Consider the following 141884-nt stretch of genomic DNA (forward strand, 5'->3'; position numbering starts at 1 on the left):
CTAGTGATGGTCTGAGCGAAGTGCACTGTACTGCTGTACTGCTGTACTGCGTGAATGTGTTGATAAGCTATTGATGATTGTTGAGTTCATCAAAGCAATGTGTCTAAAGGACGGAACAAAAGTAGAAGGGGCCTGAATTGGGCATACCTGCGGTAGTAACTCCATATATAGTGTAAGCGGAGGAATACGATGTGCAGGGACTGAAAGTCTTGCCTGGTCGGCTTTCTCATTTCACCAGTCGACGATTTCTGGGCGATAAGGACTTTCTAATAGCACTTATCAGCAGGGCTCTGAAATTTCCACTGACCTTGGAGATGGGAATACCGGCCTCAAGCAAGCAGTGTAACTCTCAACCGATAACGCCTTGTAGCTTCAGGCAGGTTCTCATCAATTGGATGATAGTGCCCAACATAACTGCGAAGGTGTTCTGTTATAGTATGCCTCGTCTTCATCCAGCGCGGCTGCAGTTGCTTGTCCCTCATTGATCTCCTCGTACACATACTCGTACCTTTCCGAAAGTGTAGGCACCTCTCCACATGCTGTTTCCTTCTTCTTCTTAGCATTGAGATGCTTCACAGATTTCACATGTGAGCTAGTAGAGTTTTTCTTTGTAGGAAGCTCCTCACGGCAGCACGAGCAATGCAGCTTGCCAAGGTCCACAGTCAAAAATTCATCGGGAAATTGCTTGAGTCTCATCTGGTTTGACTGCTACATTGCTGGCACTCTTTGCATCCGATCGTCCAGGACAAGATCTTTTGGCGGTGTTTCCAGTAGTCAAATGCGAAGGAACAGATCGCTTCCGAGAGTTGTCGGCAGTCTTAGGAAATCGAAAACTGAAATTGTGCTACAAAGTCCTTGATACTGACACCACTTGCAGTTTCGCTTTCCTCGCCAGGGTCACCATCCACTTCCACCTAAGTAGACGGCTCATTCGAAGCCATTTTTGCCAAACAGCACGAGCAAAAAGGAAGCAAAATATCGGAAACGAAAGCCAATGCCAAGCAAAATATAGAAAGTTCTCGGGCAAAATGTTGCTGCAAAATATCATACCGCCCCAGCAAATTTGGGCTAGGCCTAATGCCGGGGCTTTGGTCACATAACCATATTGATTATACTGGGGCTTTGGTCATGTGACCATATTAATTACTCTGTCATTTGAAATGGGAAATAGTGAATGTGAGCAAGGTTCTGACTCGGGGGGGGGGGGGGGGGGGGGAGGGGGAGGGGTTAAGAGCGGTTCACTTGATAGACCACACGCCATTGTTTACCATTTGATTGGAACTTGAAATCCAAAAGTACCTGCTGTAGAGTGCTACCTCCAAACAGGCTGCGTACCCAGTCGTAGTTGAACAATGGCATGCAATGTACTCGTACAGCACGGTTTGGACTTTCACTGGGTGTAGCAAAAAACGTACGGCAACGCGGGTGTACGTTGATTTGCTCCGCTTGTATACAACAGGTGAGTAGATCAGCCCACCAGCAAAGTGGTCAAAGACCGAAAATCCCATTCACTGCATCCATGTCCACGTTGCTGGTGGGCTGATCTACTCACTTCCCACCGCTTTAGGAGCTTTAGGAGCTGCATTTGTGCCTTAGATCTTTGGAGGGTGGTGATGTTCCTACGGATGCTGAAACCTCAGTCTACCTGAGTCTCAAGCTGCATGATGCAGCAGCAGCACGTCGTTATATTTTTAGGTTTAGTACAAACGTGGGTATGCAGTGGGCGCATAGCTGTGTTCTAGCATTGGCTTATAGTCAATTCACTTTATTGTTCCTTTCTGAGTGTTGGCAGCTTTCCTGTACGCTGTATGTCACATTGTGTTGTTGATACTGATGTCATTGTACCATGACAGTGTGTGTGTGTTGAGTGCTGACCATGTCTCTGTTCAAACTTGTGCATGTTCCTCTGTGTGCTTGTGTGCGTGTGTGTTGCTGTATGTGTGTGTGTGTGTGTGTGTGTGTATGTGGTGCTGTGTGTGTCGGTATGTGTGTGTGTGTGTGTGTGTGTGTGTTGCTGTGTTGCTGTGTGTTTCGGTGTGTGTTTCGGTGTGTGTTTCGGTGTGTGTTTCGGTGTGTGTGTGTGTCGGGATGTTTGTGTGGCGGGATGTTTGTGTTGTGTGTGTGTGTGTGTGTGTGTGTGTGTGTGTGTGTGTGTGTGTGTGTGTGTGTGTGTGTGTGTGTGTGTGTGTGTGTGTGTGTGTTCCTAGATTCATGGGCAGAGGGTTGATCAAGTATCCTGTCAGCACAGTGTGGCAAGCTGTGAGAAATACACAAACCAGACTAGCGTGCGACTACTTAGTTACGGTAAGCCTCCACCACTTACCTCCCCGGGAGAGGGGGGATGCACTGGCTTTCAAAGATACAGCTTGTTGACTGATAAGGCAACGTTTCCCTCTCCATCGTACTCGCACCTGGATTCTGGTATCCCCACACAACAGGTGCTGGCCTGTCATGACCTACCATACCTTCGGCAATGCGTGTACTGGCCGACGTGCTTATTAGTTTGCGAGCCTTAAAATGTCACCCAATTCGGGGCAAATCCACACAAAAGCCCTGAAATGATGTGGCGATTATTTCGGACTGGCATCAATAAACACCGGCGCTATATTCCGAAAATACTGTAGCCTAGATACCTACACGGCCTCGCACATCTCATACCCCCATGTTCTACTCACTCTAAGTTATATGGGGCTAGATGCACTGTGCGAGCCTTTGCCTGGGGTTGGGGTAAAGCCAATACTTGGTTTTACTGCTTCTCGTACGAGCTGGCATTTTCGCTCGTGGAGTATGGGTTGGTGATCAGTGTGTTTAAGGTGCAGGGGACGATTCTGAGCATTCACGACTGTTCTTTTGGTGCTTTTGTCCATGCGCCTACGACTGTGAACATGAGTGTGTGTATGTGTGTGTGTGTGTGTATGTGTGTGAGTGTGTGTCTGTCTCTGTCTGTCTGTCTGTCTGTCCGTCTGTCTGTCTGTGTGTGTGTATGTACGGCTGTACATACATGTACATTTGTGCTTGCTGCCGATGGTGTATACACACTAAACAGGAGATGAAAACAGTGGCCTGTATTGATGAGCATACAAATATTGGTGAGTGTGCTACCCAGGCTTTGTTCAACCCTGGCACTGCTGTGTTCGAAGAGCCAAATTACTATTGTGTTACTTGAAGTACTCAGTCATCATGTGACAGCATATTCACATGCTGTTTAGGCACAGACAACGTAAGCACACACACACACACACACACACACACACACATACGCCCATGCATCTACAGTAAAACCAGGTTTAACCCATTGAACGCTGATGACGTCTATAGACGTCATCATGGAGAATGCCCCCCCATGAGCGGATGACGTCTATAGACGGCATGGGATAGCATTATATTTATAGTGATTTCTGGCACTGTCTGGTGTGTAAAAGCACTGTTAGTTTTTTTCAGCGTTTTGACTCTTTTGTTATGCATATGTACATGTACCGTAAAGTACCGTTGATCCGCCCCCTCTCTAATTCCCGCCCCCTGTCGATTTTCTCCTTGTGAAGCGACTTGGGCGTATACAACGAAATACGATGTTGAACCGACGCATGCACTGCTGTACACAATACTTGCCAATCCAGTATCAAAATGTTCACAATCCAGCACATTGAGTCTGATCCTCTACGTTGTTGTACATCGTACTGCACTTGACAGCCTTGATCTAATTCCCGCCCCCTGCCGAAAACCCAGCTGGGAAGCGACATGGCGTGGGGGCGGATCAACGGTACTTTACGGTAATCGTGAAACCTGAAAACGCAATATGAACTCAACAAAATAATAATATGTGGCGCAAAATAAAAAGAAGGAAATAATAACCAGTCAAGCGCTCAAAACGAACATTAGAAAAATCATGAGCCTCAAGGCGCTAAACTGCGCTTAAATTATAGGGAGGGGGGAAACCGGAATCCGAGAAAATTATAACGTTCAAAGTCATAAAAAGAGAGGGGTGGATGGGAAACAGAACAACAGCCAAACGCACCACTGATAGTTACCGAAAGCGCTCTGGAGCAGCAAGGACCACCTGAGCATCAGAATCAATGACTCTCTCGCGGGCATCTTGTGACCGTGGCCTGCGGTGACCTCTGAGGCTGGCATGGGAGGCACGAATAAGAGAAAAGGATACCCTTGACCTTATAAAGGCAAGAAGTGAAGAGAAGAGCTTCTTTCTCTTGTCGGCGAGCATGGAGGCAATACGCTTGAAGAAAGCGGAGGCGGACTTGCCGTAGCTGCCGAAAGCGCTGAACACAATTGGAGAAAATGAAGCGTATTCGACTTTGCAGACGCGCTCTTCATAAGCACGCCTTTTCTCGGCCTCATGCTTCCTGTAGGTAGCCGTTATGGACTGCTGGCGGTTGGAACGGGCATGAGGGTTGAACACCCGGATGTCCAGGAGTGCTCGTTCGAAACGTCCGCCCCAGACACCCGATGCAGCCACATCCAGGCGGGCACCATCCTCTGAGATAGTGGGGCGGTGACGGAAGGTCTCACCGGTTAGCGGCTGGAGATGCAGCTCGATCTGGACGCCGTGGGCCACTTCAGGCAGGAGAGATGCGGTGAGGTCCCTTAGGTCGTTATGCCGCATGGCGGGGTAGCCTTCAGTGAGGCAAGACAGAGCGTGTTCCGGTGAGAATGCTTTGCCACACACACATTGCGTAGGCAGGCCTGGAGGGGTCCAACCGTAACGTAAGCATAGGGCATCCCTGAACGCCTGCTTGTGTAGGTTGAAACCATACTGTCGAAGGGGCCGACAGGTCAACCAGCTGGAGGCGCCCTTTTCGGCAGCGAGATTGAAGGTGCACTCTGTGGTGCTGGTGGCGGTGGCAATGACCGAGGCGCGAGCTCGAGGCAGCAGCTTCCTTTGCCAGACGCCGTGACTGGGACACAATCTCTGCTCGCGATCCTGCCTCTTGTACGATAGGTGATGGGTACTAATCCCACTTGGTAACGCTGTGCGTCTTTTCTTCTTCTCTTTTGAGCGATCTTTCAGCTGCAATTGTGTGCATTTCGCGTATTTCCCGCAATTTAAGCAAACGTGTGTCCCTTATTGTGCTGCGCTATCCTTTTCTTTCTTTCTATTCTTTTTGGGGACTGTATTGATTCTGTCACCCTGTGGGTGATAGTCTTGGCCAGCAATTCCAAAAATCGAGGACCTCAGTTGCCAGAACCCTGGAGTTTTAGAACTTGCTATTGGCCCTGTTATTAGCATTTATATGCAGAGTACCATAGGCAAGGCCCAGTAGCGCTGAATGGGTTAAGCGCCCATCCCACGCTGCAAGCAAAAGCGGTCGTTAGCGCCAGGTGGTCTTTAGAACCAGGTCCCATACATTCCTTGCATATCAGATCGTGTACATACATGTGCATGTTTGTACTTCCATGCACTCAAACTGACATGTATGGAGCATAGAATACTTTCGTGCAGGCAAACCACACCTCACTCAAGTGCATGCAGCGCATCCTGCACTGGCCCTTGTCACTTCTGTTGACTGCATGCACTTGCTTCAGAGCGCACTTCTACCCTGTTGCGGTCAACCCTGCCAGCCAAGATGCCACTTTTGGCTAGTTTTGGTCGCTGTGTGCAGGTCCAATATGCCACTTGGTACTCTACACTAAAAGTCGGTCGCTGGTCGTGCAAGGCAGGTGGTCGCTGTATCCAGTGTAGTTTCTGTGTAGAACTGACCGTGCATGGAAAAACGGTCGTTAAGAGCAGGTGGTCACTAAAACCAGAGGTCGCTTACACCAGGTTTTACTGTACATCCATGCATGGGTACGCTTGTATCTTTATGCCTTTGTTACTTCTCTCTCTCCCTCTCTCCCTCTCCCTCACACACATACACACATACACATGCACGCACGCGCACGCACACACACACACACACACACACACACACATGTACCTTTATCTGCTTTGCTACATGCTATAGTCTCAATCGCTCTGGACAAGGAGAAGTGCATGTCAAAGGTACCGATGGATCTCTGCTGTGTGGTTACTGAAAGAACAGATGTAAGTACATGTACATGTTTGTACATCCTCGTGATCTAATTGTCTGCACCTTTATAGCCATGACCGTTTAAGGCTTTTATTCGAAACACCGCTGCTTTCCTAGCTACTAGTATTTCAGATGCGAAATGAGTTGAATGAATGACCCACCTACAACGCCATGGCATAAGACGTCCAAGTGCACACAAAATTCCTATCTAAATCCGCTTTTTGCCCCTTCTCCTGGGATGGAAACCTTTGTTACTACATGTATAGTACATATTGCTTCATTTGACAAGCTTAGTTCTAAACTGCCATGGCTTCGATATGAGAGTTGCATACTCTTTAGGGGCGTTATGGACCCTTGGAGATGGGCCATTACATTTTGATTTTGCCTGTCTCCTCAGTGTTGGAAGGATACATGGACAAGTGATTCTTGTTCTTATGAAGAACTTCACTGTCCTGTTCTTCTCATGTCTGTTTGTTTAGAATAAATACCATGCTCTTGTGAGCCAATCGGTTGACTTCAAAAAGTGCCCGGTCAGACAGGGTTTCGAGCGCGCGCAGGTGAGTTGAAAATTGAAATGCAGACTTGAGGAGACACTTTGCGGATGAGTTAGCTGCATGAATTTCTTGACATTCCCATTGTGTTAGGTACATCACTCATCATCAGTGGTTAGGTGCATCAGTGGTTAGGTGCATCAGTGGCTTCTGTGTGTGCGCTGTACTGGTAGCACTTTGATGTGATATCCCCGAGCTTTGACAGACCTAGTACATCTGCTGGAGCAGCCAGGGTCCCGCAGTCTTATTGCTTATGCCCGTACTGTGGCGTATTAAAGCCGGGCTTATTCAGAAAGTAGAAACTGATGTCAGTGCTAGGTTTCTACTCGATGCAGGCATTTCTTTGTATGTTTTAGCACTAAACCCGGCTTGTATGCCGACGCTGCATCTTGACAGTCAGGCTTGTATTCGAAACAGGCTTGTATAGGAGACGGGCCTTAGTACGGGATTGGCCTTAGTACAGGACTGGCCTTAGTACAGGACTGGCCTTAGTACAGGACTGGCCTTAGTACAGGACTGGCCTTAGTACAGGACTGGCCTTAGTACAGGACTGGCCTTAGTACAGGACTGGCCTTAGTACAGGACTGGCCTTAGTACAGGACTGGCCTTAGTACAGGACTGGCCTTAGTACTTGTACAGTCATGTACTAGTATTTACTTAGCGCATTTATCACATGACCTAGTGATCACATTTGAATGACTACAATACCCGGCAAAGCCAGGTGTTGCCGAGAGGCCTAGATCACGGCAGCAAAGCGAGTGCCCAGGAGAACATTCTCACTGGCCAGCTCAAGGACAGTACCGTGATTAGAGCTTGAAAGTGATGATGTCAAACATGGCCGAGTAATACATGAGTCACAGAGCACCACACGTCTGGATTGTTGTAACTAATAGTTTCATGCCAGATGGCAATCTTTAGACAACTGATAACAGTGATGCACAGCTAGTATGGTATTTATACAGTGGCATAGGAAGGAATCTGTGAAGGTTTGAGGTCTGGTGGGTGCGAAAAGTCCTGGAGGGAAAATGTGCCAAACTCCCATAGTCCATGAGTGAGAAAAGAAAATTAATATGACAGGAAGGCAAGCAAGGCTGTGTGAAAGAATGATAATGTGGCTTGCCTGTAATGCAGGTGCAAGATGCCGCACACTTTGGTAAGCGCTTGAAATAAGTTGGAGGGGAGATACTTGCCCTTCAATGTACCAACAAACAGGTGCAAGGTGGAAATTTCCATGCGCTGTGATGGCTATAGGTGCTTAGAATAGGTGAGGAAAATGAATATATGGCCGATAGTGGTGAAACGAATGTCAAAACCTACTAGTCGAATATTCTTCAGCTTAACGGACGAATGAACGAATATTCTTTTGGTAACACAGATTACATCACATGCCCTCCTCTCAGTCATTTGATGGATATTGTCAATACTAATATATTATTAGGTATGACAAACGGTAGTGCCACGTAAAATATACTGCCACATAAGGCTACTTCGAAGTTCATAAATGTTATGCGCAACATTGGCAGTCCAGTATGGACATACATGTGCATGCATGCAGTACAAAGTCACAGGCAGGCTGTACGCACTGCACTGTACCGTGTTCGGCGTCCATGTATGTACATGCACTGCATTCGAAGTGACGTAACGAATACTCGAATGTGACTTAACGAATATTCGAATGTGACAAACCGAACGAATGTTCGAATATTCGAATATTCGTTTCACCACTAAATTGGCCGAGTAATAGAAATTTTGTGTACGATATGTCTTTGGGTCCACAGTCTTGGGTAGCTTCTGTATGGTGGGTATAGCCATCCCTTCATGTCACCTATCATCATTTCTAGGAACTGGCCCCTGGCCTGTGAGAAGGCATCCTTGCCTGTAAATCTGATGAAGTAAAAATAAAACAACAACAACAACCTACTGGTGTTAGTTTTCCTTTACTGTGTGTGTGTGCCTGTTGTGGTTGGGTGTGCATGGGTGTGCTTGTGCCTGTTGTGGGGTGTGAGCATGTGTGCTTGTATGTGTGCTTGTGCCTGTTGTGGGTGTGTGGGCGTGCATGTGTATACACTGTACAATCATGTGTTGTGTGCTTGTGGGGATGTGTACAGTATGTATGTGTGTGCATATGACACAATGTGTGGGTATGACACATTGTGTGCCTATGACACATTGTGTGCATGTGTGTACATGCATGACTGTGTGTGACTGTGTGACTGTGTGCATGGTGTGGGGTGCATGTGTGACTGTGTGCATGCATGTGTGACTGTGTGCATGCATGTGTGACCGTGTGCATGTGTGCCCATGTGCATGTGTGACTGTGTGCATGCATGTGTGACCGTGTGTATGTGTGCCCATGTGCATGTGTGACTACTTGCCTGTGCGTGCATGTACACTGATGTAGCTGAGTTCAAGTGGCTGGTGTCTCCAAGCCCATGTTGATGTGTCAAGTGGAGTTCCAATCCAAGCTACCATGGTGACATACATCTGTCAGGTAGGTACTAGGTACTTAGTACTACAGTCAGACCTGGCCTAACCACACACATAGGGGACATAGGGGACCGGTTTTGTTGGATGCATCATGTATGCTGTACATCTGTAACCAGCTATTTTCTTCCGGATGGCGAGGGATCCCGATAAAAGAGGACCGGAAAAGCAAGGTCTGACTGTACTACAGGTCGTCCCTCGTTAATACATAATCTCTGGGACTTGACAAATGTTATGTATTAACGGGGTTTATGTACTAAACGAAAGTGTACATAACTTTGCTTGTGTACCAGTATTTTTCACTTTTTTCAACTCTTCTGAGTGTTTCTTGCTGCCATGACTAGGGAGCGAGATATTCTTGATTCCCTCGATATAACATAAAAATTATGTTATAACGGTCACAGTCAGCCAAGATTCTACAGTTTACATGATACATGCCCAGCTGCGCCTGTACAGTCACTCGGGAAAAAACAGAGCTTTGTCGGTTTGTGATGTGCGCTCTGATTTCTGAGCTAATCGAATCCACAAGTAGAAACCAGAACACGATGTGCCTCCACTGGAAGGCCAAAAGACCAACAAAATTATGTACTATTGAGGTAGGTGGCATGCGGGTGCGGAGAAATGTTATGTACTAACGGGGTTTATGTACTAACGAATTATGTACTAACCGACATAATTTGTATGGAAGTGATCACGTTTCGTCCGGGACTTGAGATTTCTTATGTACTAACGGGGTTTATGTACTAACCGGACTCGTATTAACGGGGGACGACCTGTACTAAGTCTTGTATTGTACCGTACTACGGTACTGTACCCCTCTTTGCCCCAGCTACCCTGTGAATCAATATAATGCACTGATCTGGCCTCTAAGTTTTCAAAATTTTCGGCTCAGCCACCCCTCCGCCATGAGTAAATTGTAATTCAGATGGCTGACCATACCACACAAAATACGTTCCGACACCCCTGTGTAACCTGCATGGTATGTTCGCAGGTCTGCAACTGCGCAGCACCGGCGCTGGTTGGCTCAGGCAATCGGATTTCATTGAACAGCACTGTAGATACTTCAAAAATATGTAGTATATGCCTGTTCTTGTGCACATGTCGACATATGAAGTCTGCCTAAGCATAGTGTATTATACACTTTCAATACTGCACCATCCCAGGCTCGCAACGCACCCCACCGTGCACAATATGATGCTAGAGTGTGGCTACGAAATGTTGTAGAAACATCATGATAGTGCGTGGTAAAGTGCTGTAGTAAAGTGCTGTGGTAAAGTGCTGTGGTAAAATGTCACTGGAATAGACTTAAACCTGCTACTAAACATATGAAACGAGAGATAGCACGCCAATGTAGGAGCCAATATGCACAGCACCGTAGCATAACCACCGCCACCAATCCTCACAGCAACAACTACACCAACACACTACAACATGGTAGCATAAATCATTGTCTCCAAGAGAGAAAGAGAAATCGAGAAAGAATGAAAGAAATGCCAACAACAACAGCAACAGCAACAACAACAATAAAAAATTAATATTGCGACCGAGCTTTCGGCCATATTCCACTTTTACTACATCCTCAACCCGTCGTCGCCATGCGCTCTCAGCCGAACCAATGCACGAAGCATAAATACACCAGCACAGTAAGGACACTTCCGTTGAGAGGTACTTTCTTTTCGCCTCTAGAAAGCTGTTTCGCTCCTTTGAGCTCAACATATGGCCATTGTCTTCTGCCAAGAATCTGTGCATTACGAAATGGTGGTAAACGGTCTGTGAAGGTGCCTTGTTTCCTCCTTGTGATTCTTGTCAATAAGTTTTTATCTGACATCATGTTGTTGCCGCCGTCATCATTTGTTCTTTCTCCAGCTCAACCTGAAGTCCCAAGTCTCCAGTGACCTGCTAGCATACCTATGCCGCCGCCAAACCCTGGCCGTTTCCAAGCTTGGCCAGCACTGTGCCTCACTTTCCTAGCCGCAGCGTTCGTTGTCTTCACTCAAAGGCCGTGAGTTTTCTGCTTCTGTTTGCATCTACTGAAGTAGCTCGTTGTTCATCTACTGAAGTAGCTCGTTGAGCCTTCCCAACACGCTGTAGCATAGTGTATGATGCATGTTACTATCACTTTTTTAAAGTTATTTTTACATAATAGTTTGTAGGGCCTTTGCATCTGGGAATTTTCTAGTCCTCTCTATCATTCACACGCTGGCGTTTCTCCTTGAGATTCTGTACATATGTTCTCTCAGTGTCCAAGGAAGAATGCTCTGTCTTCTTCTTTTTTTTAATGAAAACATTTCTGTCATAGGTTTTGCACTCTCCCATCCTTTGTTTTCAATTTTTTTATTGTGCGTGTTCATGCTTGCGTGTGCCCGTGGTGAGTGTATGTGTGTGTGTGTATGGACATGTGCAGAACCGAGGTGCACTGTTGCAAGTCTAGTTTTCTTGTTTTGGACCTACCCCTAGCCGTAGTAGCATTGACTTTTATTATTTTATTATGTGTCCGGTGAGTGTCAGCGTCACCCATGTATTGCCTGATTGTCTTGCACTCTCAAGCGGCCTGGTGTAGCCACCTATTTTTTATTAGAACGTGTGTGTGTGTGTGTGTGTTGTGTGTGTGTGTGTACACGCACACATGCATGCATGCGCAATTCTGGGTATGTGTGTGTGCACATGTGTATCTATGTGCGTGTGTGCATGTGTGTTCAGGTGTGTGTCCATGTTTCTGTATGTATGTTCGTGTGTGTGGCTCCGTCAATGTTCTCTAGCTGTATCATACAATAACTTTCTAATAACTTTTGACAGTAAATAATAATTTCTTGCTGCTCTGAGCTCCTCTAGAGTTGGAAGTCTCTACCTTTTTTGTTTGTTTTTGTTTTAGAAACTGAAGGAGCATCAAATGACTTGCATTCTGATTTTTATTTATCACGGAAATGGTTAGGAGTATTTTCTCGTGTGGTTCATCAGGGATGTCTGTCACATATTGATCAGCTAATTCAAGAAGAAATGAGTTCTATTGCATCAACAAGTCTTATTTTCATTCTACTCTTGTTGACATGCTTGGCTGGTTGTCAGCAAGTGGGATTCATAGAACTATGAATTTATCGGAACCGGTTTCACGATTGTGACAGGCTGAGATACTGGGTCTGTGTTGCATGCCTGTGGCGTCGCCGTGATGTTTGATGCATGACTTTGCGATGGAAAAGGCCGTGTGCAGGTCGCACTTGCATGTTTGGTAATACTGCTGGTGGCGGCGGCGGTGGTGTTGCTGGTGGTGTGGCACGCAGGGTGTGTGTGTATGTGTGTGCGCGCGCGTGCGTGTGCTCTGAAGGTCATGGCAGCTGAATCTTGCCCGAGAGTTGTTGGCTGCGTAAAGGGCAATTCAAGTTGATGCCGACTCGATCAGGCATGGCTTATGAGCTGACTTTGTACTGGCAGCGGGAAATTCGCCTATTGGACATGACCTTTGCAACGATCACGTGTCACGTAATAAATCAGGTGATGACTCCTGTAACTTAGTGTAAGCCTACAACTTAATGCATGTCAGGAGTAGATCTACCGGTACTCTTGCTGAGATCATATGAACACAATCATAATGCTTTCTGGCCTTAGTAAAAAAATAAGAAGACCGATAATAGGAGTGCGGGCAACAATTGGAGAGTGCGACAGTACATTGACTGCGTCATGTTAGAATAATAATAGCAATGCAAATGATGCTATGCACATGTCGGTAAGTACGCATACAATAGTCATGTACATTGTATCGATCTACTTGTAATTGTACCGGTAATAAAAGGTACTATTAGAAAAATTCTACAATCATGCATGGTCAGTTTTATGAATATTAATTTTGTAGGTGCTGGCTAGATCGTGGAGCATAGAAAAAATAAGGCAGGGATCGAACACAGCACAGGGAGTCGTCAAAATAAGCGACTGGCCTGAGCTCGTACCAGGAGTGCTGACGACTCCCTGTGTTCGAACAACAACAGTTACTACTACTCCATGCCATGCATGGTCCCGACTCCCTACAAAAAGTACAAGTAACTGGCTATGTAAAGTGTGTGTGTAGCGCAAGTAAGGTCAAGGTCAGCTAGCGCTAGCCTACACTACAGACTACAGTCCATTTCATAACTAGTATACCTGGTATACGCGTACCTAGGCAAAAACCGTTATGCCAGCACCACATACAATCTGTGATCACGTTGTGCATAATTTTTTCCAAATTGGGCGTCTGTTATCCAATCGTTTAGAAACTAGATGAGAGTAATTGTGGAGCGGTTCTGAGCAATATTCCGAAAACTATTCTCAAAAAGTTCCAGCCGAATTGGAAATATTTAAAAAACCCTACGCGTGTTTTGAAATGGACTGTAGGCGCAGAGTAACCATGGTAACAGTGTCAACCATGCATGGTCATGGTCAACAACAAGTAGGCAACAGTTACCAGGTTTACGCATGCAGACTCCGCACTGCACAGCATGCAAAGACCGCTACAGAGTTGAGTACGGTAGCTCTACTACGGTAGAGTCCGTACAACTCCAACTGTGAGTCCAACTCCAAGTACCGGATCACACGCACTCATGTACTCATGCGATCCGTGTGAACTCCAAAAATACTCCATCTCTCATCTGCTTGTTGACTTGTTTTGACTTGATCCAATCTTGATAGTCTTGCACCAAAACTTCTGATGCCACTTGCACTTGCTGCTGGAATTATTTTGAAATTGCTTGACCATCTTGTAGTCAAATGCACTGGAGAGAATTTATCCTAGTAGATGTTGCTCCGTTGTGATCTCGATATGTCCCGTGCCTGAAAGTTGAGTTACGGCTTCGCAGCGCTGCGTTGCAGCTGCTGCCCTTTCTCCACAATCATCAATTTTTGGTATTGTTGAGTATATTTACAAGTGGCGTTATGGCTCCTCCCAAAGTGCGTAAAGTTGCTCTGATGGGATTCAAGGCGGTTGGTAAGTCCTGGGTTTTGGGAGTGAAATGCACTGTACATGGCTGTACATGTGAGAGTAAAATGCATTGTTCAACCCATGATTACCGGTATTATTATTCATCTATCATTGCGAGTTATTCTGACTTGCAACTGTGTATGTGTGTGCGTGTGCGTGCGTGTGTGCGTGTGTGTTTTATTGTTGGGGACATGGGTTTATATTCGGTGCAGGCAAATCTTCCATCTCCATTCAATTTGTCGAGGGTCATTTTGTAGATTCTTACGATCCTACAATAGAAAATAGTAAGTACAGTATAGATTGTTTGAATTCTTGACAGTATTGTTGTTCAATTTCCTTGGAGACAAGAATGCAATTATTCTTAGAAGTAGGACTTTCTTCAGGCTCAACATTTTGAAAGTTTTCACTAGTATAAAAGTATAGGGCTTGAAAGTGCTACGTCACAGCATAGCAACAATTTCAAAAATTCAAAAATTGGATCCACTTGGATCCAGTTTTTGTATGGATCCAAGCACATTTCAAGCCGTCTTACTCACAGCAAGGTGATGTAACCAGTGAAACTGACTGATTTGGCTACTGGGGGCGGGGTTTCAACTGGTGGCGAAGTAAAAGTCACCCCTGCATACGACATGAGTGGGTTGCTATGCACCCACATACTGAGGCAATAGCAAAGTCACACCTTAGTGGATCCAAAATACTTGGTCCGGCTCATCGCAATTGTCGTTTATCTATCGCCACTAAGAACAGGAGTTTTGTGGCCGCTCTGTGAAATTTTGAATAGGCATAATGAGAAAGCATGATACATGAATACTGTCCGCCACAAGAAAAAAAATTCAGCCATGGAATCAGGTGAAGCGAGTCATAGAAGGGAAGCAAGGTAAGCAAAATGCACGAAATAAATCAGCGAAGGAGCGCGTTCTTGCATTCACACTCTTACAGGTCCAGAGTTCATTCAACTCTCCATCACTCCAGCTGCCGCCATTACATGACGAATGGTAGAGTACGTATGGCAGCAATGGGAAAGGAACAGTTGTGTGTCTGTCACTTCGGTGCTTGAAGGAACCGTGAGCAGTGTGACCTGTGTGTCACCACAGTGTGTTTCAACAGAGCCTTCGAATGAGGCATGAGGCACCTCTCCAGACCAGCTGTCATACGCTCCACTGGATACGCTGACGACGACTCTTGTAATGCTGCTGCCAGGTCCACGAAGGAACAAAAGGAACAACCAAAACGTCCCTTGCATGCGCGCATCGCATCAAAAAACACCTTTCTTCTTCAGCATGACGCTCATACTCCTCTGCCGTGCACGCGTGCCTGTCACGCTCTCCAGGATGTCAGTTGCCCCTGCTACAGTTCCGGTCTTCGGGTCGCTGCGTTTGGCTTTTGGCAACACAGACAGTGTATGGCCAGATTTCCACTTCCCAAAAAGTCGAACACATCGCGATTCAAAGCGCTAGTCGCGATCATTTTTTCTTTGGTGCCTCATTTGATCTTGCCATCACAACCTCCCAAGCAAAAGTAAGTTACATATCGTGATTGGACTGGGTTTTACCTGTCAAAAGTGCGTGGGAGATAGGCGACAATTGCGATGAGCCGGACCAAGTAGCAATCTGATGTCAACTTACTACTCCCTGGCCGTTTTGACGTCATCACTTTCAAGCCCTATTGTTGTTCTACAAAAAAATAATATAGTATTCATAAGTTTGAGGGATTTGAAAACGGGACAGTAACACAAAAGTGTGCAGTTTTGATCTATCAGGTTTGGGTGACTTCCCATGGGCACCAGCATTAGCACATAGAGTATGCCAATACAGTCGTCCCTCTCTAATCCGGCACCTTTTGCTACGGCGTTTTCTGCTGGATTAACGAGGGTGCTGGATTAAGAAATCCTGCCCTCTGACCCGGCCCTACCCAATTGCATGCATGTATCATATGTTGTATTATGTACGTCAAAACGCAGGGGTTTTCCGTGTCGACCCAAGTATTTGGTGCACGGCTTTATATTCTCAATTGTTCTCCGGGAATATACACAGTGATAAAGTGATAAAGTAAAACAGAGAACATGTTCACATGTAGTCTTGCACACACACGCACACGCACACACACACACACACACACCTGAAAATTGGCAGGACACTACCCCTTGCTAAAATAAGAAAGTATGGTTGACTGCCGTTGTCTCCTGGACAACATTGACCAGACTGGCCTAGCCTGGCCTGCAAGGAGTGCACCTGTACGGTACGCGATTTACGACTGCCGGATTATGAAATCAAACTACGTGCAGTTTGAGCGATTCGTTTCAAAAAGTCACTGCCGGAGGTGGAATTCAAGTGCCGGATTAAGATGTAGTATTGAACGAAAAAAATCGGTTTCGTCAGAAAGTGCACCGGTTGGCAAGGGTTCCTAGTCGGGATCCAAGACAAAAAAAAGTGTCTAAATCTGAAAGTGGTCTGCCACTAGAATCCGAGTAAAATCGAACTGTACAGGTGGAGAGAGTACCTGTTGTGGAGTCGAATGGTAGTTGTTGGCCCATCTAGATCGGGGAAGGAGCTCCGCGAGAGGCAATTTTAGTTCAGCTTCGTCGGTCACTTGAACTGCTCACGTTTCGTCTCGGGCCGATTCTGAGTTGCGTAGAGTACGCACATGACAACCAAATGCAGTCAAATTTGAAAACTCAAAGCGAGTGTCTGATCTGGTCGGCGACTTCACTTTGTTGTTGATCATGTTCTTGGTCAAGAAGTTTACTCTCGCTCTTGTAGAAGTAAAGCACAGGGACTTCGTAAGCCTAGCCTAGATATCGTTTGGTCCTTCCACTACCCACTCGCAATGGCAGCCAACAAACTACCCGTCGTGTCGTGTAGTTTGACGCCGCTTCGCGAGTGATCTCAAATGTTTTCTTGATTGGAATTTCGTTGATACGATCGATACGAGGGACACCTATCATTCTGCGAAGGTAAGCTTGGACCCTTTCCCTGCTTCTCTCTCAGGCACACACACCTTCAATAGCACTCGATTAAATTAGAGTTAGAGTAGAAATGATATAAACGCATTGTAGTCACTACTCAATCGAAAATGAAATAAATAAATACTACAACTGTAGTAAGGAAGACATGTCCAGTGCTGTGCAATTCATGGACAATATGCCCAGTTTAATATGTACATTGGAATAAAATGTAGGATGATAGCGTCATCGCTTTAGAAGCCAAGCTATGTACAAGCAGTTTATATACAATGTGTGAACAGGTTAGGTGTGTTGACAGCCATAGCCATAGCTCAGCATTTTTCCAGCAAACTTCCACAGCTTTGGCATAAACTGCTTGGTCGGCGGTGATGATACAATGTGGCTGATTCAGCTTCTTCGATGTGCGGAGGGACCGGACAACAAGCTCATAAACTGCTCATGGCTGTAGGCGATGCTGGGATGATCGGCAGGTAATCGACTGTTGTTGGTGTCCCTGGCGCGGTTGACTGGTTCATTTCAGCATTGAAGCCGGACCATGCGGGTACCAGTTGTGACTCGTCATCAGGTCTACCAAACTTCGGTGATACCGTCTGGTCTGCGCACAACAAGAACCAAATCAGGTCAATCGATGCCACAGTGAGAAATGGGTCCATCGAGCCTTGTGCATCAGGAACTGCATGGGCCATTGGAGGAGGTCTTGGTCTCGCACCGCAGTTGTATTCTAGGCTCGGAACTGCAGGTGGGGCAACACTTCGCGGTCGGCGTTGGTTACCTGGCTCGGCACGGCTCGTACTTTCTGGTGGACACGGATCGTCCTGGAAGGGCAGCGAGTGCTGGAGCACAATGCCGTTGGTGCAGTGTGTCGTCCCTTGGCCACTCAGAGTTTCCTCGTTGAGGTCGTTATTGTCCCAGCAGAAATGAACATTACCTCCATGCTGGGAAATGCCACGGGGTACTACAACACTGCTGGCTGCGGAACTTCCTGCTACTTCGAGAGAATACCCGGTTTCTACTTCTCGCAGCTTTGAATACGATATGCCATGGCCGAACTGGTTGAGAAGATCCACCATGTGCTTGCTCCTCGTGTGGTGGTGGACAGTAAGCGCCAAAGCTACGTGCTTTGGTGTCAGAATAAATCCACGAGTTGCAGCATACACAATATCCTCAGCAATTGCCAAAATCTTGCAATGGATGTCGGCAGGGACATGGACACGGGAGTCTGTCAGGTCACCAATGTCACACTTCTCAGGGCCGACAATGGTCATGGCAAGCACATTGTAGAGGATGTCTGGCACTGGCGCATTCTCATTTACGACATCACTGGCATGTGGCATGGTGGGTATTGTGGGCTGCTGATCACGGATGGCGTTGTTCAGAGCCATGGCTGTGTGGAAGGCATGTACCTTGCAGCTGCTATCAATAGCTGGAGGTGCATCTTCATCCGCCATATCATCTCCAGCATATTCGTCGGCGCACTGCTGGGCTGCCTCAGCCTTGGCTACTGCTGCACCAACTACTTGTAGCAGTTGTGATTCTGTCAAGGAGCTGCTTACAACGCTCTCGGGTGACAATGGACCAGGACGGACGAAGTTGATGCGTTTTCCAAAATGCTCCAACAGGCGCTTCTTCAGCAGCCATCGTCGGTATTGACTTGCAGCTCCGAGCTCTGCCAGCTTGGCGCTGTACTTGGACGTCAGGCTGTCCATTCGCATCGCTCGTATTTCTGTCTCACTGAAGAGCTCCTTCTCCATGCATACAGCCAGCCACTCAAAGGCTCTATCGTACACATTGTCGTCTGCAACTGCCGTCGTCTTCTTTGCCTCCAGTGCTGCCACCGTACTAGAATGAGTGTAGTTACGGTAGCAGCAGAAATGGTAGCATATGTCCGATGCTACACAATCGGGACTGCCCTCCTGGAGGGTAAGTAAAATCCGCTGGCCTGCTTCATCTCCATGTGCATTTGCTGCACGGATCAGGCTTTCGCCAGCGCGGAATTCTGAACAGAGGGTAAGCGGTTCAGCTTTCCGGTTCTTTTTTTGTTGTTTTTTTGTTGACATATTATACACAGAGTGATGTCGATGGTTGTCACTTTGCTTCGTGTCATAACACGCTTCTTGGGAGGTTCATCCTCACAGGCATCTGCGTCACCCACCTCCTCTGCGTCAACATTGCTGGCAAGGCCACCACTCTCCTCTCCCTCAAAACGACTCAGAGTCTTCTTGTGGGTGTAGGCTGCATAGCAGCGCCTATGGTACCAGCCACGCGGGGTGCTCTCATCCGTGCTACACTGCTCCTGGCAGAGAAAGGCCCATGTGCCGTCCTGGCGAATTTTGGCAGCAGATACCACTCGAGACCAGCTGGTGTTCGTGAAATTTACTTTCTCCTCCTTTTCGCTTCCTTCGATCTTCACACAGTGGCACAAACATGAGCTCCACGAAATTTCCGAAACCTGAGTACTGGCTGAAGCCACTAAATGCCCAACACTACCTGGACTTTGTGCACAGGAGGCACAATTCTCGTCTTCCTCCATGCTTACTCGCGTGGGAATGAAATTGAAAGACCTCGTGCTTCCTCAAATAAGTTCCCCGGCCAGCGTCGTCATTTTCTACGGCGTCGTCATTTTCTAAATTTTTCAAATGTTTGTCGTGGGTACGCAATGTGTGCATGCTCAAGCCATGCGCGTACGGACGCACGGCGAAAATAAATTTGCGACCTCCTTGAGAACGCTTGAGAAGGCTTGCGAAATCGTCGACGAAAACCCTGTCGCCGCTCGTCTCCTTCCCCGATTCAGAAGGGCCAACAAACAAAATTGACCTTCTATAACCATCACCTATCAGCCCTGAAAGCGGCAAATACTCGGAGTGAAGTGGCAGACCCAATTTTATTTTTGAGCTTCGGATCCTGTACTATCCAGATAAACAAGTGCCGGATTAGAGAGGGACGACTGTAGTACCAATAATAATTTTTTTTTTTTTTTAAACATTTCAACCTTGTTGATGGCTTGTCGACTCTTGTACAGGTACCATGTTTTACATCGACAATGCGGTGTATCATCAGCATGCATATTCTTATTTCTCATATTATTCTGTAGCATTAAAATATGGCCTTTTAGGCCCAATTTTCAAAAAATATCCCAGGGGACGACCCCCGGACCCCCTCTCACAATTTCGCCGCACCAATATTAAACTGCTTCCTACGCCCCTGTAGTGAGTTGCACACTCTGGTTGATGTACTCTTGGTAACATTGACCATATAGGGAGGGCGCAGTGTTGCTATGGAAATAAAGTGAAGCCTGTCTAAGCTGCTCAAGGGACCGTACAATTATGGTCCCCATGTTCAAGCGGTCTCCTTATCCAGGGGCATTTGACTTGATAACCTCCCTTGGTTCTAGAGTGCTGCTCGATGAAATCCAATGGAGTGAGGCAAGTACGCACCGGGCGCTGTGCGGCCCTAGACCTGTGAACACTGGATTACGAAATAGTGGAGGGCGCAAAGCTACAAACTTGACTGACATGGTCGGATTTCATTGAGCAGCACGTTCGTTGTAGTGGTCCTCATGGGACAGGTGTTTGCTCTATCAGAGTGGTCGCCTTGACAGGTTCTATTGTATTGAAAGTTCAGTCTGAAGTACCCTGGATATAACTTACTGTGTGCTGTGAAGTGTCCTGTACTATACATGTACATTCCAGTCAATCGACCGACCTTGCATATACAGTACCACGGCTTTAAAGTACAGATTCTCATGTCCCCTGGAGGTTCAGTCGACTCCTCATCATGAACATCAATATACAAGAGTATCAGTTCTTTATGGCCAAAATGAAATACACTCATGCTATACAAGCAATACATTAGGCCGAAACAAATAATGACCTTGTTTCCGGTCGGCCGACCGGGCCACTTTTTCCCAAATTCTGAAACTTTTTTTGGTCCCCAATGTATACAAACGGTGGCAATGCCATGTGTGCAAGTGCTCTCAACGAGTCATAACTCAGTCAAATCTCAACCAAATTCCACAATCGAAACACGTACAAGGTAGCAGAGATTCTCAGCTGTCGGCTCGAAAACGTCCGGGGTCGATACGAGCTAGAATAACGGAGCTGGAAGGACTCAAACTGTTTGCTTGATTTCTCGGGATGTACGAAAACAGGAATACACCACATGCTGTACAAGAACAGTGAGTCAGTCAACTTTGATATTGATCCTTGCCATGATATATGTACAAAGTACATGTGTAGGTGCTCTTGTCCATCAATACCACAACGATTGAGGAACCAAAAAAAGTTTCATTCCGGCCGACCGAGTCTCCTTTTTGAGGGGTTGCCGACCGGAAACAAGCCTATTTTTTGTTTTGGCCTTATACCTGGTGTGTTGCGGCCCTTGACTGCATGAGTGCACTTGGTTTATATGCCCCCCCCCCCCCCCCCCCTCTTTCTACGTGATACGGCTGTATTATGATATTTGCTACATGCGAGTCTGTTCTAAATGGAGTAGTCTGTATACTGTACCTTGTGTCATTGTATCCTTTTTGTGGTACTTGTAGAATGTATACTAGTATATGAAATGAACCATCTTGATGAGTCCGTATTCGTCTTCATTCGGTGGCATTTGTCGTATTTCATTGTCCACACTACTATGCTACAGCACTGTTGGTAGAACATGTCTAGAATAAGTCATTGTCTGTGCTTCATTTGCATCTACTCTGTACATAGCATTCACCAAGGCTGTCAAGCACAAAGGACATGATTTTACCATGGAGCTAGTCGACACAGCTGGACAGGTACCTTTCCTTGCCCTAATTAATTAATCCAGTATCTTATTCTTGTGTTCGGACGTGCGCGCACGTGTGTGTGTGTGTGTGCATGCACGCACGTATGCGTGCGGGGTGGACGTGTACATGGGCGTACGGGGTGTGCGTGTCTGCGCTGTATACTTGTGAGCCCATCGGAGTAACATTGTGCACATATGCCATAGGGTTCAGTCATTGCTTGGTAAACCCCCAAAGCCGCACCAATAATTTAATCTTGTGATTTTTGAAGCAATAAAATAAGGGCTTTTTGGGCCCAATTTTCCAAAACATTTCACGTGGCTGCACCAATGCAGAGTACCTTCCGACACCCCTGTGTAATAACTAATATCACTGTTGGGATGAAGTCACTGTTGGTTGATGACTGCTTCTGCTGATAGTGGGTACCCGTTTTGTTTTCATTTTCATTCCGGGGAGTGCTAGTAACCGAGGCCCATTTACACGAGGGTATTTTTTCATGATGGCTCACCGGCTTACATGGTACATGTACCATGGTTTGTTCTGCTGTGTCGCAATCGTGACACAGCATCATGGTTGCATGGTTTCATGACGAGGCTTGCTATGACAAGGCTGCAGTGTATACGCGTGAAAAAAAACTGGCGGAAATTGTCTTTATATTTCGCTGGCAATCCACTTGCCAGCATAGTATAAACACGGCCTGAAGTGCCTTTAGGGATATCACTAGAGCGTGCACTCTCTCTCACTTTCAATCTCTCACTCTCCCACTTACGCTTTGCATTGCTCTCTGTCTCTTTCTGTCTCTCTCTGTCTCCCTCTCTGTCGCTCTCGCTCTCTCTCTCTCTCTCTCTCTCTCTTTCTGTCTCTCTCTCTCTCTCTCTTTCTGTCTCTCTCTCTGTCTCTCTCTCTCTCTGTCTCTCTCTCTCCCCCCCCCCCCCCCCTCTCTCTCTCTCTTTCTCTCTCTGTCTCTCTCACTCACTCTCTCTCTCTCTCTCTCTCTCTCTCTCTCTCTCTCTCTCTCTCTCTCTCTCTCCCTCTCTCTCTCTCACTCACTCACTCACTCACTCACTCTCTCAATCTGTAGGATGAATACTCCATAGTACCAAATGCGTACACCGCTAATGTTCATGGCTATATCCTGGTCTACTCAGTCGCATCGGAAAAAAGGTCAGTGTCTGCTACTGTAGCTGGATTTTGAATACATGTACATGTAACCTCGCAATGCCTTATCTGTGCAGAGTGCTCAGTGCCTACGGTGCCAGAGCGTTTCCTTACTAAAACTAGTAGCAGCAACAACCTTCACGTTTTCCTGATTCTTGGCCATGTACATAAACTGTGGTGCCATGGAGCTGTACTGTAGCAAATTTCTTGTTGTTGCCTTTTCAGGGTATTTCGTAGGCAGTTCCTGACTTTCTTACGGGCATATGTTAACCTAGGAAGGACCGGAAGCTCAATGGGGCAGAGTTGGTTCAAGCTGGCGGCCATGCTGGTATAACCGAAACCTGTGTCCAGAGACGAACAGAATAATTATTCGGATAGACACTGATTATGTTGGAAGTGTGCTGTGTACTGCGATGCTGGAAAAAGTTGCTGTGATGATTGTTCTACATTCATCTCACATACCACTGTGCTTTTTGTGTGTTGTTTGCGCGTGTGCTCTTGCTACGCGCAGCTTTGAAATGGTCAGTGTTATCCGCGATAAAATCTTGGACAAGCTTGGCGTGGATACGTAAGTCTCTTTGTTTGTCGCCAAGGCAACACATTGATTTGAATTTCAGGGCTCTTACACGTAAGGGCCAAGTAATAGTTGGCAAGGGGAATCGTTTGGAGAATGGCACTTGGCAGCAACCACGGCAACTGTGACATGCTGTACTTTTACTGGTATCAGCACAACTTTAAATATGTATATGATTGTATTGTTGCAAGAGTACATGAAAACCAGAGTGTGCAGCTTGGGGCCTTTTCTGCTATGGGTGTCTGTCACGGCGGAATTTCGTAATTACATCATATTTGGCGCAGATCTGAGGCGGGAAATGGCGTAGTGCGTACAACTGAGCTGCAGTTGTGCATAAAGCGACCTGCTTGAATCCTGCTTGTACGCACTACATCACTAAAATGATGTAATCACGGAATTCCGCCGTGACAGCATCCCGTCCGAGCTGCACACTCTGGTTTTCATGTACTCTTGATTGTTGTAGTGTTTCTGTGATCTAGCCCTTTGCTAAAGTCCGTTTGTCTTTTTGTGACTTGCCAGCATAGTAATGTACATGACTTGTACTCATCTTCTTCTTTCTCATGTGCTTTCCCCCTGCAGTATTCCACTTGTTCTTGTTGGCAACAAATGTGACCTGCACCGTGAAAGGTGGGTCTAGCATTGCCATTGTTTGGTCTAACTTTGCTTTGGTTGAATTATTTTACCAGGGGATTGATTGCATGGTGTGAAACTCCGAGTTGCAAGCAAAACCCCATTCTGCCTTGTTTGTAAAGAGCTCTGCCCGTTAGGGTATCGACTCTTGCGAACTATGTGGGCAGAGAAATAATTCCGCTGGATATTTGGTGTAAATGAACCTTTTTTTTCCCTTTTCAACATCTTCAACTGATGAATAATAAATAAAGTTATGAATACCGTACAAGCCCATGTAACTGTTGCAGATATCACCGCACACAACTTAACCCGCATGTTAGAGTTTTAATGTGAATAGGGCTTGAAAGTGCTACGTCACAGCATAGCAACAATTTCAAAAATTCAAAAATTGGATCCACTTGGATCCAGTTTTTGTATGGATCCAAGCACATTTCAAGCCGTCTTACTCACAGCAAGGTGATGTAACCAGTGAAACTGACTGATTTGGCTAGTGGGGGCAGGGGTACAACTGATGGCGAAGTAAAAGTCACCCCTGCATACTACATGAGTGGGTTGCTATGCACCCACATACTGAGGCAATAGAGAGGTTCCGGGGTACGATTTTCCGTGCCAAAATCCGTATGGGCGCTACGGATTTTTTCCAGACGTGCTCCATACGATTTTTCGGCACGGAGAATCCGTGTGGACTGGCTTTCATACGAACCATGTTTCGTATGGAGATTTTGCGTCATCGGGTGCAGAAAGATTTTTCGCGTACAAATTTGGTACGAGAAACATCGATTTTCCGCGGGAAGTTTTGATTTCGGTACAAATTTTCAAAATAGAAAGGCATAGCGCGGGAATGTGACGTGTTTGCGATCGTAACCTAGGCAATGACGGCAAACACATACGTTCCGTACCCCGGAACTTTTCACTGCTCGAAAACGACGTCTAAAATATCCGTAGCGCCTCCACGGATTTCGGCACGAAAAATCGTACTCCGGAACCTCCCTATTAGCAAAGTCACACCTTAGTGGATCCAAAATAGAAATCTGATGTCAACTTACTACTCCCTGGCCGTTTTTGACGTCATCACTTTCAAGCCCTATACTATAGAGAGGTTGCGCACAACGAAACTTCGTAAGATTTTGACTGTCCGGGTTCGAGTAACGGAAGTTTCTACGAACTCCCTGTCTGGACTCTTCGCGGCCGCCGCGTCGACCCACTACGGAAAAGTGCACACGTGGTGCGCAACCTCACGTTTTACGAATATTCGTTGGCTTTTTTCGTTAAAAAATTTCGTTACGGCGCTACGAATTTTCGTTGTGCGCAACCTCTCTAATATCTTCCCAAGGTTCCCTTGTCTCCATTCCGATATTTGATGTGGTATATATTTTGCGCTGAGTTTGAGCTGAGCTCTGCGGCATTTATCCTAATGTTTGTTGTCCCACTGTAGGCTGATTAGCACGGAGAGAGGAAAGTCTTTGGCTGATAAGTGGAATGCTGCGTTTATTGAAGCATCTGCTAAGCACAACCATGTGAGTTTTGTCTACACTAAGCATGATATTCTATTTTCTAGAAGTTCCTACTAGAGTTTAGGAGGCGTCCGAATTTTACCAGTCTTTGATTTTGTCGGTAGCAACGCGACGTAGGAAGGGTTCTCTCTTTTAGTGACAGTTTGGTGTGCGTGTTGTTTGTTCAAACAGAGTGTTGATGAAATCTTCCAAACGGCCATCAAGGAAGTTGAGAAACGGTCCAATCCAGAAGAGCCGAATGACTGCATCATTCTGTGATGAATTGGCAGCACCGCGTTCTACTAGACGAATGGGGGTTAGGTGCATATTCTGCACACTGGCATGCATGGGTAGCCTTCCTTCTCTCTGTCCCTTTCTCTTTCCATCCGTCAGTGTGTCAAATTGTGTAGCAATTGGCCTATCCATCTCCTCTCTCTCTTTCTTTATAGTCGCTTTTCCTTTTTCTCCCTTCCTGGGTGTGCGCTGCCTTCTGGCGTGCATCGTGTAAATACTGGTTCTTGTTTGCTGTCCACACTGGCTCAATGTGCTTAATTGAGAAGAATAGCCGGTATGTACTGCTGGCCACTGTAGCATCCATTATACAGACACACACGGACACGCACAAACGCGCATACACACACATTCTCTCTCTGGCTTGACAATCCTCAGTTCGTTGATGAAGTAGGTGTTCCTGGATTTTTCTTTAGGCATGCGTTTGCTGTGTGCCCCTTTGATATGCACGTTAATGGTTTTACGGATGTTGGAGTTGACCCGCTTGAAAAATGCGTCCCGTTCTGCTGTTCTGATCATAAAATGTATTTGTTTTCTAGGCTGATCCTGGTGTCAGCCGGGATTACCAGCCAGAGCTGCTGCTACTGCTGCTAACCTCTGCTATGCTCACTGGCTCTGCCACTGCTGGTCATCATGTTGCTTGTATTGATTTGCTAGGCTGACGTTTTTACCGTACCCCTGCTGAAGGCTGGGTGCACTGCCTGTCCGTGTGTCTGTGTGTGTTTTTAACCAGCATCCTTGCTACCTCCCTGTCCATATGTTTGGTATTTGTAAAGAAATATTTTATCACTCCATACATGTCTTGAGTTACCGTCATCATCTTCATCATCGCTATCTAATCTCTTTTCTCAGTCATAACCGTTGCAACAGCAGTTTGTGAACCCACCAAAAGTTTTTCTTGGTCTACCGTTGTTCACAGTGGGGTATGTGTGCGTTTGCTCTTGTCAGCATCAAGTACTACATGTACATCATGTACATTTATGTCTAGACCAGAACCCTATGTATTATCGCAACCATGCAGTTTCAGGGAGCCGTGTACTCCGCCTGCCTGGCCTAGCTGGTAGCTGGTCACACCCGACAATGCTGCATGGTTGTGCATGCCCTGTTTGCCGCACATAAGAATACAATCACGCAGCCACCAGTTGCTTGTGCTAAGTACTTTAAGTAATAGCAAGAATACATGGGTTATGTACTCTTGCCGTCTTGGGGTTAGGTACTCTTGGTAATAGCAAGAGTGCATAATCCATGGACTTTTGCATTGGCAATACAATCATGTACTTCGAAGTAGCAAGATGTAATAGTGTAGATGGCTGCGCTTTTGTCTCTGAACTGAAGCTGTGATCGTACTTTTATGTACAACAGTGTCACAGTACAGAGTAAATCTAAAAGCCCACACTTTAGTGACCACACCATCAACAGCATCAAATTCAAATAAATTATTGCTTTGACTCAATAAAATACCACTGCACTTTTCCATGTAGCACTGCACTTTCTCAAAAGCCAATAAATGCTGTCACTATAAAGGCCAAGTGATGCTAACGCGGATCCCGCGAATATTATATTATTATATATAAAGGCCAATCATGAAAATACTGTTTATAAAATACTCCTTTTTAGGGAAAGTGAAGGTCAACATAATTATTATGTAGTAGCCTCAGGATTTATTGCAATTACATACCAGTTATAAAAAAAAACTCGGTTTTTATACTGGCAATAAATCCTTCGGCTCTCGTACATTAATAATAATATAATCAAGAGTAGATAAACAAACACACAAAAAACTGTTTATCTACTCATGATTACATGTATAATCAAGAGTACATAACCCCCCGGGGTTATGTACTCTTGGTATAATACAATTGCCTCAGGATAATGACGTCAGTTGCGCCTCGAACGACGTCATTCTAATTCTAGACACATCAATAATCCAGAACACAGTCAATCAGTGTGAATACTAGTATTCGATCGATGGAATTATTGTTATTGTCTCCTTATGTCATTGTTACATGACTGTATTGACGTAACTCGTTGAGCACAGCTATTATCACAGTACAGTACTAGTACACTGCATATATTTCTTGCTGCGTGTTCCAGAGTTCTTGTAGCTGTGTCAGACCTCAGAAATAGGATTGATTTTCTCCAATACAAGCACAGAACACCATCGTTTTTCCCTGCCATGGCCGAACCAAGTCAGCCATCTAATCCAAGCGAAGAATCGCAATCAGCTAGTGCTGTCCCGAAAGCACCCAGCAAACCTCTATTTCAAGTCAAGAAGTGGAGCGGTGTAGCCATGTGGTCGTGGGACGTAGAATCTGAGACTTGTGCTATTTGTCGAGTTGGTATTATGGGTGAGTTTTCCATGTGCAGTTTTACGAAATATTTAGTTGGAGCAATTGACCAATTTCGAGTACATGTACAACACTATACTCCAAGCAGTCATGCAGCTGCATTTCAAAAATAGGCAAATAAGTCACATACACAGCCTTCACCTCCAGTCCAGCAGTCCAGTCTATACCTCTGTGTGTGTGTGTATGTGTGAGTGTGTGTGTGTGGGTGCGTGCGCATGCATGTGTGTGTGTGTGTGTGTGTGTGTGTGTGTGTGTGTGTGTGTGTATGTGTGTGTATGTGTGCGTGCATGCATGCATGTGTGTGTGTGTGTGTGTGTGTGCATGTGTGTGTGTGGTGGTAGTGTGTGGGTGTACGTGTCCCAGCACAAGTTGCTATGGCTTCAGCCGTAGCATTGCAGCTTCGCTATTATCGCCTCTGGCGATGGGCGTCAAAAGGTGTACGTGTACACTCATTTCTCTCTTATCCGGGCAGTCTGGGACCGAGCGCTAGCAGTGCACTGACTGTAACTTTGAAATGTCAGTAACTCTGCAATCATGGCTGGTAGCTTGGCTTACAGCTCGTAGCTATACTGATGAGGCCTATATGGCCGAAACAGCTTGCTGTCTACAGCAGTGGGTAACTCTGAATCACGTACATATTGATAAGGAAGGGCTAGAGTAGAGATCTGGCATATGACATCACTATTTCAACACCTTTGCAAAAGTAACTAAGGATTATGTACTGTCTACTCCCAGTAAGTCACACGCTCAGTCCTGCAGACAGAATTGTGTGACTTGTCATGAGTGCATGGCTTACAAATACTGTCTTTGCCAAAGTGAGCGACTGATCGTGAGTGTGCGACTTATAGCGCGAGAAGGCTGTACAAGTTGCTGGCAGGTTGGGAGGTTCACATCAGATTGTAGTACAGTTTTTTAAAAGTGTGATTTAACAGTAGCAGTACAGGAGAACATTGAAGTTAGTTGTCACGTGTGTGCAATGCATGTAGTTACATCACATTAGCACAATCGTGTACAATGTACAATGCACATAGCATGCACAGCTCTCATGCCGTTTGGATCTTGCGCAATTGACAGTGCTAAGAGTACGAGGCTAGCTGTTGCATGTCATGGGCATATCACTCCACACTGAACCAGTGCCAGCCGCAATCAGCACGCATGCGCGGTTGGTCGTCCCACTCGTCACTAAACCGTTGTCGGTCACACCATGCATGTACATGTACAATAATGCATTATGTGTACAGTAACACAGTCATGTAATTGTTGGAGATGTCCCATAGCATGCATGTACAGTTGTGCTCGGTGTTATCCGACCCAAAGTGCACATTATTTGGCGCCCTCAGCTTGCACGGCCCTTGATGCCATGGAAGTGGTACGAATGCGGCTAGATGTACACATGTATGAACATAGCGATGCACTAGTACTGTAATCAGAACTGGTCCGGGGCACCAGTTTTGCACCTTGGGTCTGATGTCAGTGAGCTCAACTGTACATGCGCATCACATGTGTAGTATTGGTGTTGAATACGCCTCTCTAGCCTCTCTAGCTCTTATACGGGCAATCACAGAACATGATATCACTGGCCTGACACAACAACTAAAGAAAAAGCAAAACAAAACAAACAAAAATTTTAAGTAAAAATAAAATAAAACTTGACAATCTTGACAATCTGCACACAGTGACAATGTGGTGTTGGTGTACATGTAGGTGGTGGCTTCTTCCTGTCCACTGGTATAGTTGTTACTGAGTATGCTCCCCTGCATTGGCCTGATAGGCGTGATAGACCTGATAGGCCTGATAGGCTGGTACCATGCTGGTGCTGTGCTGGTGCTGTACTTAGCACTTTCATGTGTTAGCTTGTCGATGTGTTGACGATGATGTACGTTTGTCCTTCAATTTCTCTCCTTCTCTCCCTGGAACAGTCTAGTAGTAGTGGTACTACATTCCTGTCTAGAACTATCTCTCTCTGTGAAGTCCCACTTCCTCACAAATGCATATGACCACTAATTTTCACACTCTTTGCTAACTTAGTTAGTTCCTTGAATATAGTCTTTGCCTCGAGATGTGAGCTTTCTTTTCTGGCAATGGGACCCTTGCCTGAATTTTGATTTTTGCTACTCTTTCTGATACTCCGTTCTTCCCAATCCAGTGTTCGTATGTAGCTGAGAGAACATAGTGCTATGGACTATTGCATTGGAACAAATTCACTCGTTGTAGCCTTCCCACTCTTTCCCTTTCCTTGTCAATTTGCAGTCCTCATCATTCAGCCAATGTACATCAGTTTGTGACCTACGACTGGTTTGTAGACGCTAGTACATGTACATCAGAAACTCATGTACGATATGCCATGTGCATCTGTGTTGTGTTTACCTTCTGCTGTCTGTAGATGCGTGTGCGAGATGTCATACGGACAGCAAGGTAGAGACCTGTGTGGGTAAGTTAGCCGTAGACATCACCCCCATTGCTTCCATCTCTCTTTCTGTCTTTCTCTTTGTCTCTCTGTCTCTTTGTCTCTGTCTCTTTGTCTCTGTCTCTCTTTCTCTCTCCTTCTCTCCCACCTCTCTCTCTCTCTCTCTCTCTCTCTCTCTCTCTCTCTCTCTCTCTCTCTCTCTCTCTCTCTCTCTCTCTCTCTCTCTCTCTCTCTCTCTCTCTCTCTCTCTCTCTCTCTCTCTCTCTCTCTCTCTCTCTCTCTCTCTCTCTCTCTCTCTCTCTCTCTCTCTCTCTCTCTCTCTCTCTCTCTCTCTCTCTCTGTCTCTCTCTCTCTCTCTCTCTCTCTCTCTCTCTCTCTCTCTCTCTCTCTCTCTCTCTCTCTCTCTCTCTCTCTCTCTCTCTCTCTTTATTGTCTGCCTGTTTGTAACCCCATTCCTGGTTTGCTGTGGATGTGTAAGCAGCTACTTTTATGTACGCTGTGTGTTGTTGGAGTGATATGGAGATAGTTGTAAGGGTGGTAACTGGATAACTGGGCATACACTAGTACCTAATGTGAACTGTTCATAATGCTGCCACTGTACTACCTGTGTGCAGTCTGTACAGGTAACTTGGTGAATGATGACCTCAGCAATTGGAGCAGTTTGCCCAAAGCCCTCGCCCCCCCCCCCCCCTTCACTCACATTCTTAGAACGAACGCTGCTATTACAGGCTGTCTGAAGCAACAATTTTCAGACAACCGCTTTTCTGTGTCTAGAGTAGGGGTGAAACGGTTCAGGTTACGAGGTAAGGAACCGGTTTTGGAACTGCCAGCTCAAAATAATCGGGTACCCGTTCCGTGAAATTTCGAACCGAAACTCGAAAAATCTCGTTCTCGTACAAATACTTGTACACATCAAGTCTATTCAAGATTTAAATGTCTTACCTTACGATCACCGCCCTTCCAAAGGGTTCTCCTGGTCATTACCTTCTTCGCACATGGACTCTCCGGTGTCTCGTTCTTGATCGTAAAAATGATTTCTCAAAAATAATTGTCACAAACGCATTTTGTCGGTCTGGAGAAAAGAGTGCATGGAACCGATACCCGAACCTTGGAAAACTATGCTGGCATTAGGGTACCCGAACATGAAAAACATGGAACCGTTTCACCCCTAGTCTAGAGCCCTAAATCGTTTTGTTAGTAGCGTACTGAGTACATATAGCTTATTTTCTATTCTAGCTGGGGATGGGGAGAAGATGTCAACACTACTGGTCTACAGTACTGCAGGGCGCCGAAGACCGGCCAGGCTATAGCCAGGCTAGGATCTCACTAATTTTTAAGAGCGCTCTACAGTCCATTTCAAAACTATAGACGCGTACCTAGGCAAAAACCGTTATGCCAGCATCTATACCACATAAAATCGGTGATCACTTTGTGCATAAAATTTTCCAAATTGGGCGTCTGTTATCCAATCGTTTAGAAACTATATGAGAGTAATTGTGGAGTGGACCTGAGCAATATTCCGAAAACTATTCTCAAAAAGTTCCAGCCAAATTTGAAATATTTCAATAACCCTACGCGTCTATAGTTTTGAAATGGACTGTAGGCTGAATTTTTGCAGATAAGAACGGAAATTGTAATTTACAGTATAATGTACACTCAAACTTTGCATGAATACATGTCGGTTTGGATGATACATTTCCGTACTGCATGCTATTAAAGTCAAAACATGTGAACTGGACGGTGTGCGTATGCGTTACCATGCACCGTCCATGTGCCGGTATAAGCATGTACGGTCCCAAGTTAAACGTTCGTACATACAATGATATGTACAAGTCATGTACATGCACGACTGTAGATCTACCATTGAATAAGAACGAAACGGCTTTGATCACGAAAACTAAGAACGGGCTAGGCTAGAACCCTAGAGTACTATAGATCATGATGTTACCTTATCATCAGGTGCAGTGTTGCTTTAGGAAAAGGGCATGTACGTGTACTAGGGGAAACTGCAGAACTGCTGCCATCAGTTCCAGTCTAGGAGTGCTGTTGACAGCAGGTGGATCGACTTTGATCTTGAATGCATGCATGTGGGTATGTGGGTATTCGGTCCATGATTGTCTTGTGCACGTAGTGCGTCGCTCCCACCTGTGACTCAGTAACAGTGTGTACTTGAACTAGCATGTACTAGTGCATGCTAGGCAGCATACTCCTTTTCCTTCAGATCCCAATAGAGCTTCCTGTTCACACTCGTTGTGACTGAGTCGAATCCAATCTCAGCCCACCCCTTTCGACTGACATCAGGGTGAAATGCTTCTTGCCACGGATCGCGGATAATGTTCACCATATCCGATGTTGCCAAGCGGGGTGGTTGGCCGTCCATCACCTTCTTCACCAGAAGGTCAGACTTTGCTTGCTTGGCTTTCCGCTTGAATAGTGGATAGTTAGCGACGTCTGCCACCTGAGAAACATGGCTGGTGTGCAGCACTCTTAGCTGAAGAGTGGCACCAACCTCTTCCGCAGCCTGCACCATTGGAAGCGTAGTATGTGCCCCGTAGCCATCGCAGAGCCCGTATGCCGTCTTGGCAGGCATGGGGCAACCACTTCCTTGAGCCAGAGTGGAGCCAACTCATAGCTAGATCTGCCAGAAGAGTGGGGGTACAACTGGCAAGGTCAGCCCCTTGCCAGTCTTGGGGTCAACAATGGTTGATCTAGGTGGATCAGCTGCACAGGATCAGCTGCACACTCTTCCCTGGAGGTGTCACACAGCCAGGCAAGAAGTCACTGGTCATGAATGACCCTCCAGTCAGTGTTCAGCGAATGTTGGACTTGTTGGTGACGCATTCACCGGAATCGTCAGCATCAACCGTCATGGTCTTTTCTGTGGGCCCCTTTCCGTCGTCTGTCTGGTCCAGGGTGAAGTCTGTCTGGTCCCACTCGAAAACCAGGTCTGGGTCAGTGATGTGGAACATTACATCGTAGGGCTTCTTCTCGTCAAAGGATACATTCTCGACTGCAATACCGCAGCTCATCATGCCTTCTTCGACGACATCGTACCGAGCCTTGAGATGGTCGGCAGTGGCCCAGCGTGCTCGGTCCATCTCCAGGTGAGTTTGGTTTTTCAGCTTGATTCCCCAGCGCTTGCGGAATGAGTAATTTCAACTCTGGCGCACTTCTTTGTCCTTAAAGGAGTCAGCCAAGGGCGTGCCCTTTATCATATAGTTGGCTGCACCAAGAAGTAGTGACTTTCCTGCCTTCAGCTTCAGTGCCCGCAGCTTTTGCACGAACATTGCCAGCTGATGCTCGTACCGGTACGGAATCTTGGTGTTTGTGCCACACTTCACCGGTGTGATGACCAACGGAGTAGCTTCGACTAAGAAACGACCATGCTGTGGCGGGGTCCCAAACATAGAGTAGACGGCCAGGTTTCACTGCAGAGCCAGGGACCGAGGCTGGCGGTCCCGTTTCTCGACTGGTGTTGGCAGCCGGGCCGGCAGTGGAGGGTGCGGTCTCCAAATCTGCGATGGTAGAGGCACAGGCCGTCACGACGAGGGCTGGAGTCCCGTGACGATGGCCGGCTACCATGGCGACTGCTCGGATGAGAGCGAGATAATTGCTGTACAGATGCAGTTAAATTGGCGATCTGGCTGCGCAGATCGTGCAGCTCGGATCTGGGAACATTGGCAGCGGGTGCGCTGGCAACCGGAGCAGCAGCAACATTTGCAGTGGAGTGTGGGGCTGAAACCTCTAGGATTCCGTCGGCCATGTCGTCAATCTTGTCTTAAGACATGGAATCGCCGGAGGAAGCCAATGCCATCTGCACCCCGGCGGGCAAACGCTGGATAAACAATTCCCGGAGCAGACTAGCATCGATGTCTGCACTGCCCAAGAGCTGCTGCATACAACGAAGCAACTGGCTGGGCTGGCGGTCACCAAGGACCTCTTCTGTGAGGAGGCGATGAAGACGTTGCTGCTGGGACTGCTGAGTTCGGCGGACTAGCATATCACGCAGCTGCTCATAGGGACGATCATCAGGGGGAGATATAATCATGTCCCTTATTTCAATTGCGTACTCCGGTTCTAGGGCACCAATCACGTTCTGAAACTTCGTCAGCTGCCGTGTAATCTTGCGAGTGGCGAAGACTGCTTCAGCTTGCGCGAACCACAGCTGGGGGTCTTTGGGCCAGAAAGGGGACAGTTTGATGGTCATACTGGACTGCTGCGTTACAGGCTGGTCCAGTGGCACATCAGCCGGTTGGATGGGGCGCAGTTTATCCAAGAGGTTACTGCGGCCACGACTCACGGGTACGTTGGTGTCGGTTGTAGTTTGGTCGCCAGTGGCTGCATCGACAGCTTGCTGCGCAGAGTCCGTAGGCATAGACATAAGGGCTAACGGGTATACGTGGGCACGGAGCGGTACTGTAGGCGTGTAACAGTTACTTGTCGGGGGTCACCAATTTGGAGGTCGGGGAAACCGAATCATTAATGTGTGCCTCTAATCCACACAAGTTTACAGAAAAACACTCGATTTTTAATGATAGGATTCTCCCATATCCCATACAATCAGCTGAGTAAGTATGATGCCAAAGTAACTGCCTGTTAACCACAGAAAAGCAGCATCGTGCATGACAGAGGAACCAAACAACTAGTCATCTGCATACATGTAAACTCTCTAGCCATCGGTTGAAGAGAGAGGCCTCAGCTCAGTAAAAAGGCCTCCCGAAGGAACCGGATCCAATGGGCAGCTAAAAACGTAGCATGCATACTGTGTGTATAACTAGCAAGGTCAAAAGATCAAAATAATGAGCCGTACGCATGTACGTGGAAAATGCCATATAATGCGTATACGTGAGCCAAATACATGAATGTAACACATGTAAACAAATTATGCAAAGAAAAGAAGTAGATAAAGTGATGGAAAACGATAGGGTTTATGGAAGAAAACGACTAAACCTAGAAAAACCAGTAGGTACGCTACATGTACACTCTAGTGGTTGTTTTGTACATGTACACTCTAGATAGGGTGTGTTCTGAACTTCTTGTTCTTGTCATGAGCAGCTTATTTTCTTTCTCACGTTGCTACTCTTGTCTTGTTGTTGTTGTTCTTGTTGTTGTTGTTTTTTAATTCTTCATTCTCACAATGGCACCATCGCCAATAAGAGATCGTTGTTGTTGCTGCTGCTGCTGTCGCTGCTGCTGTTCTCGCTGTTGCTGCTATTGCTGTTGCTGTGTACAGTTGTATGGGGAGAATGCAACCATGCTTTCCACAACTGCTGCATGTCACTCTGGGTCGTCAAGAACAACCGCTGTCCTCTTTGCCAGTCGGATTGGGCCGTACAGCGCATTGGCCGGTAACCAGCCGTGCCTGTATGGGACCGGTGGTCCGATGCCCTTGCTATGCATGGGTGCTATGTGATACTACGTGATGTTGATGGAATATGCCGGGGCCTTCGACTCGTACAGTGCCACGTTCTGAGTACCGGCTGCAGCCTTTGCGGCGTAATCAACCTGTGTTTCACTCGAACACTGACAAAGCAACCAAAATACATTTGTACGTCCTGGACTGGTGGATGCTCTGTGTAGTATGACGGACAGTTGGACAGTGTGTGACATTGTCGGCACGGTGTACAGGCAACCAGCGTACTCGCTGTGTGTTTGCCCGGGTAAACCCCGTGTGTCCGTTACTACACTTACCCGTGCGTCCGTTGCTGTCTCTCCAACGCGTTTACACCTTCCGTCCCTTGAACATATCGCTGTGTATCCCTTCTGCTCCTGGTGATCATCAAAAATGGCTGTAGATACACTATACAGACATTAGATAGCTGTAGTGGTGGAACACTGTCTTTGAGCCGTATTGCAGCCTGTACGTGTCCACCAGACCTGCTAGGAATTCTCTTTCTTTTGAAAGTGTAGGTCGTGCTCATACTCTGCAGGTCCTCGCTACCTTCTCTCATGTAATAACGTTGCAGTGCATGCCCGTCAGGTCTAACGGAACTTACATCTTACTTCAGCTGTATTTTGTATTGATGCGGCAGTTTCTTACTTCCAGCATTACCGCCCGCAACACTCGTTGTGCGTACTTGCCAAGACATGTACTTCAAAGTATTGTGAAGTACACTTGCTGGTGCTAATGCCTGCTCCTTGTGATAGGAACAGAGACCCGGGCTGGTCACGTTTTTAACATTCCCAATCAATCGAAACATGTGAAATGAATATATTGTCCTCATTAGTTTGTCCTTCATCAGCACCAGAAAGTTTAATAGCTGGATGTTATTGTTTTTCTTGTAGTCGGGGCTGATCCCGTTTCTTATTCCGCTTTATATCATTTCAATTGCTGCAAATAAAGAGCTGGTTTTTTTGCCTGTGAATTGCAGTTTATTCGATGTCCTATTTTTTTTACCAATGTGTCTCTTTTGTTTGCTACATATACCCTGCCTGTCTGTTTTGCTTATAACTATAAGCCCACTTGCCGTTATAAGCCCACTTGTATGATGTTGTTGTTGTTGTTGCTACTGCTAGTTCACTGTCATTGAATGGCATTTTTACTGTAACACATAAAACATAATAAATTATGTCCACGCTCACTTTGCCCACCACTGTCAGTTTACGTTGTTTACATGCTGATCAGAGATACACACACACCACACACAGAACTGGCACTGGAGAGTTCACGCCCCACAAGAATAGTTCCAGAAAAGGTTGAGACTGAGCATAGCTGCACTGAATACAGTTGAAAAGCAACGCCGCAATCAGCAGCAGTAAACAGCAGCAACAACACATAATAATTAGTAAGCAGGACAAGTACTGTATGCCAGTGGCACAATCACATTGTATGTTAGCCAGGCTAGCAGAAAATCTGCTCGGCCACTTCTAAGTATAAAATTAGCTTAAAAATCGGTGTGAAGAGGTACAGAAATCGTATCTGGAAATAAATAGGTGATCACGGTTATAGTTCCATTGATGCCAGTAGGACAAGACACTCTGCAGGAATACAGCTGAGCAAGCTAGTGCAAGCTACAAGAGATAAGTACATGTAATTGTTACGCTCCAGATCACAGAATAAGTTACAGCTAAAGTATGCTATCACCATACTGACATAACTCAACGCCCGGTTGTTCAACATTGAACTGATTCAACGGCACAGACAGCAGTGCACATAGTGCTACTTAAACGGGGCAAGCACAGCACCACGCCGCAAGGCTGCTGCCTGCCCGTACATGCATGCAAATCAGATAGTAATGCTGCCGGCAGCTATAGAACAAAGAGTGGAGAATTTCAATGTCTGAAATCAACTGCAGCAATGGATGCAGCACGGCATAGATACAAATCACCTTGAAATGATAATAATTATTATATTAGCAGGCAACTCTAACAGTCCTTGCCTACGAGCAACTCTATATTTGTAGTACGACACGATAAACTAAAATCTCCGTCTGCTCAGCCACAGGCCCTCACCACCACATGGCATGGTGGGTAGAAATTTCTACAACTACAGCTAGCACCACTAGCTAGTGATGGTACATGAGAGAAAGACTACTGACAACAAGAAGATACATAGATCCTGTCCACACCACCTAATACTACACAGCAGCAGCAGTAGCAGCAGCAGCAGCAGCAGCAGCAGCAGCAGCAGGAGCAGCGGCTGCGGCAGCAGCAGAAACAGCAGCGGCGGCACTAAGCAGCAGAAACACTGTGATGACCAAAGTTACACAAGTGACACATGCACTCCTACAAGACGTACACTGCACAATGAGAGAATGGCAAGCCAGGTGGGCTCTGACGGACCACAGACCACAACGGCGGCGGCAGTACTGGGACACTGAACACTGCAGACAATACCAATGCTAGTGCTGTGCGGCTACATACTGCAGACTTCTACGGTGATAGGACTGGGATGGCCCACATGACGCTAACATCCAGCACACAGTGACTGTTAACAGACACTACCAGCAGCATTATCAAGCACAGTTGCACTGCCAGGATGCACGTGTGACAATCGACTTGTCCCAAAAGAATGATCCAGTTGGATATGCTTTCCAGTGAAACACCACACAGTGACGGACAAATACAAAATGCTGCCATGCGTACAAGTGCTGAAGAAATCACCGAGCTCGATGGTGCATCACATGAATACCACAGTTTACAACGCTGACTCGCGCACCATTGGCAACGGCACATAACCATTCTGCACCTTGCCCACAGCGCCATCAGGTTGAGAAGATGGCTCATATTGGCTGTCGATTGATGAGAGGCGTTGAGTAGTGTGGCTGTGAGTGTGCTGCCATAACTCACACCGATTCAGCTCGTCAGTCATATTGAACGACTTTGCAGCCATATTGTTAGTGCGTTGACGTACCCCGGTGCTCTCAGATGACCCCAAAGAGAGGGGTATGATTTGCTGAGAAAGGAGACCAAGACAAGGAGAGAGAGAGAGAGAGAGAGAGAGAGGTACAACATTAAATTGAGCGTACAAGAAGAGAGGGTTGTGTCAGCGTGCACACGTGCGCGCGTGTGTGTATGTGTGCGTGTGTGTATGTGTGCGTGTGTGTATGTGTGCGTGTGTGTATGTGTGCGTGTGTGTATGTGTGTGTGTACAGTGTACTAGCAGTACCATGTACAGTGCTGCTCAATGAAATCCAGTCGCGAGAGTCAAGTTGGTGCCGTGCACATTTTCGCAGTCCAGTGTTTGCAAGCCTAGGGCTGCGCAACGCCCGGCGCGTACTTGAGAAACTCGACTGGATTTCATCGAGCAGTACTGTATAAGAAGATAACTATACATTATTTTGATGTGTCTCCAGTGAGCATTCTTACCTCTGCATCTAGAACCTCACTACAATCACTGTCAGAGGGTGCTGGTGGTACACCGTGTTTCTTAGCATCCTGCTTCTTGCGCTTCAATAGTTCCGGCATCTTATCATCCAGGATCTCCAGTTCTTGGTCAGTGAATATGTACTTGAGGAAATGACGCACTACAACAAGTCCTAGTACCTGATAACACAATACACACACACACACCGTGTACACACACACACACACACCATGTACACACAGAATACACACGCATATGAACACACGAACACACATAAACACACACACACACACACACACACATACACACACACACACATACACATACACACATACACATACACACACACATACACACACACACACACACACACATACACACACCCATACACACATACACATACACACACACACATACACACATACACACATACACCGTTATAGAATGTCTTGATATACATACATTCAGGTACAGCGGAAAGTAAAGACAGAATGGAAAGTAAAGACAGAATCGGTGTTGTACTTGCTGAAACACAGACCTAATGAACCTGTCAGTGGCCTGCTCCAGTGGCCAGACCAGTCATGGCAGTTGGCACACACACACTACGACTGTACAGTACAATACACTCGGTGTTAATGAAAGGCTGCCATGCTGGACGAACAGTCATACCAGCTGAGCTGTACAACCTATCCACATGTTAGTGCTGTCGTATTGCATGCTGCATTCCTAATACATGTCCTCCGCTTAGTTGCTGTAGACGAGACTGGGTTGCTGGTGTGCTGGTGTGCTGGTGACAGTGGTCAACAAGAAAAGGAATGGCTGATGAAGGTCTGGTGTTACCAAATGTAACAAATGCCACTGTGCCAACAGCAGCAGGCCAGCCATACACCTGGGTTCGGCTTTCTCGGCTATAACGGTCAAGCTTTCCTTGCAGAATGCCTTGACTTGCCACTACATTGCAAGCACAGGTTACACTGTCTGTCACCATGATCATAAGTACACATGTGGACGGCAACAGCACCTGACTTACTGCGATGGGAAAGATCAAGCTGGCTGGCGTCAGCTTGATAATGCACAGGGCAACGAGAGAGAGCAGCTGGATGAGAGTGAAGGCGTGCATACGATACATGGGCACATGCCGCACGTAGTACATGTCAAACTGGAACTTCTGCGGCATGAACAGCAGCTGGAGTCTCTCAACGAACTGCACACCTCGCAAGGACGCATAGCCCATGAACAGGAAGAGGCCGTACAGGATTGGCAATGGCAGTTGCTGTGCACACCACCGCGGCAGCAGCAGCCAGTAAGAAAACACAGAGCAAACAAGAATACATCATAGGCAGGAAGAGGAATACGGTTCTGCACACCAAACGTGAACTTTTTCTTTTCTTTTCTTTTTTGCAACACAATTATTGTGAAGATACACAACTAGGAGAGACAAGAGGAAACCTTGGGAATAATCAACATAGCCTGTTACCGGTAAGTGTAAAGAATGTAATCATGCAGTAATCATGCAGTATCCACGTCCAGTATTTACACTAAGAAGAGTCTGCGGCAACCAAACTCGACTTCTTCTTGTCACCAGTGGGTCCATTGTTATCAGGCTTTATGCCTGTTTTGATTCCCACTTTGAATAAAGTATACAACAACATCATCATCTACGCAACCTGGATGCTTGCTGGTTTTTTTAAAGCTCTGCAGCATGCTAATCTACAGTGATTAGGACAGAGCACAGGGTATCACACACAGCATGCACACTTTGGCTACAGTACACATTGTCAGCAATGTCAACTCAAACATAAGCACCGACATCCCATAAATGGTAGAGCGAATAAGACTAGCAGTGTATGTGCAGGTGAGTTAATGAGTGTGTGTGGGGAGGGGGGGGGGGGGGGGGGAGGGGGGGGGGGGGGGCAAAACCTATAGGTACATGGCCACATGCTAAAAATCATGCACAGGCTGGAGTGGCAACGCAGGTAAACTCACCCTCAATGCCGGCGCCGCAAGTACAGACAAGCCATGCAGCAGGAAGACGCAGAAATTCGTCACACGCTGCTCCCTGTCATCATGTACAACACAGACACACAGACGCACAGACGCACAGACACACAGACACATGCGAGACACACAGACACACAGACACACAGACACATGCGCATGTACATGCACACATGTACGCACACACATACGCACACACGCACACACACACCACAGTCGTGAAGAGAACTTAGCAAAGGGAAATAATATGAGCAAAAAACCGAGAGCACCAACATACTCGTTTGCATACACGTTTAGCAAGAAGTCAAAGAAAACAGCTTGAAAGTGCACAACTCTAAAAGACGTCAGTTATAGTACACTAGATTACTGTTCAATAGGTATGGGTTATAGTGTGGGTGTTTGAAAAACGACTTTCTATTCTTATTTCCGATATTTCTTACACACGATAAATCAAGTGTGACATATCATATGCATGTGCGCAGAGACAGGAAGATCATCGTACATGCAAGGCAGTTTTACTGTGAATGTGGCTGGTCACAGTCACATAGGCTTACCATGCGGCTATGCAACATGAGTTACATGACCACAACAGTTGAATCTGCAGCACTACGACGCAACGCGAGGCAGATCAGAACTGCTTGGATAGATGTTATTACTACAGGCGATACACTTTGTACTAATCTGGCATGTTTCGCTACACAAAGTCCATTCTTAGGACCGATATATTCTACTGTACGATAAAATTGCTTGTAAGAATATATATGTGCACTTGAAACCCATGTTATGATTATGAAAACATGAGAGTTCACTCTTGTAGGCAGTATATTCTTGTACACAACCACACTATAACCGATACGCACTGTTACCTCGTCTGTACATGATTGTACATCAAAGTACACACTGTAGAATTGTGTGATGTTTGTGAATTCCACCTGCACAGATAATATGTGACAACAATACGTCTGCTGTGTAGGCAGTGACACAGACAATATTGCTCACACTGGCCATTCTTACCTAACACCAAGGAATTTAGGTTTCTCTCCCGGTGCTGTGTTTGTATCCATTACTGATAAACTGCCAACATGTGTGACAGAGCGTACGGTCGCAGCCACCAACCATGGCAAGCCAAACAGAGAGCAGAGCGCAAGGAGCACGGCCACAACCAGAAGGTCCAAGTGATAGCCAGGTCCTTTCTGAAAACACACAATAGACCAGTGGAACACAACACACACACACACACACACACACACACACACATACACACACACACCACACACACACACATGCGCACACACAAGCATGCACACATACACGCACACAGGCACACCCACCCACACATGCAAGCACACACGTACACGTACGCACACATTCAGATGAACCTCAACACACAACGTCCTCAGTCAGTTGAACATGACATCTCTAGCTGTACCAGAAAGCATTGTGGGCATAACAAAAATGATTACAAGAACCAGTAGAAACAGCTGCTAAGCAAAAGTGAAAATCCAGCATACCTTCAGTTTGTGCTCCCGCCGATTGACGAGTAGCGCTGTGATTTGCTGATCCATGAACACTAGAATACACGCTAAGATAGCTGGAATAGATGCAGCCAGTGGCAGCCACCAGTCAACACCCTTTATTGGCGAAATCACCCATCCTCGATCTGCACTTCTTGTTGGTTCAAAATTCTCGGGAACGTTGAGTTTGGGTGTCGGAACGCTGAATACAATGTCAAACACTAACATACAGATGATCGCGATGACCACGGCAAAGTCAGAGATGAGGCCTCGCACCTAAATCGGCACACAAGAAGAACAGTAGCAAGGAGAAAGGAGCATGAATGCTATAGTATGCAACAAACACAACAGAATGACAATTGGCAGAGCTACAGAGCACTAGTTCACTAGTTCACTACCAGTGTAATCAGTGCTACAGGGGTGACGGAACTGGTCAGGCCACGACCGGACCAGCTGTTTAGCCATCAGCACATGATTACTGCTGGGGAGGTGGTCATGTGATTACTGCTGGGGAGGTGGTCATGTGACCCTACCTTATTATACACAATGTATGAAAGACAATTATTGTGGGGCCGGACCAATCAAACTGCTTCTTCCGATCCTGTGCTATTGCAAGGTACATGCACAGGCTTTCCGGACACACAACTGCTAGCTAGTCTCAAACAATGGAAGTTTTTTTTCGAACTGCATGGCTGAAAGGCAACTTGAAAGAGACATTCCAAACCTAAAATTACAGCAGAGCAGTGGATTTACACTCCGCACATACGTGCACACACACACACACGCATGCACGCGCACACACACACGCGCACACACACACACACACACACACACACACACACACACACACGCATGCACGCACACACACAAACACACACATATGTGCGCACACAGCCACGCACGCACACACACGTGCAAGAAGCGAGAACAATACAATCGCTGAGGCTGCTACTGCTACTGCTGCTGCAGCACACACTTACACACTTACCCAAGTGGGGAAGTACGGAGAGTTGCGTAGCTTCTTCAGGAAATAGACGATAAAGAACGTTCCAAACAGCTCAATGAACGAGACAAAGTACACTGAACCAGTGATAGACTCTGGTGGACAGCCCCGACCCACAGCCGTTGCATTATAGACGTTAGTACACGTTGACCAGGTTAAGTCGGACGGCATTTGACCATAGACGGTATCGTTGGAAGCACAGGAGCAGTTGTATTCCAGCACGGTGGAGCGCAAGTGATACTCGCCGTGAGGAGGATACTTGCCCTGAACATACATCACAACACACACAGGGTCAGCAAAGTCATCACTGCACTGTTCCTTGTATCACTGCACTGCTCCTTATCAAAGAGCATGATCAGCATAATCTCCACAAGCACCAAGTTAATATCGCAGTACTAGAAGAATGGCAAGTAAAGTAGAGGCTTAACAGTTAACACCAACGAGTGGCCATGCTCATCACAGCTTTCGTGGGCATGGCTCAGCAATGCACGTGACCGTGATACAATGTGAAGTAGTACTGTAGTGTAGAGTCAGATGTGATATGGGTTAGCGCCCTACACATCCAGCATACAGCTCACAGTCTGGGGTGTTTCCAGGAGCGAGGAACAGTAAAGCTGGCACCGTACAGCACTTACAGCATACAAACTGCTACTCCTAGCCAACACACTTGCTGGTAACTGGGAATATCACTTTGTCAAAGCTACACACCTAGGACTAGGGTCTAGGGCATGGCCTGTACATTGGTGCTCTGTACATTGGTGCTCTGTACATTGGTGCTCTGTACATTGGTGCTCTGTACATTGGTGCTCTGTACATTGGTGCTCTGTACATTGGTGCTCTGTACATGGCAAGTGGAAAGCGTGCAGTGAACAAATCACACTCGTGAAGTACGCGCGGAGACATTACAGCCGCACACAAGTACCGGCTGACACACACACACACACACACACACACACACACACACACACACACACACACACACACACACACACACACACACATATACACACACACACACACACGTGCGCACACATACACACACACACACACACACACACACACACACACACATACACACACATACACAGACACACACACACACGTGCGCACACATACACACACATACACTTACACACACACTTACCTCTAACTGATAAAGCTTGGAAAACGCTTCGTAAATGAAAATGAGAGAAATCAGAGCTGAAAATGTTTCTTCGGTGAAGCGAGTGAAGAAACTTATCAAAGCGCTGGCATCTATAGCAACCATAATGAGTAGATACGCCGCAGTCCACATGCCTATCCAGAAGCGAAACTGCAGGAATGGCAGACCATTGCTCTCACTATGCAGAGCAACAACCAGGGAACAGAAAGAACAATTCTTCGGTTAGACTAGAGCGACGTAATCCACGATGCTTGGTGGACTTGTGTAATGCGCCCAGCCAGCCAGCCAGCCAGCCAGCCAGCCAGCCAGCCAGCCAGCCAACCAGCTTCCACCACCCACAGCGATCTACTCTGTACCACATGCGTAGTGTTCGAAAAAACAAATCAGTAGCACAACTGGAAAGACCAAGAGAAAGTGTTTCTGCGCTGGTAGCAACACTATGAGTAAAAAAGAGATCGGCAAGTGTACTGGGAACAAGGCATCATCGCTACCAAGATCAACAGCACAGAACTGCTAGAAGTTTACCTGAACGAAAAGACAATTCCTTCAAACACCAGCATGGGACCGGTCGCACCCAGGATAGTCAATGGCTGGCCAGAAAATAATGAATAACAAACTCCACAGAAGCAAGAGGCAACGATCATTTCCATGGTTCCCTGGGGAAACAAGCAGACAGAAGGGAAAAGATATCGAAAGCTGAGGAACTGGTTGACATTGGCATTCAGCTACACCAAAAGGCAACTAGGAAATGCACTGCAAATAAACTGATCAGAGACCCCCGAATTAGACACGTAGTGAAGAATATGAAGAAGAGGTTAGTGCGACTTCGGCGAGTGGAAGGTTCGATGGACTTCTCGTGTGCACTGGATGGCTGTCGTGAGTCAGTCAAGTGAGAAGTCAAGTCGGCAGGAATAGCGCAAGCTCCCACGTAGGGAGCAACACACAATTCCTTTCGTAAAGGATATGTTGCGAAATTCGATTAGAGAATTATTCGCGCACATTGTCGTACATGAATACGGTTCTTGTCCGATGTCTGATGTAATATTACGGTCTAGTGTACGTATGAGTGCGGTGTGATGTGTGGTGTGATGTGTGACGCTTTTTGCAACACCACCGGTTATTTGTGGCGAGTGCGTGAGTACGAGTAGTTGGCGGGCTCCCATCCATTCATCACTGTAGGGTCACAACACCCTATTCTAAATGTCACAGACGCGGTCACTACGCGAAGGTCTATTGCTCTCTGTACAGGCGCTCAGCTACTTGTCCAGGACCAGGAAATCTCAGCAATAACCTGGCAGAAAGAAGTGGCCATAATGTGGAAAACAAGAAAACTGCACACCCGTCGGACCACTCACCATGTATCCATTAGTACTATCCTCCAGTAATCCACCAAATGTCACAGTCGGCGCAATGCACGCAAAGTAGATGAAAATGATGGCAGGGATGGTTTGCACATGCACGGCATCCGTGAAGTCACTCCAGAAATACCACGGCCAGCGCCTCTTAATATCACCCACCAGACCACCAAAGCACCTGCACCGCACAAGGAGCACACACACGCACGCATACACACACGCACACACACACGCACACACACACGCACACACACACACACACACACACACAAACATACAGCAACACCACACACAACACACCGTACACAACGCTTTAAATAACCATGACTTGATTCGCGTCGAAAGAAAACAAGACGTTCTGTTCGTCTCGATCTTTCAGCATTCCTACCACAACGTCCAAACAGAGCTAAGCATTGTCTAGTCACATGCAGAGGATTCAGAATAATTATACAGAGGATTCGTTATAACTTTCAAAACACTGAGTTTTTCATGCAACTCAGAATAACAGAGAAATTCACTATCCAATATTGGGAAAATAAGATGAAAACAGCATGCCACTTTCAGAGCACAATGGCAACTCGGTGTACATATGTACTCGTCTAGCAAGATTGAAAGTTGCATATGACACATGCATAACTATACATGTACAAACCAAAGTAAAGGGAACACAGATGGGGACGCTTAGGACATACCGTCTAGTTCGCTTCAGGCCAGCATGATGAAGGTCCTTTCCTGGGTCTTCGTCTTCGCCTTCAGCGCAGTTGTTGCTACCCCCGTTGCCGCCATGCCCCTTCTGGCGTTTCTCCCTCGAGGGAGCTGGAGCGCGAGCGTTGGCCATGAGGCGCTCGGCGGCTTTGCGAGGACTTGCCGGTGGTGCAAGGCGAATGGTTGGGTCCCACTCACCCGGTGGAAGGACAACAACCTGGACAATGCCAAGAACAGAACACACATATGAGAAGAGAACAGATTTTATGTTCCCCTTTCACTTTTCTTTCTTCCCTCTACTATCGTCATGAGAGAGAGAGAGAGAGCGGGGGGGGGGGGGGGGGGGAGGAGAGGAGAGGAAAGGAGAGAGAGAGAGAGAGAAGAGAGGAGAGAGAGAGGAGAGAGAGAGAGAGGAGAGAGAGAGTCAACACAATAGCAATCGAAGATACATGTACTACCACGGTGTGGAATGGCAGACACCTATTCTTATGCTGGCATAAACATGTCTTTATATACCGCAACACCCGCAATAAGACCCTGGGCGGAAACGTCAGTGAAGGACCAGAACACGGGTGTCAATTTGGGCCAGGGTGCTATTTCGGATAATGAAATAAGACTTATTTTGAAGATTTTCACCTCACGCCGTACTACAACGTGTACGTACAAGGTTATCACAGTGTCCTAGTAGTACAGTGTCCTAGTAGTACAGTAGTACAGTACTAAGGCATACTACAGTACTGTAGATGATGCATGTAGAGATGTACAGCCACCACACTGTGTACTGGGATGCATGTAGAGATGTACAGCCACCACACTGTGTACTGGGATGCATGTAGAGATGTACAGCCACCACACTGTGTACTGGGATGCATGTAGAGATGTACAGCCACCACACTGTGTACTGGGATGCATGTAGAGATGTACAGCCACCACACTGTGTACTGGGATGCATGTAGAGATGTACAGCCACCACACTGTGTACTGGGATGCATGTAGAGATGTACAGCCACCACACTGTGTACTGGGATGCATGTAGAGATGTACAGCCACCACACTGTGTACTGGGATGCATGTAGAGATGTACAGCCACCACACTGTGTACTGGGATGCATGTAGAGATGTACAGCCACCACACTGTGTACTGGGATGCATGTAGAGATGTACAGCCACCACACTGTGTACTGGGATGCATGTAGAGATGTACAGCCACCACACTGTGTACTGGGATGCATGTAGAGATGTACAGCCACCACACTGTGTACTGGGATGCATGTAGAGATGTACAGCCACCACACTGTGTACTGGGATGCATGTAGAGATGTACAGCCACCACACTGTGTACTGGGATGCATGTAGAGATGTACAGCCACCACACTGTGTACTGGGATGCATGTAGAGATGTACAGCCACCACACTGTGTACTGGGATGCATGTAGAGATGTACAGCCACCACACTGTGTACTGGGATGCATGTAGAGATGTACAGCCACCACACTGTGTACTGGGATGCATGTAGAGATGTACAGCCACCACACTGTGTACTGGGATGCATGTAGAGATGTACAGCCACCACACTGTGTACTGGGATGCATGTAGAGATGTACAGCCACCACACTGTGTACTGGGATGCATGTAGAGATGTACAGCCACTACACTGTGTACTGGGATGCATGTAGAGATGTACAGCCACCACACTGTGTACTGGGATGCATGTAGAGATGTACAGCCACTACACTGTGTACTGGGATGCATGTAGAGATGTACAGCCACCACACTGTGTACTGGGATGCATGTAGAGATGTACAGCCACCACACTGTGTACTGGGATGCATGTAGAGATGTACAGCCACTACACTGTGTACTGGGATGCATGTAGAGATGTACAGCCACCACACTGTGTACTGGGATGCATGTAGAGATGTACAGCCACCACACTGTGTACTGGGATGCATGTAGAGATGTACAGCCACCACACTGTGTACTGGGATGCATGTAGAGATGTACAGCCACCACACTGTGTACTGGGATGCATGTAGAGATGTACAGCCACCACACTGTGTACTGGGATGCATGTAGAGATGTACAGCCACTACACTGTGTACTGGGATGCATGTAGAGATGTACAGCCACCACACTGTGTACTGGGATGCATGTAGAGATGTACAGCCACCACACTGTGTACTGGGATGCATGTAGAGATGTACAGCCACCACACTGTGTACTGGGATGCATGTAGAGATGTACAGCCACCACACTGTGTACTGGGATGCATGTAGAGATGTACAGCCACCACACTGTGTACTGGGATGCATGTAGAGATGTACAGCCACCACACTGTGTACTGGGATGCATGTAGAGATGTACAGCCACCACACTGTGTACTGGGATGCATGTAGAGATGTACAGCCACCACACTGTGTACTGGGATGCATGTAGAGATGTACAGCCACCACACTGTGTACTGGGATGCATGTAGAGATGTACAGCCACTACACTGTGTACTGGGACGGTGCTTTCGCCCATGGGCGTTTACACGGAGGTGGGCGGGAAAAATGGGACAAGAGTGTTGATACCCGCGGCACCTGGGCATGTGCACGGGTAGGGGGCGTTATTGGGTGGTGGCGTTGATACGGGTTTCTATGATATACAAGCAAGCAACAAAAACAACCAGAGCGGGAGCGCACAAAGAAAAGTATGCCATACCTGATCAAGGAATTCATCCACACCAGCCAGCAGATCAGCACGGCAAGTTGCTCGATAGGCTACGTTGTGAAAGATCGGATCGGACATCAGTGTCGAAATGGAGCGGCCAATCTCGTGATAGCGTTCCTCCTCGCCTTTCGGGCCCAGCAAGATGAAGAGGAAGCGAGTAGGCAACGGCACCTCGGTCAGATCACCCAAAACAACCGACTCCGCTAAGCGGACAAAGGCGATCAGTGGCCGGGTCAGGAAGTCAACTTGTCCCACAAGCACATTGGATGCCTCAGAATTGGGAGGCAATTTTTTCATGAAGTGAGATTCCTACACACGCCAAAGAAGAACAGTGCAAGAACACCCAAGAAGAACAGTGCAAGAAGACCTAGTCAGACTACCTGCTGCATAAGTACATGAATATTGCATGGCCAGCGATCAATCCTCCCCAAGTCCCCATACGTTTCACCGTAAACTAGATAAGAAACACATGTTTGATGAAGGCATGTTAGTGACTACCCATCAGCAACGGAGTATAAAAAGTTAGGAGAAACGGACATACAGTAAACCTCATGAATATCAACCTTGGGTGCAACAACAACTCATGAACAACAACACAATCTTCAAACCTAGTGACCATTTGACAGCATACTTTCAACCTCACCAACAACAACACTTTCCTTATGCACGAAGACAGACAGTTCCGTAACAACAACACTTACTGCTGGAGCTGGCTTGCGTACAGTGGATGGACTGCTGCCATCCGGCAATGAGTTCTCCCGTAGCTGGCTGTGATCAGGTGCCAAGAGCCCATCCACAGCCGCTGCCGTCGGAACACTGCTTGTTTTACGATGACCGTCTTCACTGGTGTTGCGTCGTAGCAGCTTTGGGCGCTGGGAAGACTGGTTTTGATGAGTGTGTCGACAGAGAAGAGCTGTGCGTACCAAGTGTCGGTTGGCCTCCTCCAACTGAGTGGTTGCAACGAGATCATCCAATACTAAGTCTAAATACAAACAGAGTGCAGATATACACGTACACACAAGGTTTCAAGTCCAAGCTTTTACAGTGTACATTGAAAAATGTGACGATTTATAAAGAATTCAAGGCGGAGGAGAAGAGTCAAGCCTGACTCATAAAATAGTGCCATGCACATCCGAACTATGCCAGGAACTCAGTGCTCGTAAAAAGGATTTTGCCCACGGCGACTGACAGTGTCGGACGAGAGGAAATATTAATTGCAAACATGCATCCCGTTCTCAGAATCAGTTCGGAAGCTCTAAATGCCAAAGTGAACGCGATTACCCGGAGAAGCATTTTCCAGCGGTGACTTACGCCTGGCTCTGGGAATATTGTCATGTGCAACCAAAACTACATCAGGTTTCCAAAACCTTTCTCCACTTTCACTTTCTTTCTTGCTCTGTTTGTGTTTATATCTATAACTCTGCAGTGTGGAGTATGCAGATGAAATGTGGGTAATGCAGACAATAGATAATGTCCTGGGCCCGTGAACAAAGGTGTCAGGATATGCTAGCAATAAGCATCCGCTGTACTGATTTTGAGAGAGAGAGAGAGAGAGAGAGAGAGAGAGAGAGAGAGAGAGAGGGAGAGAGAGAGAGGGAGAGAGAGAGAGGGAGAGAGAGAGAGAGAGAGAGAGAGAGAGAGAGAGAGAGAGAGAGAGAGAGAGAGAGAGAGAGAGAGAGAGAGAGAGAGAGAGAGAGAGAGAGAGAGAGAGAGAGAGAGAGAGGAATATTTAACATCAGAGCACAGGGAACTTGGGTTAGATTCCTCCTTTGTGGTGGATAAGTCACAACCGGGGAAAAAAACCCTGACGTACATCATACCATTACCTGCCAACCTTTGCAAACCTGAGATGGGGACAATGACATACTATAGGTATGAAAATGGATACAAATGTAGCTGTGATGCATACAACTAATGCATTTTGGGTGCCTATTACCACCCTCGATATCGGGACGGTCCCGGCCAAATCGGGATGGTTGGTATGTATTGTACTATAGTGCGTGCATCGACTTACCAGCAATGGCTGTCAAATCAGAAGCATTCATATTCAAGAGCACGGTTCCTTGAAGAATACAGCTCCTCAGCTCAAAGAGAGAGTGTAGCGAGAGCGCTGCAACGTGCGGCTTGCTCCACTTCTGCCCACCCCACTCAACATCTTCCTCGTACTTCACCCAGCGGGCCGTTTCTTTCCACTCCATCACGCCATCCTCGACTTGTAATTCTTCCAGTTCGGTGAACAACTAGACGTTAGAGATGAAGAGAGACACACATGGGAACCACTACATGACGATGAAAACAAGGTACTTCGAAGTACTGTAAAGTCAACAAATATTCGGCGTTTATTTTCGGCTATTTTCGGCCTGGTCATGTTTGGCCGAAAATTAAAATTTGTTTTGCAAGGTTCAGTGCGACACTGTATACAGACGGCAGCAGTACAGGCTGAAAATTTGATGCTGCCGAAATGGGGTTTAGCCCTGGGAGGCCGACATTTGAATGGGGCGAAAAATTGTAGACTTACAGTATCCACAATCCACATTGGAAAGGAGATATTTTGTACTCCCCACACTCCCCACACTGGAGCTGGCGCTATTCCGCCAACTTGACTTGCCACTTGACTGACTCACTAGTACTCACTATTTCGTGATATTTTGTACTGTTCATTTAATAAAAGTTCATGGACTCTACGCAACTGCACGGGCAGAATCAGCTGTGAACAATACAGGAAAGGATGATGCGAAACATCTGATAATAGCAAAGACGGACCCACGTTATTATGTATGCAATAAATGATCCCCGGCAAATACTTTTGTCCACTGCTGTAGACAGGCAGTGCATAAATCCTTACCTCATGTGTTTCAATTTCATGTCCATTCACGGTCAGATCCTCAGCAAGTAGGGTTCTGACCCTGTCCCCCGGACCTGCCATCATTGCACAACAAAAGGGTGCACACACACACACACACACACACACACACACACACACGCACACGCGCGCGTACACACGTACACACACGCGTACACACGTACACACACACATGCACGCACGCACGCACACACACACAACAAAAACACACACGTGATAACACACACTACACTATAGTGACATGCAGGTGTGCAGTAGAGACCAGCTTGAGTATGGCTCGGTAATGATGTCATCAAGCAATTTGCCAGGACAGCAAGTCAACAACCCATCCAAGCTGCACCTTCTGGGTTTTATGTATGTAACGCTACTTGTTTACCCTGAGGTTACACCATTGTTTTAAGTAAGAAATCTACCGCTGACAGCTCTTGCCTGACGCAGACTGTCTCTATGCCATGTGCTGATCGAAACCTGTTCTCGTGGATGGTAGTTCTTGCACAAGCAAGGTAGCTTGGTATAAGAGAGGTGTTGAGCTATCCTATTCGAGTATCAGTCCAATGCCATGGCCTCTTGGCACCCAAGATTGGACTCCCATGAAAACCTCAAATGCGTCATCGCTCAAGTACATCATCGAGCAGCAAACCAATAGTACAGGCACACAAACTATAGTACAGGCACACAAACTGCCTCAGTCTGCACTGCTAGTAGTAGATGCGATGGCCTTCTTGCAAACTTTGAAGCATGCCAAGCATCCCGTCCACCTTCTCTGAGCTGGCTGAGCTTGTATTCAAGTACCTTGTGTCAAACCTATCAAAGCACCAACGTATCGACTTCGTAGCAGGCACATATCCAGAGAGTTCGATCAAGAATACCGAGCGTGGGAGGAAGCCAGCAACCTTGGTGAGATGTGATTACGGATTACCAGCGGTGGTAACAAGAAACACCTCGCCAATGGTCAAAGTTTCTATCAGTGGGCACAAACAAGATTGCCTTGATGGCATTTCTTTGCCAGGAATGGTGCTGCGGTTGGCCAGCTTCTGTTCCGGACAGGTTAGAGCCATTTAACCGCATCTGGAGTGACTTCAGCATAGAAGTTGTATTTCTCGCGAAATATTTTCAGTTGCAAATATGGCATCTGGTGTGTTCTTTATTGTCGCTTCTTTTCCTGACTTCTTCAGTCAGTTTTGAGTCTCACCAGTGTCCCTGCCCTCCCACCCTTCATTTCTATGCATATTATCATTCACTGTTTGCCGTGATGTGCTTGCCATGCCTACATGATGCCTAATCGCCATTGGGGGATATACACCCGTTTTTTCCCTCACAAATGCGTCCGTCGGCGAGGGTTTTTTCCCGGCTGGCTCGGTCCAGGAAAATTAATCTGACGGTCCCAAGTGGTTCTGCATCATGGCCTATTTCTGCTATCCACTGGCACGCCTATTCTATCGGAGACACTCTGTTCTCAGTCCTTGCTTCCATACCTCACTCGTTATCCAGTTCACATCTGGCTGCGGCCAACTACCCTTCACTTTGTGTGTTGTCGCTATTGCTGTCTATGTCTCTGTGTAAGCCAGTATATGTGGAGCGAGAACATGGTTGTTTGTTGTGGGGTTACCGTGTGATTATCCCAGTACATTTTCGGCAGCATTTGCTAGAGGAACTGCATTCTTCGCATGCTGGTGTATCTCGTATGAAGAGTGTGGCCCAAAGCTTTTTCTGGTGGCCAGGTTTAGATGCCGATATTGAAAGGTTAGCCGCTGATTGCAGTCTTTGCCAAGAAAGTTCGAATCTGCCTCGCAAAGACTCTGTTCATCATTGGGCGTATCCCAATGCCGCATTCGAGCGTGTTGCAGAGTTTGAGTCACAGCAGTTCCTTGTCCTAGTCGATGCATATTCCAAGTGGATTGATGTGTATGAGCTTGGCTCGTCCACTACTACTACTAAGACAGTGAACTGTTTATTACGCTGTATCAGTACGTTTGGTATCCCTGGAGTGCTAGTGTCCGACAACGGTCCGCAATTTGCCTCTGGAGAATTTGCTGCTTTCTGTGCGCAGAATTGAATTAAGCACCATTGCACACCGCCATATCATCCCGCTAGCCATGGCCAGTGGGAGCGGATGATACAAGAACTGAAGAAGGCCTTGCAAGCAAGACCTCGCCATGGGTCTGTTTGTATGCAATTGTCTCGGTTTCTCTTCGACTACAGGACCACACTTCACATTGCTGCCAAACAGAGTCCAGCGTGTATTCGGCTGAAGAAAGCTCCGACAACACGTTTAGCACTGCTGCAACCGAGTTTCACCGCGTCCATGCAGCAAGCCCATGAACTGGACAGCACAGCGGCTCGTGAGTTCTCAGTAAATACACCAGTGAGGGTGTATAATGCGCGTCCAGGTGCCAAACCCAAATGCCGGGCTAGAGGGTAGCATAGCAAAAAAATAGCAACCTATTCAGTACTTTGACCTATTCTGCTTGGCGGGAGGAGTCATCCGAAAAGTATATTGATCATTTAAAGCACAAGACAGTTGAGTCCGTTAGTCTGTTGTCGGAGTCTGACGTAATTCCAGCGGTGTCTTCGCTAAACGTCACTCCTGCAGTAGCTCCAGCAACTCCGACTCCCGAGTTACCAGTTTCACCGCCGACTCAGTCATCTACTGTCACGGATATAGCAGCCACTACAACAGCCATTCTCGCTATTCCTACTTTCTAGAACTCCTACCACTGCTACTCCTAGTGTGTCTGATACAGTGCCAGTCGCTACTGTAAGACAATGTCATGTAAATATAACGAGGAAGTACATCTAACGTCTTAACAAGTTACATTTCTTCGTTATAATAAGTTCTGTTGAGGCTGTAATGCCTGAAATGTGTTATGTGTGGATACGCCTGAAGACTGCAAGATCGTTCACGTATCTTCTCGCTAACCTATGAATTTTTGGACATCGTTAAATTTGCAACTCGTTATAATAACATGTCGTACAGTACTCCTACTAGTATGCCTGATGTGTCCGTCTCTCTTTCGCCAACTCCAGTGTCACCGTGCTATCCATGAAGAGTGTGCCGTGCCCCTGATCGTTTGAATTTGTAAGTACCGAGTGACTATTTTAGCATTAGTATTGAGTGACTCGCCTAGCAATTCTTACATTGCCGTAGCGTACCCCATTTGCTATTCATCTCTGATAGTATTGTGTCATAGTTAGTCTGATATAAGGACTTACACTATTGCTATTCTGACGACCTACTGCCGTGGACATGGAAATCCGGTCGCACGTCTAGCGGCCCCAGGGCGCTGGCCATGCAGCCGTAGGTAAGTAGTACACGCATGATTATGCGCTGATGGTCGCATCGGATCAACATGATCGTGCACTGCATGCAACGTTCTATACGCGCTGAGGGCGCCGGCCCCAGTCAATCGACTGGATTTACATGTCCACGACAGTACATTTACTTTGAAGTACTACAAGTATGATGCGTGTATGACAAATTATGACGAAGGTTGCATCATTCTCTTACGTTCTCGGTTCTCTATTACGATGTCTTACCTCATTATGAGTCAGTCCTCCTTTGCACTATGGCTGCCTAGCTGACGTGTTATCTCACGTGTTATAATAGGTTGATTCAAATGGCGGTAAGACTCACAAGAGTAGTGAACATGACTCCACTGTCTACTTGGTCTACAACGACAGCGGACTAGCCAAATTCTTTAGGATTTTTTGGTATAGAATATTCGATATTCGATTCGTTTAGAAAGATATTCAATTCGTTCCGATTTAGAATATTCGTTTCACCCTTAGTAAATACGCACCTGGCAATATGGCGGTAAATACACGTCTGCGCACACATGCTCTCTAGGCTGCAAGGCTGTTAAAATTGGGGTGCACAATTCATGGGAACAAAAATGTGTCACTTATCTCATAGACCAAAACACAAATCTAACCTTGTACTGGCTTTCCATCAGAATTGAACGATGGAGTAAGTGGAGCGGCACTGCCATCAGAGCGATGACGGTGTTTGTGGTGATGATGATGGTGGTGGTGTCCATTGTGGTGATGGCTACGCTCACCGCGGTGGTGGCTACGAGAATGATGCCGTCGGTGGTGATGATGGTGATGTCGACCGCTGCCGTCACCTGACCCCGGTGTCTCATCCAAGCCGTTCATGCTCATGTGAAGTCCAACGTAGACATTGCGCCGGTGGTGGTCTAGTGCAGCGAGCACAACAACAACGACAACAGCAGCGGCACCAATGTACACATACAACGGTGTGAGAAACAGTTCTCTGCGCGATACGAGTTTCCTGCATAAGCGTACATGTACACCTACCTGCATGAATAAGTTATGTATCTGGAACATACAGTTCACACAGGCAAAGACTGCATCCCTATAAGCACACTGTGGCATGCAGGAGAGCCTCCTGCAATCATCTATCCAAAGAGCATGGTGTGGCCAGGGCCTTCGGGTTCGTGTAGAAAGCCACACACACTGCTCAGAAGAACAGCATTACACACTGGTATTGCTTCAAAATACTGCACAAGTACAAACTTTCATTTGGTAGCAACATTTCTTAATTTCGGTAGGTGAGAGAAGCCACAGAAAGAGAGTCTTGTTCGTAACTTAATGTTGAGCAGGGGACCACTTTGTGCACTCACATGAAGTCTCTAGCTCCATTGCAACGAGTTTCTCTAAGCTTGAAAACACCATATAGATGAAGCTGCAAAGATCCTCAAGCCTCCTACACTACAGCCTTCTACACTACAGACTTGAAGACACGTTCCACAGGCTCTCAGCTACACGGACTAAAACAATTCCAATAGTTTGCTTGTTGGGCAGCATCAGGGTATTTTAATAAAATAAGGAAGCGGAGGCAAACACTAAAATATAAATGCTTGACGAACATTCTAGAATTCACACCTCAAGTGCGTGCGGTTGGCCACTAACCTATACCAGTCTTCTGAAAGCAGTTCTACAATACTGTGAACTCACACGTAGCCACATGTCACAAGTGAGGTGACCAAGAGAAAACTATGACAGTACATTCACGAACAACATCACGTGTCACACTGGAAGATATATGTGCTGGAAGGTGTCCGAAAAGTGCCCAGTGTGCTGTATCAGGTGGTGAAGTCAGGTGGTAATGTTGATACCTGTCGATATCAGGTGAAAATACAGACACTTTCCTACAAATATTATCACTTAGACGTAACCTGTCATTGAAGTTAAGCAGGGGCGTCGGAAGGTATTTTTGTGTGGTACGGTCAGCAATCTGAAGTACAATTTACTTGTGGGGGAGGGATGGCTGAGTCGAAAATTTTGGTACTTTAGAGCCCAAATCGGTGCAATTTATTGATTCACGGGGTACTTGGGGCAAATAGTGGTACGGTCAATACCGTAGTGGCCGTACCGTGTGCGACGCCCCTGTAAGCCTTACGCTTCTGAATCTTGATGGCTTCAAGGAATCTCCATGATGGTAGCGAAAAGAATCTTTGACCAGCGGAATGGCTTATAATTATACACTCAGCTTATACTCCAGAGGAACATGCCTGGGAAATTCTGCTTCATTTTCTCATTCATCTGGCTTGTTCAAGATGTTCAAGATAAAAACAGCTACAAAGGAAGCATGACTCTTGCAATACAGACCTTGCACTCATGAGCGTCATAAGTACACTCGTACCCCGGTTATCCGGACGCCAAAGTTACGCGCACGTCGGTCTACCGGGCACCCTTTGGGCGAGTTTCAGTGGAAATATTACAACTCCACAGTCACTTTTTGTGGAAAAAATCTATGACCGCCCGGATAAACGAGGCAGGCCCCGGAGTGTGACTCATACCTCATAAGTGGACAGGCACACTAGGCTGTTGTTCATACTAACTCCTCTGTGTGTGTGTGTGTGTGTGTGTGTGTGTGTGTGTGTGTGTGTGTGTGTGTGTGTGTGTGCAATTCATCAGCCTTGCAAGCTGTTGAATGGTGTAATCCCAGCACAAGTTGCTATGTCTAACATAGCTGTTCGCTATCATCGCTTCCGCGATGGGCACGTCTGAGGTGAGGTGAGATGTGTGTGTGTGTGAGCACAAGCTGCTATGGCTAATTCTGCTGTAGCATCGCTATCATCGCCTTTGGCGATGGGCGTCCAATGGTCCAATGGTGTGTGCGTGTGTGCGCGCGTGTGTGTTTGTGTATGCGTATGCGCGCATAAGGCTAGACGCACACACATAGACTCAGATAAACGGGCAGCCCCCCTTATCTGGACACGATCCCTATCATGACTATGTGCCCATGCACTTGGGTCTTGAGAACACAGTGTACATAATAAAGAGGTCAGCGTCTACTCGTCTGTAGCTAGCTGTGACCGAATGTGCGGGTATGAGCACAGTAACGTATGAAGAAATAAAAAATAAATAAAAACAGACAAAACGAGCAGGATACTAGCAGTGGTATGGTAGTACATGTAGGCCAACACTTACCAGCAAAGTCTCTTTCGTCGACAGTGGAAAATCTCCGATGATCCCTATCTGCTATGTCTTGAACCGGCGAAATGTCCAGGCCAGGAGTTATTGCTGCTGGCTCGTTGCCGCGAGGAAAGGACTTCATAGGCGTAGAGAACGCTAGGGACATACTATTCTGCTCAGGCATCTTGCCAGATCCAGCATCAGCTACACAACAGCAAGAACTGGAAATGGCTTGATACGAGCAGTTACGAAACGGTGACAATCGAGCTGCACTCGGAACAGTCGGAGGATGTCTCGGCTATCGCACGACTATGCCAGAGCACTACAACCAGCATTGAATGGGAAATGGACAGAATGACAAAATTGTGCCTTTTGACACTTTCACTGGTTGTGCCGGACGTATTTTACTAGAACAACGTGGCGCTGCAAAACAGGCAAAAGTACAATAGGTGAAAAACAACGACAGGCTCACGGAGGGACTTAGAAATTACAACTGTTTTAGCCACTAGTGCAGTGGAGTGGGCGATGCTCGATCAAAACCCAAGTCAAGTGTGTTTATCCAGTGCCCTCACAAAATAAACAGCACAACCATACAAACTCTTCTTTGTCGTTGAAGCTGTGCATACACTGATACAGTGTTGAAGTGCATGACCAGGTGACTTTTTGATCGTTTGGAGCATATCCGGAGTGATGACCATGATGACTGAGCACGACCTATCTTACAGTCTTAGTAGCTATTAGTATTAAAGCTAGCGCTAGCTCATGATATGAGCTCAGCAAGCAGAGTCCCACTCCACGCTCACGTCACGTGTGACCATGGTGACCTTTACTCTTTACAAGTACATACAGTACCCAGGCCAGGCAGTACACAAATGTACAAGTCAATGGCAGATGACCGAGTCTGATCTGATAACCCTGGACCTGGTTCAGAACCAGCCAGTGTCCTCCACCTCCTTGTTGAAGTAACTTAGTTGTACGTCGCGTAATTGTTTCATGCTGTCAATCTAACATGTACATGTCATAATAATTTTAATAGGAGCTGTCCGTAAATACATATCGATATTTTTTTCAAGACGATAATAATTGTTCATCTCTCCCTCCCCCCTCAATAGGAACAATTACATACACATGTTTATGCAGAGGATCGATATTTTTTTAATGAAGTGCAATCTCCTCATGAAACGTGACCAGCTGCAACTCTAAATTCACCATACACCTAGGTTTATGTTGCCACGGTCGCACAACCTTGCCGTGGCTATGTTCGTGTGTTCACGAGGTTGACTTTCACTTTGTGTAGGTCATAAACTACATGTTTGCATAGTACCCGTCCATAGATAGAGTTCGATATTTTTTTGACAAAGACGAGACGAACAGGGCCCAAACCCCCTCCCCCCCCCCCCCCCCCAACGAACGAATATCTTCTCTAAAAAAATATCGATATTTGTGGACGACCCCTTAGTAACAATAATATGACGGAGTCTGTGGATCTACTGTAGTGCAGTCTTGCTCATACTCAGAGTCATACCGGTAGTCGGCACGATACATACCGTATTATCTCCAATATAAGCACGGTCCTTTATTTTTTCAATGTACCTCCGCCCTGTGCTATTAATGGAGACTGTTCCATTATTTCAGGGTTTTTTCGCCGGTACAGATAATGATTTTACACAGTGTGCTTATAATGGAGACTGAGCACTTTACTTTTTGAATGCCGCCCCAAGGTGTTCTATTATTGGAGCCTGTGCTTATATTATAATTACGGTACACCTGATACAGTATACGGTGTATGTAGTCAGTGTATGATCGTAGACCTGGACCATGCCCATGTGTAGTGTAGCGCGCGTTTGTGTGCTTTGACAGTCATGTGCTTGGGCAGAAAATACTGAGGACCAGGTCAATATAGGAAATAAAAGCCGAGTAAAAGGCTGAGGCGAAGCCGAGGTCTTTTACGAGGTCTTTTATTTCCTATACTGACCAAGTACGAAGTCAATATTAGATTTACCACGACTGACCAAAGCATGTGTTCAATCGCTAAAAAGGAGTCAAATATAAGCGATCAATATAGCCCTAAGGAGTCAAATATGCAGGAATATTTGACTGCTTAGGTATGGCAAAAATCTATGTGAGTCAATACTAAGGGAGTGATAAAATGAATTATAATAACAGTCAGTAGCCGCCTTTGGATCTACATGACATTGTAACATCATTATTTTTATTTGTACAGCCAGGTATGTACTAGTAGTAGTAGTAGTAGTAGTAGTAGTACCAACATTGCCCCATGATATTGAATTCTTGAGTTTTTGGACATTGTATTGCATTGCTGCTCCATCTACATGGCTGTATTTGTGTTTCACATCTCCATTTCAAGTTTCCTAATAAAGATTGTGTCAAGTAGTAGTAGTAGTAGTAGTAGTAGTAGTAGTAGTAGTAGTAGTAGTAGTAGTAGTAGTAGTAGTAGTAGTAGTAGTAGTAGTAGTCACATCCTTTATTGCTGAACCCACAAATAATCGTGATACAAATTGTAAACCATCCGAGGAAGAAGAGAAAGCCATTAAAAATAAAAAATAAAGTAGTAGTAAACAGTTTCCTCTGAGACAAAAATGCGATAATACTCATAAAAAGGACACACTTCAGGCTCATTACAAACATCTTGAAAGTTTTCGTCTTCACAAGTATACTTTCAAGCCTTCTCATCAGGTGAAATACACCTTTCTTTTTGCGCTGTTTTACCACCTTCTTACTGTATTTAATCCACTGTTCCTGTTCCTTTTCCCTTGCCTGTATTTCACCTGATGAGAAGGCTTGAAAGTATACTTGTGAAGACGAAAACTTTCAAGATGTTTGTAATGAGCCTGAAGTGTGTCCTTTTTATGAGTATTAAAGTAGTAGTAGTAGTAGTAGTAGTAGTAGTAGTAGTAGTAGTAGTAGTAGTAGTAGTAGTAGTAGTAGCAGTAGCAGTAGCAGTAGCAGTAGCAGTAGCAGTAGCAGCAGTAGCAGTAGCAGTAGCAGTAGCAGCAGCAGCAGCAGCAGCAGCAGCAGCAGCAGCAGCAGCAGCAGCAGTAGCAGCAGCAGCAGTAGTAGTAGTAGTAGCAGTAGTAGTAGTAGTACATGTATGGGGGATATGGCTGGCTGTATGCAGCTCTGCACTACCAGCTACAGCCTACCATGGACTACAGACTGTCCCAGACGACATGTACCGTTTGCAGTCACCTGTACTCCGTAGCCTACACGACACTCACACATTGACTGCATGTGCAGGATAAGTTGATAACAGACAATTGCAGTCAGTAGTCATTGTAGATTCTACAGCGTGTAGATTCTACAGCACATGCCGCCAAGACTTACTGGGTATGACGGTGACAACATGTTACAAAACGGATGACCAACTGTAAGGTGCAGTGTTCCTGTCAGCTTTCTGACTGCAGCCGGCAGACACCAGTTTGCGACACACGCGTGCACACGTACACACACGCACACACACACACACACACACACACACACACACTCAGACATGCCCATCGTGGAAGCGATGATAGCAAACAGCTATGTTACACATAGCAACTTGTGCCGGGATTACACACACACAAACACACACACACACATATATGAACACACATGCACACACACACACACACACACACACACACACACACACACACAATCACACATGCGCACACACACACACACACACACGCATGTGCACACACACGTACCCACACGCACGTGTCAACACCACTGCCAACACCCCCCCCCCCCCCCAAAGGGTGAGAACTGGATGTCTAGATGCAGTCATGCCAGAATTTCACCAGCATACTGAACAGTGAGCACTTTCTCCCAACAGTGGACAGGTCATCGGTGATGACAGTTTGACTGTTCAGCAGCTGATGAGCTGAGAGAAGGGCATCATGCCGTGATTCATGGACCGAATTTGGCAAACAAGCGCATACAAGACTTCCATGAAAAAATATACAACCACCACACACACACCACCACCACCACCACCACCACCACACACACACACACCACCACCACACACACACATCCAATCTGCCGCTACCTTATCATGTTCTCTAGGCAATTTACAGTAGAGAACCAGGGAAATCTTACCCCCCCCCCCCCCCCCCCCCGCCTTCCCTTTCGCCCCGGAATAAAGAGGGTGTGGCAGACCAGGGCCCGACCAACCTGTTACTGTTTGTACAGAGTCTACCTGTAGTCAAGAACACTGTTCTAACAGTGTGTCCTCTGCTCTGCACCATGCCTGGCAAACTGAAAAGCAAGGCTTGCATGCCTACTCGAGTCAATGCAGGCCAGGCAAGCGCTGAGTCACAGTCAGGCCTTCCATGTCCACACATTTCAAGTCAAAGGACGTCACATGCCGATACACACTAATGTGACTATTATTCATGGCCAGCACACGCTATTAACTGTACAATGTGCTGTCACAAACCATCTGAATCTCACCGTAGAAAAAACTCTTTGTAGCCAGTATGACTACATGTACGTTTCACAGTTCCATGCACATTTCCGCTTTTCCCCAAATCACTCTTGCATTGCGTGAAATGGTTTATAAACAATAAAGTGGATATAAGAAGGGTGTTCGCTCCCCACACCGGAGCTCGCATTTTTCCACATCCCGTGCAGCAAAACACAGTAAGAAATGTCTCCAATACAATCGATGTCAAAACAAAGCCTGTTGTATGGACGATCATGGACCAGAACCATTGCTGCCTGAAACACATCTGACGACAAGTGGTCAGTTGGAGATCAGTCAACGTCTTTATTTAACTACTTGTACAGCTTGTCACACGGAGTACAATACATAACTATGAGAAGGACTTTATAAAATAAACCATGCTATACTAACCAGCAGTACAGCGAAGCTACCCTTGAAGCTATTATGCCTTCAATGATTAAAAATGGAGCATCAAGTATTAGTTGTCAACATTCTGAGCGGTCAGAAAAAAAAGAAAAAAGAAAAGAAAAAGAGAAGAAATTTCCCTATGAATAAACAGCCTGCTACTTTGATGGACCAGCCAAAAACGCATATACAGTAGTGCAGGAAACCTATGTCGGAAGTAAAGACAAACTAAAAACAAGACAGAGCACCAATGGCATCAGTCATCACCAGCCCTCTCCCTGCGCCCACCGGCCCGTTTCCTCTTCTTGAACATTCCAAAGGATGAAGATGAAGGCGCACTAGTGCCGTCTGCAATGGCCGTTGACAGGGTTTTCTCCTGGAACTTGAAACGATTCTGGTGATCCTCCTCGTCGCGGCATGTGAGGCCAGCTCCGATGCCATCATCGTCATCATCGCCAGTGTTGCTGGCATCTACATGCCTATCTGATGACGCAGTAGTCTGTTGTGACCCAGAGCAGGAGCCTTCTGTTCTAGCAGCAGGAGCAGCAGTAGTTGAACTATCGGCATCGGCATTACTACGTAGCCTGGATGACGTTACAGCACTGACTTTCACAGAACTCCAACTGCCAAAAACACTGTCTCGAGCTGAAGATGGCTTCTTCTTCGAGAATCCTCCACCGCCTGGTTCAGCCTTCGCACATGCTGGCTTGCTATCCTCACTCTTCACCGCAGAAGCATCATCAGCAGCATCAGCAACAGCACTATCATTCAGATCAGTGGTCAACGCACCCGAGGCCGACCAGCCAGAAACTTCCTCTTCTTTCGCAGCAGAGCGCTTTTCACCGACGCTGATATTCTCCGACGACAGTACACTTTTCACACTGGGTACAGCCTGAGCAGAGTCAGCACTGCCAGCATTACTGGTCTCGGTGCCGCTACTATCAGTACTCTTTGGATCCTTGCTGTCGTCGACACGATCAGTTTTACTGTCACTTGTATCAACAGGCTCTTCCGCCGCAGGTACCACCACCGGAGCAGCATTGCTCGTGAAACCAGCGGGTTTCTCCCATGTCGTCTCCCCTGTTGCGGAATTGTAGTAATACACGTAGCCTTCTTCGGTGCTAAACGCACTCCATTGCCTATTTACAGCAGACTCGACGCCGACCTCATCACCGGCCTCAGCGGCGTCCGCATTGTTTCCACTTGCTTCACACTCAACAGAAGCGGACAGCTGACTACTGTCACCGGGGCTACGTGCAGGGCGTATAGAGAAATGCTGGCGAGCTGTGGACGCACCACCGGTGCTTGCCAGCATCGGGTCATTTTGTACATCATTTTTGTAAGCAGCCAGGGCAGCTTTCTCCATTGCGGCCAATTGCCTCTGGATCTCATCTTTTTCATGAATCTCATCCACTCCACGTTTCCTCGCCTCACTAATACGTCGCTGCACATTTTCTTTGTGTTTTTTCCCACCTTCATGCATAGAAATAGACACTTTGTTGTCAGCCATCCATACCTTACAAACGTCGCACATGCGCCGGGGGTTTGATTTCCAATAGTCAGCCATGGCGCACACAGCCGATGAAAACAAACGCGTTTACTTGACCCTCTCAAGCAACCAATACAGCTTACGAAAATGCTATGCCTGCACAATGTAACGCTCTTCGCATGCTACTTTCTCTGTCAGTTTTCGTTCTCTCAACGCTGTGCGCGGTTGGTTACAACGAAATCAAAATCAAAATGAAAAAAAGTAATGACAACATTCAACAGGTGATCACGTGACTTCAGAAGACCATGACGTCATGGCAATCGAGTCGTAATGTTACAACGCCCTCGACCTGTTCAGTCGTATTTTTTGTTGTCGGAGCTTTTATTTGCACACTCTTTTTTATAGTTCTTCACAGAAAGTTTCGTTTTCACAGTTTCGTACCTTGAAGAGACAGGAGACAAAGCAAGCTTTGGACTATTTCTGTATGTACAAACCGGTAATTATTCGACGAACCGTATCTCCAAAGGCGTCTCTAACCTTACTCTGCCTAAGCCTATGAGTATGAGTATAAGGCCTACAAGTAGTAGTAGTGTAGACAGTAACACCATCGTCTCAACACGAGAATCCTGTTCGTGCTAAGAACAGTTTGAACTTTATCCCTCTCTCCAACTCTTGGAGAGTTTGCATAGACGAAATTTTATAGCCTACAGTGCCTACAGTACGTCCATATGGCTGATTCGAGTAAGTCCCTTTCTCTTCCAAGCGAAGAAGACATAGCCTGTGATCTGCAGAGAGCTGAGGACCAAGCCGAGGAAAAACTTCAAAACTGCTTGGAGGACAATGAGAATCATGTGCAGCATGCCTTCCAGAAAGCTGCTGCAACTGTCGGTCGGCTTGTTAATGCCAGCAGTGTTAGTAGTGGTAAGTGAGTCGCCTAGTATGTTGTGCTGCAGTTGCCAGACTGTTGCTGTGTAATGGTGTTCAGACTTGCAAGTGTCGGCCAGGGGCGTAGCTTGCGCATCTGTGGTGTGGTGACCATGTATCATCATCAGACTGTACATCTGTGGTGTAGTGACTACGTACCACTGGCAACCTCATAGCCGCCATTTTGCCTATTTTGCAGTATCTATGAGTCTGACGGCCATTTGCTGGTGTGGTGACTGGACTATGCTGACTATACATGAGCTACACGCCTGTTACCCTGGTTACAAGTGCCACATCAGTCCGAGTGAAACTGCTGAGACTGTGAGAGTCTACCATGGCAGACGTACATGTAGGCCATGTAGGAATCCGTCTAACTGCATTCAAATTATACTGTTCTGTGTATGTTCGCTGCATGCGCGTGTGTGTGTGCGTGTGTGTGTGTGTGTATGTGTGTGTGTGTGGCAACCTACAGGAAGAGATCCTGCTATGGCTGTCCTTGCATTCCAGGAGGCGGCAACAGCTGTGACACGCTTGTATAAAAGTGAGCGTTTTGACTTGAGTAGGACTTGTTGGCTCTTGTCTCTGGACAGGAAAAATCACGTGCTCAAAGTACTGGATAGCGAGTACTTGTAGTCGGTCGGGTAGTCGGGTAGCCGTGCTACCCGTGGGGACCTCGGGTAGACGGGTACAGAATAGTACCCGAAAACCCGAAGTTGCAGATGACATCATGTACAGTGCACGTCTACAAATTCATGTAATACTCCGCATGTCTACCCAATGTGTAAGGGAAAGGTGCATTGTGGTGTTACCATGGAAACATTGCCCGATAGGGTACCCATGCTACCCGTGAAAAACTACCCGAACCCGATACCCGAAGAAAAATGCTACCCGACTCCCCTATCCCCCCCCCCCCCCCCGACTCTACCCTCTTTTACTTGCACGGATTGATTTCAAACTTTACGCTATGCGTAGTGTACTCACTCACCGCAAAAGGGATTGACTGGAACTTGTCGACTGATCTGCGGACAGACTTGAAGAATTCCAACAAGTCTTCAGGAATAAATACCTGAGAATAATGCTCTGGTTTGTGTTGTTGGTGCGCTTCCTGCTTTTGCTCATTGCGATCATTTTGTCAACTTTTTGTAGACAATTTTTGTAACCATCTTATATCTGCGTTTGTTTGGTGTGTGTATTGGCAGTTGCACTGACCAGTCAGCGGGATGTGGCGGATGTGGCAAGACGATGTGGTCGCTGTCAGCGCAGCAGGGAAATCTACGATTCGTGCCGCAGGACCAACCCCAACAAGCCGTTCTTACGGCGTGACGATGTCCTGAGCATTACTGCTGGCCGCCGCAGTCCTTGCGGCCGCACGCGCAGAACCTCTCTAGTCTCGGCTGCACAATCCTCGTTGTCATCGTCACCGCCAGCGTCCACATCCTTTCCGTTTTCAGATTCTGCTCGGCGGGCGGTTGCAGCAGCCCACTGGCCACAGTTTCCACCTCCAGCGTCTCCAGTCCAGGAAGGTGCGTCTTCAGTATCGGCTTCCAGATCGGCTTCCACCTGTGTTCGTACGGATGACCATCCGAAGACGACCCAATGTCCGTCGGCAGCTCGTGATAGTGCTCAATGCAGTTCACCACGTGCCACCTCCGGAACCACTGCATCTTGTCAGCCGCATCGTCAATCCCTTTGGTGGCATAATACGTTGCCCGAAGGCCTACCTGTACTGGATAACCTGTTCATTACATCGTGTAAGCGCCTCCGCATGGATATTGGCGATGCAGAGGACGAAGAGTTCGACGAAGAGGAGCCGTTCAAACGGAGATTCCTTTGAACTGTACGTGCACACACTCCTGTACGTTGTGTGTATTCGCGCGCGCGCGCACGCTCGTGTGTGTGTGTGTGTGTGTGTATAAGTGTGTGTGTGTGTGTGTGTGTGTGTGTGTATAAGTGTGTGTATACGTGTGTGTATATGTGTGTGCATGTGCAGGCACACTTTTGATTGTGTTTAAAAGATACTGAATGAGCCCGCCTGTCCATGCTGTGGTGTCTGATTCAGGCGGTGTGTAGACACTGGCAGCTGCCGTAGCTACGACCGTGTAGACGTAGTCCTGCGTACTCCTTCCTGTGACTTTTCTTATTTTTCCCATGTCTCTAACACTCATCTCACGGAGTTACATAACCTGTGACACGCTGGTTTCACTTGAAAGAATGTTCTTGTTCTGGTTTGATCTTTTTTCCCCGTCGTGATCTGCCTCCCGTTTCCCAAATCCACATTCCTCTTTGTAACGTTGCTTTGAAGTACGTCTACTGTATTCTCCATCCAGGACAAGTCGATTCACTGGCTCTCTTCAGAGCCGACCTTTCCTATTTTAAGTTATCTCATTCATTTCTAAGGTGAAATTATGAGCTTGAGTATGTAGCGAGTCGGAATGGTCATTGGCTTCCTGCTCACTGACAGTGGGGAGAAATCAAGTGTGTGTGTATGGGAGTGGGTGGATGTGAAACTAGTCGCCCCAGAAGATGTACTATCTTACGTTGTACAGCACATACCGTAGTGTATTTTAAAGCCTGTTTTCGATAGAAGCCTGATTTTCAAGATTCACCATTGTACGCTGTCGGCACATAAGGCTGGCTTTAGTGCTGACATGCATAGAAATACCTGTCTTATATAGAAGCCTGCACAATTTCCCCAAGCAAGTCATAATTATATAAAAGCCGCGGCTTTTATATAATTCTATCTAGAGTGTAATTATTGTAAGCTGATTTACTCTTGATACAATGAACATGCAGTGCTGTGGCCAGGGTGACTTACTGCGGCGCTGCCCCCTTCTCCCTCCCTGAAGGCTTGGCGATCGCCTTTCGAATCGAAAGTGCCACTGCCCAATGCCAGTTTCGACTTATCAACTCCCGTACAGGATGCATTGCGTGCATGTATTTTCTACTCTCTAGACTAGACTTGCGCAGGTTTTTGAAGAGTTGCTACCATGCAAGAGAAATAATTACATGCCTTGCACATACGTATCACTTATCGGACTGTCCCCATGAAATGTTCAAGGCAAAAGATCGCAAATTCTGTGCAGAATTCTGCGGCAATTCTGAAAGAGAACCGGCGGTGTGCACGCCAACAATCAGAACCGAAGATTTGTTAAAAATTAAAGGAAAAACAAAGTTCCGAGGTTAGAACCTCCACAACCACACCAAAAGTTGTTTGTCCCCATGTACATGTACTATAATATACGGTAGTATTCCATGCTGACTTAGAAATTCTGGGCCACATAAGAAAACTCCAAAACATACATGGCATTGTATTTCAAGTTGACTTTCAAAGTCATCAGTGGCCAGGTTTGTCGGGCTGCGGAGTACAGTAAAACCTGTCAAGGCAACCACTTGGATAAGGCGACCACCTTTCCCAAAGACCAAGCAAGGGATGCTATTTCCAGTCCAATGACCCTGGATAAGGAGGCCACCTGGTAACAGAGACCACACTTTGAAGGTCCCTTGAACAGTCGTCTTTTATGGGGTATTCACACGACAGGCAAATCCACGTGCACCGGAAAGTTGCTATGGTATTTTACCTGTGAACGAGAAAAGTGGCTGAAAAGTGAAAGTGAGCTGGGGCCCACTTTCACCATAATCGTGGCGTGCACGAGTACATTTACACCAAAAAGCGCGAAACAAGACTTGATATTTTTACGCAGCTCTTTCGAGCATGATAATTATCGTATGTGTGTTTTGAAAATTTGAAATACCCATGGCTACTGGTCGGTGAAGCATTCAAAAATGCAAACGTGCCTGTCGTCGAGTGCAGCTGTGTGAATCCACACAGTCACTTTTCTCGTACGTCACTCCCTGTAAAACGTGCAAGTGCCTGTCGTGTGAATACCCCATTAACTGTACATCGCAAATGCACAGAAAAAGCTGTTATTCTCACTCAACAGGATTTCCGAATGCTGGTAAAATTGCCAAGTTCTCCAGAAATTCTGCAATCTGCAGAATCGCGGGACAGATTAGGTGATACAATGTGCTCATAGAGACTATTATCATAACTACGCATAATACTTAAAATAGAAGCCAACCAGCAGCTTCATGTTCGGTTATTTATCAAGGAAAATCTGTGTACTGCATGCATCTAAAATCTTGCAGACGAAAGCCTCTAACGGTGAGGAATTCCGCAAGTTAGCCAGTGCTTACACTATATTTGTGGCAACATCCATGAATGCACACAAACTCCACCTTCAAGCGGTGCTATGATCATATGATGCATGGGAGTGAAGAAGTGATGGTGTAGCAGAGGATACTACAACTAGGAGCAGGCTGATCAAAGAGTCAAAGAGTCTTTCTATTTACTTGTAAGTTTAACAGCATGCCACCGGGATCAAGGTGATGGTAAAGTCTTTCTGTGAATGTCGTTACAGAATGTATCTGTGTACTTCAAGTGGGCAAATGGATGGATGTGAGAGGGGGGGGGGGGGGTGATTGGGAGAGCGCTGACTTTTGTTTCATTTGTATCATTGCTCCTTATGATCACAAGGCATGGACCAGAAGGATCTGCAAATGGTGCTCATATACCGGCGAAGTAGCACAGACAAACTGCGGGGAAACTTCAAAATCCATCGTACTCCGGGGGATCCCTTGTCTGCGTTTCTTTCCTCCACATTAGAGGACGACTCTCTCCACCAGTGTAGAGCTTCTTCTTGCGATAGTAGTGCCAAATCAGGAGTGTAATAATGATGATGTTAGCCAGTAAAGTAGCGGCGATAATACAAATCAGCCCTCCACTCATGGTGCAGCCATTTTCGCTGGTGTTCAAATTGTACATGGCAGGGCAATACTGTGGCTCCTCGCTGCCTTTAGGACAGTATGCATCGTTGGGACATGGCCTTGGTGGGTTCTCGGCAGTAGGGCAATAGTACCCAACACCACACTCTATACAGTCGGGCCTGCCCATCTCTGTCGCGTAAAAGCCTTTCGGGCACCGGTGGCACACACTTCCTGCAAGTTGGTCTTGGTAATGGCCGAGCGGGCATGGGGCACACGCGTGCGAGGCAGGCCGATGTGCAAACTGACCTGGTTGACAGGGCTCGCAGATTGCACACGACGTGAAGTTGCATGCAAAGCCGGGATCACACGGCCGACAGTACTTCAGATATCCTGGGTTGTGCGAGCCAGCCTGGCACGGCTGACACCAGGAACGATTCGCGTACGCCTCCTGGCCGATGTAGCACATCTTGCAGTCGCCGCATGCAGTGTGATTGCACATGGTGTTTGGAGGGCAGGGCGAACAGGACTCCTTGCCTTTTCGTGTCTGGTTGGTGCCAATAGTGCACAGGTCACACTCCGTGTGCGCCTCATTATCCTTTGCCGAATACTGACCAGCTTCGCATTGTTGGCAGCTGCTCTGGTTACAGGTGGCCGAGAAATTCCCGCCGTGGCAAACTAGGCAAAACTGCTGCCCTGGGCTGGACTGGAAGCAACCGGCTGGGCACGGCTCGCAGACAAACGATGCGTTGGTGCCGATGTCGGCAAGTGACACGCTAGCGTTCGCCACTGACCTGCACCATTCTCCCGGTAAGCAGTGCGTGCAGGCGGTAACATCACGGCCACTGTCCGTACAGCTCACCGAATCCCAATCACTGTGATCGCACTGGCCAGGGATCTCGGGTACACTCCGTCCAAACCCATCTGCAGCCACAGAAAGAGGAAACAACACGACTCTCGGTGACTGTGAATGACAACACTGACTCATCCAGTTCATCTACATGTAGTACGTGTAGGAAGGCAGTCATGTTGCACCATGTACCACTGCCAGTGGCACATGTTATACTTCCTACTTCGTAGCTACTATTAGCTGTAAACCCGGAAACCTTTGCCATCTGGAATCCTTCGCGGTTTTCGTTATGGGTTTGAGGTTGCAAAAGTAAGCTGGTGAGAAACGTAGAGCTGCAGTAAAGAAACTGGGGAAATTGACTCTAATCGCAAACATCTCCAGGTGAAAATTGCCTGTGCTCGCAAATCGCGAACTAAAATCGGTGCAAACGTTTCTGGGTTTATAGTATCTAGATCCAGTCATTATCATTATCATTATTATAAATATGGATGCAAAAGCATACATAGATGAGTTGACCGCTTGTCTATTCTGCCAGGAAAATGAAAACCGCAGCCCTCTGGCAGGTTGACCGACTCAGTAAAGAAGGATCATCCAAACTGCACCTGACTTCTTTGCTCTCAGACTGATCACAACATACATCACACACAGCGTGCGGGTACGGAACACGGTTGGCAGGACCCAGTTTTATCGCTCTTCTATACTGCCTTGCAGTATAATTCTTGTGATCCTTGAGATCTTGAGTTATCCTATACTCCCCATATACAATGAAGGTTAGATAATAGCCTTGCCCACAAATGACAAATTGAGTTCAGCAACAAAACTCTGTTGCCCAAGTCGTTTAGCAAGTCCTTTTCGTACATGTTAGATCGGGTATAGTGACCGCAAATTACCGACAGATCGGATTTACTGACACCGGCATTTCGGTGCCTGAAGACCTGAAAGTGTGCAGTGAGATGCCGAGTTTGAGTACTCTTTATTTCCTAAATCGCATACAAAAAGCCAGACGCTCCGATTAAACATATTAGTGGCCATTCAACTAGAGTATGATGATTGTATATCGATTAGTGAGCCATTTGGTTCTCTCTACTCCTGTGCCAATGTTCACTACCCAGTCTGCACATCAGTATCTCTGACTAGGTTTTGCTCTGAAACTGCCGATTGTACAAAAACACGTACAATCAAGAGTTCATAACCCCGGGGGTAGGCCCCGGTGGATAATGCTAGCATTATATCGAGCATAATTAACACTTTCTGGAGACTAGCACTGCGCCAGCATAATCTGGCAAGTGTTGCCGAAAACTAGCATATTCTAGCGACAACTAGCATATTATTGCAAAACATGGGATTTTCGTGAGAATTCACAATGCCCTCGCGACTAGTACTACCGCGCCTTTGCCTGCTGAGTAATAATATAATTCTGTGCTTCTTGCATTTTTCTGTTTCGTAGAACATTACTTATGCTGCAAAATACATGTATGCTGTTATCAATCTGCAACATTAGTAATCTATGCCACTATTTCCATTTTTCCGAAGCAGAATTCAAGCATTATCAGTGCTACTTTGGAGCCGCTGAGAATGCGAGCATAGTGAAAAGCAGAACCCATCAAATTCTCAAGCATTATCCGCCGGGGCCTACCCGAAGCGGGTTATGAACTCTTGGTACAATGCATGAAAGAGTATCCGCTGGAGTATAACTAAGAGTATGCAACTATATTTCTCTTTCTTATGAGCCAGCCACGCCATACACGCCCTATGAGTTCATCATATAGCTACATCGGTACACTGTGGAAAGTCAAACACCGCTCTTTCTCTGTGGTTTGCAACCAACTTTCATATGCGGAACTGTAGTTCAGTATGCCTCCAAAATTAACGTTAAAAAGGTCACATCAGCACTCAAACGAATCAGGCAAAACGGCTTCCGCAGGCCACCAATATGCCTTTTCACCTTAGTGGCGAATGCAGACCTCACAAGTGAGTCAGGGGAGAGGAGGTGAGTCTCTCATTCTCAACCAATCGGGCGTGTAACAGCCCATAACCCTGCAAACTGCATCCTTGTTATCCTCACTCCGAGCTGTGAGTGCCCAGTTGACCTTGCGTGTCGGCGCAGTTCACCACGCGTAAACAGTCTTTTTACATGCTCCCGGCTACCAGCGCTGTCTCGAACTCGGGACCTCATGATTCGCAGGCAGGACTGCAACCCAATCGGCCATATGTCTATCTGGCATATGGCGTCACTATTTCCACTAAATTGGTAAACATGTAGAAATATTTCCACTAAAATTCGCCCACAGGGTGCCCGGTAGACCGAGGTGCCCGTACCTTCAAGGTCCGGACAAGAGAGATATGAGTGTGTACAGACAGTACAGAGTTTTACGGCAGTCATGGTAGTCCCTCTAGCCCTATGATCTATTCATTCACTAAGTATTGGGCAGTAAGGTTCTAGAGATAGAGTGTCAGAGTCTGTCAGTGCTACTACATGCAGTACTGCAGTCTACAAGACTTAGTAGTTAGTTGTACAGCAGTATCATTTTCATTTGCTTGTACAGCCTCCCCTCAGCACACTTCAGCAGTGTCGCTGTCAGCAATCTTGTCCTCTTCGCCTAACCACCGAATGAAGAACAGTCAGGGGTTCGGATCGCGGACAACTCCCACAAATCGTACACAAACTGAAGCTCTTACCAAGTCTCATAGCCGAACACAGTGAGCTGCTCATGTGCAGGCTGGCAGCAAGAACAATCCAAAGTCGAGCAGAATCAAACGGTGTCCATCTTGTTCGCCGGCGACCTGTGGAGCGAGCCGTCTGCGGCTGATCTGGCGTTATCTGATTGAATCGTGTGCTGCGCGCATCGCAAGTGCATGCCATTCTTGATATCCTTGGCGAACGGCAGCGCAGGCTAAACTCTGGACTTCTCTCAACTAACTTTGGCGACGTTTGCACACAGATTATTTCACAGTTTCAGGCCAGATCGCGCGCTCGAATTCGCACGTACGTAAGCTGGCACAAGCAGGCTTCACACCGCGTACCGACCGTACCACTGCACTGCATGCATACAGTGGATCTATTTCAGGTGAATGGACCGCACGTGGTCCTCCTTCCTTCCTTTGCTTGCGAGCTAGCTAGCAGCACTCCAGCAGCATGTAATGCGACAAGGATGAACTACTGCACTGGTTCAGCGTGCAGGAGAAGGAAGCCCATTCGGCTGTTGAAAGCCACAGCACGACGTAAAAGGGCAAAGGACTCGGCAGATCGAAGCTCAGGCAATAAATACAAGTAAAGTTTAGGAATCAGAGATGCATGCAGTCCGGTCTACCCAGACAGATTCAGTACCACGCTGCGATTGGCGCAGCAACCAACGTGCACTGGACTTGGTCTTGACTCTTGGAGCCCTGGACGGGTGTACAGGCGCAGCAACTCATTCCGAGTCCAGCTGTACCGAGTCCGAATGACGTCGTAGCTGCTGTTCGTCACCTGCTGGTCGGAGCAAGGCTGGATTCCCTACCCTAGCCCGACGCTAGCGCCTCGTCTCGTGACACCAGCTGTCTTGCTCTATCAGCCTATGACACATGTCCCTGACAAGACAATCGTGAATGTAAAACTAAGAAATCCCGTCTCAGTGCATGTCTGGTGTAGATCTGACAATAATATGTCCAACCCCCCCCCCCCCCCCCTCCTCTCTCTCGTATCCCGTCCGGATACTAAGAAATCCCGTCTCAGTGCATGTCTGGTGTAGATCTGACAATAATATGTCCAACCCCCTCCTCTCTCTCGTATCCCGTCCGGATTGCTGACTGTCACTGATCTCCACTCCACAGCACTTGTGTACATCACCATGGTCACTGGTGCCGGCAAACCTTAGCCTGTAGGTATTGGCACCCCGTCATCAACATCATCATTATCATCATATTTGTTGTCGTTGTCGTTGTTGTTGTTGTTGTTGTTGTTGTTGTTGTTGTTGTTGTTGTTGTTGTTGTTGTTGTTGTTGTTGTTGTTGTTGTTGTTGTTGTTGTTGTTGTTGTTGTTGTTGTTGTTGTTGTTGTTGTTGTTGTTGTTGTTGTTGTTGTTGTTGTTGTTGTTGTTGTTGTTGTTGTTGTTGTTGTTGTTGTTGTTGTTGTTGTTGTTGTTGTTGTTGTTGTTGTTGTTGTTGTTGTTGTTGTTGTTGTTGTTGTTGTTGTTGTTGTTGTTGTTGTTGTTGTTGTTGTTGTTGTTGTTGTTGTTGTTGTTGTTGTTGTTGTTGTTGTTGTTGTTGTTGTTGTTGTTGTTGTTGTTGTTGTTGTTGTTGTTGTTGTTGTTGTTGTTGTTGTTGTTGTTGTTGTTGTTGTTGTTGTTGTTGTTGTTGTTGTTGTTGTTGTTGTTGTTGTTGTTGTTGTTGTTGTTGTTGTTGTTGTTGTTGTTGTTGTTGTTGTTGTTGTTGTTGTTGTTGTTGTTGTTGTTGTTGTTGTTGTTGTTGTTGTTGTTGTTGTCGCTCAACACCTTAAATACTGGAGCTTACTTGCTGTATGCTAGGGCTTGGCGTTGTTGACCAAGCTAGTAGAGAGGGAGAGAGAGAGAGAGAGAGAGAGAGAGAGAGAGAGAGAGAGAGAGAGAGAGAGAGAGAGAGAGAGAGAGGGAGGGAGGGAGGGAGGGAGGGAGGGAGGGAGGGAGGGAGGGAGGGAGGAAGGAGGGAGGGAGGGAGAGAGAGAGAGAGAGACTCAGAGAGAGAGGAGAGAGAGAGAGAGAGAGAGAGAGAGAGAGAGAGAGAGAGAGAGAGAGAGAGAGAGAGAGAGAGAGAGAGACTGCACTGGTACACCTTTGATGTGCAATCATTGATTTACATGCTTGTTCTTTTCTTTTCTGTCTTACTTTCTTTCCTTGTGTTTCTTATTATTTATTTTTAAATCCAACATTTCACACTCACTTTGCGCACTTTCTCTCGCATCCTTAACTATGCTACTAGTACATACACAAATAGGAGATCCCCCAGATAGGCGTTAGCCTTTGGGTAATCCTGAAATAAAGATTATTATTATTATTATTATGAGATAGATAGATAGATAGATAGAGAGAGAGAGAGAGAGAGAGAGAGAGAGAGAGAGAGAGAGAGAGAGAGAGAGAGAGAGAGAGAGAGAGAGAGAGAGAGAGAGGGAGAGAGAGAGAGAGAGAGAGAGAGAGAGAGAGAGAGAGAGAGAGAGAGAGAGAGAGAGAGAGAGAGAGAGAGAGAGAGAGAGAGAGAGAGAGAGAGAGAGAGAGAGAGAGAGAGAGAGAGAGAGAGAGAGAGAGAGAGAGAGAGAGAGAGAGAGAGAGAGAGAGAGAGAGAGAGATAGTACTACTACTACTAGTACTAATACATTGTACATATACATGTAGTCTCAAGGTTTGGAGACTCCACTGTAGCCAATACTTGAATCCATACATCCTGTACACACACCTTGTCCGCTAGAGAGAGTGTGTACAAGGTGTGTGTACAGGATGTATGGATATACATGTAGTAGCAAGAGTATAGTTATTGAACCACCCCCATTGAAAGGTTTCACCAGTTGCACACGCTTGGGCATAATTATACATGACTTGGACTCTTGGTATGGTAGTACTTCAGTAGTACTACTAGTACGAGGCTATCCGTCGGCTCGCCACAACGAGCTTCGGGACCTCCTGGCGGGAGTACTGCGGGACTCTCCTGGAGGTACTGCCCGATGTGGAGATTGAGCCACGTTTGCTACCACTACACGGTGAGGCCATCTCTGCCGCCTCCGCTAATCGTCAGCCAGAGGCACGCCTGGACATACGGGCTAGGGGTTTCTGGTCGCGGCAGCAGGACACCTTTTTTGATGTAAGGGTCACTGACCTTGGGCCGTCCTTGCTGTCTCGTCCGGAAATCCTTAGCCACCTGAGAACACATGAGAGAATGAAGAAGGCGGCGTATGGTGCCAGAGACTAGAGTCAACCAGGTGGAGAGAGCATCATTCACCCCACTGGTGTTTTCGACCTCGGGTGTGGCGGGCAAGGAAACTACTATATTTCTGAAGTCGCTAGTTGCTCTCGTTATAGACAAAAACAAAGACTTGGTATATTCTGCCGTGATGGGTGAGTTACGCACCCGGGTTTCATTTTGCCTGCTGCGATGGGCAGTAACGTGCTTTAAGGTAGCAGTACTGGAAAACGGGTGTCAGATTTAGCCAAAATATCAATTTCACGGGAACTGCTTCAAGTGTGATTTTTCTGAAAGAAGGAATACCAAAGGCTCTACAAATGAAATTTTTTGGCATTCGAACCAGCCAAAGCAGAGATATGGCCCTTCAAAAACTGAAAATACCCGTCAAAATTTCAAAATTGCACTGATCAGCTGATCGATGTCAATCTATTTCGAGAGGGTTTCTGTACAATATCAGCGCATCCTTGCCAATCTCGGCCTGATTCACACTATCTGTCCAGCTAAAACCAGTTTAGAGCTGGGCTGAGTGTCGCGATCGCCACATGCAGCGCCTACCTGGCCCAAGCTAGCTGGCCTGGCTGCGCTGGCCTGCACTCAACCCACGCAATTGTATTTTCAAAAATGATAACAAAATTCTTTGTTCTCAAACTGTTTGCCAATGCGACGAGCGTTTGTCATCGACGTTGGAGCTCTGCGCTTGAGTTGTTGTGCTGGCGCTACTTGGTCAGGAGACGGGTGATGAACACAAACGAAGGTCGCTCAGCAGGCCAAGGAAAAGCAAATTTCCTAGAGTTACGTCCAAGCTCGTTTCAAGTCCTGAAGTATTTGAGCCAATTGAGGGGAGTGAAAGCGAACACGAGTCGCAGGCTGATGGAGCTGGTGAGGGCGTAGAAGATGACTCTGATATTCCAGCTGATTTTTTATCCAGTGATGCCTCGTGTGATAACGATGGAGATTAGTCTGAAGAGGATTGCGATGATATTCCATCAGGAATTCGAATTGTTCACATGGAGAGCTTACAGCAATTGGTGACGTCAGCGTGTGTATGTAGTAATTATCAAGAGGGCAACCTGACTATCAAAGATAATTTTCGTCATGGCCTCGCCTCAACAATTAGTTTGCAGTGCGAATCGTGCTGCTCATCAACCAGTGTAGCCCTGGCAGAAAGACACCCACTTGCTAAATTGTACGATATAAACCGCCGCCGCAGTGTGCTTGCCATGCGCCTTATTGGTAGTGGACGAGAAGGTCTGAACAGTATCTGTGGGATATTGGATATGCCGCCTCCTATTAGGAAGTCCAATTCTGGGCACAGCGATGCACTACACACTGCTGTGGAAACTGATGCTAGGGACAGCATGAAGAGTGCTGCACAGCGTCTTCTTGTTCGGCGAACAACAGAACAGCATTCCCACCCGGAGCATGTTGCAGTTAGCACCGATGGAACGTGGATGAAGCGCGGATTCTCATCAATGTTTGGTATGCCAACTGTTGTGTCCTATGAGACAGAAAAGGTTCTGGACGCGGAGGTGCTATCAAAACACTGCAGTGGATGTGAAACTGGAAGAACAGATGGCAAGCAAGAAAGATTTCTAATGCTGAGTACGAACAATGGAAATGTTTTCGGCTGTGCTGGAAGTGATGAGCTGCTCTAAGGGTTCACTTGCCAGCTCTGGTCTTCTCAAGTTGGATGAAGAGAAGCAGTATCACAGGAGGAGAAGGTCCAGTGAGGAGCAAAAGTCAGCCAGGAAGAGAAGAAGAGCCATTCGAATGGGATTTGCTGACACGATACAGCAAGCAGAGGTAGTCACATACATTGCTGGAGGGTTCTCAGAGTGCCAAAAGTTAGTGTTTTTGGGCCTTCCGGCCAAACTTTGGTACACTATATCTCCAGACTGGCTCATCACAGCCCAATAAACCTTATATGTAGATTGATCAGTGGAAAATTTCCCAGATGCTGAATATATTTATAAAGCCATAGTTTTTTGTTTGGCGGATGTTAGCTGCCTCAGTAGTAATAATCTTTTTCGACGGTGACGGGCGTCTTCACAGATGATGTTGACTGGGTGGTGCTATTTGTGTCCTATCTCCAATCTGTTCTATTCAGCATCTGCTACTGTTGTAGACTGTCCCTTGTGATGCATTTTTAACACTTCAGCTGATATTATGTTGCTGCTAGCATGTACCAAAAATCTGAGATGACGGCATTTGTTTACTCTCCAGTGCAGTGAACCTTTGGGACGATGCGAAGTAAATAAGTTCAAGGTAGTACTTTTATTAGGTGGTGGCGTGAATCATGAATCTGTGCTCAAAATTTTGTGGGAAAAGATTCACAGACACCGAAGTAATACCCGATTTTAGTTGTGTGTATTTGCGAATGGCATATTCCAGTACTGCTACCTTAAGTTTAGGGGCTGCAGGGCCTCCTACATTCGCCGGCGAATCGCCGCAAGGTCGGGAGCCCGGGCCGCGGGGCCCTTTGCAGCTTGTTGCCGCCGGCTCTACTGACACTGCTAACACGGGCAGAGGCGTGACCGTTTGCCTTTGCGTGCCGGTACGGTAGGCATTTTATTAGGTAACGATTTCTTGTGAAGTTTTTGCGTTCAATTTTATTATTATTTCAATTGAGTGTTCTATTAAATAGAACACTCAATTTTATTTCCGAAATAATAATTGGGTTGTCTTTTTGCTTTGACTCTTACTTCATGGTGTTGTGAATAAAGCCGTTCTCATTCAATGAATCATGATTCATGTAGTGACCGGGTGACAGTGTAATGCTACTTCCTTGTATTGCTAGGATTGCAAGGAGCGCGCAGATCTAGACTTCTGCGTCTGAGAGCATAATTAATTATGGTGGTGATTACTGATATTAAGTATTAGCACTGATTACAACAGCCAAGACTAGCAAGAGCTACGGAGCATAGAGGTTATGCGAATGATTTCATGGGGTGAATCAGTGGATTTTCTCTAATCAATTGAGGCGCTAAGCATGTGTATGCAGCGTGAGTCGCTAGTGCAGGCGGAGCGCTGTATCGAGTCCAGGGAGTCGTTTACCCCGGGTTGACTACTCCCTGATCGAGACCAGTGAGTCGTATACGACGCCCAGATCGAGACTATAAGTATAAGAGAGGTTGTGCATAACGAAAATTCGTAAAGATCTTTCGGAATCTGAAAAACGCATCATGGCTCCGTTTAAATGCTTTTCGGCTAGTGTGTTTCTATGGTATAGCGGACTGAAGAATGTAAACGTGTTTTGCAATATATGTATGAAGCTATTTTGTATATAGTATGTAACTGTATGTTCCCATTCCGTTTTTGCTTTGGTGTAGCCCTGAGGTTGATTTGCTTATTTATTTCTACCCTTCCTCTCTCCGTACTTCTGTCCCCCCCCCCCTCTCTCTCTCTCTCATTCCTTCTGTCGTCCACATGTATCAAAGGAGGTGAAATCGCCTGTTTGTGGTGCGACGTTAAATAAACTTCTACAACACTACAACAATCTGAGCCGTCTGGAAGTGACGAAAATTCGTAAAGAAAATCTGTTGTGCTCAACGAAAAACGTAGTGTGACCATGGTGACCCTTTCGAGTACTTTTTCCGCTGTTTGCGCGAACAGCTCCAGCAGCTTCATCACTCTGTCGCGAACAGCTTTCTTCGTCACACCACCGAACTGAGTTGGGCTCAAGGTTCAGGGGCGTAGCCAGGATTGTGGCTGAGGGGGGTGCTCACTGGAAGTGTGGGCCTGCGTCGGAAGGGCGCGAAAAATGGGGGGGGTCCGGGGGCCCTCCCCCGGAAAATTTTTCGATATTGAGTGCCAAATCCTTCATTTTTGCATCTATTTCATTATTTTCCATTCCACCAATGATTCAATAAAAAGTCAGATAATCGTATGAAACGCACAGTACTTTGCTACAGAAGTTGGATGGTAAGAGATTAACAGGGTGTGGTTAGACCCAGAATATAATACAGACAATTGTTGAATCTGTATTACTTCTTGCAACCTTGCCAGTGACGTCTTGCTCGTCCGAACGGTCCTTCAGCGCCCTGAAACTGGTCAAGGACCGGCAGAGATCAGTGATGAAGAACTCCCGGCTGACTGGCCTCACCTTGCTGCAGGTTCATCATGACATTCCAGTTGACGTGGGTGCGGTCATCGATGAGTTTGCTCGCCGCCATCCACGACGAATGCAGCTGGTGAATGTATTGCCAAACTAGTAATACTAGTAATACAGTTGGCCGGGCCCCGTCGTGCAGCGCAGCGTCGTGTGGCGTCGATCTTGTCGACGTCGAGTCTCGATCGCGGGCGGGCGTAGATCCACAGCAGTACGAAAATGGTACCTGGAATTTTTGAGGGGGGTGCTTGGGCACCCAAAGCACCCCCCCTGGCTACGCCACTGAGGTTTCCAGCTCACAGGCAACGATCTCCGTGGCTGGAGACCCTCGTCGAAACGGTTGGTCGTGAGAACGAAGCTGCCTGAGAAGGGCCAGGTCCATCGCGAGATCAAATGTCCTTCGCTCAGACGTCGCAGGGGAAGACGAAGACGCCGAAGTGGCAGAATTCTGCTGCGGGGATTCAGCAGAATAAGGGCTAGCACTGACAGGACTTCCAGATCTGACAGAACTGACAGAACTAGCCAAGCGCTGTCCAGGTGATAGAGGATCGCTGAGAGAGCGGGAAAGAGATCCATCAGCTCCACAGGATGCCGAGTAGGAAGAACTCGCAGAACGACTTGAAAAGGCCATGGCGAAAAAATCTTGACACCACGTGCATCAACATAGCTACATGTAGAGTAGAACCCGGGTTAAGGGTCATACCGGATTAGGGATCAGCAGGGAGTGGTAGTAGTGGTATTGTACTACTCCCTGGGGATCAGAGCCCGGGGAGGGGGGGGGGGGGGGGGGTCACTTGGCACGTACATTGTGCGGGTGATCCTTCGGAGCCCAGGCCGGGGGGGGGGTCACTTGGCATGTATATTGTGCGGGTGGGATGCTTTTCGGCTAGTGTGTTTCTGTGGTATAGCGGACTGAAGAATAGTAAACGTGTTTTGCAATATATGTATGAAGCTATTTTGTATATAGTATGTTCCCATTCCGTTTTTGCTTTGGTGTAGCCCTGAGGTTGATTACTTATTTATTTCTACCCTTCCTCTCTCGGGAGAATGAAGTTGAAGACACCCCTGCAGCTGTACTAATGGTTGATAAATATGGTGGTAAAGACACACCTGGCAATATGGCGGTAAACACACGCCTGCCCACACACGCTCTCTAGGCTGCAAAGTTCTGGCACAGAGCTCTCCTTTTCACCACCACCACCATTAGTTCGCGCCTGGCGCCTGGTCGATGCATGGTTAACCGGTTGGCGGTATCCGGCATAGCAGGCTAGAGAGCGTGTGTGGGCAGGCGTGTGTTTACCGCCATATTGCCAGGTGTGTCTTTACCACCATATTTATCAACCTTCCTCTCTCCGTACTTCTGTCCCCCCCCCCTCTCTCTCTCTCATTCCTTCTGTCGTCCACATGTATCAAAGGAGGCGAAATCGCCTGTTTGTGGTGCGACGTTAAATAAACTTCTACAACAACAACAACAACGGGTGATCCTTATACCGGGATTTAATTTCCGGCCCAAGGGAGGGGGGGGGGGGCGTCGGTTTCCGAGGAAGCCGTAACTTTTCAGTCTCTCCAAACTATTTTTCCGGGGTCCATCTACTCACAAGAAGTCGTTTTGCACACCTTTTTGCCCATCCCTGTACAACTGAGTCCAGCTATGTCCGCGCAGAGATGTTCAAAACGTAATATCTTCATTAGTTCCGCGATCCTCCTACAGTCCATTCAGAAAAGGTTGATATATATATATATTTTTTTACTAAGGCCACAGCTTCCAATCATGACATGCAAAATGCCAAAGCAGATATCCTAGCTTTTGGCCATAAACGGGTCAAATTTTGAGTTTTCGTCTCCTTTTTTTGGCAATCCCCCATGGGATGCTCTTCCAATTGTGTTTTTGAAGTCTATTTCTCCAAAAAGCAAGCCATAACAAGAATAGGATTTCGCCCCGGTTTTGCCCCCAAAGCACTGAATTGGGTAAAAACCATGAAAATCCAGGCCGTTCACTCCACTTGCGTATAGCAGTACATTTGCGGTTCGACCCCCAGTTGATCAATTGAGGTGCCTTTTTGGACCCTTTTTCAAGTTTCGAATCGCGCGGCGCGGCACTGCACATGCACAGTGTACCACAAAATCGCCAAACACGGGAGCTCTCCAGAGCCAGCGCTCAACCTTTTCTGAATGGACTGTAGATCCTCGCGAAAGTAGTTCCTTTCCTTTTTCGTTACTCGTGCCCAGACTACGTCAAGTAACATAGTTACGAATTTTCGTTATGCACAACCTCGATCTCACCTCTAGTAGGTTCTACTGCCAGTACGGCCAGTAGTACTGCCACTGGCTCTAGTCTTATGTCTTTCAGCGGTTCGTTACTATGACGAGGACGGCAGTATGAGTTGCCCGGTTACTGGTTATTGCGCGAGTTTTCAGATCCAGGGTGCTACTCTTCCTGGAAAATGTCTCCTCTTCATTCAAACAGTTAAAGGGGAAGTTAAGGTGGCAGTCTGGGTTCGCGGCCCGACCGCATGAACACAGCCGTAACTTCCATAATAATTGATGAATTTTGCTCAAATCTTGACTACATACCCAGTGTATTTCACTAAGTCCAATGAAGTATAAATCAAGCTCACACATGGGAATCCGCAGACACAATAGTCAAATCTGCGATTATGCCGTACCACCAATACCTTAGACGCAATATGCAAACGCAGAAAGAAGCTGGGTAGAAACTGAGTGCTCCACAGGATTTCCTTCACATATACCTAGGTGCTAAGTGGAGCGGAATTTTGAAATCATATTCAGAACAAAGTACTCAAGCTGTCAAACAAAAATCATGCAATCGCGCAAAATTTAGGTCCTCGATCAGTAGCACTTTACTCAAAGCTACTAGACAAATATAAAAATCCATGACACTTAGCACCTTGATAAATGCTCACAGTTTCCAAAAATGTATGGTTTATGGGGTCTGTGACTTACAGGTTCTTTGCTACGCTGTCTAAGAGGTACGGGACTCAGTGGAAAATGGAGAAAAAAGTGCTCTGTGCAAGTACAGATGGAGGTATGTCTGTCCAACTAGAACTTACTAGAACTTAGTCGAAGCCACCAGCTTCATATGTCAAACCTTCTTCCTCTTGCTGCTCATCCTGGATGCCCTTCCTGACCCTCCTTCGCTTCTTTCGTGACCTCTTCCCTTCTTCTGACTTCTTTCTGGCAGCATGTGCCTGTCTCTCACGGTCTAGCAGCTTGATGAGACGTGTCGTATGGTGTCCAGTAGGGAGGCCCATCTCGTCCAGAACGCGTTTCACTGCCACACCTCCATCATTGAACCAGGCCACGGCCAGGTAGACGCACATCTGGACAGTGGGAGCGGATGCAAAGCCTGTCTTTGGACACAACTGCCACACGAGTCCATTGAACGCTTCGTTGCGATTCTGCGTAGCACCCTTCTGGCAGCGCTCGAGCAAACTCCGGTCGGACAACCGAATGTAGACCGGCTTCAGTTCCTTCCATACTGCCTCTGGCAGGATATTGTGGTGGGCGTAGACATCACCACCTGCCTGTTGCTGCTGCCATCTACACCAGCTGTTAATTCCAGGCGGACAATACTGGTGCTGAGGTTTACTGTCGCTGGATGCACGATGCATGAGGGATGCCCATATGGCCCTGGCCATGGCTTGCAAGTCTCCGCTGTTGTTCCGCACAGCCATGCCATAGTAGGCTTGCAGCTTGTCGATCATGGCATCCGTGAGGCGACCACGTCCGCCTATAGTGCGCCCATCAGCAAGCTTCTTGCCCGCAAGGTTTTTCTTCAGCTTTCTTAGGCTGGTACCGATGCGTTTTTGAACGTGGCCGACACATTCCTCCTTGACTACAGGCACCTCGGGCCCATACGGACAAGCGTCACGCACAGCCTTAAAACTCTTGGTATCTCCATCACCAATGTAGGTGGTGTACCTCAGCTTGCGGCTCTCAAAGGACCTGGCCCACAGAGTCTTGGCAGCTGCACTCTCCATGGCAGGAGCTGATACAGTGGTGTTGACTGAGCAATCGTGTTCGGCAATCTGTCGATCATAGTCATCTTTGGTTAGCTCTCCCTTCTCTTTTCTAGACGCCAAGTGCGTGCACTTGTGGCAAAACTTTGAAAGCACTTCGCAGTCCACCACTTTGCCGACATCATATGCAATTATAGTGAAGGCTCCGAAGAGCGATGCGAATCCTCGGCGCATCCAGGTACCGTCATAGGAAGCAGCGATATCGCTACCCCCATCTGCTGCGGACACTGCTTTCTCAGCTGCCTCAGTCATGCTACGCTCAGCGACGCTCTTGGACGCGGAATGCAGGCCTTTAGCATGGCTGTAAAATGTCGACCGACTCATAGGTGATGGCATATTCAGTGCACCCGCCAGCTTTACCATTGATTGACGTCCACGGCCAATCAGTCGCATTCCGAATACTGCTCGTCTGTTCACCTCCCAGACCCGATTGAACTTCTTGGACATAAATTCGCTTGCTATGTCGCCGCAGTTAACACAGGAAAGCTCCAGGCATGATGCAAGGCCTCCCCGTTGCGATTCGCTGATCGTGACTGCGCCATTACAGCCACTGCAACAAACTGCAGCTGACAAAAGCTGCTGAAGGCACTCGAGATCAATCAGGCGAAATCCATGCGCCCCTTCCTCACACTCTTCATCCAAGTCACTGTCGGAGGAACTGCTGTCGACTTCACCGCCACTTCCATCACTATCGCTGCTTGAAGACGTGGCTTCAGCTGACACTTCAAGGTCGTCATCAGACAGTGGCAAGTCAGGAATTTGTTCTGCAGGCGAAATTTTACCAAAGGGAGCCTTCGGCGCCTGAGACACTCCATAGAACGTTCTTTTCCTTTTCTTAGATCGTCCGGGCTTTCCCTTGGCTCTAGACTTCCCCATAGTAGCCAACGAAGGGGTTAGCTCCAAGAAACAATTACTCCAAAACAATTACTCCAAAAGTTTCAACAGCAGAGCGATCAGCTGAGATCATGAGAGTCGAAATTTGAATTTTTTTTGAATTTGCGCATGCGCAAAAGTTATCTTGGTTGCCATGGTGACAAACATCGTGCGCGGCTGTCAGTCTGCAGCGCAGAGGAGTACAAGGAGTCGCTCCAGAAAATTTTAATGAAATCGCTCAAAGATTGACGGTAAAAATCGGAATAGTGTGCAAACCTAAATTTTGTAGAAATTTGCTGATATTTCAGTATTTCAAAAACAATTGTGCAGACTTTGCGCGGCTATATCTCCGGAAGGAAGCACCCGATTACGCTCAAATTTTCAGGATAAACCCTTTGGACCATACACAAGACGCTGCCAGTGAAAAAATACAGAAAATCGAAACTTTGTTTTTTGACCCTCTGAACCCAGACTGCCACCCTAAGGCAAAAATTAAAATTTCACCAGTTGTAGTCTTCGGGGTGCTGAGTCGAATGGTCTTGGTCCGAGAAAGCTGAGACGCTCCCTTCCTACTTGAATCCCAATCGAACTCGCGCACTTCCACCGAAACTGGGTGACTGCGCCCTACGAGATGGGGATTTGTATGCAAAATGTCACTAAAAGCGCCATTTCGTTCTTATAAAAGCACGGATGACCGCGATTGGCCCATATGTTGTAGTCTTTTGGACGCTGAGTCGACTGGTTTTGGTCCGAAAAGGCTGCGATGCAGCGTTCGCCCCTAATTCCCAATCGAACATGGTTGAACAAGCGGTCACGTGCTCCTGCGTACACCAGTCACCTGGTCACCGTGCCTGCAGGGTACAACTTACAGCCTGTTTTGACCTTTTTTGGGTGCAGTCCTGTCACTCGAGTTGAACCTTGGTGTGAAAGTTGTCGCCTGCTGGCGTGGTGACGAGGTGATTTGGGCACCCAGGAGCACGTGACCGCTTCTTCAACCATGTTCGATTGGGAATAAAGGAGGAACGCTGCATCGCAGCCTTTTCGGACCAAAACCAGTCGACTCAGCGTCCAAAAGACTACAACATATGGGCCAATCGCGGTCATCCGTGCTTTTATAAGAACGAAATGTCGCTTTTAGTGACATTTCGCATACAAATCCCCATCTCGTAGGGCGCAGTCACCCAGTTTCGGTGGAAGTGCGCGAGTTCGATTGGGATTCAAGTAGGAAGGGAGCGTCTCAGCTTCCTCGGACCACGACCTTTCGACTCAGCACCCCGAAGACTACAACTGGTGAAATTTTAATTTTTGCCTTAAGGGGGGAATGACCCTTCAGATACTCAAAAATTGAAAGTTTCAATTCTGGCTGTTTTGGGTATCCAACTAGGCCAGCGGACCCTATAGGGTGTAGAAACAAAATTTTTGGTGAAACGGACTACTGGTTCCAAAGTTACGACCGTTTCAAATTCAACAATTCAAATGAAAATGAGTACGCACGGAACGAAAATTTGTACAATTTTGCACTCCATGCAGTCGGTGATTTTCACTGAAACCGCGTACTACTAGCGAGTTTTTCACTTGAAATCGTTGCTACTGGATACCATGGCGTACAAGGAGAAGCGCTGAACAGCTAGCTTTTTGCCTTGAGAACAAAATAATTATTTGAAATAATTTGAACAATGGGGAACCGAAGAACGAGCTCGAGTGGACGTTCTAGACGACAGAAAAGGAAATATTTTGGTCCAAAGCCAGCTGCTGCTGAAGTCGACGATGTCGTTGAGGTTCCTGAGGTCGCCAGTGATGTTGAAGTGACTGAGAAGAGCGCGTCCACGCGAAAGTTGAGCAGGAAGCCGGCCTATTTAGCTGATGAAAGCTTTGACAGCAGCGACGGCTCAGATGTGAACTCGAACCCAGACAGTTCTGAGGACGACGATACTGAGGCGTCTGAGGGATCTGGAGAAGAGATAGAAGAGGATTGCTTGCGGAGCAACAGAATTGTGTACCTAAAGTGTCTTCAGGAGCTTCTGGACGTGGCCACTGTGTGTAGCGAGTGCAAATCTGGAAAAATAAATATTGTTGACTGCTGCGCCGTTGGCCTCGCATCGGTGGTGCACGTGCAGTGCGACAATGTCACAGTTGGAGATTTAACCTATGCCTGAAAGAGAAGCGGTTCTTTGACGTCAACCGGCGATCAGTGTTGGCCATGCGGAGAATTGGCAAGGGACGTGCCGCTCTGAATAAGTTCTGCGGAACCATGGACATGCCCAGCCCTGTGAACACACATGCCTACACCCGTCACCAGGAAGCGCTCGTGATCGCTGTAGCCACTGTGGCTCATAAGAGCATGGTGAATGCTGCTGACGAGGTGAAGGTGCTGAATGGTTGCGACACTGTGGCGGTAACTTGCGATGGCACCAGGATGAGGCGCGGCTATACGTCTCTCTACGGTGTCTTTGCCTGTATATCGTGGAGAACAGGCCGTGTACTGGACATACACGTGAGCAGCAAGTACTGCCAGGAATGTGTCGTGCGGAACGACCGGAAGGAGTCCGGGAGAATTAGTGCAGTTGATTTCACTGCCTGGAAAGGTACCCACACCTGTGGAGTGAATACAGCGCGATCCGCACCAGCCATGGAGAGCGAGGCAGCTGTCATTATATGGAGTCGCTCTGTTGCTGATCGTGGTCTCCGGTATACAACGTACATCGGAGATGGCGACAGTAAGGCATTCAATTCTGTTGTTGAAGCTGACCCGTACAATGGTGTAGCCATTGAAAAGGAGGAGTGCATTGGACATGTACAGAAACGCATCGGCACGGGCTTGCGGGAGCTGAAGAAGACGATGAAGGGTAAATGAAAGCTTCAACGGCGTCATCTGGGGTATGTGCCAGAAGGAAAGCTTCTGTGGCGCTGATGTTGTCCGGTTCGCTGCCAGCCTTGCAGTTGCCCACTTCAATGATGGTGCACTGGCTGTGGAGAGTGTGCTTCTGGAAGCAGACTGTGTACCTGGCGTGCTGACCCACAAAGCATGCCAAGATGAGGATTTCACCCGCATCAGCAAAGCCGATCGCAAAGGTTCAGCAGAAGAGAAGGAGAAGAGAAAGAAGAGAAGAAGGCGAAAGAAGGGCTGGGAGGAGACCACTATTGAAGAGGAAGGAGATACTTATGGACCGGGCAAGTTTTAGTGCAGCTATCTGCCTGCATCGTGATAGTGCTGTATGAAAAGTGCTGAACATACCCTGAATATAGACCTAAATATACCCTGAATTTTTGCCATTTTTAGTGGTTTGTTGACACTCCGCGCAGTTTCCTGGCTCACTTGTACAGAATGGACATGCAAAAGTATACATTTTTGAAATCTGTGTGATGTCAGCTTGTGCGTTTGCCTATGGGCAGGAGATTTCTTCAATCCTGTGTGCATATTCTGCCCATTCCATCCGTGAGGTAACTGCGCATGTGCGGTAGTGCAGCATGTGAGAGCTGTACCACTGCCACTGATGTTTAGGACTGTGTGATATTAGGCAAACGCACTGCGTGTACCTATAATCTAAATATCTAAGGCTGAAAGAGATGATTCTGATGAACTACATTCTGATAAAATTGCGCACCGTTTAGCTTTTGTCCGTTGTGCGATAATTATCCTTTTGTTGTCAAATCTTCCAACTTTCTTTAGTTTATTTTCATTCAGAGTGCCATTGATCTGTTGTATGTTATTCCATCAAGACATGGTGAAAATTTCATCAAGAAATATTGAAGGAAACGGAAGTTGTGGTCGTTCTGACATGTACGGTCCAGTATGGCGTGCGCGAAGGGTCATTCCCCCCTTAAAGGGGAAGTATACCCTAAAATCAAATTTTCACCAGTTGTAGTCTTCTGGGTGCTGAGTCGAATGGTCTTGGTCCGAGGAAGCTGCGACGCTCCCTTCCTACTTGAATCCCAATCGAACTCGCGCACTTCCACCGAAACTGGGTGACTGCGCCCTACTAGATGGGGATTTGTATGCAAAATGCCACTAAAAGCGCCATTTCGTTCTTATAAAAGCACGGATGACCGCGATTGGCCCATATGTTGTAGTCTTTTGGACGCTGAGTCGACTGGTTTTGGTCCGAAAAGGCTGCGATGCAGCGTTCCTCCTTTATTCCCAATCGAACATGGGTGAAGAAGCGGTCACGTGCTCCTGGGTGCCCAAATCACCTGGTCACCGCGCCAGCAGGCGACAACTTTCACACCAAGGTTCAACTCGAGTTCAACTCGAGTGACAGGACTGCACCCAAAAAAGGTCAAACAGGCTAGTAAGTTGTACCCTGCAGGCACGGTGACCAGGTGACTGGTGTACGCAGGAGCACGTGACCGCTTGTTCAACCATGTTCGATTGGGAATAAAGGAGGAACGCTGCATCGCAGCCTTTTCGAACCAAAACCAGTCGACTCAGCGTCCAAAAGACTACAACATATGGGCCAATCGCGGTCATCCGTGCTTTTATAAGAACGAAATGGCGCTTTTAGTGACATTTTGCATACAAATCCCCATCTAGTAGGGCGCAGTCACCCAGTTTCGGTGGAAGTGCGCGAGTTCGATTGGGATTCAAGTAGGAAGGGAGCGTCTCAGCTTCCTCGGACCAAGACCATTCGACTCAGCACCCCGAAGACTACAACTGGTGAAAATTTGATTTTAGGGTATACTTCCCCTTTAACTTCCCCTTTAACTACTTCATTCAGGGCCGGATGCACCACGTAACCAGGGCCTGCTCTAGACATTCAACACAGCCCGGTCAGAGTGTACCTGGCGCATGCAGGCCAGCCGGGTCAAGCCGGGTCAGATCATCCGGCAGAAAAACAACCAAAAAGCCTGCTAATCGGAAATTTTAGAGAACAAGGCGAACTATCAAAGTCCGCAAACGTAAAAGGTAAACGACATTACGTGAAGAATGCAAAGCAGTTCCATTGGATTCTGATTTAACAATTTGAAAAAAAAGGAATTCTGTTTTCTAATTATTGCTAGTAGCAGGACGAACGACCAAATCCATCGCCGCTCATCTTCCTTTGGAAATGCGTCTTGCACAAAGCGCATGACATGGATAGACTGGCATGGTCGTAGTCCAGCCAGGGTCGACCTTTCTTCCAAGAGTCTTGGAAAGCGTGAGTTCTTTTTCTCTTCGCTGCGGGCTCCATCGTCCAAATCACCAGTCGGCTGAAAAATTGCAACTGTGTCAAGGCTATAGCCAAAGACTTCAAAGTAACGCTTTTGACTGCCTGCCCCATCGACTTTGTATGTCCTGACTTCCTGCTCGCCGGCGCTAGCTGGCCAGATCGTGCTCGAACCAGTTGACGTGACCGCAGTTGACCCTCGCCGAGTTTCTGTCGCTTGTAGACCATGGTAGACTGTAGTGTGTACGGTTGCGCTAGATTTGCAAGAGATGGGGTCCGCGAGTCGTAAAATACTGGAATTTTATGAATCCATTGTCAGTTTGAGACATTTTTCAGCCGGGTCAGACTGGACCCGGTGTTATCTGTTCAGCCAGGTCGTGCAGTTCCCCAGCCGGGCGCGTGACCCGGCTGACCCGGCTCTCCAGCAGGCCCTGGTAACCATGGTAACTCGTTCACTAGCTGCAGCGAGTGCAGGTCGTAGATCTACCAGTGCCAGTGCCAGGGCAGTGGTATACCGTATGGTGACTGGTGTGAAGTGCCCAACCCACCTCCCCAGGCCAGGACCATACCATGTTACATGTACTGGATCAGTGACACCAAGAGTACATAAACTTTTTTTTGGTTTATGTACTCTTGGTGACACTGACAGTACAGTCAGCATGCATGGTCACGTCAGTGAGTGAGTGGTCACGACCGAGGTACAAAAATAATGTGCGGAGTCGGTCGATGGCATGCAGCAACACCAAGAACACAACGCCCTCTAGTAGTAGTAGTCTGAGCTCTAGCCAGGCTCTGGTAAAAATACTCTCTCAAAGCCTCATCAGCGCACATGAAACAAACAAACTAACTTTATCCACAAAATTAGTGATCACTGCTACCTTGCTTAGAACTAAAATGTTACTTGAGGGGTCGCTGTGATCAGTTTGTGTTGTTTAGTTACGATGCCCGCAACGCACAACAACTGCAGCTACCTAACAAAGTGATAGGAGATTGAATCATGAGCACTAGTCATGAAGAAAGACGCTAGGTTGCAAGCCAACCCGCAGTAGGTGGAGAGTGCAGTCAACAAGATGGCTCACCACCTGCGAGAGCTTGTAGTGCTCTCTCGCCTGCAGGGACGGCTCAGTGATGCTGAGGATAGTAGCAGCGGAGACGATGTCGAGATCGGCGAGCTAAAAGAATCCCCGATTGGCCCACAGCAAAGTAGCCAGAGTCACCGGGTCAGTATAGGAGAGCACGATAGTGTCAGTCAAGGTTCACGCCGACCACGAAGACATAAGGTGCAATTTTCAGAGGAAGCGCTTGCTGGGGACGGCAATGGCGGGGACCGGCCTGAAAGATCTGCAGCAGTGGCTGCGGCGGCGCGTGAAAGGAATTTACGTACGCCTATGCCTGATCGGGAACTACTTGACCAGGTATTGGAGGTGATCGACGCAGAGGTGGTCTCCCTCTGGTTACAAGAAGCCAAGCAGATCATTGCTGACCTCGCCCAATTTTGGAAATCTCCTAGCAACGTGTTTCGCTTTCTGCAGTGGTGGTTGTGTTTACGTGAGCAGCCAAAGAAGGTTGTTATAGACGCTGAAGCAGGAGAGATCCGGGCATGTCTGAGCCATGCTTTGCATGTAGGTGTTAAGGACGGCTCCGTGTCGGACAGGCAGCTGCGCTTTCTGCTGCGAGCAGTGCTCAGGGAGTATCCCAAACGTCTCTACCAGAGCGCGGACGGATTCAGTCTACTGCTGCGCTACGTGTGTCTGCTAGCCGCGGAGCTGGACGACTTGACCGCTGTTCAGCAGACCATGTACAGAGATGTGCTGTCCGACGTGCGATGTGAGAGTAACTGCCAGCCGCACATCCAGTGGTTACTATCCGCCAGGGTGTATGCACTGGCGCGCTTGTGCCAGAAGCTACTGCTTGCTTTCTGCTGCGAAAGCCAGCTAGATTTCAAGAATATCACTACTGAGAATAGAACACTGGAAAGGCTACCGTACAGAAAGATGTGTTTCGATTTAGCACTCGCTGCCATTAGGGCAGAGAGTAAAGATATCCTGTTGTTCCTGCTGGGATGTGAACAGGAAGATCAGGCCTCGACAGCAGCGGCACCAAGTTCACCTCGTCGGTACAAGTCCAGCATAACTATACACCAGGTCATAGCGTGTCTACCTAAGGATGTTCAGGATGCCGACGGTAGAACACTGCCATTGCATGCAGTGACACAGGAGAAGCTCTCAATGCTGCAACTCCTCACACAGGTATATAACTATCAGTGGCGTGCACCGAGTCTTGAAAGGGGGGTTTCTAGAGTTGGTAATTTTTTTCTGGGGCCCGATTGTATAATTATGTATGAATTTTGTGCACATGCGCGTCCCCCGAACATCCCGTCGGAGATAACCACGGCGAGGGCAGCCGGCTAGGGAGGAGGGAGGGGGCCCGGGGGGGGGGGGGGGACTCAAGATCAGGGGTGCAGGGCACCAATGAGCACTGGTGCTGATGAGATGCGGGGCTCGTCCGACTGCTATCATCAGATCATGCCGGCACAAACGCGTCTGAGAGGGAACCAGGTACAGGGGTAGAAAGGACAGAAATAAGAATAAAGAGGAATGGAGGGAGGGGACGATGCCGGTTACATGGAAATGTTGGTACATGTATAATCGATAGCAGGATAAAACGGGTTACCTTTTACATACCAGCACTTCAAAAAGCATTTGCAAAGAGGGTGCAACAGTCAATGTACTCATATGCATGTTTGTCATAATTAAAATTATTGAACACGTAAAGGTTTGATAGGCCTAGCTGCCCAGGCTACACTACAGTCTATAACACTATGTCTATCAGACTATGGTACTTCACTAGTCCACTCCAGGCTTGTTTGTTTCATCAAAACACTGCTTACATTCGACGTATCTTTCAGCATGTATTGGCAATGTTCCACATGATTTCAATAGAGAGTTATGGACCTTGCTTCGATGGAAGCTCGCGGAAGAAAAGCGAAGCCCCGCGTCCTTGAGTCGCGGCCGGAGCAGCGCTTCGTTCTGAAGCAGCGCAAGTGGATCATGGACGCAAATTTTTACGTCTTCCAGTCGACAACGTTTTTGACGAACATCTCTGCTGCGCACATGAGCGAGAACGAAAGGCTGTGGCGATCTTGATTTGAGTCAACGGTTTGGAAGGAGATATCGTCAATCATATCCTTGAACTGACTTGCATCGCGCGTGCTTGACTCAAATTTCGAGACAAAACGGATTTCTTGAACGTCATCGCCAATCCAGGAGCGAACCAGAGCTAGAGATCGATCTCTCCGTGGCTACTCTCCACTGAAGAAAAAGAGAATAATGTATTTCGAACTGCATGCAAAGCAACTCTCTCTCACTTCGAAATAAGGACATAGTCACTGTACTGTAAACTGCCCGTCGTTCGATACGTTTGCAGGATCGATAACCAATCCAGTACTATACGCTTTTCTTTTGGCAAGATTGCCCGAAAAAAGGTGGTTTCCAGACACCAAAAAACTCATACGGTGCACGCGCCTGACTATTAATTATGTAGGTCAGACATTCAGAATGACACTGTGCAGCACAAAGTGATAGCCGTTGAAGACAGCGGGATACTGTGCAAGCCGGGGCCGGTGAGACACACTACAGTCTCACACAGAGAACATGCTCGTGTGTGTACGTGTGTGTGTGTGTGTGACTGTGTGACGGTGTGTAATCCCAGCACAAGTTACTATGTCTAACATCGCTGTTCGTTATCATCGCTTCCGCGATGGCCATGTCTGAGTGTGTGACGGGGGGGGGGGGGGGGGGGGGGAGGGGGGGGTCCGGAGTTAGTGGCTCCACACAATGCTTGGTGGTAGTGATTGTTTAAAATCCAGATTGTGGCATGTTCATTTTGAAAACAAGTACAGTACTTGTAGCCTATCCATCCTTCCAGGAATCCCTCTTGGAAGGCGGGGATTTGACTCTCATTTAGCTTTTGTTTCAAACCAAATGATGATAATGTCGTTGTTGTTGTCGTCGTCGTTCTTGTTTGCAGGTACTTCCGTCGAGAGTGTTTGATATCGCAGCGCACCGTTCTGGTAACACACCACTGCACATTGCAGCAACCCGGGGTGATGCCAGTGCCACCAAGTGTATGCTGGACGCTAAGATCAACTGCAACCGATGGAATGCAGAATGCAAAGGAGCTACACCCTTACATATGGCAGTGCTGAACGGTACGTGGTCAGCATCTACCTACTAATATGTCATGATATATTGCCTATCTGCAAGGAGAATTGCATAGATCATTCCTTCGGAAACCCCATAAGGATTGGAGTTGCACACACACTTGGTGGCATATTTACTCTTCGAACTGCTGTACTGAGTCCACTCACAACAGGCCCATAGCAGCCTCATTCTGAATGGTCCGGCGAGATCCAGTCTCAATTAACACCCCTCCTCCTCCCCCCCCCCCCACCACCACCAGCAGCACCGTCACAAACAAACAGATACCTCTTCCGTATACAAAAAAAACTTCGTGACGTTTTTTCAACGGTGTTTTTTTTAACAAGAACCCGCTCAACGAACCGCGCTAAAGGCTGTCATCGACAACCCACATTCAGTGCTGCCAAACCGTCCGATTTTTCGGACAGTGTCCGATTTCTTGAAGGCTCTTCCGAAAACCGGTCCGAAAAAGGAAACGTCCGAAAAGCAGCCAAAAATGTCAGGGATCCGTACTTTCCTATACAAAAGTCCTGTATTTTAAGTTAAAATTTACCTTTTCAGCGCAACTGAAGCCTGAAGGCACAAATCATTATACATCGGTCGGGGAGATGTCCTATCTAGGACATGCCACGGCCTCTTTACAGCAGGAACTGGAGATGTGTAAAGAGGTTCTTGCCAGGGAGAAGCTGATTATTAGAGCTCAAGCAACCTGTTGGCATCGTCATTTGTTTTTCAATTGTTCGATTTTCCTTGGCATGTTCTACAAATGTGCATGCTTTGCTCGCGAAAACAGGCGCTTCATGAAAGCAAATCTTCCCAACAAGTGCAACACGTCCATTAACGCTAGCCAAGTACTCATCTATATTTTTTTAATTTAATCGCTCCACTTTCTGCTACAGCCAAGCAGGAAAATCGAACAATTGAAAAACAAATGACGATGCCAACAGATTGTTTGAGCTCTAATAAGTACAACCCTGTCGTTGAGGCGTTCATAGGCTGCATGACTGGTGGGACTGCAGTTCCTTCGCCAAAGGCTTGAAAGCGCCGAATGCGTCAGATGGAAGCGATAGAATGCACGTGTGCAGGCTGCACGTTTGCCAGCAGGCTGTTCACCCAAGTATCAACAAAGGGAAGGAAGAGGAGGAAGACGCTTGCGGAACAGAAACAGTTTGCAGATGGCAATTACCCGTCATCACGACCATCCGAGCCTATGGTGGCAGAAAGAGATAAGCTGGCTGCGGACTTAAGGCGAACCATCGCATCCTTACGACAAGAATTCCAGAAGCTTCTATATCAGCTTCCAGATATCATACGCACTGAGACTCTGTGCTCAGAGATGGATTCTGACGGCAATCATTCCAGTGTCCTGAAGACTATTGTCGAGTTACGCCAGTTGGTGTCACTGCAAGATGAAGTGCAAGATTCATGATGGTGAGTCGTCATAGTGGTATTGCTGTGTAGTGGGGTTGTGTTTGCTGTTTTCACTACCCACAACTTCCACATGTTTGGTGTTGTTGCTACTATCACTTCAGTAGTCACAAGTTCCATGCCTTTGGGCAATCATCGACCAAAGGGAGTGGTTAGGAACATTGTGGCTTAGCTTCTCTAGGCGTACGGCTGTGTGAATATATTATTGGTCGATTTATTAATGAATTCAGTTACCGTAAATTGAGTGTGGTTGCAATGATAAGATTCTGTGATTACTCTGACTGTGGGGCAGATCTTGATCTACAGCCTGTTACTGGCATTCTTGTCCATTATCAAGTTATGAGTTAGGGCTCTCGACCTAATTCTGTTTCATGTGGTCGGTAGTTTTTGTTTTTATCCAGGTATCCTTTCCCACTAATCATGGTCACAGTTTTCCATTTCTGCTCAAGAGTTTCTCAAGCTGCTAGGTCTACCGTGATATTTAGGCCACGTTCGAATTGTCACTCTTTGATTTTTCGAGGAGTTTCGTTTTTCTGAAGAGGTGGCCTTATTGGCCTCTTCAGAAAAACGAAACTCCTCGAAACTCCACAACCTCATCCGATGGGAAAGGTAGATTAGTTCCGAAGAGTTTGGAATAGCTATGTCACGTAGTACGTGGAGATGGTCGATCTGATCGGACGTCATCATCGCCGTGACAATTCCACTGAAAAACTCTGAAAATGATATAAACCGTTCTAATGGGACACTTCAACTAATCTCTTTTAAAATGTGTTCGAACAGTTGATGAAGACAATTCGAACGCGCCCTTACTAAGCCTTGGCGGATAATGCTCGAAAAGGTGGCAGATTCTGCTTTTTTTGCACCGAAATTGGCAGAACCATACAAACCTTATGGCGGGCAATTCCTCGAATTCTGCTCCATTTCTTTATCCACATACCGAACATGCATAAAATTACCAGAAAATGTACTTAATTCTGCCAATTTTTCTGCCGGCATTTTCCGCCAAGCCCTAGCCCTTACAAGTGAATCATCTCAAACTGAGTTCTGGATTTTTGCTGCTCATGCATGAGTATATAGTTACAATAGTGAATACCTGTTCCCCCTTGGGGCTACGTGGCTAAGCAGGCAGCTGTATACTAGTACAAGGCGAGGTGTGTGTCTGCATGTGTGTGTGTGTGTGTGTGTGTGTGTGTGTGTGTGTGTGTGTGTGTGTTTATGTCTGGGATTATTTAGTTGTCTGCATGCGCTCGAGCTTACTGTGGTGGCCTATTCCTCAACCTTGTCAGCTGTATCGAGTTATTTACTTTTTCTTCAATGCGCGCACGTACACGTATGTATGCATATGTGGTGTGCGTGTGTGTCCCATATGGTGCAGTGGTATGTGCAGTCGATTTCCAATCGAGACGCTGCAGGTTCAATTCCCGACGATTATGGTCGCACACGTCTTTCTTCTCTTTCTCGTACTCTTCCTGACTTTTCTTTCATTCTCCTGGGTGGTTACCAACAGCCAGTGTATGCCGGAGTATGTGGTGTGGTGTGTGTGTGTGTAGAAAAAAAATGAAAAATAGGGATTCACTGGCCATAAACAGTCACTTCAAACAGCTGTGTGGTGGATACCAGGCTAAAAATAGTGGCGGTCAATTCATCAGCCTTGCAAGCTGTTGAATGGTGTAATCCCAGCACAAGTTGCTATGTCTAGCATAGCTGTTCGCTATCATCGCTTCCGCGATGGGCAGGTCTGAGGTATGTGTGTGTGTGTGTGTGCATGTGGCGTGTGTGTGTATTTGTGAGTAAGCACGCAATATGAACATCATAGGATGAATGATTTCATGCCAGCACAAACTACTGGGGGTGCCCTGCATGGCTTGAGCTATCGTTGTGTCCAACACGAGCCATCCGATCACACAGTTGTGTGTGTGTGTGTGTATGTGTGTGCGTGTGTGTGTATGTGTGTGCGTGTGTGTGTGTGTGCGTGCGCGCATCTTTCTCTATCTTACTGACTGAAGTGAAGTCAGGAATGTATTGTGCAGATCATACTTCATTTCAATGGTTTGGCTAATAATTTGATCACTGAGATGGTGCGTTGTGACCCCTTTGGACACCAGTATTAGAAATTAATCATTATGAAATATGTGTGTGTGTGTGCGCGCCACGTTGCGTGTGTGGTTTGTGTGTTGTGTGTTGTGTGTGTGTGTGTGTGTGTGTGTGTGTGCCGGTGTGCGTGCGCGTATCTTTCTTTATTTTACTGACTGAAGTGAAGTCAGGAATCTATTGTCTTTATTTCATAGTTTCAACGGTTTGGCTAATCATCTGATCAAGATGGTGAATACCGAATCATGCACCGGGTGCCCACGCCATATATCATGATGCAATATTGCTCACACGAACAACGATATTGTTTTTTTCCATTCCATCGTTGAATCATTTATTTCTCAATTCCAAGATTATGTAGATCACTGGTATGATCTATGAGCCCGCTCTTGCAGCATTGCCATGGCGACAGGCCGGGGTGTTGCTGTTGATCTATGAGCCCGCTCTTGCAGCATTGCCATGGCGACAGGCCGGGGTGTTGCTGTTGATCTATGAGCCCGCTCTTGCAGCATTGCCATGGCGACAGGCCGGGTGTTGCTGTTGATCTATGAGCCTGCTCTTGCAGCATTGGCGACAGGCCGGGGTGTTGCTGTTGCCAGAGTTTGCTGGCCTGTCGGCCTAGTCACAGCTTCTCCAACAAAATGAGCCTCCCCAGGATGGGATTTGTAGATGTGACGAGCGCCATTCGGAGTCACCACCACCACCATTACTTTAGAGCCCGATCCTACGTGAAGTTCTGCTGCCTGAAAGGGGGAGAACAGCAACAATGCAAATAATTCAGATCGAGGGTATCGATGTTGGCAGATGCGTGCTATAGCCGCTGTACACACCATGTACCATGTATACCATGTATATACGCCCGCCGCAAGAGAAGCACGCACATCTGCAAATGCACTGGATGTTCACCCACAGATTTTCTCTTATACTTGAAGTTATAGCAACGATTGCGAACAAGATCTGAATGAGACAGATCAAGACTAGCGCCAGATAACTGTCTAATCCAGACAACTGGCGAAGCCATGTGAATCGACCACCAATGCACACCTGGTCTACACCACACGGAGTACATCGGCATAAAACGCCGGCCAAGACAGTTACCTATGCGCACCCTACACGTGCTGGGGTAACCAGTATAGACAGCACGCTGCTTTGATAGAAACAGACACTAGATGCACTGGTACCTTGAAGTGAAATTGGAGTTACTTTACCAACCAGCCTCGGCTACTGAGTACTGGAAACCCAGAGCCAACAGACATACCAACAACCTCAGCCATGAAAACTATAATTATAGTAACGACACACTGGATTGTGGAGCCGAAACTAACTTCCAAATGCTTTGGCAAGAAGGTAGCCTTCCGACAGGTTGGCATACACACACTGTGACACAGCATGAACAACGAACTCACTTTATTTACCTTCTTCATGAGACCTCTTGTCCGCTTGCTGATGAAGCTGCTTCTCTTTCTTCTTTCCTCAATGCGCCCAGTTACTTTGACCCTTCGAGACTTTCTAGCCATGGCGAAAATAATTGGAAGACTGAGCGCGTAGAATCTACACCACAACGTTATCGGCTTCGCACTTTGTAGAACACGTATACTACTAATACATGACTGTACGTCCTATGCCTATGTCACAGTATGTGCAGCCCTGGCAATCGTGATGCTAGTACTAGCTGCATCATGTGCATGTCCAAAAAAACCGTGACAAAGTCATCATCCTTCTTCTCAGTGCGAGTAGATTATACTACTTGTACGAGGTGATTTGGCTTTTTTAACACCGGGTTGTAAAATGACGTTTTTTCAGCCACTTCTAGGCAAGCTTCATCCAAAAGATGGAAGTAAGTTCTATCCTTCATGCCCTTTGTGTCAAAAAACGGGAAAGATCCCACTTTGGAAAGTGTCTTGAATCATGTCCTACTTTCATAGTATTCTCAAGATTCAAATACTAGTTGTGTGTCATTTTTTTAACAAACTTGTAAAATGGCATCACAAACTGGGATATTCGGTCATCAAGTGTTCTGAAGTTGATAGATATCACTTCAAGGATTGCTAGTGGATGAAAAATAATCTACCAACTGCATCGTATGCTGCGAGAGCTGTGTTTTTGAATTTGTAACTAGTGGTTGTGTCATACGGTTGAGTTGGATAGGTAGCATAGCCTTGTTTTCGTTCTCACAGAGTGTATTCTGTGACCTACTGTTCTTCAGTATTCTTTTCAGTGATGGCAAGACGGCTTGACCTCGTCCAAAGGCCCTGCGGAAGCAATTCACTGCCCTCCTCGTCCATTCAGGGGCCTATTTTACCGATTTTCAACACAAAATGGCAAACCACCCACCACTATTCAGTATACCGACGTGGCAGGGGAAATTAAATCATATAATTAGTTACCGGTATACCAAACGATAAACTGGCTATCATTTGCCACCACTAGCCCTTTCCCAAAGGTGCTCTTTCAATTCGCACTTAGTGCTTTTCGCGTCCCTCAAAATATGCTGAAAATGTGCACTTTTTTCAGTTAAGCATAGCCATGATACATGTTCAGATATGAACCCAAGCTGAGAAATGAATACGCACTCTTCCATTTATGGGTCCACGAAAGGCAAAACAGGAAGTAAAGTTAAAAAAACCCACTTTTTACAGCATTGTGTACACCGGACCGGGTACAAGCTTCACCAACTTGTTGCCCCCCAAAAAGAGGCGTGCCAACTTCCAAGGCCCATCGATCATCGAGCACTCGGAAACTGTGATCGCATGCATGAGCAAACAGATTTTAGCACTTTTTAAGCTAAAAAAAGGGCGATATTCACCAAAAAACGCAATAAAGGGTGAAAGAAACGGGCTTTTCCAAAAAAGGGCGAAAAAGGCGAAAAAAGGGCGAGCACCTTTGGGAAAGGGCTAGCCACCACGCATGTTTCGATACCGCCACCAGGAGCAGAGAAACAGCCAAAAGAAAGCAAATTTTAAACATTTGTTTAAAAAAAGCCAAATCACCTCGTAGTATTCCATCTAGCGAGCTCTCGCTTCATATCTGCCAGGAAATAATTCTTTCAGTGATGATCTCATCGCTTACAAAAAAACTGCTGTTACATATTGACATCGTAAGGCCTAAGTGAATCGCACCCCAGTACAATGCTTTGAAAGCTCTTTCTCATCCCTGTAAATCCTACTTTCTTTTCTCAAGGAAAAGGGGACTTTCTACTTGTAAGTCAAATTCTTTATTAGACCTCGAATAGTTACCTCATCTCCAGTTGAGAATAATTCACCACTGACAACTACGAATCGAAAAACCACCAGCACTCTTCTTCTTTGACCACTTTTTTCTCGAACTGATCGAATGCACTTGAGTGGTCGCTTCAAGTCCCTTACTGTTGTCCTGTGCTGCAGGCGCCTCTTGACCTGTTTTCCCTCCGAACATTGGTCCGGCAGTTGCCCAACCTGCCGGGCCCGGTGGTCCGCGGCTGCGGCCCTGCCCAATACTCGAGTAGATGCTGAGGGAGTCGTAGCAGCTAGAGAGGCGACACTAGGCCATAGTACATGTGTCTTTGAATGATGATTGTTTTTTCAATTTCGGATTTGAAAGTATTAGTTCTACGTGATGCGTGGTCTAGGTAACAGGAAATTGCAGTACAAACCAGCTACCGTATAGGTGCGAATAGAAGCCCCAGGGCTCTATTTAGCAGACTGTCCAACCTCCTGGCCACCCCTGGACACCCTCTAAAGCCATTCTATACCATGTATACTGTCCCTCCAGGAAATTGCGATTCCACGGATGCAACACATTTCGCGATTTTGGCCCAAACCCGCAATTTTCTGCAAAATCCGTGATTTCCCGCCGTTTTGTTGTTTTCTGTACTTTCTTTACAATTTTATGCACCTTTCACGCAGTGCTTTCCACGATCACGCAGGTTATTTGCGCAGTACGACTCGTCCTACTACCGAGTAGATCCACTGCGCAAATAGCGATTCTACGGATGCAACAAAATTTTAATATTAATTTCGTGATTTGGTCCAAATCCACAATTTTCGACAATTTTCAAAGTCTAGCGCGTACGTACGATATGTCATCCACGATCGTGCATAGTCCACCCCGCTTCAAAGGCAACTGAAACGGGCTGCAGCTTGGCAGTGAAACCCTCATCATTTTGCATTCCACTTATCCGTGTTGCCTTCCTACTCGTGGATGTTATGACTCCGGCCCTGATGTACACAGCGTATACCTGTACATGTATAACATAATAGCCTTCTACCTTCTTGTTCCTCTGTGCTCAGGCCACCTGGAAGTAGTGAAGTTGCTGTTGGAGGCTGGTGCAAAAGTTAACGCTAGGATGGGTGTACCTGCGACAGATACACCTCTCCGCATCATCACCAACTGTTGTGCTGCCAGCGATGAGGAAGTCAGCAGTAATGAGATCTATCAGGCTCTCCTTCGTCGTGGAGCAGAGTTGTGAGCTGGCCAATCCTGACTACCTGAATGGTGGGGAGTCTGCCGTAGTACTCAGTGTGTGGTGCCATGGTGCATTACCTCATACTCAGGTTACACAGTGGCTACCCAGGGCAATACCGTAGCCATGTGTGCGAGCTGAAGGCGACATGAGCCCCCCCCCCCCCGCTGAGTATAGGAATGATTGTGCATACTTCAAGTAGTTATGCCGTAACGCAATGGTCGAATCTGAGCTGATCCTTTTAGAACACCTTCGTTTTATGTGTTCAAGCTACTTCAAGTACATGTACTTTTTGAGCTGCCTTGACTTCCAGGCTCAAGCTGTACTTCGAAGTACATGTATGATTGACACCCATTGGAAATGATCTGCTACTAAAAAATATTTATTGCTGTGCCTAGCCTGAGAACAACATCCCCAATAGTCTTGAGTATGTACAGTCTGTCCGGGAAGACTCATCACAGTGTACATGTACATGTATGCAGTTAGCTAGCTCTGCAGTTGGGTTATATTGGTTTCTAGCTCTCAATTTCGGTGTATGGGCCATATATTCAAGACATAAGCTTCTTACAATCATGATGATGACTCCGATCATTACGAAAATGTGACACTACACCCACACAGTACATGTGGTCATTTCTGAGTCCGAAGTTCCTTGCCGCATTTCCTTGGCTTTAGGCTTCACCAAAAATTTAAGTCATGTGCAACTCAGAGTTGCAACAAAACGAATACTTCCTCTCCGAGTGCTTGCGCCGGCGCATACCCGTACACGTATAACTGGATGCAAGAATGCAGCCATTATACTCTTGCATGCGTAGTAGTAGTAGTAGTAGTAGTAGATTTTATTATTTTACTAGGGGAGTCCCAACAGGCGTTGCCTTTTTACTGGGAACCCTAGGTGAATTTTTACCATGTTTACATACAGAGTAAGAGACGGGGCCTGACGGCAGTCAATGGGAAGAGCATGTCTGCGTGTGACTGACTTTCCCATCTGTATTCCATGTACCGGTATGATCAGTACGTGTGAATGGGTTTATTCAAAAAGCCAATAGCGTGAAATCATAAAAATTAATAAGAACCAAAGCCAAAAGACAACCCAAATTCGGCAATACATAGAACACTGGGACTGGTACATGTACTGTGGAGTATGGTACACATGTGGTTATAGAATATAGTGGGTAGATCTACTGGCTCCACGGATTATGGTAGGTCTACATGTTCAGCCGGAGAGTACAGCCATGTACAGTCAGTCATGTTCCTCCTCTTGCCTCAACTAAAAGTAAGGTTACTTCACAAGCGACCACAATGCAGCACAATCATTGAATGCAGCAAGACACAACCTGTTCTTAGCGGAGGACCGATCATCTTACTGATCAGACTCTTCTAGCTGCCTCACACTCATACATGTCATAGGTCTACTTACTTCGTAGCTACCGGTATCTAACGTAGCGCTTGCGACTGCAGGCAGAATTTGCTACTTTTTCTGGTATGTTTCATGCATGTTTGGTATAATTACCGGTATGGGGAAAGAAATGGAGCAGAATTCAAGGAAGTGCCTGCCATAAGGTTTATCAGTTCTGCCAATTTCGCTGTATTTCGAGCAGAATATTGCAACATGGACGATCTGTCATTGAGCGGTTGGGTATCATCCAGCATGTGTCTATCCTGCCCCTGGTTCACCCATCGATCTGGGTGCATGCTTGCTAGCTCCTCGCTCAGATTAGTGCTGCCGATCTACATCAGTGCCGTGATGACTGTGCGGACGGTTCAGGGAAGCAAGACACGAGATGTGCGAGCCGATTCCTGACTGTGTGGGACACCGGCGTTACCATGAGCATGACAGTTGTTGTTCTTGCAAGTCATGCACACCTCGGAAAGTTGTTCCCGGGCCAACACTGGCATGTCGTATCACATATTTTTGACTACTTCTACTACCAGTATTGCATCCAGTATTCCGCGGCACTGGATCGAGGAGGTGCATACGCCTCAACAGACAACACTGCGACTTGTGGCACGGTTGTGCCAGCAAAGCCGAAGGTACAGGTAGATCTACTGCACTATCAAACCTCTTTAGGACGAACACCAATGGACCGATGATATTTGTTCGCAATAACGGGCGTTCATTTGTCTTTAATATCCGTGTTCTTCCTAACGAGGTTTCACTGTACAGCTGTAGTATGTTTGTACTCTTGCTAGTACAGTCAGACCTCGCATAACCGCACAAATCCGTTTTCCACAAAAAATATCCGGATAGCTATAGGCGAGGGAACCGGAAAACCGAACACACATACAGTACTGTGTGTATGCGCATGGCATATGCTGTAAATCGGTAACCAGCGATTTTCTTCCGGATGGCGAGGGATCCGGATAAAAGAGGACCGGATAAGCGAGGTCTGACTGTACTACTAATACCGTACTACTGGCAATATAATTATGTTGCCGCAGTGAGGCCATGAAGCGTTACATTGGCACATGTTTGCCGCACGCAGGGCGTTACATGCAAAGTCGCACAGGAGCCGTTACACAGGTTTCTATATTGCCGCAGTCCTTTTTTTGCTATTGCCGCATCATTTTTTTGCTTTTGCCGCATCATTTTTTCTTGTGCAGTGCAAACTGCAATGAAAAGATCGCCGCACCCCGCCGGACGCGCGTTACGAACTCAACGAAAATTTGTCGCACTAGCCTGGTCGCGCGTTACGCCGCACCCCCCTGCGTTACGCGTTACGCGGCAACATATATTGCCAGTACGGTAAGTAGTATGCGGCGGTCTGCATAACTGCAAACGCTGTTGTTCACTGGACATCATGGCGATCGGTTCTGCCAGTGCCAGTGACTTTGAGCTCCTACATTGTATGATTGAGGTGACCTAACAAGGTCGAAGCCTCTACTATTACATATACATGATTGTACTAGTACTAGTAGTAGCTGTCCGGAGATTGCCTCAGTGACTCAGTGAGATTGAGCGACTGTACTCTGTAGACTCTACATAGTCGTGGCATTAGTGCCTGTGTGGGTGCACCCTTTCGTGTCTCTAACGTCCAAACACAAGCGGACGTGCGAACCTTACACATTTTTCATGAGCTTTGGAACAGTGAACTACTGTACTGTTACTTTCCGCCGGCTAACGCTCGTGAAGGGTAGTGGGTGTGAACCTGGTGAACACTGCTACGAGTAGGCGATCGCCACGCGACCAGTGTGCATTGGTTCCGTGGTTGCGCGGAATGCGCGGATCCTTTGTTGCATTTCATTGTATATGCCTGAACCAAGGCGGCGGAGTGGTGGCACTAGGGTTCGCGTGGTAATCATGGTAATGGAATTATGGTCTTCCACAGCCAGTCACACAGCATGAAATCGCAGCCTATCACCTAGTACCTAGGAATGATGCATGTACGTGACAGGCTACAGCATGTTGGGTGTTCCTCTTTCTCCCCCTCTACATAATCCCATTGTATCTCTACACGACACTGTACATGTATACCATGGTATGTGGTTCACCAAGTATACAGTATACAGTATACAGTATACACACGGTATACCGTTGTACATCAGTCATGTGTGTACTGTGGTGTCTGTTTTGAGTGCCCAATTCGTGGGAGAAACGGAGCAGCGCCGCGGTGGGTATCTCCTCAAGTGCCAGTGACTGGTGGTAGGTAACGTTTGGCCTGCCACCCCCAGTGCTGGCTATGGCATTTAGACTGGCGGGTGTCCTCTTCAAGTATTTGCGTGGCCGAGCAGTACTACTAGTACTAGCATACGGATGACAATACTCAGTGGCTCCGTACTGCGTTCATAGTCCGTGACTTTCTGTGCTGCACGCTTCGCATCTATTGCATATACCCTACAGACCGCCAACATCGCCAGCCCACGGAGCATATGCTTAGCATGCAGTCGGGACCAGTTGTCCGCTTGGAGTACCGCAAAGAATTCCTCACATAGAGAAGGCGAATTCCATACCACACACAAAACGTTACACACACACGTGCACACACAAGTCATGTCGTCCTTGTCGAGAATATCCGCTATAAAGAGCTGAACTGGGGACTGTAGCACCATTACAACCAATCTTGACCGAACCGAAAAGTTTTAGTGAGAATATTTTCCAATTTCCAATTGAACAACAACCTTCCCCCGTCCTTCCTTCCTTCCTTTAGCGACCACCTCTGCGGTGATGGCCCGTCATCAACCAGTGAGCGCCTATCTTACCAACAATCATACCCCCACTCCGTGTGGTGTACGTTGCTTTCCAGCTCCACAACGAATGGAGTCGGTAGGCAAGCGCAGAATGTCTCATGACGGCAAGCTGGCCAGCTTTCTGCTGAAGACCAACAACACCATGAACACTGGCTCCAGCAACGCATCAGCAGCAGCAGCAGCACCAGCCACCGGTGGGTTCAACACTTTCTCATCTAAACCGAACAATATCCACCACACCCCCTTCCATCCTCAGCTCAGCCAGGCTGAACTGGCCGAAGTGTGCGGTGGTGATGCTGCGGCGGCAGCAGCGGCGGCGGCGGCTAATCAAACCAATAGCGGCGTGATGCGATCACTGGAGCTGGATGGTGTTATTCGCCTGTTGAAGATGTACGACGAGGCGTCTGGACCGGAGATCGTCTGCTGTATCTGTGGTAAGTGTAACCATGTGCTTGCTGTTTGCGCTTCACCTCTCTACTCACACCAACAATACATGCACTGATACAATCAAACTAGTACGTGTACTAGTAGCGCGTGTATACAAACCAGGGAGTCGTTAAATTTTAATTTTAATACCAGATGTTTACGAGTACCTGTTGATAACGTTACTGAAGCGATGTGACTACTCATTGGTAGACCATTCTTATATTGAGTATAAGCTGTTGCTAGTACTGTTTCCAGTATTGACTAGGATTGTACGCACATGTACTCAAAAGTATGTCCATTACGACTACAGTACAGTCAGAATGCGTGTGTTGTTGCTCTTGCTTAAAACTCTAACATCTCCATCTCTCCTTTTGTTGTTGTGTGACCCATATTGTAGGCAAGCCGTACAAGAGTAAAGTATGCTTTACCAAGCACATCTGGGAGCACAGCGTATACTGGGACAAGTTCGACGGCTTCAAGAATCACGAGCGCGTCTTGTCCATCCAGGCAGCCATTATCCTAACCCATGCCCAGGATCTCTCCTTTCTGCTGGTCACCGGCCCGAACATCGATAAGAAGCAACAACAGCAACAGCAACGACAACAGCAACAACACCAGCAGCAAGAACAGGAGCAGCACATCAGTCTTATCATTGAAGAAGAGGAAGAGGGGGTAAGTCCCCGCGTCTCAGTAGTTACACCGCCTCTCAGTGGACGCCACCATACAACTAGCATTAGCGATATTGGCCTTTTTCAAGAGCAAGTGCAGGAGGAGGAGGAAGAAGAAGAAGAGGAGAGCCTCACCACAACTCCACCGCAATCGTCACCGAGTTCTTCAGAGCTTTCAGACCAAAGCTCATTGGTTTCCGAGCAGAGCAGTGATCTGATGCAGACGTCACCGCCCACCAGATCCAGTTCTCCATCAGCAATATCGGCACTTACATTCCTACCCAAGAAGCGCCGTCGCTTTCACATTGACCTTGAGAGTGGCTCAGACCGGTCACGTCGCTCCGTCTCGTCGTCCTACTCGTCATGAGAGAGCCGGAGTAAGAGAACCTCTAGTTTTACTTCCTAGGATGTGTCCCTACAAAGGCTACATGCAGTTTATCATCACAGATATCTATTGCCTAGTATTCGTCACACTGGAGTGACCACACACTATTTTATTACAATTTTTACTTTTACAATCACCATGATCACGGTACATGATAGTACATCATGTACATCATGCACTTTCATAAATTTTTTCAAACAGTCTGACGGATCTTGACAAACAATGACAATCGGGCTGCAGGGTAGGCCGTGACATGTACCTGAACACTACTAGTATGGAGTATTCTCTCGCGGGACGAGACAATGACCCACAAATTATTTAGCATCTTGCTTATAACTGTTAGTGTTGGACACAAACTACGGATAACATGTCACATTTTAGTCGTTTCTTTTTGAATTATTTAGCGCTGGCCTTTCACTTCAGTTTCATAATCAGCATATCTGGCAGCACCGACTGACTTGCTACCATTGACCACATAACATTGCATTTAGTGAGATTAGTTACAGTTATGTAGCCTATTGTTACTTGTACATGTACATGTAGCCTTGTAGGTTCAAATATTAGACGTTAGCTTTAGCCTCAGAATCATCGTGACTTTATATTATTAGTTCAGCTTAGCCTTGACTGCCCTTGAAAATGGACTTCTCTTGATACCCTAGTTCTTCAGTCTTGTAACGGTGCCCGCATACGGCACAGCATGCAGCGCCGTGCGGACACCACGGGTGGGTTATGTTCTTACTTAGTCCCTCTCCAACTGACGTAGATCTACCCCCTGCGGTTTCAAAGTTCTACTTGGACTTGGATGTAGAGCTAAGGATGAATTTATAGAAAACTAGCACTAGCAGCACCCGGCCAGCGTTGCCTGGCCGAACGCGTTAGGGCGCGTTCAGACTACCGATAAAAAGTGACCGATAGGGAAAGTCGCCAAGGTGATTTGATCACGTGACGTTACTGGCACGTTACCGGTGGGAAAGTTTTACTGCCGCGGCTGATGCGGCGGTAAACTTTTACCGGCAGTAAAAAAGTGCTCAGGCTGCATGCGCGCTGCGAAAAAAAGGGAAAATCCCTTGTCAGTGCCGCGGTGAGAGCTGAAAACTTCACGGTCACGTTAGTTTGTTATCGGTAGTGTGAATGTCCTTCACGGTTTATCGGCATTCACGGTTTGACGGGGTTCACGGTAGTCTGAACGCGCCCTTACGTGGCATGCGGGTGCACCGGTGATCGACGTGACGTGAACAGCACACGTGCTCAGCACGTGGTGGTGGCTACACGATTCGCACGCTTCGCGTGCTCAGTACTGCAGTACGTACTGTACTGAGCTTCTGTGGCTGCTTCCGCTAGCTACACGATTCGCACGCTTCGCGTGCTCAGTGCTTCTGCGGCCGCTAGCTACACTGTGCTACACTGTTCGCACCCTTGGCGTGCTCAGGGCAGCGAGTACTAGTAGTAGTATTAATTAATTAATTATTTTATTATTTTACTAGGGCAATCCCCACAGACTGTGAGTCTTTTTACAGGGTACCCTAGGTAAGTGCGTGATATAGAGCTGAATGAAGAAAGCCGTAAGTGTGTGAAATAGAGTAAAGAAAAAAAGAAAACGGTGGCTGCATACTGTGCCATTATGTGTTGCAAAAGAGGCTGCGAAGAGTACTGTTGAACATTGCAAAGGAGGCTGCCTGGCGGCATGCTGCTCATTCCACCTGTCAGCAGCCAGGTAAGGCAAAGCATAGAAACCGTACCGTGACGAAGCATTAGGCAGGGCTAAAGCCAGGGCGGACTGTCCCCTGGTCAAGGCATTGGTATGGTTGCTATTTGATCTAAGTACAAAAAGCTCGGCAAGTAGAGGGCTGCGGCGGCCATGCACACATTTATAGACAAGGCAAAATATCTTTAGGTTATAACGGATGGCGACAGGAATAATTTTGTGGCGTTGACAAATGGTGGCGGTTGGGTGGCATGGTGGGTAGCCAAATGTTATCCTGAGGCTACGTTTGAAGCATCGAATGAGTGTGTTGTATAGGGTTGCTGATATCGTGTGAACGTAGCAGTTGCTGGCGTACTCCATGGTGGATTGGATAATGCTTAGGTAAAAGGAACGTTGTGCCTGGGTGGTGATGTGATGTCGTATTCTGCGGAATGCGGCCAGCTTACGGTTGACGTCAGCAACAACTTTCCCGACCTGCTCCTTGAAGGCAAGGTGCTGGTCGACTAGCACTCCAAGGTAACGGACACACTGGGAAGGGGATACTGGGAAGTTACCACAGATGACAGTGAAGGTAGGTGGAAATGGGGTTGTCTTCCGGCGGACGATTAATAGTTGAGTTTTGTCGGGGTTCAGTAGGAGGCCCAGTTCCGTGAGGTGTGATTTAACCGCATCGAAGCTCTCTGATAGTCGGCCCTGTATCGTGTTGATGCAGCTGCTCGATGTGTAGAGTCCTATATCGTCGGCGTAGAGTATGTTAGATGTGTGAGTTGGTGTGACGTCTGTTACGTGTCTTGTGTAGATTGTGAAAAGAACGGGGCCCAGGACAGAGCCTTGAGGTACCCCTCGACTACAGGTCACGGAGTCGCCGGATGTTTTTGTGGAGGGGTTCGTCACTGTCTGTCGACGAGCGCTTAGATAGGAGGCGAACCAAGATAGTGCTGTGCCACAAATACCGCAGGAATAGAGCTCGTTGATGAGTGGCTGGTGCTTGACCCGGTCGAACGCCTTGCTCATGTCCAAGAATAACACTCCGGTGTTCTGACCGTCATCCAAGCGTTGTTGCCACTTTGATATAGCCAGTGAAAGTGCATCCTCTGTGGAATGATCAGAGCGGTAGGCGAACTGTTGGGAAGGAAGAATGTTGAGCTCTGGGTGGGTGTTGATATAGCGCTGCAGTTGATGAAGGACGATCTTTTCTAGAAGCTTGGATACGATGGGGAGTAGAGATATGGGGCGATAGTTAGAGGGACATTCTGGATTGCCTTTCTTGAAGAGGGGGAATACAGACGCTACTTTATATATGTCTGGAAAGGAACCGAGGGAGAGTGATTCGTTGAAAATGAGACAGAGGGGACCGGCTAGTTCTTCTGCACAGATCTTCAGAGGAAGGGGTGGGAGTTCGTCGGATCCGGTGGATTTGAAAGGGGAGATCTTCTTGAGGAGCTTGCAGACTTCAGTGGTAGTGACAGGGGTGAAATTTGCGAAACTGGTGAGCTGTCGGGGGCCTTGGGGGATTTGCAGGGAAGGGGGTCGCTCTGGGTCAGAGACGACCGATCCAAAGAAGTTGGTGAGGCTGGAAACGTCGGCTTTGAGAGGTGTTGGAGTGGTGTTCCGACCAAGGAGTTTGTTGAGCAGTTTCCATTGGCGGCGAGGATCATTTCGGCAGTCTGAGAACTCCCTTACTAAATATTGATTCTTTAGGCGTTTGTTAAGCAGCGTGCCTTCTCTTCTTGCTGCACGGTACAGTTGCAAGAGCTGGGTGTCAGTCGGGTTTCTCATAACCCCGCGGTGAAGATGTTTGCGACGGTGGAAGAGATTTGTTAGCGCTGGTGTACACCACGGGGATGGCTTAGGTTTCCGTGATTTCTGACTGCGACAGGGCCGTAGTGGACACAGCGTGTTTACGGCCAACAGGACGCTGTCGCGAAACGCTGATGCTGATTCATCCAGCGATTGGAAGGTGCCGCTCGTCGATTCGGCCACATTCTTTGCGATTTCGGTTTTCAGCATATCAGGCCTGCAGGGCTGATTGAAGACAGAGGTGGTCGGCGGATATGTCGTATCCCTGTAGTTGCGGGTGATGAAGCTCTACCAGGGGCGCTGTAGGAGAAAGTTACAAGGTGATGATCACTGACGTCTACTACGGGATGTACAGCTTGGTTCCAGATGAAAGCTCTGGAACTGCCTGGCGCACGCCTAGCAACTGTTGATCGACCAGTACAACGTCTAGACATGATTGGCTGGGGAATCGTGTGGGAGAGGAGATTATGTTCTCAAGGTGAAGTGAGCTGCAGAACTCTTTGAAATGGTGAAGGTGGGATGTGGGTGGTGTTCGCAGTGTGTCACAGTTTAGGTCACCCAGAACAATCATCGGTGCACGTGGGTTGTAGAGATGATCGGCGGTATCTGTAAGAAACTGCTCCGCAGCGCTTCTGCGTGACACACACACAAACACACGTCACAGGTGCCTCTTCTTTATAAGTAAAGATAAAAATGACCAAGGAACTACATCCGATTACATGTACAAGCTACGTCCTCTAACACCACCAGTTACTAAACAATCAGCTCATGCGATAACATTGCACGACACTGACCGACGATACTGACGTTCTCCAACTAACAGCTCTAGCACATCTTGGATGCGCATTCCAACTTGGAAGGTTCTAAGTAACAGTTATAATGATAATATAAGGGGGAAGGTGAGCGCAACCAAGACGAGCACGAGCTGAAAGTCTCAGCTGTGAAGGACGTTGGCGGATGTTCATGCATGTCGATGACGGTACTGGCAAGACCATTGGACAATACGGTCAAACCACGATTCAAGGACGCAAAGCAACATTCCACACAACTTGTGTGGCTCAAAGATGCGGAGATCAATAAACGGGGAAGCTATGCGAACAAGAATCATGCAAAACCGAACGCCTCAGTAAAACAGCACTGTACTTCGACTACTAGTACTAGTATGACAATTATTATTTAGAGCAGCGGTAACAAGTAGCAGTTTCACACCCAACCCCACCAACGTCCTTCACAGCTGAGACGTTCAGCTCGTGCTCGTCTTGGTTGCGCTCACCTCCCCCCTGAGCCTTATGTTATCATTATAACTTACTTAGAACCTTCCAAGTAACAGTTAGTTGGAATGCGCATCCAAAATGTACTAGAGCTGTTTTAAAACCAGTTAGTTGTAGAACGTCAGTACTGTCGGTCAGTAGTTTATGAATTGTTTACCATGGCAGACTCGAGCAAGTCTCTTTATTAAAATAATTGAGTATTTTCTGACTCCTTGGTTTTGACGGCGTGTGCTGAGGATTACAAAAAAGTGAGCATTTTCGGGCAAGGTTTGGGAGCATTTTCGGGGAAAAGCATTTTCGGCAAAGTTTCGGGCATACCGGTATTACACCGGGCCCTAGCCCACAGTGACAGTGTGTGTCTGTGCAGGGTGTGCATGACTGCAGTCAGTAGTACCGTACTGGCAATAATTATAATATGTTGCCGCAGTGAGGCCATGCAGCGTTACATTGGCACATGTTTGCCGCACGCAGGGCGTTACATGCAAAGTCGCACAGGAGCCGTTACACAGGTTTCTATATTGCCCCAGTCCTTTTTTTGCTATTGCCGCATCACTTTTTTGCTATTAGTATTGCCGCATCATTTTTTTGCTTTTGCCGCATCATTTTTTCTTTTCATCCACATTGAAGGCACAGAAATTCAGTTGCTATCCAACTGTTACAAACCCGACGGCAAAGGGCGACAACGATATCAATAGAAGACTATTATTAATTTTTTTAACTATCAGAGTGATCTGTTCACAAAAAGATCATCAAAAGGAAAGTGACATAGGGGAAGAGCGCTTCCTCCAAAAACTACTTTTCACCACGCGGTACACGTGCTTTCACAGTTTTCAGCCTTTTTTTGCTGTGCAAACTGCAATGAAAAGATCGCCGGCGCCGCACCCCGCCGGACGCGCGTTACGAACTCAACGAAAATTTGTCGCACTAGCCTGGTCGCGCGTTACGCCGCACCCCCCCCCCCCCTGCGTTACGCGTTACGCGGCAACATATATTGCCAGCACGGTACTCAGTACAGTCATATTATGTAGCTAAGTCTTGAGTAGCGAGTTACCGTGTTACATACTTCCCCGGACTGGAAGTAGATCTACTCGTAGTCTCGAGGCGACGTCGATGTCCTTGCTGGACTCGAACAATTATTGATCTTGGCTTGGTGACCAGTTCTTTACTGCTTGATCTGATAACTTTGGACTTGAGAATCGAGTGGAAAATGGGCGACGTGGACCAGGTATGAAAATCAGAGCAGCGTCTCCGAAAGTATTTGAAACCCTTTACGCTTTTAGAGATTGCGTGTCGTGTAATCTTTGTAGATGAGCTGTTTTGCATACTTCTTCCTGTTCCCCGCTGCGTGCCGCTGTGACTCTTCCAACGCTATTCGGATGTGCAGATTATATCGGGATGGCTGCACAAGAGAGGTGGCGTCGATGCTTCCAAGGTACGCGTGGTGCTGAAACACATAGCCGTTGTATCCGCTAAGTAACGCACCACGTGGGCATGGCATTCGTCACACGTGTTGCAATTATTATTATTAGCGAACCTAACATTCTGATATTGTGTAAAACAGCATGATGCCTCGATTTCTGCCATAGAATGTTTTTGTCGTCGCCAACAAGGCTACCCGATTTTTGTTCCATAGGTGACACACCATGCCTTTGGCTTGGATACCAAGTAGTTGTATCCATCAAAATCATGACATTGTGTAGATTGCTACAATTTGTTCATGCCAACTGGTATGTGGAAAATTTTCAACATTAGTGAAAGGGACAAGCGTTTCACTTGGCTCGCCGCGGGTAGCACAAGAAGGGAGACAATCGCACTCCCATTTTGCACCAGATGCACACAATCAATATTACAAAGGCTAGTTTCAGTGGCCTCCGAAATCATTCTAACGATCATGACGGGAACGAAGAATACGAAGAATACCGGTATTCCTTTTCAGCCTGGGATAATCCGAACATTCCTTGGAGCCCAGTGTAGTAATCCCAGTGGAGCTCACCTAGTACATACTCTGCGGGACAAGGCATACTAGTACTCGTGCTTGGTACGGACATTGTCCCAAGTACGGGGCATTTTGATCAATACCCAAGTACTGTGGTGGACATGGAAATCCGGTCGCAGGTCTAGCGGCCCCAGGGCGCTGGCCATGCAGCTGTGGATAAGCGGGACACGCATGCATTTTATGCGCTGCAGCGCGCTAGTCGCATCGGATCAACATGCAGCGTTCTGTACGCGCTGAGGGCGCCGGCCCCGGTCAATCGTCCGGATTTCCATGTCCACGACAGTATGCTAGGATGAGAAGTATCTCGGACGCTGTCGTGTCAACAAACGCAAACACACAGGAACGGTACACTGTCCTGCTGCCCATTGCGGGGGGGGGGGGGGAGGGGGGGCGGGGGGGGGGGGGGGGGTGCGGGGAGGGGGGGCATCTTGTCAGGGTTCTACTGTATTTACAATCTTCTTTTAAAGAGTTGGTGCACTTACGGCAATAGCGGCACTGTGCTATTCCTATCATGTGGCTTTTCTAGCTTTAGTTAGGCTGGCAAACGTGGCCAGTTGGTGATGTACGTGCCCGCGCACTCGCTGCTTGCCGTCTTTCACTCTGTTAGAGTAGCACGCACGTCACCGCCGATGATGTCACACAAGTCCGCCCACAGTTCCCCAGTGCATCATTGTGTCCGCTTGCTGTTGGTGTGCGGTGTGCGTGTAGGCTTGGCGGAGGAGATGGTGTGTGCTGGGTCATCAGGCGCTGCACTACTACAAGGCTGAGCAGGTAACAAGTTAAGCATGTACTCAGTAGTACTACAGTAGTAGTCACGTTTGCACTCAGTTAGTCATGCTAGTAGTGTGCATACTCTTTTTTTTCTTCTTTTTTAAATTACAATAATTGTCCCTGGTGTAGTTCTGGAAGATATAATCCTATGTGATCAAGATTATTTACAGATGGCGTGCAGCGTGATGAATGCTTGGCCTCTTGAACCGGCACACTAACGTTATGACATCTCTGTGGCCAATTCTGTGTGCTCCCCACTATCGGCGAAGGACAAAGAGCCTACCGGGAGTGTGTATGCTGAAGATATGGTCGGTGTATCGCAGAATGCTGATGAATCCTCCAAGGATCCCAAGGTAAGGTGTATAGATCTCTTCACTTGCATGTTTTCCGTGCCCGTTAACAAACAGCCTGGCTCTGGTGGATATCGTTATCATCATTATTTCCACGGCCTATCCATCGCTGGATTTGTAACGTTAGCTACTGTAGATGCATCTTGGCACACAGCACCGCAATAGTTAACTCACCTGATATCATACGTTCTGTTGGATGAGATGGTGATGATTGTGACTGTCATGTGGACTGTACGAGAAATGCTGGAGTTGTCTTCACGAGCATGCACACACACATTGTATGTGTGTGTGTGTGTGTGTGTGTGTGTGTGTGAGTGTGTGTGTGTGCATGCGAGTGTGTCGCTATGAAGTTCCTCGTGTTGTTTTTGCTGTTCCTGTTGCAGTATGCCTTTGTGTTTGAAATCAACACTGGTGACCGGACATTCGTGTTCTGTGCTAATAGTCAAGAAGAGCAGGTCAGTTCAGGCTATGGGTTGTGAAATGAAACCTCTCACAATAGTGGAGTGTGTGCATGCATGGATTCGTGGATGAAGGCCCTCGACTCAGCATAGCATATCCTCCACAACATCATGCATATACTGTACATACTAGCTGTGTACTGGTCAGTTGAGATATTGATGCACAGTCGGAGTCACCTTTGCTGGGCCGGCTTTGTATACTGGCATGCCCAGTGTTCAAGTGCAGCCTCAGTACCAGCCCGAGTTGAGCGCATGGGGTTCGTGTGGAGGAACACCGTTGTGTTTCCTTGGGCACTACTGTGAACTGGGAAGCTTTTGCACCTGTTTTAATTCAGGATTAACGAGCACTGGCTGATTGATGCTCGGAAGTGTTTGCGATTTGAGTCACTTTCGTTACGATTTTTACTCCAGTTCTACGCTTTGTGGAGGCTTAATTTTGTGATTTCACACCCATCGCAAAAATCGCACAATCTCACCGATGGCAAAAGTTTCCCGGTTTACAGTGCTCCGTATCATGATAGTGCTCTGCACTCTGCATGTGCCAGAGTAGATAATGCTCTGCATGTGCGAGAGTAGATAATGCTCTGCATGTGCGAGAGTAGATAATGCTCTGCATGTGCGAGAGTAGATGATGCTCTGCATGTGCGAGAGTAGATAATGCTCTGCATGTGCCAGAGTAGATAATGCTCTGCATGTGCGAGAGTAGATAATGCTCTGCATGTGCGAGAGTAGATAATGCTCTGCATGTGCCAGAGTAGATAATGCTCTGCATGTGCGAGAGTAGATAATGCTCTGCATGTGCGAGAGTAGATAATGCTCTGCATGTGCGAGAGTAGATAATGCTCTGCATGTGCCAGAGTAGATAATGCTCTGCATGTGCCAGAGTAGATAATGCTCTGCATGTGCGAGAGTAGATAATGCTCTGCATGTGCGAGAGTAGATAATGCTCTGCATGTGCCAGAGTAGATAATGCTCTGCATGTGCGAGAGTAGATAATGCTCTGCATGTGCGAGAGTAGATGTGCTCACACACGCATTTGTCACGCTCCCTACCCATTAAAGGTCCTCTGGCAAGCATACATGTACATGGCATTGTTTATTATCCAGTAAATGCACTTGTAAAGCATGCATGGTTATGCCAAAGGTAAACTAACTTCAGTCTGATCAACACTGCTCGTTTACTAGTGTCCCATGGCCCATGTGTTTGTTTAAAAAAAGACCCTGAGCGGCGGCAGCCTTGGCAAGCCAAAACAGCCTGTACTGGTGACAGGTTATTCCGCTGTGGCGTGCATGTTGGTATACAGTTGTCATTGTGTACAATGTACGCTGAGTGCTGCTGCTTTTCACTGCTGTGCAGGATGAATGGATGGCGAATCTAAGACGGATGCTGTCTCGGGACGATCGTATATCTGGTGAGTGTGTGTAGTGTGTACTGGTACACACTTGCAACGTACAAAAAGAAAGTAAAAAACTTCTTTTTTAAGAAAAAGAAAAGTTAATCATGCTTCAAAGTAGAAATTGTACCTTGACTGCTAAAGGCATTGGTTATGAAATGGCTTGAACTCTTTTTGCATTGCTATAATTATAGTGCTACTTGAGTATATGCATGACTGCACCGCATCCTGCAACAACTGTGATGTTTCTGCACGCTAGTGGGTTCCAACTTGCGAGACAGACAGACATAGGGCAACCCGTTTTGAGGACTTACATTGCTTAAAGGCTGTTTAAAAAAACGTATGGACTGGCAAGGACGGCGCATAGGGAGATGTCTTTATCTTCCGGTTTTCGAGACCTTTCCTTTTAAAGAGATCTTGAATATGGACATCACCTGGAACACACACTAACTAGCATACCGATACATGAGCATGTAGTGTGTGTGTGTTCCGCAAACTCCGGAACACAGTAGGTAATGGTTGTGGGTGATCTGTTTGTTTGTCCTCAGATCAAGATGGCTTCCATGGCCAGTTGTTGGAATATACCACGGTGGAGGTGTTCCATGATAAAGGAATACGCGTCAATGGTCCACTGTCGCAGGACTCGCTGACACAGCTCGGACAAGGTGCCACATCGAAGCAGAAGAGAATGGATGAACGAGGCTGGTAAGCACCAGCAACCAGGGGCAATAGTACTGTTGGGTAACGAAGAACTGGGGGGATCAGCCTCGTAGCCTAAGCCGTTCGTGCGTTCTTGTACACCAGTCTATACGGAGTGAAGTCACTGCGTATATCGGTATGCCGCGCTTAGCCTGTCCGTTCTTCGGCACCCGGCAGTACTGTAGGCAGCAGTATCGGATCACACCGCATGGGTCAGCAAAATAACTGTCCAATCATGCTACTTACGGCGTACATCATTGTACACTGATGGCATGACGTTACAGCTTCCCACAGACGAGGGAAACATGGTCACCCAGCATGTCAGTGTTGTTGCCCTTGCCATGGAAACACGTTCTGCTGCTACTCGGGATATGACACATGCGTGTGGTCTCTTGTCCGGTTCCCTCACCAAGCATGGGGAGAGCTCGGTTGGCATTACTTTACGGTGGATTGGCTGCCATGAAAACTGTTTTTGATTATCCAGTTCCCTCACTTATCCGTGTGAATATGTCTGTGAGTAATGAACGTGTGTGGCGAGGTCTAAATGTGTGTACAGCAAGGCCCCACAGGGCTTGCTAACTACTAGTAACGTATTCAGCTCCATAATAAGTAATAAGTTACTGATAGCACCTCGCAGACACTTCAAAAAAACCGTATGTCAGCGCCTTTAAAGCCATGGCCTTATATCCGAAATACCGCTGCTTTCCTAGCTATTTTAGATGCAAAATGACTCACCCACTACGCCATGCCATAAAAGTCAAAGTCCACACAGATATTTCAATCTAAATCCACTTGTTCACCCTTCCTGCGGGACTGTAAGTTTGTTAGCATAGTAGTAATATTCCTTCATTTTATTTATGAAGCCCATGGCTTTATAACTGAGACTGGCTTCATAATCGAATATACCGCCATGGCTGTAGAGGTGCGGACATACGGTATATACTTGTCATGCTACTGTTTGTGATTTGTCGGATGTGTTTCCACTTGCAGGTACGTTGAGATATTTGTATCTATGCATCGGGTGATTGAGGTAATCAGCGGCCATGGCTGGCGGTTAGACCAAGTCTACCAGACGCATGGACTCCTGCCGGGCACGGGACCGTCTGCATGCAACATGCTTATCTTTAGTCGACCAATGTCCTACGCATTGGGCGGGCGGCCAATCATGCAGTTCATGGACAGTGGTGGCGACGAGGAGAGTTTGCTGGCTCGCGGGTACTCACCCGCCGCCACGACTAGTACAGGCCGTCGGAACACCGGCGAGGTCACCATTGGACCCGATGGAGCAATCGTGCGGGAGAAGATAATCACACAGCCGGTAATAGACGAGGAATGAGAATGCCGGTTCGCCCCGTTCCTTTGCCAACATCCTTGAGTACCATCAGCCTTCCAAGCTAATCGAGTTGTTCTCGTCCTTGGCACTCTGATCTGCTAAGTTGCTCGTGCATTGCCTACAGAAGTTAGACTACGGCACACGTACACAGCTGACAGCAATGATGTTGGTGCACCAGCAGAAATGATTAAATCACCGTGCAGGCAAGAATGACAGATTTCGCCAGCTTGAAATTCGTATATCACCTCACCTTCTGATGACTGTGTACACAATATAATACTATGGTCTCGCGTCACTGCATGCTATGGCAGAATCGAGTCAGGCAAATTGTGTCTTCTGGTGACATTACTCATCAACCCCCGATAATGACAACGATTTCAAAACCTGTAGAACTGATACTGTGACTGATGACATCGTAGCATAGCAATGCTTGCTACGAGCTTGCACATTCATCTGAAAGTCCCGTCCCATAATGATCATGCTCAGCTTGCCCTGGGAGAAGCAAATTCAATTTATCTGACCCACTGGAGAAACGGTTACTGTACATGACCAATCATTGTTCCCATAACTACGTCAGACATTAACATTTCCAGGCTATAATATTATATGCGGTAGTATTTGTTTTTGAATTTTAAATGAATTTTTTTTACTTTTAAGTTAAACCCTTCTTCTATCCGCTTTCATAAAATCCATATCTGTGAGGACTAGCTGAGATCCCAAACCCAGTGCTGGGTGGGTGTCAGCCATGGTTGGCTTTTGTCAGCAGTGTGTTGAGGGGATGCTTTGATCATGTCACAACAGAATACAGTGTAGCCGGCATCGGATTATGCTGTTTTTCGTACGGATCAGCAGAACTGTTGTCGACGACAAACCGTGCACTGACCGTAGTACGGTACGGTGGTCAAATGACCACCAGTGCACGCGCCAGTTTAACCCACATGCACAAGCGTGTCGACAGTTCTGCTAACATCCTCGCGTTAGTGCTCATCTCCTCTTTAGATATTACAGGCACCTCTGTCCTTCAACAAAGAATCCGTTCATCACCCTGCATTGCGATCATTGCTTGCTGCCGTCATATCATTCTATCTGTTCGGGCCATATAACATGCAACTGACACTAGCCAAAATGTAACATCTCAGCCCACACGTCAAGTCTGAGGGTAGTTGCAAGAAGGAAATTCATCACTCGTTCTCAGAGCACATACAATTTCAGTAAAAAAAAGATGAAAAAAAGAAGAAGAATCAAGCATTTCCGATGTAGCTGTGAGTTTTATGGCGATCATCAGAAAGCACTGACTAACTACAATGTTCTGAAGATATGATTGATAGGCTGCAGAAAGCGCGAGTGAATACTAAGGATGTGCCAATAGTGTGATATGCACATGTGCGAGTTGGGTGGGATGACAAAACAGGCGCAAACAGGATACATTTAGGCTTAGGCACCTGTGGCCTAGGACCATACGGTCTTCAAGTTTAGAGGGAAGTGAGGAGAATTGACATTGGTATGATTAGCACGAATCGCGCAATGCTGCATTAATCTGCGAGGTGTGAAAAGTTTACCGGTGTGTGACGGCTGATGGCGAGAATTTTGAGAGATACTACTTATTTTCAATATGTACAATTCTGGCGCTAGAATTTCGATTACATGACCGATCAGTCGCTCTATTGATAAAAAACAAGCTTATGAAATGCCGAGGAGCTCTTTCTCCAATGCATCCATTTCTCGTCCAGCTCAGCAAGCCCAGCCGGCGACCTGTTGCTCTCGCTGAGCTTCTTGATGTTGCCATTGCCTCTCTTCACTGGCTTCCGCAGACTTTTTGGGCACAGTTTTGGGTGCTGTCACTGAGGAGGTCTGCGTGGCTAACGGCAAAGAGCCGGTTGCCACGGTCTTCAGGCCAGGACTCATCGGGACCGAGGATGCAAAGGTCGTGGAGGAAGCAGCCTGGGTGACGCACCCGCACCCCCCCCCCCCCTTCCCACCACTTTCTCTTTGCACGCCCGGGCCGCCATGGACCTGCGAGCCATCCTCTCTTGCCACTTACGACTCTTCTTCGTGGACCGTTCGGTCGGCGGCATCCCCATAGAGTTGAGGATAACGGCGTGTTACAGCATGGGAATACTGAGGTGATGTTTGAGCCTTCTCAGCGACTGAGCAATTTCATACTCTCCCAGTGCCTCCAGTGCTGCTGCCCTGCGTTCGGCAGCCTCGACCATCTTTGTGGCAGCCATCTAGATCTGTCAGCAATTGCAAACAGAAGAACAGAACTTGGATCCTGGTCACCGCACCGAAACATGTCATGCCAGACATATTATAATGAAATAAATTGTCATGTTGTTGTGTTGCATGGTGATGTCTGCGGCATTCATACTTTTCATAGCTATTATAATGAAATACCAATCCCATGGCAACAACATTATACATTCGCTATACTGTACCGTAAAATCCCTCCAGAGCGCCCCTACCTCCGTGATCCTTCGAGTAGGTTCAGGTTGGGAGTGGCAGATGGGTGAGTCCTAACCTGCCGCATTCAGTACTATTATTGTACATGTACATGAAAAAGTACTCACCCTACGAAACTTGACTATGCGTGCATCTCGTACACCGACCAAACTTTGTCCAAAGATCAAGAGCAGGAAGTCGTACAGACCCATGAAAACCCAGGATTTGTGCGATCCCTGGTCAAGAGGGTGGGGCATGGGAACTGTCACGTGCGTACATTTCCAACCGGGCTGGTCAGGGAGGGGCGCACGGGAGAGACGGGGCGGGATTTTACGGTACTAATAAGCCCACCAGGCTATCAACCAATAGTTGATCCAAGCATCTGACTATCCAATTACTATCTCTTAATTTGCTAAATCCTATATAGGATTTTGGTCATATTTTTCAACTCAAAATGGGTGTGGCATGAGAAAAGCAAAAAGTATGTGACCAATTCTTCCTTGCTAGGTCTTAGTAGATATCGAGAATTGAATAAGATAATTTTTTCAAACACTAACATCTCAGGCTCATCTCCTTGCCCAATATTACTAAGGCTTGTGCCCTATTTTTCGAATCCTATATATAGGATTTGAGATTTTATTGGACCTTGTTTTATCCTTAAAACTGGTAGTTTCATGACGGCATGTGCGATATGTCGTCATGAAACCACCCCGTGCCACACCTGCAATGTTCTTCTGCACATTCACTGCTTCAGTCCTTTCCATGACAGCAGCTGAACAATTATGCTCAAATTTCCAATTATTGCTGAAAATGGGTATTCATCAGAAATATTATCGCCCTATGAATCTAAAATGTACACATTCATGCCTCAAACATATTTACAATTTCCATGAAAACCAGTATGTCGTTATTATTGGTCGTGATGACCAATAACAACGGCATAAAAGGCACACATTTTCAAATCCTATATATAGGATTTTCGGCCAGCAAATTAAGAGATACATGATACCCCTGAGTACACCAGGTTTCCTGATATCATAAAACGGAAAAGAATGTGAAGAAATGATCACTATACTGGTTTCCTGATATCATAAAACGGAAAAGAATTTGAAGAAATGATCACTATACTGTCCCTCCAGGAAATCGCGATTCCACGGATGCAACAAATTTCGCGGTTTTGACCCAAACCCGCGATTTTCTGCAAAATCGGCTTTTTGTTCTTTTCTGCATGCATGTACCTTTTTTATTTTTTTTAATTATTTTTTAAAACATTTTCTGCACTTTTCACGCAGTGTTTTCCATGATCATGTAGGTTATTTGCACAGTACTACTCCCGAGTAGATTTACTGCGCAAATGGCGATTCGTGATTTGGCCCGGCCAAATCCGCAATTTTCTGCAAATAATTCCGCGAACTCCTGGCAAGTTCCGCACGTTTCGCCACATTCTTTGTTGTTTTCTGACACAATTTCTTGCGCAAGTTTTCGAGAATTTTCCGCCCCGCTGGGACAGACAATAGCCCGTATTATCAATATTTACTTCATTATCGTGTACTAGTATCCGCTGATGAGAGCCTAGGGATATTTCTGACAGTTGACTGAGTACTCACTAAGAGGTAAGAGGTTAATGGACTTCACCCAATTTTAAAAAAGGAAAGGGGTTTCATTTTGTCAACTGACAACCCCTCTATTCAATCACTGCACTCATTGCGCTGATTTACTTGAAAACTTCAAGTTAGGCGGTGATTATATGTGCAGCTCCAGCCCAGGCTGGTCAACAGGCGGGCCAGCCCGCCTGCAACGGGATCTCGGGCTTGTACACAAATCCACACAAAACATGTTGTGCATTCACATGTCAAGCGGGCCGGCCCGGCGAGGCGGGATCCTCCAGCATTTTCATTTTTCTTGATCGCAGAGTTTCGATTTTTTCGCTGTGTACCCTTCGAAATACTACCAGTGAAACCCACGCAAATTTGAGTAACTCAGCGCGAGGAAAAGTCTCAAAATTCTCAACTTTCGAGTTGCACTCCCACGCTTTTCAAGTGCCGCGATCGCGGCTGAACTTACGAGCGATTTATCTCAAGAACCGTTGATCGCAGCGCGTCGCGGATGGGTTCTACGGCACGCTGAGAGTTTTCTCTTCAAGGTACAGGTCGTCCCCCGTTAATACGAGTCCGGTTAGTACATAAACCCCGTTAGTACATAAGAAATCTCAAGTCCCGGACGAAACGTGGTCACTTCCATACAAATTTTGTCGGTTAGTACATAATTCGTTAGTACATAAACCCCGTTAGTACATAACATTTCTCCGTACCCTCATGGCATGCCACCTACCTCAATAGTACATAATTTGTTGTTCTTTTGGCCTTCCAGTGGAGGCACATCGTGTTCTAGTTTCTACTTGTGGACGCAATAGACCGATCCCCTTATTATTGTCTGGGTTCGAGCAAGGGGGCAACTCCGCAGTCGCGTGGGATCCTGCTGGACACACGCGACCAACCTCACCTCGGCTTTGCATGACTTCTCGCATGCGAAGTGCAGAGCACGCGAAATCTACACGCAGTGCAAGCCTGTCTACAAAAATGCCACAAGGACTTTTGATTTGAGCTGTTTTGTTTTTGTTTAGACGTCTTCCTTTTTACGACTTCAGGATGCCTTCTCAGGATCATTGCTGCGTTCCTCACTGTTAGAACAGGAGGACGAAGCAAGCAAGTCATTTCACTCCTTTCGTCGTGTGGAGCCACAGCGGCCTGGAGCAAGCGGATCCAGGCTATTCCCCGTGAGGAAGGACGTAGTTTTAGGGTCACTCTGAATATTTGAGATGCAGCGATCATTTCGATCCCGAAGTCGAAATCGTTTTGCCCAGCTCTACAAGGGCAGGATGAGTCCAGGAAACCAAACAGCTGTCCTACGGTACCAGGTTTGCTTTTCGCAAGAGAGTGGAGTCTGGACGCTCTGCTCCCTATGCTCGCGAAACAGTATTTGCTGAGCCTAGTGCAGTTCGGTCATGGAAGTGCAGCGTCTGCATCACGAGCTCCCCATGCTCGCAAACCAGTATTTTGCTGAGAGGCAACGGCATTTTGAGTTGGAAAGGAACCTGGCTTAGTGTAGTTTGGTCCTGTAATGGAAGTGCAGCATCTGCATCAGGAGTTGGCAGCAAGTAGAGCTCGTGTACAGCGTCTCGTGGAGCAGTTGGACGATGGGGTGAAGAAAGCCGAAAAACAGCTTACGTACAATAACATGAAGAAAGACTCTGAGCCGTGCCAGTTTCTGACTGGTTTGCCTTCAGGTGTTTGGACCGCTCTGTGGGACTTCTTTGAGCCTAGCCGAGAAAATGTACTGCGCCGAGCCAGATCTGCGAAGACGGAAGCCGCTGAGGGACGGCGGATACAGTTGGAGGTGGCCGTAAATCGCCAATGAGCATGTAATGGAGGATCAGCTGCTATTGGCATTGATGTGTCTAAGCCTGGGCCGAATGGGACAGAAGCGGTCATGCGAGGCACAAGTTAATCATCCGTTTCACGGTATATACTATATAGCTAGCTGAGCTGGAAAGATGTCTTGTTCCTCCGTTTGGGCATGATCCCCATTTGGGCGAGCTGGCGAGATGTTCAGTCATCAATGCCATGTACCGCAAGACATTCTGCATTGTGGATGAAACAGTTCTATTTTGCCATGCACTTAGGGTTCTCGCACCGGCACAAAAAGACCCAACAGATCCTTGCGCTCTTATTTTCTCCCATGGTAACATTGCTGATCACAACACCCGGTAGCCAGTCGCAGATGCAACCAAATCAACCAGGTTCTCTTACTCTTTTTTTCCAATACTGAAACCAAAGGTATACCAATATTTGCATCGAATGCAGTGATGATTTCAATACTGTCCACAAGTACAACGCATTACCAGACTGGCATATAATCATGATAATATTATCCATTTCGCAATCACTGTCATTGCTTTCTTAGATCTTCAATCATCAATATCGGACCATAAACCGTCTATCATCTTCTATTATATCATCATTAGTATCCTGCTACTATCCTCCTCTAACGATGAGCTCGAAGAAAAGAAACAGCGGTCTAGAGGCGTAAACAATATCTGTCAACGGAAGTGTCCTTGCTGTGCTTGTGTGTTTATGCTTCGTGCATTAGTTCGGCCAAGAGCGCATGGTGGTGGCGGGTTGAGGATGTTAAATATACTAGAAAATAGTTCACTCTGAACGTGCAGGGGGTATATTCATAGGTTCGAAAGAACCGCACACACACTTTGCTGCAGACAGCGGCAAGCTTTGGCCCTCGTGCTTCGAAGAGGGAGCAATCCACTGCGCTACGCTTGCGATTTACAGCAAGCTTCGACTTTTCAAAGGTACGACTCATCATTGGCTCTGGGGTAATGTTCCTGGAACAAATGCCCCATAGCCAACTGAGGGCCAGGGAGCACGCAATCTGCCTTCCTGGGCGAGAAGTGTTCCAGCACAAGAAGCAGCACGAATACATGCTGACAACGACCACCATCACCACCAGCCGGCACACAGCACACTGTTCTTCAAACACCATCCACTCCGTCCATGTGTTTGCACTGTCCTCCTCTAGCTCTTCACGCTCAACAAATAACACGCACTGCTCATCGTTTTTTTATGCTTCCTCTGGGTTGGCTAGCCCTTCGACTTGACAAAACAGCGATCACCACTGCACTGCTATCGTCACCTCAAAGCAGTCGCTTCCACCAGTGGCTTTTCCTGTCTTTGCAAGGTGTCCAAGGATGGCTGCTGTTGTCACTACAGGCAAATCAGACTGAGTACTTTAGTGGCTGATGTCCAACCAGATCGTTGGAAAATCGATTTTTCCACTTCAGGGCTGCTGATCGCGACTTGGTGACTTGGCAGCACCACGGTTACCTTCATAGAAGATGGCTCTGGAGAGGAAAAAGACAGACCAGAAAAAGGTTACTATTATCTTCAGCACCGATCGCAAGGAGAAAGAAATATGGTCTGCTGTAGCCTAGGCACAAAATAAATCTCACAACACGATTCGCGATTCGAATATTTCAACACCAAAAAAACTCACCTCTGGAGTAACTCCTGTTTGTGGCCCGAGATCGTTCCCTCCCGCGCCTTGAAAAAATCCTGCAGCGGCATCACAGTCCATGTCTCTCTCGGAGACTCTGCTCCTACCAGCAGGAGGTTTAGCACCGCTCGAAGCCATCGCAAACTACTTGAACTAAGCAGAAGACATTCCAAAACAAACCTGAAACACACTGTCAAAGATGCTGTCACGTTCAAAAACTAGCTCGATCGCGAGTGAGGTTGCCCCCGTGCTCGAACCCAGTATAATAAGGGGATCGGTCTAAATCAGAGCGCACATCAAAAACCGACAAAGCTCTGTTGTTTTTTCGAGTGACTACAGGCGCCGCTGGGCATGTCATGTATCATGTCAACTGTAGAATCTTCGCTGACTGTGACCGTTATAACATAATTTTTATGTTATATCGAGGGAATCAAGAATATCTCGCTCCCTAGTCATGGCAGCAAGAAATACTCAGAAAAGTTGAAAAAAGTGAAAAATTCTGGTATACAAGCAAGTTATGTACACTGTCGTTTAGTACATAAACCCCGTTAATACATAACATTTGTCAAGTCCCAGAGATTATGTATTAAAGGGGAAGTATACCCTAAAATCAAATTTTCACCAGTTGTAGTCTTCGGGGTGCTGAGTCGAATGGTCTTGGTCCGAGGAAGCTGAGGCGCTCCCTTCCTACTTGAATCCCAATCGAACTCACGCACTTCCACCGAAACTGGGTGACTGCGCCCTACGAGATGGGGATTTGTATGCAAAATGTCACTAAAAGCGCCATTACGTTCTTATAAAAGCACAGATGACCGCGATTGGCCCATATGTTGTAGTCTTTTGGACGCTGAGTCGACTGGTTTTGGTCCGAAAAGGCTGCGATGCAGCGTTCCTCCTTTATTCCCAATCGAACATGGTTGAACAGGCGGTCACGTGCTCCTGCGTACACCAGTCACCTGGTCACCGTGCCTGCAGGGTACAACTTACTAGCCTGTTTGACCTTTTTTGGGTGCAGTCCTGTCACTCGAGTTGAACTCGAGTTGAACCTTGGTGTGAAAGTTGTCGCCTGCTGGCGCGGTGACCAGGCTGCAGGTGATTTGGGCACCCAGGAGCACGTGACCGCTTGTTCAACCATGTTCGATTGGGAATAAAGGAGGAACGCTGCATCGCAGCCTTTTCGGACCAAAACCAGTCGACTCAGCGTCCAAAAGACTACAACATATGGGCCAATCGCGGTCATCCGTGCTTTTATAAGAACGAAATGGCGCTTTTAGTGACATTTTGCATACAAATCCCCATCTAGTAGGGCGCAGTCACCCAGTTTCGGTGGAAGTGCGCGAGTTCGATTGGGATTCAAGTAGGAAGGGAGCGTCGCAGCTTCCTCGGACCAAGACCATTCGACTCAGCACCCAGAAGACTACAACTGGTGAAAATTTGATTTTAGGGTATACTTCCCCTTTAACGAGGGACGACCTGTAGATATTTGGATCGTTGAATTTGAGCTAGTTTTGACCGAGTTACGGCCAGTTGAAGTCTCACAGTCGAGTGTGTAGAATTCTACACATTCAAGTATGGGTCGGCTCTCAAAGGGTTAAGAAACAGATAAGCCCATGGGCTTATCCGCGGGATTCTACGGTATTCCCAAGGGTATGTTAAAGACATGCATTCTACAGAGTACTTGGATTGACACAGAAAATCCCTACGTTTTTACGTATGGCACATACATGTAAGTTAACAGGTGGGCCGGGTTGGAGGGCAGGATTTGATAATCCAAGCACCCTTGTTTATCCAGCAGAAAATGCCTTTGCAAAAGGTGCCGGATTAGAGAAGGACGTCTGTATAATTAACTCACTGCGGGCTGGCGACCAGCCCGGCCGTGCACATGTTAACACTCTCGGCGGACTAGCCCGCTCGCTCTAGTCCGGGCTGGAGTTGCACATATAATAGGCCCCTAAAGATAGCGATACTGTAAAATAAATAATTTAATTTATTGACATTTAGGGCCCGTCCGTGACCCATCATCAGAACGATCCCTGAGTATACTGGTATACTATTGGTAAGGAAATTGGCAACTTTGTTGCTGGGCGTGATTTAATGTTCGTCTCCTTATACATGTAAATCCCTTTTGTCAGTTTTGAACCAGCATGATAAACGAGAAACCACATATCGACATCTAGTACAGTCAGTGCATTATACATGTACAAGACTTACAGTGAACGGCTGAGTAGTTGAGTTGATGATTGAATTTTGTCCAAATTTGGTGATCCCAAGCGTCCTCAAACTCGAAGTGGGTGATGCCGGTGGACTCGATCGATGGGTGCATGAGGCCATGATGTGATGATGGAGTCAAAACACCAGAATGCAAGCTTGAGGACGATCGAGGTTGAGCCGAGGCCAGTGCCCACTCACTCGACTTGTGGGCCACTGCAATGGCCTTGGAGTGACCGATACGTCATATCTGTCAGGCATTGACGAAGACAAAAAGAAAGTGAGTCACTGCGGGACTCCCCTTCACCAGGGCATGCAGTCTTGTACAAATTTTCTACGACTCGTAGATCTACTCTCGTCGACGTCCTACGACAAGCTTGCAAGCTAGCTACGGTATGATAACTGGATTTGTATCGTGGACGTGGGGATATCACCTTCGAAAAGGCTTTCCGAAGATTGTCGAGTTGTGAAGAGGTCGTTCTTATCTGTCAACCTGTTGTGAGTACGAGAATCACCAGTACAGTGTAGAAACTGTGTTTGTCTTGTGGCAACCCATGGCTCAATGGGAAAAAGCCCAACGTCTGAGTGGAAAACACGGGCAGCTGCTGCGTGAGTTATACAACACCTATTTTCCATTGGAGGCTCGTCATTATTTTGCTGAATGGCTGGAAAGTCAATCTTGGTGAGTAGTCTTGAGTGTACAACTAAGTGAGATAGATCCACACGGGAACAGCGGTGCCTAGAAGACTTTTTTCGATGCGATCTTTGTTCATCCAGGGCTGATATTGATCCAGATAATAATCTCCATGCTGATGCTGCTAGTCAGCTCTTCGCACAATTTTTGGATTTGATCGATGGAAAAATTCAAGAGGAGGTAAGTTCGAAGGAAAATTGTGCTAACGCTGGCACATTCTGATTCGTCTGAACGGCGAATGCAGTAACCATCCTGCATATACACGTACAAGCTGCTTCGAATGAGTATGAATGGGGCTCCACAAGGACTGTCATCACATCATTGACAATTCTGAATAATTATATACATGTAATTTCATACACAAATTAGTGTAATTACACTATGGTTGATAGGAACGGTAAGAGTATCCATGACTTGTTTATACTTTTGTTGATACTAAGGTCGCATTCACACTACTTGAAAAAGTGCGTTATAGACCATTTTTCAGGCCATTCTCCTTGGCAACCCGGGTAGTTTGGCACGAAAATATAAAATCTGAAGAAGGGCCGAGGCTTCCTGCAACTTCATCTGTGAAATGAATTCGGGTGGACACGCCCATTCCCATAGCGCTGCACATCCAAACCAGTTCCGTTATTTTACATTTCGGCACTTGGCCAGCGTCAGGTAAGAAGAGTTGTAAAATAATGGAACTGGTTTGGATGTGCAGCGCTATGGGAATGGGTGTGTCCACACGAATTCCTTTCGAAAATATAAAAGTTGCTTGAAAGGTTTCCGCAACTCCGGTGCCCCTGTACAAGGTAACTTTTTCTTTCAGGCAGAAGTCAACATCAGGAAACTGGACTTGCCTGTAACAGGAACAAAAATCTATCTACAAATCCAATTTTTGAAGAGAAGCACAGCTTGTCGAAGTTCGAACTATTTGTAGTCTCAAATTTGTACTTTTATGCTGTCAAATTTTGAGTGTACAATTCGGAAAGCCTCTAGGCAAGGTTTTAGGAAGCCAATACACTAGGACGTCTCTTATCCGGGCACCTTGGGACCGGGCACTGCCCGTATCTTGATTTACCCGTATCTCATGATAACACATTTATCATACCGGTATCATTTTTTGAAGAAGTTTATTTGGAACGCCCATGTTCAAGATGCAAAAGGAACCCATCGATAAAAATATGTGGATTACGCCGGTTGGCAGTGAAAAATGAGCACTTCCACATCTGGGAAAAAAAGTTCAAACCCCCAAATTCGAAGTATTTGTGCTATAGGAACTCAAGCTGAAGGTGCCCGGTAGAGAGACGTGCCCGTATCTGAGGCGTCCGGATAAGAGGCATTTAAGTGTATATTCATTGTCGCGTTTTGCCAAGTGGAAACTTGTTTTGTACACGGTGCAGGAAATTAGTTATTCGATATCACCAAGAGTATATAAACGAGAGTGTGCAGCTTTGCAGCTGCTGGTCTGGTCCACGCCTTTTCAGAACCCATGACAGGGTTCTAGCTAGTTCAAAATAGTAGGGGGGGGGGGGGGGGGGGAGTGAAAGAAGGGCTGTGTTCAATGCTGTTAGTGCAGCGAACTGTTTGTTAGTAGTCCTCTCGGTTGTGTACTGGGACGTGATACCGACAGGAGAAAGCTGGAGTGCGGAGACACCAGCAGACAAGCGAACACAGTGACGAACAAAATGCTGAAATCTTGGTTGGGACAAATCAGACGTTCAGCATTTCCCCCAACCAAGGACCATGTCGTTTGCTCTTTCCACTTCCTGAAGATGAATGTGATGCTTCCTGGCGACTCTCCTATCTCTCGTAACATCTTCTGAAGCCAGGTGCGACGACGGGTGGTGGAGATTGACGAATGAAATAATGTCGTATGTTTGAAAGTTTGCTGAAAATGTCTCAGGAGAGACGGCGAATTCCAAGCATCTTGTCCTGGAGGAAACCATTTCCTAGGCACAGTCAGCCAAGGGAAATGCATGAGATGGGCGATAAATAGTTCACGGGCACTAACAGCATTGAACACAGCACTTCTTTCACATCGTGAATACAATAAAACAATTGAAAATGACCAATTTCTGCAGTGATCGACCTTCTCTGTGGAGGAGCTAAGCCTTTCATACGTCATCACTGCGCTGGTCGCTATGGCAACGTGAGCATACAATTGGCGATTTGGCAAGTTTGGCTTATCGTATGGAAGCGAGAGATATGCCATTCGAACCGATATCAAATTGTCTTTCTTCTGGACCCTACTCGAAAAATCGATGCACTTCCCCTTTAAGAGGACCTATTACCAAGAGTACATAACCCCCCAGAGTGTGCAACGCCTGATCCAGCTCTGCATAGGGTCTTGGTCGAACGTAATCGGATCTTTGCGTCATAATATCGTACATATCTGAGGGGAACCCGGGGAGTCGCGGGTACTCTCGGATCAAAAACACTGGTGCCCTGCCTCGAGACCGGCCTTGCACTGGTGTGGAGTGTACACATGACATCAGAAGATCCGATTCCGCTCGACCAAGACCCTATGCAGAGCTGGATCAGGCGTTGCACACTCTGGGGGGTTATATACTCTTGCTATTACGTGTACACATACAGTACATTCTACTGATCCGATCCTTTGGGTCATCAAGGCAAAAAAGCATAGCGTAGGGCCCTGAGCTTCCAAGCTCTCTCGTTTGCGATTAGTGGCTACTGCAGTATGCTAAAAGAATATGGCATAATGGCCAAGAAAGGAAAATGTTTCCATCAAACACAGAATATCTAATTCCACATTGTACTTGCTGATCTTTGAAGCGAGCACTTTTTTTGCCAATTTCTGGTAGGCTGTTTGTCGCCACATAGGCCCTGCTAATATGTGCAGCACAGGTAACTAACTTTCTTCTGCTGCCCCCCCCCCCCCCCCCCCCCTCATTTTGTGTGTTTTTGCAGTGTGTGGACAACAATGCCTTCCTTCTCCGACATCAACTGGACAATGTGTGTGGCTCGCTACGGGTAAGAACTCTCAGCATTGTTTTGGTGAATTTATGTAAGATGGTACATACGCGCAGGGGCGTACATAGGGCGGTTCCCGGGATGCCCGGGAACCAGTAAAACAAATTCGATATGGGTACAGAGAGTTTTTTGATCCAGGCCCAGCGCTCACAGACTCACAGTGCAAGTGCATGCAGTGCATGTCTGGAGTCCGCCTGCCGGTCCGAGGACGGTGACTAGCCCAGGTGGGAAAGTGGTGCTGGGAGTGGGACACAGCGTAGATCTACTGAACTGGGCCATGCCTGAACCCATCATGGGTTCAACAAAGTCTCTAGTCTAGTTACATCGCCGGATTCCTCGATCTCAGAGTCAAATTTTCTTTTGGAGTTTGTTTTGACAAAGTTGGTCGTGTTCTGACGATGCTTTCGAAAAATGAAGAGTCGACATCCAGAGGGCCAGCGCTCTATTCAGAGCTATTTTGAGCTGCAGGCAAAGTGTGTAGCCAGTGCTAGTGGCAAAGGTCAAGCAATAGATGAGAATGCAGACGCACCTGACGTGCAAGTGAAGTATGCATGCAACGAGCAGCGCTGAGGAAGAAATCGTCGGCGAAGCTGTAGAGCGACCGTTGTTGGAAGCTGCTGGATCATCCAAAACTTACTTCAATGACATGGGAGTGTGTTGGAAGGGATATTCTGAAAGTCGACGTCCACAGTGGAATCCAGTCCCCCGAAATTTGCTGGACACGGAAAAGATTTCCGTCATCGACAATCATTGTGCGCCACCGCAGGCGAAGGATTTCATTTCCTGTGCGTATCCAGATGGATGGCAAACAGCGCCGCTTTCAACTATCCTTGTTGGAGGAGTTACCCTGGATAGTCTTTTGACAGGCATGCAATGGTGGCTTCTGCTTGCCCTGTGTGATGTTTGCTCCAGATGATTCGAAACTTAGGCAGCTTTCAAGACTGCATGCAATCGTCATACTGAACAAAACATCCATAAAACGGGGAAACGTTCAGTCTTTTAAAACCATAAATGCGTAGCAATGACATCGTCCAGCAGCTTGTGGATGTCACCCAGTCTGAGGAGAATATGCAGAAACTCTGTGGGGTACGAAAAACAGCATTTCAATTGTGTGTAATGGTGGTTCATCAGTTGGCATGGGAACCACTCCTGGAGGCGAGCGGCGTACGCCCCTGTACGCGTGTGTGCTTTCTCCCCAACTAAGAGGAACATGACAACCAGGACTTCTACTCACTAACATGACCAGCGGGAGAATCCAGCATCTAACTTAGTCCTGCAGTACTTAAGTGGTGTGCGTTATTTGTTGTGTCCTCTGCTTTCTTGTGAGCAGCAGCGTTATTCCTCCAATCCATTGGAGTTTGCCCGCATGGTGAAGCATTGCTTGAACACCGAAGCAGAACTCTTGAGACTGGAAGAGAATGACTTTGTGAGTGTCCAGTGTTTTCACCTGGCATTCCGGGCTAGAATTAGAGCATTATGTGCACGTGTGTGTGTGTATATGTGTGTGTGTGTGTGTGCGTGCGTGTGCGTGCGTGTGCGTGCATGCATGCGTATGTGTCTGTACGCGGGTGGACGCTCCCGTCCACACATTCGTGCTAGTTCCCATAGTTTGTCTGTCCACCAGAGCAGCTGTAACCTATCACTCAACTCATCTCTCTCAGCACTCACAGTATCCCGCACACTTCACCTACTGGCGTGGACATGGAAATCCGGTCGAATGACCAGCGCCGGCGCCGTCAGTGCGTACAGAACGTAACTCGTTGCATGCGACGAGGCATCGAGCTGAACGCACTAGACGCCTGCTGTGAGGTAAAGTGGTTCGCAGCTACAACCGTATGCGTACTCACGGCTGCATCGCCAGCACCCTGGGGTCGCTTGACCTCCGACTGGATTTCCATGTCCACAACAGTACAAACTAGCACGTGTGTGTCTACTTCGAGTGTATACTATACCTGCATGTGTGCTTGGGTCTGTGCAAATCCCAGCACTGGTTCATGTTCTTATTTTCACTATGTGCTTCTGTTTTGTGTAATGCCATTGTGGTGTTCCTTCTATTCTGATGCAGACTTCTGGTTTCGACGTGTCTCCTCACCAATCAAGTATTGATGCTGCCATTCATCGACTCAGATGTTTAATAGAGGTATGTGATGTGTACAGTGTACACTGTGCAGTGTGCTAGTGTCTTTTTAGTCTCATTTTGTCCGAATCAGCTTCCATTGCTGCATGTTTTTCAGTTGCTTTTTCAACCCTGATTGTTTGTCCTTATAGCCTGTTTTGCTTTGCTGCTGCATGGCTAACCTGTGTATGTTGTACAGGAGGTTGAGAATGATGTGAAATTGCTACAGCAGAGACAGGAGGCAGTGGTCATTCAGACGCAAGAGCTATGGAGAGTCAGTTGTAAGTTGGTGTGATCGATGCTGTCGGTGACTTCCCAGCGCATGTACCGTAGTAAAGTGCCGCCGATCTCTCTCTCTCTCTCTCTCTCTCTCTCTCTCTCTCTCTCTCTCTCTCTCTCTCTCTCTCTCTCTCTCTCTCTCTCTCTCTCTCTCTCTCTCTCTCTCTCTCTCTCTCTCTCTCTCTCTCTCTCTCTCACACACACACACACACACACACTCCCACGCACACTCCCACGCACACACTGTGTTGCTTCGCTGCTGGTTTAACAGCAGGGGCAAACAGAGTCGCTTTACAGAAGTAGTAACTAGTGAGGCTTTATGATATACGTGGTGCAGTGCTTGCTTCCCTCCTTATTTCATGCACTGGCACAGTACACTCGGTCCTGGGTATGTTTCTTTGCTTTGGTAGGGTACATGTGAGAGGTGTAGTGCATCGCTTTCTGCTTTTGCGACCATGCGTGGCTTGGGAGTGCTGTTACCGGAACCAGGCAGCTCTGTGCTAGGTCTCTACCTGTACACGAAGCTATCTTTGCTGCTGCTGCTGCTGTCATTGACTTTTGCTACTGTTGTTGTGCTGATTATGACTTGATGTTTGAGCAGCTGGCTTGACTGGGCTCCAGCAGCAGCCACAGGGTCCAACCTCGCCTGACCACGCTCAGCAATCCCAGGTTAGTCCAGTCAATATTTTTGCTGCTGCTGCTGCTGCCGCCGTGTTTCTATGTACAGTGAGTTAGCGGCCACCAGTGAATGTGGTTCTAGCATGCCCATGGTACAGTACTGGTTCTGGTACTGGTACATAGTGGACAACACTTACTCGGCACCATTACAATCATACTGCTCCACGACCATGTGGCTCATATCATGGTAATGTGTTTCCATGCTTCATTACTGCTTCACAGAATGTGAAATCGTTTTCAACCTGAAGTTTAAAATGTGTGTTTGTTGGTATGTTGTCGTTTAGTTGAACAAAGATCAGATCCGTGGCCTGTGCAAGATCAAGACTAAACTTGAAGAGACATTGATGAAGGAAGCCGACTCCCTTGTTGCTGCCAGGAAGGTAAGAGAAGTGAGAGAACCCTGTGTCTGATGACAGGCTGGAGTTGTTGGTGAGCTGTGTGTGCCTTCTAAACCTGTCTCAAGTGGATCTTGTTCATTGTTCGCCTGCACAATTTCTTTCGTTAGTTCTGGTGAAGCAAAGTGTTCACAGATTATTTTCTGTACATTCCAGATCACTGTTGGTGGTCATAGTTGTGGTGGTGGTGGCGATGTGGGCGCTGTTGGCATTGCTGCTGCTGCTGTTGTTGTTTCAAATCTTTATTCTCACGATAGCTGTTGTTGTTGTTGTTGTTGTTGTTGTTGTTGTTGTTGTTGTTGTTGTTGTTGTTGTTGTTGTTGTTGTTGTTGTTGTTGTTGTTGTTGTTGTTGTTGTTGTTGTTGTTGTTGTTGTTGTTGTTGGCATTGCTGCTGTTTGTATTGCTGCTGTTGTGCTGTTCATTGCTGCCATCATTGTAGTAGTTGCCAATGTGGTATCTGTGGCTGTTTTTGATCTTGTTTAGAACTTGTACATGAAGTCTGAGCAGATGTTAATGGAGTACAAGAGCGTACAGGACACGGTGTTGGATGATGAGTTGATGAAGTGGTCTAGAGCGCAGCAATTGCATGCCGTTGGCGGGCCACCGCCAGGTCCTCTCGACCAGCTTCAAATTTGGTAAGTAGATCCACATGTGTGTGTGTGTGTGTGTGTGTGTGTGTGTGTGCGTGCACGTGCGCGCATGTGTATTATGTGTGTGCCTGTGCCTGTGCTGTTTTCCGAATGTCGGGAAGGTGTTATTCTACCAGCACTATTGCTTGTGTGTGTTGCTTTTATTTACAGTAGTGCCGCAGTAGATAGTCTAAACGGTGCCTAATTCATTGTTGACTACGTGTTGAGTGTACATGTACGCACATACGGGGTCATGGTCAAACATTTGTAAGGTTTTCCGATTGGGGCTTAGCTGTGTGCCGTGTTCTTCACTGGGTACCCGTAATTACACATGTTGCTTTGTGCCCTGCTTCATTTCGGTTCACTGCATTTCTGTAGGTGTCAAGAATTAGCTGACATCATCTGGAGGTGCCGAAGACAAGTGCAGCAGGTAGGCTGTTTTCATGTCTTTCCGAGGCTCAGCCCCTGTTCTCGGTCGCTTGTTAGCCACATTTAGGCCGTCGGTAGTGCACGCTTTCAGACTGGACATCCAATTTATAGCCCGCTGCGCCAGGTGGACAGATATGATTGTTTGTTTCGTTTCTCTTCAGCGTGCCCCTCACATATGCACACACACACACACATAGTTGTTGTGAAATTGCATTTATCTGTTGCTTTGAAGAATAATTATGGAGGTTCAGTGTCACGATTTTTGCATTCAAGTTTGTGAACGCTTCTTGGTTCGCGAACTGGAATGTGAACGTTCACACGGTTTGTTCGGAAAATCGGTCAGAACACGAATCACGGATTTGTGTCAGGACAGCCATAAATTTTTTTCGTTGTCTGTATATGCCTTGATTGTATGTCCTGTCACCATTATGCAAGCGCAATTCTGTTTATTAATCCTCATCATTAATAACTTCAACTTGCATTGGAGTGTGAACTCAAAAGTGAAATTTGTCTTGTTAAACCTCTGTATTTTGTGTGCATGGGTGTATGGATGTGTGTGTGTGTGTTTGTCTGTCTGTCTGTCTGTCTGTGTGCTTGTCCGTGTGTGCACACGTGCATGTGTGGTGTGTGTATCTGTGTGTGTGTGTGTGTGTGTGTGTGTGTGTGTGTATGTGTGTGTATGCATGTTTGCTTGTTTGCTTGGCTGCCTTCCGTTGCAGATGGAGCATTTGAAGTCTCACTTATCGGTTACTGAAGGCCCTGATATGGAGCTGAATGAGTTGAATTTGAATGTCAACAATCTTCTGTGTATGCTAGTGACAAGGTAAGTGTTTGTGACATGCTACGAAGGCTAATCCCTGTGGGAGTGAAGTCTATGCTGTGACGTATTGTCAACAACAGTACAAGACAGTGAAGAGTTTCTTGCACTATACGGAGAAACGTGATAGTTGTGCTCACACACAACGTCTGAAAACGTCAAAGAAAGGTGCTGCGCTTTCAAATTTCTTGACTTTTGGATAAGTAGTTTTTATTTCAAGTTTATACAGGCAAGGAGCACTCTTATTTCATGCAAAGCCGGGATGAAAGCGCAGACCTCCAACTCTGATGAATGGCTGTATTGTTCTTCTTCGTGAGAGAGGGCCATTTTTTCCTCGCCTAGGTACCTAAGTTGTTCAACATTTCCGCCCGATGGTCACGCACCTCGAGTTCAGGCAGGCCCGGCTTCATTTGAACTATGTTTCGTGTCCATAGCTGTGGCATCTGCCCCCTCCTCCCCCCCCCCTCTTAAGGCTGCATTCAGAGTTTGAGACCTATCCGCGACGTTTAGGTTTCATGCATGCTGTTGGTTGCTTGACCCCATGACCGCGTGTTTTGGTTGCAGTGTGAGCGCACCCTAACTAGGGCGTTATTTATAGGTGCTGTGTCACTCCAGTCTGTTGTACAGCTTACCGGTATTTTGCATTCACACACTCCTGCCGGTGTTGTATGTAGGTTGACTTGTGCATTCTTAGCCCAGTTACTAAAGTAGAATAAATTGTTCCTCCTACATGATTATTTATAGTCCATATTAAAACCAACACAAGTGCACATAACTTATGCCCAGTTTTGTCTGACAGATTGCTTGATTGTGAAACCTAAAGCGACTATGTATTTGCCACTCTATGCAATTGCTTGCAGTAAGCTTGTTGGTACTCGGATAGCTTACACTACTACTTTCAAGTTCTGATACATCGCTGTCAATCGTACTTCAATGAAATATTTCATTTCTGCTGGCACTGTCTTGCGTTCCATGTACAGAACATTTATTCTTGACAAGCAGCCACCGCAGGTCTTGAAAACGATGACAAGATTTGGTGCTTGTGTTCGGTAAGATGCTAACCAGCTCTTGTACATGTTTTGACTTTCGAGTTTTAGTGGAGATTCAATGGGTTTCAGTGGAGTTTCAGTGGAAATTCCCTTGGGTTTCAGTAGGGATACGGTGGAAATTCCATTTGGGTTTTGGTGGTCAGTGGAGATTTGCTAGAGTTGCAACTCCTGTATCATTGTGATAACTACAGTAGAATCTCCCTCATAAGCTCAGCAGACATCTCTCATCTAAGGACATCTCCATGTTGAGCGATGTGGACGCATTCGTACCATCCCGGCCGTTCCCAATCAAGTTGTAATAACCTCTGTATTCTGGACACCCCCTATTCATTACAGATATGTCTGACCCTGTGTGTGTG

General features: G+C 47.1%; 11 protein-coding genes and 1 long non-coding RNA gene across 14 annotated transcripts in view; 8 read left to right on the top strand and 4 right to left on the bottom strand.

Annotated features, from left to right (window-relative positions):
• LOC135826448 (uncharacterized) overlaps positions 1-12177 on the top strand; it is a 28307-nt gene extending 16130 nt beyond the window's left edge. Inside the window, exons 17-22 of the mRNA XM_065339060.1 lie at positions 2208-2304; positions 3047-3089; positions 5958-6037; positions 6503-6580; positions 8976-9065; positions 10925-12177. Of these exons, the coding sequence (XP_065195132.1) occupies positions 2208-2304; positions 3047-3089; positions 5958-6037; positions 6503-6580; positions 8976-9065; positions 10925-11029 (493 nt within the window). The 3' untranslated portion in view covers positions 11030-12177. The remainder of the gene's footprint in view (positions 1-2207; positions 2305-3046; positions 3090-5957; positions 6038-6502; positions 6581-8975; positions 9066-10924) is intronic.
• A 1477-nt stretch (positions 12178-13654) lies between these two features.
• LOC135826460 (uncharacterized) lies at positions 13655-26780 on the top strand. The gene is made up of 8 exons (XM_065339070.1): positions 13655-14009; positions 14216-14287; positions 21675-21742; positions 22812-22894; positions 23400-23456; positions 24042-24089; positions 25528-25609; positions 25778-26780. Exons 1-8 carry the CDS (start codon positions 13958-13960, stop codon positions 25862-25864), a joined length of 549 nt encoding a protein of 182 aa, XP_065195142.1. The 5' UTR covers positions 13655-13957; the 3' UTR covers positions 25865-26780.
• A 1022-nt stretch (positions 26781-27802) lies between these two features.
• On the top strand, positions 27803-37212 carry LOC135826606 (RING-box protein 2-like). Its single transcript, XM_065339212.1, has 3 exons — positions 27803-28224; positions 30608-30655; positions 35865-37212. Exons 1-3 carry the CDS (start codon positions 28053-28055, stop codon positions 35981-35983), a joined length of 339 nt encoding a protein of 112 aa, XP_065195284.1. The 5' UTR covers positions 27803-28052; the 3' UTR covers positions 35984-37212.
• Positions 37213-37295: 83 nt separating this feature from the next.
• On the bottom strand, positions 37296-59824 carry LOC135826473 (sodium bicarbonate cotransporter 3-like). Of its 3 annotated transcripts, none has more exons than XM_065339078.1 (17): positions 59206-59824; positions 56682-56945; positions 52732-52805; positions 51901-52126; positions 50588-50868; positions 49878-50195; positions 47162-47391; positions 46470-46647; positions 45640-45770; positions 45097-45292; positions 43938-44216; positions 42947-43225; positions 42450-42628; positions 41424-41496; positions 40468-40710; positions 39440-39616; positions 37296-39026 (listed from the first exon to the last, which is right to left on the bottom strand). In XM_065339078.1, the coding sequence occupies exons 1-17, from the start codon at positions 59372-59374 to the stop codon at positions 38769-38771; spliced, it is 3555 nt and encodes a 1184-aa protein (XP_065195150.1). In that variant the 5' UTR covers positions 59375-59824; the 3' UTR covers positions 37296-38768. The 3 variants fall into 3 exon arrangements, with proteins under 3 accessions (XP_065195150.1, XP_065195159.1, XP_065195167.1); XM_065339087.1 differs by lacking the exon at positions 59206-59824 and adding an exon at positions 57393-57637; XM_065339095.1 differs by lacking the exon at positions 59206-59824 and adding an exon at positions 57067-57354.
• Positions 59825-63943: 4119 nt separating this feature from the next.
• Positions 63944-65756, bottom strand: LOC135826545 (WW domain-binding protein 4-like). Its single transcript, XM_065339158.1, has one exon. It carries the CDS (start codon positions 65613-65615, stop codon positions 64305-64307), a length of 1311 nt encoding a protein of 436 aa, XP_065195230.1. The 5' UTR covers positions 65616-65756; the 3' UTR covers positions 63944-64304.
• A 191-nt stretch (positions 65757-65947) lies between these two features.
• Positions 65948-68879, top strand: LOC135826587 (HUWE1-associated protein modifying stress responses-like). The gene is made up of 3 exons (XM_065339193.1): positions 65948-66458; positions 66934-67002; positions 67661-68879. Exons 1-3 carry the CDS (start codon positions 66266-66268, stop codon positions 68293-68295), a joined length of 897 nt encoding a protein of 298 aa, XP_065195265.1. The 5' UTR covers positions 65948-66265; the 3' UTR covers positions 68296-68879.
• A 1506-nt stretch (positions 68880-70385) lies between these two features.
• Positions 70386-75341, bottom strand: LOC135826566 (scavenger receptor class F member 2-like). The gene is made up of 2 exons (XM_065339174.1): positions 74752-75341; positions 70386-72146 (listed from the first exon to the last, which is right to left on the bottom strand). The coding sequence occupies exons 1-2, from the start codon at positions 74933-74935 to the stop codon at positions 71068-71070; spliced, it is 1263 nt and encodes a 420-aa protein (XP_065195246.1). The 5' UTR covers positions 74936-75341; the 3' UTR covers positions 70386-71067.
• Positions 75342-92988: 17647 nt separating this feature from the next.
• LOC135826535 (uncharacterized) lies at positions 92989-105031 on the top strand. Its single transcript, XM_065339147.1, has 3 exons — positions 92989-94395; positions 96176-96356; positions 104133-105031. Exons 1-3 carry the CDS (start codon positions 93217-93219, stop codon positions 104309-104311), a joined length of 1539 nt encoding a protein of 512 aa, XP_065195219.1. The 5' UTR covers positions 92989-93216; the 3' UTR covers positions 104312-105031.
• A 2911-nt stretch (positions 105032-107942) lies between these two features.
• LOC135826574 (uncharacterized) lies at positions 107943-110630 on the top strand. Its single transcript, XM_065339181.1, has 2 exons — positions 107943-108927; positions 109317-110630. The coding sequence occupies exons 1-2, from the start codon at positions 108471-108473 to the stop codon at positions 109952-109954; spliced, it is 1095 nt and encodes a 364-aa protein (XP_065195253.1). The 5' UTR covers positions 107943-108470; the 3' UTR covers positions 109955-110630.
• Positions 110631-115814: 5184 nt separating this feature from the next.
• On the top strand, positions 115815-122455 carry LOC135826596 (uncharacterized). Its single transcript, XM_065339203.1, has 8 exons — positions 115815-115973; positions 116133-116180; positions 117453-117515; positions 117785-117868; positions 118249-118320; positions 119680-119734; positions 120265-120421; positions 121406-122455. The coding sequence occupies exons 1-8, from the start codon at positions 115956-115958 to the stop codon at positions 121749-121751; spliced, it is 843 nt and encodes a 280-aa protein (XP_065195275.1). The 5' UTR covers positions 115815-115955; the 3' UTR covers positions 121752-122455.
• A 5532-nt stretch (positions 122456-127987) lies between these two features.
• LOC135826618 (uncharacterized) lies at positions 127988-129526 on the bottom strand. Its single transcript, XR_010555331.1, has 2 exons — positions 129252-129526; positions 127988-129099 (listed from the first exon to the last, which is right to left on the bottom strand). It is a non-coding gene; the product is annotated as an uncharacterized LOC135826618 (long non-coding RNA).
• A 2107-nt stretch (positions 129527-131633) lies between these two features.
• Positions 131634-141884, top strand: part of LOC135826504 (signal transducer and activator of transcription 5B-like) — a 26582-nt gene continuing 16331 nt past the window's right edge. Inside the window, exons 1-12 of the mRNA XM_065339115.1 lie at positions 131634-132141; positions 132237-132333; positions 135070-135132; positions 136463-136558; positions 137198-137272; positions 137448-137529; positions 138129-138196; positions 138490-138585; positions 139085-139236; positions 139609-139660; positions 140379-140482; positions 141457-141525. Of these exons, the coding sequence (XP_065195187.1) occupies positions 132014-132141; positions 132237-132333; positions 135070-135132; positions 136463-136558; positions 137198-137272; positions 137448-137529; positions 138129-138196; positions 138490-138585; positions 139085-139236; positions 139609-139660; positions 140379-140482; positions 141457-141525 (1082 nt within the window). The 5' untranslated portion in view covers positions 131634-132013. The remainder of the gene's footprint in view (positions 132142-132236; positions 132334-135069; positions 135133-136462; positions 136559-137197; positions 137273-137447; positions 137530-138128; positions 138197-138489; positions 138586-139084; positions 139237-139608; positions 139661-140378; positions 140483-141456; positions 141526-141884) is intronic.

Source organism: Sycon ciliatum, chromosome 1 (assembly GCF_964019385.1).
Source record: "Sycon ciliatum chromosome 1, ocSycCili1.1, whole genome shotgun sequence".
Classification (NCBI taxonomy): domain Eukaryota; kingdom Metazoa; phylum Porifera; class Calcarea; order Leucosolenida; family Sycettidae; genus Sycon; species Sycon ciliatum.

Coding starts and splice junctions, on each gene's coding strand:
- LOC135826460 (XM_065339070.1), top strand. CDS start 13,958: ATGGCTCCTCCCAAAGTGCGTAAAGTTGCTCTGATGGGATTCAAGGCG. Junction 14,010..14,215: donor GATGGGATTCAAGGCGGTTG/GTAAGTCCTGGG, acceptor TATTCGGTGCAG/GCAAATCTTCCATCTCCATT. Junction 21,743..22,811: donor TAGTCGACACAGCTGGACAG/GTACCTTTCCTT, acceptor CTCAATCTGTAG/GATGAATACTCCATAGTACC.
- LOC135826473 (XM_065339078.1), bottom strand. CDS start 59,374: ATGCCTGAGCAGAATAGTATGTCCCTAGCGTTCTCTACGCCTATGAAG. Junction 45,771..46,469: donor ATAGTACTAATGGATACATG/GTGAGTGGTCCG, acceptor TTGTTTCCCCAG/GGAACCATGGAAATGATCGT. Junction 39,027..39,439: donor GTGAGGTTCTAGATGCAGAG/GTAAGAATGCTC, acceptor CTCCTTTCTCAG/CAAATCATACCCCTCTCTTT.
- LOC135826535 (XM_065339147.1), top strand. CDS start 93,217: ATGGCTCACCACCTGCGAGAGCTTGTAGTGCTCTCTCGCCTGCAGGGA. Junction 94,396..96,175: donor TGCTGCAACTCCTCACACAG/GTATATAACTAT, acceptor TCTTGTTTGCAG/GTACTTCCGTCGAGAGTGTT. Junction 96,357..104,132: donor ACATATGGCAGTGCTGAACG/GTACGTGGTCAG, acceptor CTCTGTGCTCAG/GCCACCTGGAAGTAGTGAAG.
- LOC135826596 (XM_065339203.1), top strand. Junction 116,181..117,452: donor GTGGCGTCGATGCTTCCAAG/GTACGCGTGGTG, acceptor GTGTGCGTGTAG/GCTTGGCGGAGGAGATGGTG. Junction 117,869..118,248: donor AATCCTCCAAGGATCCCAAG/GTAAGGTGTATA, acceptor TTCCTGTTGCAG/TATGCCTTTGTGTTTGAAAT.
- LOC135826545 (XM_065339158.1), bottom strand. CDS start 65,615: ATGGCTGACTATTGGAAATCAAACCCCCGGCGCATGTGCGACGTTTGT.
- LOC135826606 (XM_065339212.1), top strand. CDS start 28,053: ATGGCCGAACCAAGTCAGCCATCTAATCCAAGCGAAGAATCGCAATCA. Junction 28,225..30,607: donor TTGTCGAGTTGGTATTATGG/GTGAGTTTTCCA, acceptor TGCTGTCTGTAG/ATGCGTGTGCGAGATGTCAT. Junction 30,656..35,864: donor CAAGGTAGAGACCTGTGTGG/GTAAGTTAGCCG, acceptor TGCTGTGTACAG/TTGTATGGGGAGAATGCAAC.
- LOC135826587 (XM_065339193.1), top strand. CDS start 66,266: ATGGCTGATTCGAGTAAGTCCCTTTCTCTTCCAAGCGAAGAAGACATA. Junction 66,459..66,933: donor TGCCAGCAGTGTTAGTAGTG/GTAAGTGAGTCG, acceptor GGCAACCTACAG/GAAGAGATCCTGCTATGGCT. Junction 67,003..67,660: donor TGTGACACGCTTGTATAAAA/GTGAGCGTTTTG, acceptor GTGTATTGGCAG/TTGCACTGACCAGTCAGCGG.
- LOC135826574 (XM_065339181.1), top strand. CDS start 108,471: ATGGCCCGTCATCAACCAGTGAGCGCCTATCTTACCAACAATCATACC. Junction 108,928..109,316: donor GATCGTCTGCTGTATCTGTG/GTAAGTGTAACC, acceptor CCCATATTGTAG/GCAAGCCGTACAAGAGTAAA.
- LOC135826566 (XM_065339174.1), bottom strand. CDS start 74,935: ATGGCATGCACTTGCGATGCGCGCAGCACACGATTCAATCAGATAACG. Junction 72,147..74,751: donor GTGTTCGGCTATGAGACTTG/GTAAGAGCTTCA, acceptor CTGTGGCTGCAG/ATGGGTTTGGACGGAGTGTA.